Source organism: Puntigrus tetrazona, chromosome 13 (assembly GCF_018831695.1).
Source record: "Puntigrus tetrazona isolate hp1 chromosome 13, ASM1883169v1, whole genome shotgun sequence".
Lineage (NCBI taxonomy): Eukaryota > Metazoa > Chordata > Actinopteri > Cypriniformes > Cyprinidae > Puntigrus > Puntigrus tetrazona.
Genome location: NC_056711.1, coordinates 14,111,416 through 14,249,924, shown reverse-complemented (window position 1 = coordinate 14,249,924; position 138,509 = coordinate 14,111,416). Strand labels below are relative to the sequence as shown.

The following is a 138,509-nucleotide window of genomic DNA, read 5'->3' as shown; positions in this document are numbered from 1 at the left end:
ATCTTAACATACGCTGCTCTTATTTCAATCAGAAATACAATAAAGCAGTAATATTAAAAGATTTTGCTAAAACAACCGTTTTGATGTTTTAATAATGTCGTTATTTTTATAATTGTCATTCATTGTGATGCATTTAGAATTTTCAGCATTACTCTAATCTTCAGGGTCAAATGGTACTTGCTGATTCTTAGGTTTTTTTTTTGTGGAAACATTAGATTATTTTGATATCAGCCTGTAAACACTACTTTTGGTTGCTTTTTTAGACCAGTATCTGATATTTGGCACTGAAGATGGAATCTACACTCTGAACTTAAACGAGCTGCATGAAGCCACCATGGAGCAGGTACAGCTTATACTCTAACTTTCACTTTTACGCTTGACCTTGATTAGACAACAGGTCCATGAACCCATAACCTGCTGTTTTGATACTTTTCAGTTGTTTCCACGGCGGTGCACGTGGCTGTACATAATCAATAATAATCTGATGTCACTGTCAGGTGAGTGAGAGTGATGCGAGAGCTTTCTTCTGTCTTTCTGTTACTGAGATTCTCTGCAGTACCTACATGATCCCTGTCTGTCTGACTGTCTGTTTCTCTCTGTTCACGGCTGATTTCACTGCTTGCTGGCTCTTCTAATGCCTAAATCACCATAATCAGAAGGTAAAATGTCAATCCTCTGTCCTCTAGGCGCACAAGCACACAGCTAATATCACATCATCTTTCTGACCTCATTCTTAATCTGATTTTGATTCAACTTGCATAACTACGCAGCTCAGCTTTTCTTTGTGCTGGGAGTAATGACTGTTCATTTCTGTGGGGCATCATTTTCCATTCTCATCAGCACAAATGATATGAATTGCTGTACGTTGGATATCCTGTGTGTAGTCACGCACTGTGCGTGGTAATCATGTGATGTGTGTTATCTCTTGTTTAAAGGGAAGACGTTTCAGTTGTACTCCCATAATCTGATTGGGCTGTTTGAACAGCTCAGGAAACCTGGACTGGCCACTCAGTTCCACACCCACAGATTCCCTGACAGGATACTGCCCAGGTGCACACGCAGATTTTGCGCTTTTACAGTGTACTTTATTGACAGTTAATAAACACTGTAAATAGTGTTGTTAGCATTCCTAAAGAAAGTGTCATTACACTTAAAGCACATCTTTTAATATTATAATAGCTTGGTTATAATAAATGGTATGATAGTTTGGTTATATAAATTTCAACTAGCATAATGTTTACATTTATATAATAATAATAATAATTATTATTATTATTATTAATGAAATGTCAGAAACATGTCTTATTTTATATATATGTACAGTATGAAAACTTAAAATTAAGTGTTACAAGCACACACATAACATAATTGAAAGATTAAATTTTTGTTAGTTTTTTTAAGCTATTAGTTATCACTGACCTGTTATACGTGACCTTTTAGTCTTATGTATGCACTATTATAGTATTAGTTTATATTTTGAAGTAGTATTTGTTTTTACATTTTAGTTTTAGTAATTGTTTCATACTTGTCATTTTTATTCTTTTTTATGCTTCTATTTTTATTTTATTTTATTTTATCTTTAGTAATTTTTGAATTTCAAATAAGAATAAAAAATAAATTTAAGTTTTTCATTTAATATTTATTTTTTAATTTAATTTCAGATTTATATACATTTTTTAAAATGTATTTTTAATTGTTATAATTAACAGTTGCAACATTGTTGTCTGCTTCACAGGAGATTTGCTCTCACCACCAAGATCCCCGACACCAAGGGATGCCACAAGTGTTGCATCGGTAAAGCTTTAAGCACACACTTCTACACAAACACACACAAACCGATTTTGGTCTGCTCACTTTTTCTCTGTTTTAGTGCGGAATCCGTACACGGGTCACAAGTATCTCTGCGGAGCTTTGCAGTCTGGGATTGTTTTACTGCAGTGGTACGAACCCATGCAGAGATTCATGCTTATAAAGGTTAGACACACAAAAAAAACTGTATATGCAAACAAGAAAGAGAAGTTTAATTAAATCCAGACTGGATAAAAGAAAAGATTCCATATGACATTATGAAGGTTTTAAACCTCTTTCTCTTTCTCTCTTTGATTTCACAGCACTTTGATTTCCCGTTACCAAGTCCGCTGCGTGTGTTTGAGATGCTGGTGGTCCCTGAGCAGGAGTATCCTTTGGTGTGTGTGGCAGTCAGTCAGGGCACAGAGCCGGGACAGGTGGTTCGCTTCCAGACCATCAACCTCAATTCCTGCTCATCCTGGTTCACAGAAATCGGCTCGGGTACAGCTCTCTCTCTCTCTTTCTCACACACACACACACACAGAGACACAAAGACACACACACACACAAAGACACACACACACAACGACACACACACACACACACAGTTTATTCTGCTCGTTCATACTCAAATGGACCTAGTAAAAAAAAAGTGATGGTATGTATGTTTATCTGGTTGTAGGTGGTAACCAGGTAGATGCCATCCACGTGACACAGTTAGAGAGAGACACCGTGCTTGTGTGCCTGGACAGTGAGTGAAACATTCAGCATACACCTTGATAAACATTATTTTTTACAAACATAAACACACAAAATGTTTAACACTTCTAATGTTATCTCTTTTCTTGTTTGTATAGAGAACGTAAAAATAGTGAACTTGCATGGAAAGCTAAAGTCTAATAAGAAACTTGCATCTGAGCTGAGCTTCGATTTCTGTGTCGACTCCGTAGGTGAGAGATTTACTTCTGCACTCATCCAGCTGTGATATGCTTTGATTCTGTTGTGTAGTGTGTTTGATGGGTGTATGTAACCTTATATGTGTGTGTTTCTGTCAGTGTGTCTCCAGGACAGTGTTCTGGCCTTCTGGAAACATGGGATGCAAGGAAAAAGCTTCAAATCAAACGAGGTAAATGCTGATTTAATGTCAACATTGAATTATTATTAGTATATATTTATTTTCTGTTCAAGCATTCAAACCTACGATGTGAACACAAGCACTATTTCTGGTGAAACGTTTGTGTGTGTGCGCAGAGAGATGGTATGTATTTGTATTATGTGTGTGTGGTGAGGTTTTGTTTCATGTTTCTTGGCTCTGCAGCATGTAATATAAGTACAATAAAAGGCCAAAGGTCTTCTGGAGGTGAAGGACTGTCTTTATGAAATATGATAGTATTTGTGTGTGTGTGTGTGTGAGACACAGATGACAGGGTGTGATGGATGATGTAAAATTCATGTACAATCAGAAAGCTCCAGCTGGCCAGAGAGTAATGGATTAAATTATTCAGCTGTTTTTCTCCTCTCTGACTGGCACCTACAACCCTTCAAAAGAGTATAAAAGTGTGTGTGTGTGTGTGTGTGTGTGTGTGTGTGTGTGTGTGTGTGTGTGTGTGGGGTGGGGGGTAAGGTTCACAGCCTGCCAGGTGGTGCACCTGCACTGCCAACCATTGTATTTTGAGAACACAACCCACGTCTGATAGTTTTACCCATTGTTTAAAGTTTTTGGGATGGGAGAAGTTAGAAGTCTGGGTAGGAGGTTGTGTTCTATCTATTGGAATAGAAGTAGTTCACTCGAAAATTAAATTTCAAATTAAATTTGCTGAAAGTCTACTCACCCTCAGGCAATCCAAGATGTAGATGAGCTTGTTTCTTCATCTGAACAGATTTGGGTAACACTTTAGAATACTGTTTCTTACTGCATAACTAATATGGAATTATTAAAGAACTGAAAGGTGATTATTCATTAACACTTAACTCACTACTGTTAATTACAAGGAATATATGTTAACATAGTATATGTACTACAATTTTACGATTGTGTTAAGTTAACAGTTAGCTAATAATAGAACACACACACACACACACACACTAGAACTACTATTATCTACTAGTTAAGGTTCAAGAAAAATAACTATGAAGTAACTACCAATGAACAATCATACATAATCACATTGAAGGGGTTAGATGTCAGCACAACACAAACTACCCAAGATTAAAAAACTAATATTACCCCACAGTTTCATCCCAGTGTTTTGGTAAGCATATTAATTATTAATTTATTAACAAATATAATTAATGAATCACCATTTTGTGTACTGTATCTGTAGTAAGTGGAGTTGTGGCTCCTTTCCGAAGCAGATTTCCTACAGAATATGCACACAAAGCAATTATTACCAGGCAAAAACATGAGGGGTGAGAACCAGAAAGGCGAAACTTTGTCACTTGTTAACTATTAATAATAATAGGGATACGTTTTTATATGGATAAATATAGAAAAGCTTCATAATACTAGCTCTACTGAAACTTTTTTTTTTCTGCAGGTGAACAGTTGTTTATTAAAGGATATTTCCACTTGTTTGCAGGTTACACAGGAGATTTCAGACCCAAGCAGAGTGTTCAGACTCCTGGGATCAGACAGGTTAGAACCAGATCAAATCATTTCTGTCTGTCTCTTGCTTTACATCATCACCCTTCTATTTCTTTTTATTCTTGGTAACTTTACTCTCTGCCGCCATGTCTTCCTAGAAACTCTGCATGTAGCCTTTTTACTTTCGTACATGCAGTGGACAAAAATAGAGACATGAGGAGGAAAAAAGTCAACAGGGAGAGAACGTAGGGTCTCTGCTGAGTTTGTTTCTATAGCGAGGGAAGCCCTGGGTCAGGTTTGTGTGGGGGACCTGAGCTTTGTGTGACGTACAGGGGTTAAATAAGGTCTGTCAGTTTAACACCCAAGCTCACTAAAGAGGTTTTGCTCTGCTGTATCTGTTAAACTACTATAGTTTACTGTCAACATTTGTACTGGTTTTACTTGCATTTATTTCAAATCTAACATTTAAGTAGTTTATAAGCTTGTAAATGTCTTTCACATTTAATTGAACGCACCCTTGCTGTATATAATATTTAATTTCTTAAAAGAAAAATCTTTCTGATTTAAAACTATTGAATGGTAGTATGTATTTTTCTCCATTTACAAAAACAAATTAAGCTCTGTAACATTTTCGTTGTAGTTTGCAGGGCACAACACGTAATGTACAAGATCAAATGTAGAAAAGGGTTGACGTTAATTAAATAAATGATAAATTAATACAAATGCAATTAGAAAATACAGTTCAAGATACCTCCCATTCATAAAGCCCATTTTAATGTTAATAAAAGAAGCATTGTATTGATACCATTTATCTTAAGCCAAATTATAATGTATATTGAATGCTTTCTTGTCTGACGTGTGTGTTTTGGGTCACAGAAACGTATCTGTGTCACTATACATTGACGTTACATACACAATGGCCCTGCACCACCCCAAGACCCTCTTTAGCACGTGCAGTCTCTCTTTCACTCTCCCTCTGAGATCTCCATATTTTATTTACACTGGCAGTGCCAGGCCGGTGTCTCAGTGCTGTAATTTCATCTGTCGCCTTCTGCTGAGGACACGACCAGCCTCCCGCTTGCACCAACCTCGCGCAACCCCTCCACATTCGCATAATCATAGCTTTCCTCCACCCTGTCACACTCATCTCCTCTGTGTTGAATTTGCGTATTAATAACTGTGTGCGTCTTAGGGTTGTTGTTTTGGAGAGCCGGCCTACAGATAACCCTACCGCTTTCAGTAACCTCTACATCCTGGCCGGACACGAGAACAGTTATTAGCTCCGCCTCCTCCAGCCGTTCAAGGCCCGCTGCACCTTGGAGCCGTCGCGGTACCCACGATGCATTCTCTTCGGAACGGCACCGGCGCTGGACAACCACAGCTGAGCTGATGAGCAGACTGTGTTTTAGTGCTAAATCTCACTGCAGCCTTACGCTATACGCTGCCCACAGCCAGAGACAGCCAGACTTCTCACCACTTCAAGCATCCAGAATCAAACATCATGCAGTTCTACAGCAACCAGTCAGATTTTTTTTTTTTTTGTACATCGAGCAATCAGTCGCCAGAACTGCAAGCAATAGCGCTCTATGTTAAATACCTGTTATTTTTTAAACCCTATTAATTATTGTAATCATTCTAAACATTTAAAAAAAATATTAAAGCTGCAAAGATGGAACATTGAGCAAAAAGCTTTGCTGCTCAAAAAGTGCCATACAAGGGAACGGTTTTATTAAACGTAACTAACTTCAGAGGTTTCGTGTTAATTGTAGATTTAAAATGTCAGGTTTTCATGCCTGTTAATGGGGAGAGTTTTGGGAGAATGAGTGAGTGTTATTTATTCAGCGGAGTCATGTGAGTGAAGCATCTCGCCCTCATGTTACTGAATGAATAGTTTTCTGCTGCAGGTCATTTTCTATGTTGTAGCTCTTTTTATTTCCTCCAGCTGAGTAATATTTTAAAACTTTAGTTATCTCTTTTCAAAAGTAACTTTAATTCAATACTTGCACCATGTAAGCACTTTTGTACATGTTCTTTTTGTATTTAAAAAATGACAAAACATGGGAGATGTGAGGTTACTGTGATATCTCAAGTGTTTCCGTTGCTTTAGTTTTAATGTATGCAGCTTTTGTAATAAAAAGGCAATTGTTAACAGTTTGGGATTTTTGTCAAAGTCATTTTAGATATAAGAAAAAATACACAGAAATATGAACATTTCTCAAAACACACGTATATATATTTGTAGCAATAGTCAACATAGGATATTAAACAAAGATCATGTTCCATCAAGATTTTTTAATATTTTCTTTTGTAAAAAATATGTAAACTTACATTGTGATTAGTAATATGCATGGCTAAGAACTTTATTTGGACATCTTTAAAGGCAATTGTCTCTATATATGTTTTTTTGTGCACCATCAGATTTACTCATTTTCAAAAAGGCTAGTTGTATCCGTCAGTTATTGTCCTGTCCCAGGGGTGGGGATCGTTGATCCTGGAGGACCTGTATCCCTGCAGATTTTGCTTTAACTCGCATCAAACACACTCCTACCAGCTAATCATGTCTTCAATAGGCCTGTTGCAATAATCAATATATTGACTTATCGCACAATATATGTACATGATTTCAATAATCTTTGGTGATGCAATATATTGCCCATTATATTTAACATTTAAAAAAAATATATAGAAAACTCAATTCCATTTGCACCTATGTCTTTTGCAGCTTCTTGTACGTGATGTGGTGTGGTCATGAGGTGCTAATTAAAATTTAAAAAAATCCTATAAAAGTTTAGTCTGCAGCTGTGGCCTTATACAGAGGTCTGACTGCTAAATAAGGATTGTGTTTTCAGCAATAGTGTGCACCCTTACTTTTCAGAGAAAAATGAAATCAGCATAAAAGTTCTTATCTTTTTCTACTTGTGAATTTACTATAGCTTTCTAAGGTATCTAATATTTTATTAATTTCCATGATCTATTTTTTTTTTTTAAGAATTAAATGTTTGCTGTCAAGTGTGTAGGCCTTCTTGCATTATTACGCTGTTTATATATGATTATACATTCAGTGGTGTAAAATAATAACAATAATATCTCAAATAAAAGTTGTCAATGTGACAGGCCTAGTCTTTAGGATGCAATTCTGTTTTTTTTTTTTTTTTTCGTGATTGGATCTAAACTCAGCGGAGGAGTGGCCCTCCAGGATCCCCACCCCTAACCTATCCTAACAATCCAACCATCAATGGAAAATGTATAAATGTCGATTTCAAAACTGTTTTTGTGGTCCAGGGTCACATATAGCGTACTTTTTTAATTTTATTACAACTACTACCAAAAAGTCTGCGGTGTGTGCTTTAATCAACAGAGGGGCTGTTTTTAATGTGAAATAATATTATCTGGTACATATACGTGCGAGAAAGCGAACCGAAACTTATTTTAACCTTTATTGAGGCAAGTTTTTTTTTTTTTTCCCCCGACTTCTGCGCGTGCGCTTGTCACCTCACGCTCAGGCACGGTGTTGTGTGCGCGCCTGTGTACAGGTGGGGGGAAAAAAACTGCGTGACATTTAATTTATGTCATCGGATGCACGGATTTACAGTCCCGCTGCTCTCTCCTCGTAAACGGCTGATCTGAGGTCGGATAGTTTCGCGCTTGCAGCGTGTTGCTGTGCAGATTGAAGCGCGCGCGCGCGGAGCGGAGGCGGCGTCTCCGCTCGGTTTCTATGGCGACCGGCGGCTTGTAAATAGCGTGTTTTCTTCTCCATGCGAACTCAAACACATTCTCACGGTGCGCGGACACACGGCTCTTTCTGTCCGTCAGACTCGCACGACACCACACGGCTCCGGGTATCTGACAAATTTTGATCTCGCGAAGTCGCTATTTGTGCTCGCTTTAATCGAAAAGCAGCTATTTGGATGAGACTTTGGAAGGTAAGCTGTATATCTAACTCTCTATGCTCTCTCTATTATTAGATAACATAAGAAGCGTGTTTTTATTTTGCAGCTTTAATGTTGAACACTAAACTGCACACTAGAAAGGATCTTTACCACAGTCATGTTACATAACAGCCTATTACCTTCTTTTCAATATCTCAAAATAAATACCATCTAAAAGAATTTAATTAAGAAATAGAGTTTAGTGATAATAATGTTTTAATGGGGTAAAAATGAAACTTTTAGGGGCCAACAATTTCTGTCGTTTTTAAAAAGGCCCAGAACAATATACACTCAGAATTTTTGGTAATATTTTATCTTAGCGTTCTTGTAACATTCAGTTACTAATTCTTTGAGTAATTACGCTTTAACAGAGAATAAAGTTCAAGTAAAATGTAATAGCGTTTTTATCCTCAGACGTGTGTGTCACTCACAAACGTATTTGGCTGCAGTTTTTCAGATTTCAGTTAACCTCAAGGTGAGGCAGTATCATACGTGTGTTCTGCTGGTGTCGCAGAGATGGAGAAGTACGAGAAGATCAGTAAGATCGGCGAGGGCTCGTACGGGGTCGTGTTCAAGTGCAGGAATAAAGACACCGGACAGATTGTGGCCATCAAGAAGTTTGTGGAGTCTGAGGATGATCCCATCATTAAGAAAATAGCACTGAGAGAAATCCGCATGCTGAAGGTAAACGCACCCCGCTGATATAATCCCAGTTTAAACCAGCCTAAAATAGTTTGTTGGTCTTAACTAGTTAAAGCTGGACAAGCTGACTATATGGTCAGGAATAGTGTCTAGAATCAGCAAGACCAGCAAATGTTGTTTGAGGATGATTTTGTTTTGCTGCTGTTATCGTTTGTAGACTTGAAGAATAGTATAAGTAGTATTTTTTTGTCTTTTTAGTGAACTCGCGGTGACAGGATGTTTTAATAATCAGTGTCTGGAGCTCTTGTGATTTGCAAACTCTTTCATTTGAGCTGAGAGCAAAGCAGTGGCCCTTTGAAGATCTGACATGTCAGCCAACACTGGCTTACCAATTAATTTCACTCTGTTATGCATGAATGGATGGATGAATATTCTTGCTGTTCCCTGCCACTCGCTTTTTCTTCCTTCAGAATGTTACTGTAGCACAGGCTTTAGTCCATTTATTTGACTCTGGGCTGTAAAAATATTCTGTGATCATGTTTAAATATCTACTAGTTTGTCTCTGAAGAAAGTTTCAGTTTATTGTGAATTCAGTTGAAAGTGGTTTTAGGATTGACCTATTTCTTATCTATTTCTTTTGTGATATGGGGCACTTCTGATATTTGTTAATATTTTAATTAGCTTTTTTTAATTACCTTTCATTTATTTTAGTAATTTGTTAAGCGCTTTTACACTTTGTATTAATAAATTCATAATTTTATTTCATATTACTAATGAATAATTAATAATATGAGGTACAATTATTTATTTATTAATAAAAACTAAGATAAAAAATAATAGCAAGTATTTATTTAAAATAAATACAAAAGCTTAATACAAATAATATAAAGCTTAATATAACATCAAGGGCATTTTTATTATAGTTTTATTAATTTTAGTAATTCAACTAATCTGTTTCAGTTATTTCTAATATTTATATTTTACTTTATTTTAAATTTAAATGATATATTTAAGAAATATTTAAAAATAAGCACATCTGTGAAATTGGCCATGTGAACTCTCATAAAATGCTTCTTAAAACAAAAAAAAAAAAGATTAGGTTTTACACAAACCTGCGGCATTCATCTTTAAATCAAAAGGGTGACAAGCGAAATACTAGGATGCTTTGAAACAACTTAATTAAAGTCAGATAAGAAGCATTTTCTCTAGTGTTCTTAAACTTTTTAGGATACGTTTCCACACACTAAAATTCCTAATCTGTCAATTAAATTGTGTGTATTTAGCAACTGAAACATCCAAACCTGGTGAATCTGATCGAGGTGTTCAGAAGAAAGAGAAAACTGCACCTGGTGTTTGAGTACTGCGACCACACCGTCCTAAATGAGCTGGACAGATACCCAAGAGGGTGAGAATAGACGCACACACACACACACACACACACATACATGTAGACACACCTATAAAACAGCTCTGTGTTTCTCACACTAACACATATTGTGTTTTTGTTGCTATGACTCCCTGCATGTCTTTGGTGGAATGTTTACAGCAGGATGCATTTGTCCTCTGTGGTGCACTTGAGGGAGGCGCCGTTAAACATTTAACAACATTTAACTCTTTATGTGTCGTCCTCTTGATTTACAAGTCATGAATCAACAAAGCTCACACAATAGAGCACTCATACACGCACATACACACATCATCAGAACCTACGGGGTTAGTGTGGAGTTCAGTAGGAGCAGAGATGGATGAATGGTTAAAGTAGAAAATGGGGTTTGTGTTCCTGTAACTTCGAATCCTGTCATTGTAACACTTTGTATGTGTATGTGTGTGTTGACTCAGCGTTCCAGAGCACATGGTTAAAAGCATCATCTGGCAAACACTTCAGGCTGTGAACTTCTGCCACAAACAAAATGTAAGAATTTCAAAATTGTTGCTGCTCTCTTCCACTTTATTGCCTTCTTGAAAGTATTATTTTCTCAGATTTAATGCCTCTTTCCAGATTTAAGAGTTAAAAATATAAACACAGCTGCTGTTTTAGTTTTTGTTATTTCTCTATATAGTTCTTATTCATTTCAGTTTTAGTGTGAGTTATTTTAGTACATTAAGGTAATTTAAAAATACAAAAAAAATGTTGTCCCGGCAACTCGCATGAACTTAATTTTATTATTTTTGGAAAAACATAAAATTAATAACAAATTATTAAATTATTAGAATTTTTATGGTTTTAGTTTTCATTTTAGTTCATTTTAATAATACTATAATCACAATTTTTTAATTTAGAAAAAATTGTGACTGTACTAAACCAAGTTATTACAATTTTATCTACAAAATACTTACTTCGTGAAAAGTATTCAAAGTATATATGAATGGAGAAAATATTGTAAACTCTGTCATTTAAGTACAAATAATTATACACACAGTCCACCTAGAACCACTAATTTAATTTACTTATTTTTTATTAATTTAATTTAACTGTAGATCTACTGCCTCACAGCTGTATCAATGACTCACTGTAATTTAAGTAAAACCTAACAAATCTTAATATTGTTTTTTAAAAAGTTTTTAGGAGACACCCCGAGTGATTTAAAAATGTGTGTTTTTAGTGTATCCACAGAGATGTGAAGCCAGAAAATATCCTCATAACCAAACATCAGGTCATCAAACTCTGTGACTTTGGCTTTGCCAGGATCCTCAGTGCGTGTACACATATAATTCATACACACACACACACACACACTTCCTACGTCAACTTTCCATTCATCTAATAACTCTTTTTTCCAGCGGGTCCATGTGATTATTACACGGATTATGTAGCGACGCGGTGGTACCGAGCTCCAGAACTGCTTGTAGGAGACACACAGTACGGCCCACCAGTGGACGTCTGGGCAGTAGGCTGTGTGTTTGCAGAGCTGCTCTCTGGTGCCCCTTTATGGCCAGGCAAATCTGATGTAGACCAGCTGTATCTGATCAGGAAAACTCTGGGTAAGAAATACACATAACTCCAGCTGCTCATATGATAAGTGAATGGATGCATAGATAACGAATGTGAGTTTATTTGTATATTCTTGTGTTCATAGGTGAGTTGATTCCTCGACACCAGCAGGTGTTCAGCACTAACCAGTTTTTTAGCGGAGTTTGTGTCCCTGAACCACAGGAGATGGTGAGATGATCATTAGGTTTTGGTTCTGCACAAGTATATTACTGTAGGCCTAAAAAGTAGACCAGTTCACACCAGTTCATGTGTCTGATCCACAGGAACCTCTTGATCTGAAGTATCCAAATATCTCGTACCAGGCGCTGAGCCTCATGAAGGTTAGTTAAACGCCAATCCATCCAATCATATAGAAGTCCTCTACCTGCTCAGAACCAGCACCAGCATGTCTGTCTCTGCTGCCTGTCTTTCTCAGGGTTGTCTGCGGATGGACCCGGCCGAGAGGTTGTCCTGTGAGCAGTTGCTGGAGCTGCCATACTTTGACAGTCTGAGAGAAGAGAGCGAAAGTGTGACACGTGAACTGGACCGCAAGAGACGCACACGCCAGCCGCGCAAACACCTGCCTCCTGGGGTCTGTAGCCACAAATACAACACTCACACCTAGAGCCGTGTAAAGCTGTGGAGTTCAGCAGTTATTAATTATTAAAGTAGATATATGTAAATGTAAATAGGTCGAAGACGAAAAAGGACTCAACTGTAAAAACAATGTGTAATACTGCTTTAAAACTTGGCAATTGTTTTTCTTAGCTAAAAATGTTTTTTCCCTGATTTACTAAATTCAACTGCTAACATTTCATTCAGTTTAACAATCTTGTCATGCATATTTGCAACAAAAATACAATTTATTACACATCAGAAGATGAATTACTTTCACCCCAAATACTAATTAGTTCCTAGGTTTTGCCCATTTGTCAGTAGCATTTTTTACTCATTCAATAAAATTAGTTTTTAGTTTATTTTACTCCCATTTATTTAATTATTTTAAATCCCTGTTCTCTGTCTATATAGTATCTGCCTCAGTTGGCCAGCAGTACTGTCTTCCCAGCCGTGGAAAACAGAAAATACTACAACCTGCGCAAATTCAACTACCATCTACCCAACATATGATGAACATCCACTCATCAGGAACCCGAGAACCGACTGACCACCTCCCAGCTGGTGTGTGTGTGTGTGTGTGTGTGTGAGAGAGAGAGAGAGATAGACAAAGGGCTCTGCTCTGCCTGCAAAACAATGATGTCACACTGCCAAAGCAAAGACTCACAGAGGCATTTCTGTAATATGTAAAATGACAACAGCAATAATAATAGCGTTAAAACTGAATGCTGTGCTGTGTATAGTTTGATTAGAAACTGACTTCAGTGCTGTAGAAGAGTTTGCTCTGTGGGACAGATTTTTTTTTACCTCTGTTAGATCCACATAATTGCTTTATATTATAAACCTTAATGTTTGAAGTGTGTATATGTGACTTAAATCATTTCCAGGGGTGTAACCAGACCCAGACAGAATTTTTCAGATTTTCTGTAGATAAAAGACTGGTATTTTGCCGTATGGATTTTAAAAATCTGAATTCAAGCATGATCAAATTAGCCAAAATATTTATTAAATGGAAGTGTTTTGGGATGAATAGATCTTGGAACAGAAATAAGCAGAAATCTTTCTGTGTGGGCCTGGACATAACTCTGCATATTGTTTAACATTTAGTACCTTATTATGAACATAATGAACTTTTTGTTGCCTTTAAGAGCGGTGCTATTAATTGAGCCACTGACTTGCACCAAATGCCAAATTCAATGTGATTTGCAAATGTGTTTTTTGTGTTAAAATAGATGTAAAATGAAATAGTTTTGGTTTGTTTTCAGACTAAATCATTAAAGATCTTTCTGCGATATATGTATTTGTTCCTATAGCTTCTTTATACGAAATGAAACAAGAAGTGTATGAAGAAAACAACAACCAAACTGTTGAAGATTTATTGATAATGGCAAAATAACATTGTTCAGCTCCCCCGGGTGGTTTGACAAAACTCCATTTTGTTGGATCAAAGCTAATTATGTGTTGTTGACTGGCCTCTAAGGCAGAGGAGCTCTCTGCATCCGTCCCTGGGATGCTCAGTTGCTTGGAAACTGTTGCCACAGCAGTCATGGACATCAGCCAGAGGGCTTGTCTGGCCTGGTCATAAAGCTGTGATGGTTGCGGTTTTCCAAATTCTGTGAAGCGCTGTGATTGGCTAAGCGAGGTCCAGTTCTATTGTGAGTCTGGGAAGTGCGGTCTGGAGTCTGTCCACAGTCTGATCTTTATCTTTTATACCGGGCAGATCACTGAGAAGCAGCCACTCCAGGTTCCTAATACACACACACCAACACACACACTTATGATTTCAACAGCAGAAGCCACTGATTTTATTCTAGTGACAAACCAATATATCAACCAGGGCTACACTTCTCAAAGTAGATAACTAAAACTTTTGGCAGCAGTGGTCTCTGTGATCCACTTAAACATTTGAGATTTGCTGAGAATTTATTCAACCTTAGGTCGTCCATGTAGATGAGTTTTTCTTCACTGGAACAGATCTGGAGAAATGCAGCTTTACATCACTTGCTCACCAGTGGTTCCTCTGTAGTGAAAGGGTGCCATCAGCAGTCCAAATAACTGATCAAAACATCACAACACATGCAGATTTTTGCTTCACAAGATTTATTTACAGTGGAGTTGCTGTGGATTATTGTGATGTTTTTAGCAGCTCTTTCGGAAGGTCATTCTGACGGCACCCATTCACCGCAGAGGATCCATCTGTGAGCAAGTGATGCAATGCTACGTTTCTACAAATCTGTTCTGATTTAGAAAAACTGAAATACATCTCGGATGGCCTGAGGGTAAGTACTTATTCAGGAAATTTTCCTTTTGGATAAACCACCTCTTTAAGATCACACTGTTTCTGGGAAACGGAAACCTGGTTGATTAATTCTCCAATATTTGGTCATTTCAGATGATCAACATCATCCAATTACCATGTTCACATAGCACACAAGCCAAATTTTGGGGAATAAAGAGAGCTCAAGTGAGGTAAAAGATTCTGTTGTCGTACCTGAGGTGATGAAGAGTGATTATTCCTTTATCTGTCACGTTGCCACAGGAAACTATTGTCATGTTCTTTAAACTGTCCTGCAGTGTCTTTATTTGACTCAAACGCTCCAGACAGGCATCTTCTATATAAATACACTTATTGAACCTGATTTCCTCTACATGCTCAAGACCCTCTAAACACAAAAACAAAGGTTTATTAGTAGCAAAAACTCTTCAATGACTTTGGTAAATACTAATATAATCCAAGAGGTCATCAATCTTATTAAAAATATTTTTATAAATGTATTGATTTATTTATTTATATCTATTTATGTACATAAATTAATCATTGTAAAAGTTTATACATAATATATGTTTGTGTACTTTACATGTGTGTGTGTGTGTGATATATATATATATATATATATATATATATATATATATATATATATATATATATATAAACTATGGAAATTGTTTTGATGATTATTTGATGAATAGAAAGTTCAAAAGAGATTTATTTGGAAAAAAAAAACTATTTGTAGCATTATATTTCATAAATATTAAGTTAAAATTACATATTCAATTACATTAATTTAAGTGTCAGTGCCATTGTGTTTTACTGAATAATTTAATTTATTATAATAAATGTAAAGTTGCCAAACTCTAATATAATCAGTTAGTCAGCATATTACTAGGTGAAACGAGCAGGTTAGGTTTTTGTGTTGTCATATTGAGTACAGTAAAAGTAGAAATGTAAAATGTAGTGTGCTGTATAGTAAAACTGGATGTGTGAAAAGACTATGTGAGTGAAAAAGCAAGAGGACTGCACTGTATCTGTCCGTGTAAAACACTCCTTAGCTTTACGTCACTTTTTCCCCACAACTGAACCTCTCATCCTCACCTGTGACACACAGACAGTGTCTCATCCTCACCTGTGACACACACACGGTGTCTCAGTGTCTCGCCACATCTCACATACACACACATGGTAGTGTCCTCAGCAAACTTTCCCTCTCTGGGGTCTAATTTAATAAATAATGCAAGACTGTTTTGCTGAAGCAAATGGAGTAAGAGATCTTAAGAGTTGAAGCAGTGTTTGACCTTCTCCATTCACTGATGATTTCATTAAATTTGCATAGGCAATGTCACAATGCTAAAGGTTAAAAGATAATTCTGCTACATAAAAGTAACTGGGTCAGGGCGGTGAGTGTTTGTGTTTAATCGATCACTTACCCAGATGATCAAAACCACGGTACATGATGCAGGATTCTGTGGCATCGATAGCTTCTATCCGGTACCGGCCCAATGGCCCAGTCGGGAGTCCGTTGTAGTCGTGCTGCCAGCGGTCGAAACCACGGAAGCGGACTTTTGCCCCACATCTCAGGAGCCACTCGGCAGCAGCTCGATCAGGACCCACCGCTTTAATACGCTCGTAATCAACTCTATGTTGAACAACGAACACAACAACTACCGATCAATGCATCTGGAAAGCTGATGTGACATTTCAAGCAGTGCCTGCATTGTCTGGTTTTTAGCCATTTATATATATTTAAAATAAATATATAATTTTAATATGCTGATTTGAATTTGATTTTTGAATGGTACTCTGAACTGTATTAAATATATGTATTTCAATATTATAGCATATTATAGCAGCCAGCGGCAAACCAGTCTTTTAGCTTTAGTATTTGATAAATGAAAGACATATTTGTTGACCACTATTGACTATTTTGTACAGCACTGTTCTAAATGGAACTTAAAAAATAATTGCCACACTTCAAGACTGTTCATTCACTTTATGCCATTAAGTGAACTGTAGAAACTAAAAACAACTGAATTAGTAAAAGCAAATAAAACATACATTAGATGTTATTATGTTATGAAGTTCATCCTCTAAATAAGAGCTGTTGTTTTGATTCTAAAGACTAATTACTCTAGACCTTGATTAATCCCTTTATTTTGTAGATATTTATGGCACTCACACTCAACATTTGTTTTAATTGGCCCCGTGTGCTTTACAGTCAGCTGTGGGTTGGGAGAGGAAATAAGCTATGACATCAGAGGAATATTAAAGTAGTTACATCATTGTTGTTTTGAAAAATAGCCAAAAATTACTTGTTGAAAACAGCATTGAGCCACCCCCAGAACTCACAGCTGCCCCCTGACGCCCGCTTACGAGCGGATAAAATCCTCCGCGCCGACCAGGTAAACAGACTCATGTCTATGGATTGAAATAAAGAGAGAAAAAGAGACATCAAAGTATGAAGACACACTATTCAGTGACACTCAGTAGTAGCACTATTAGCAGATCGAGCACAGATCGAGTCTTGTCATTGAAAATACGAAGGACAAACGTCGTAAAGCTCCGAGATGGCTTACTATATACAGAACTGCTACAATAAAAAAAGAGTAAATCATACAAAACGGACCCTGCTGCTTGGGTCGCTGCGGTTCTGTATATGCCCGGAGTTTCTGTTATTTACATCTTCTCCTCCATGCGCGCTCGCTGATCTTTCACCCGTTACGTCACCACGCCTCGCGCTCTCATTGGGCAGTGAGTGTACGTCGGGGGGGCGGGGCCACGAAGGACATAGTTCAACGTCCTAAACGCTAACGTTACGGAGAGGAGATACCTTTACTCGAGAGTGAGCCTTACCGGGTCGGCGGCGAGCATTATGATTACACGGTTGTAATAAGCAAATAAGTTAGGAAAAGCGACGACGTAATTCGTGGAATAATGATACGAACTTTCGGTGCTGGATCTGTGTGCGCGCGCTTACTGACACAAGGATCAAAGTATGCAACGTGCAGAGCTGCACACCACAGCGGGTGAGAATAACAGCAGCACTACAGAGTTAAAGAAACACCAGTACAGGGCACTCACAGTGACACAAAGCGTATACTGTCACACTATTAAAATGATCCCAGATGCAGTATGACTTGTATTGTTGCTGTCGTGGTACTGTATTCAGAATGCATTCAATGACATTGCAGTGCAGGATACAGCGACATCAAAGTAAAAAGTTACCAAAAATGAGAATTCTGCCACTAGCATAATACCGTTCCATACCTGCATTACCTTCTTTCATGGGTTGAACGTGAAGAAGATAATTCTGAAGAATGTTGGCAATCAAAAGTCCATTTTATGGAGAAAAAGGGCAGAGGCATTTCTCAAAATGTGCTGGCTGTTTCATAGAAGAGGAAAAGTCAAAACGGTTAAAGCTGTTTTCTTTAAAGTTGCAGCCAATGTGTATGTCTAAATAAATAAAAAACAAAACACTGCAAGGCATCGTGAAGGTATAATAAATAGTATGAAAATAAATATTTATTATGCCGTTTTCTTATTTATAATTACTATTAAGTTTAAGTGGGTCTTAGATGACGGCAAAGGGTATCAAAATGTTTAAATAGAAAAGATGATCATGCACAGTTAAATATACTATATTGGATGACTAATATTATACCATTATATTGTAGCTCATTTGATGTGGCTGTTATTGGTGGAGGGATTGTTGGACTGGCCTCTGCCAGAGAGCTGATCCTCAGGCACCCAAACATCACCTTTACCCTGCTGGAGAAAGAAAAGGAGCTTTGTAAGTGTGAGTTTGTTGTCGATACTTCATATCTGCCCTGATTTCATCTTCACTTCTTTTTGCGCATTCCCCCCCGCAGCTCTCCATCAGACAGGTCACAACAGCGGTGTGATCCACTCTGGGATATACTACACACCAGGCTCTCTGAAGGCTCGGCTTTGTGTTCGTGGAGCCATGCTAACATATCAGTACTGCCAGAAGAAAGGTGTGCCTTATAAGAAATGTGGCAAGGTGAGAATGTGCATAGCTCCCATAATACCACAGATACCAAAAACACTTGCCCCTGTAGTATCCACTGTGTGTGTGTGTGTGTGTGTGTGTGTGTGTGTGTGTGTGTGTGTGTGTGTGTGTGTGTGTGTGTGTGTGACTTCAGCTTATCGTAGCAGTGGAGAGAGAGGAGATCCCCCGTCTGAAAGCTCTATATGAACGCGGTCAGGTGAACAATGTACAAGATCTCCGTCTGATTGACGCCAAGGCCATCCGAGAGAAAGAGCCGTACTGCAGGGTGAGTGACTCTTGTCAGGGTGTTAATGAAAGATAGGGTCCATATTTTCACAGATGTCCCATCCGTTGGTTTGATCAGTAACCAGCAGATTGCAGAAGTGCTCTCATTGGGCCTTTACCTGGTTCTGGTGACCTTAGGCCTGCTGTTTCAAACATTAAAAAAGCCTAATGAAATTATTAACACATTTATGATTATCATATCTCAGTGGTTACATTGGTTTATTTTGAAGCTGGCTCTTACATACACCACCGTTCAAAAGTTTGCTCAAAAAAAGGCGATAATAAAAGTGCAGCATTTGTTTTATTATTGTTTTATTTTATTAATATAGGAAAAATGTTAATATTGTGGAATATTTTTACAAATGAAAACTGTTTCCATTTTAATATTCAAAAACTTTAATTTATTCCTTTGAGTGCAAATGATTTTGTTTTTCTTTTATGCTCAAGAAACATTTCTTAATATCATCAATTTTTAAAAAAACGTTTATTGTATCCTATTCTTGCTTAAAAAGTATTGTTGTTTTTAATATTTTATTTGTTGCCAGTCTATAACAAAATATACAAAAAATTGCGAGCAGGAACAATAAAAAGGAAAAATAAAATAACAGTTCCACAGAACTTTATAAGTACTTTGTACTTTGTTTTTGTTATTAGATTAAAAAAAAAATGTAATACTACAATAACAGACTAAAGTGTGACTTTTAGTAGTTAGTATTTCTGTTTGTCCAAGATCAATAAAACATATTATTATCATATTGCAATATATTATCAAATAAAGCAGAATTTTAGTTCTTTACCAGTGCGTCCTTCACGCCTTAAAGTTGCATACTTCCAGCAAATCAGATCTGCTGGTGACTGCTGATATCAGCCATGCTGTGCTATTTGTTGAATATAGATTAAAAAAATTAAAGGAAGAACTGTACATGAAATTACATATGGTGATTTTTTTTTTGTTTTGTTTATACACAGGGCATCATGGCATTAGACTCTCCTAACACAGGAATAGTTGACTGGCGGTTAGTAGCTCTGACCTACGGGAAGGACTTCCAGGAAGCAGGTGGCACCGTGATAACTGACTTTGAAGCATCTGACATTAAGGTGGCGGCAGAAAGCCCAGCTGGGAGTGCCGAAGGTGAGTCACGTGACCAGCTCAATATCTCAATATCTTTTTTCCTAATGTTACTGTATTCATCCCGTTACGTCTGTTCAGGGCTGAAATATCCCATCGTCATCAAAAGCTCACAGGTGAGAAACGTATTTGTGTGATTAGTGTTTTTTTGCTTTGATGTCTTTCTTAGTCATGGCTGTGTTTGTGTGCAGGGGATGGAGGTGAGGTGTCGGTTTGTGTTGACCTGCGGAGGCCTTTACTCTGATCGGCTGTCTGAGATATCTGGCTGCAGTCCAGAGCCCCGTGTTGTTCCCTTCAGAGGAGATTACCTGGTGCTTAAACCAGAGAAAAACTACCTGGTCAGGGGCAACATTTACCCTGTGAGTAGAAACACCACACAAGCACATAATACACAGATATATGAGAACGTGTGCTTAAGGACTCTGTTTGTGTGCTGAGGTGCCAAACCCACGGTTCCCATTTCTTGGATTCCATTTCACTCCTCGTATGGACGGTAGTATCTGGCTTGGCCCAAACGCTGTGTTGGCTTTTAAACGAGAGGGCTATAAACTCTTTGACTTCGACACGCAAGACTTTGTTAATGCAGTCTCATACAGGTACAGTATTACACACTTCGACATGTATAAGTTCACAAGTTTTGGGTCAGTATGTTTTTTAAAGTAATTATTTAATTTAATCAGAAGCGACATTTACAAAAGATTTCAATGACAAATAAATGCGGACCTTTTGAACTTTGTATTCGTCAATGACTCTTAAAAACTAAAATATTGAGCTACAGATGTTTTCAACAGTGCTTATAATAATACTATAAGAAAAGCATTGGATCAGGATATTAGACTGATCATGTGACACCGAAGACTAGGGTGATGATGCTGAAAATTGTGCTTTGAACATCGTGTCCCTCGACCACAAACCCACTCACAAGGATCAATTTTTTAAATTAAGATTTATACATTAAAAACAAAAAAACTTTTTTCCATTAATTTATGACTTGTTAGGGTAGGACAATATTTGGCCGAGATATAACTATTTGAAAATCTGGAATCTGAGGATGCAAAAAAAAAAAATTATAGTAAAAACAATTGTTTGAAGTAAGTAGCAATGCATATTACTAATCAGAAATTAAGTTTTGATATATTGCCGGAAGGACATTTCCAAAATATATTTACGGAATATGATCTTTACTTAATATCCTTTTTATAGATTTTTGGCCTACAAGAAAAATCTATAATTTTGACCCATACAATGTATTGGCTATTGCTTCAAATATACAAATAATTGTGGTACAGGGTCACAATTACATTTTAAAATATATTAAATATGTTCACAATATTACTATTTTTAATGCCTTTTTGCTCAAGTAAATGCATGAATTATAAAAAAATAAAAATAAAAATTACAGTAATAAAAGTCTTACCAACCCCAAACATTTCAACTCATTTTGACACATTCTCATACAGAGAGGAAATATTAAAGGAATATTGAAGGTTCAGTTTGTCTCAGTCAACGCTTGTAGCATAATGTTTATTTACTGTTTATTTGATTACTACAAAAAATTAATTGCAGTCAGTTTTTATGGGTTGCAGTGAGACACTAATGATGGATATTAACTTACTGAAGCCAGAATATTTCTTTAAATAGCTAAATTTGTTCGTTGTAGACAGCTCCTCGAATTAAAAACAAGGCCCCTGACATTGTGTGTGTGTGTGTGTGTGTGTGTGTGTGTGTGTGTGTGTGTATAGGGGTCTGCAGAGGCTGGTAATGAAGAACATTGTGTATGGAATGGGAGAAATATATAGAGGTGTGTTTACAAGTGCTCAGGTAAAGAACCTGCAGAAGTTCATACCTGAACTGAGCCCCAGCGATGTCCTCAGGTACAGACGCATAAACACTACTGAGAAAGATTACGAAAGTCATACATATTCTCATTGATCATCACAGCTGTCCTGCTTGTAAATGTGTAAGTGTGCCGGTCTGTGCAGGGGACCTTCGGGTGTGCGCGCGCAGGCTTTGGATGCTGAAGGAAACCTGGTGGATGATTTCGTGTTTGACAGTGGGAAGGGAGAGCTGGGCAGCCGGATTCTGCATGTGCGCAACGCCCCGTCACCCGCTGCGAGCTCCTCCCTGGCCATCGCTGAAATGATCGCTGATGAACTGGAGAAAAGATTTCAACTGTAGACGTACCTCAGACGATGCTGCCATAACCTTTCTCACTCTAGTGCTTCAATTCAGAAGATGAAATAATTATGTAATAAGTTTTACTTTTATACTGCTGAGGGACAGTAATAATGTAAAGAGATTTCTGGTGCTCCTTTCTAATGTATATTCTGAAAATTGTGCAGATTTAAGGGAATGTTGGGTAACTGTTGCTATGTCTTTGTAAACCTGGTGATTTATGAGGAAAAATAACTGCCTTAAAAACATAAAAAAGGCAGTTGCTTCTTAAGAGAATGCATTCACTCCATACCTGCATTTATAAAAATAAAGCATGACAATTTTTTTTTGTTGATGGGTCTTCAAATTATACCTAACCTCTAATGCCTGAAGGAAGTTAACTTTTTTGATTTGTTCATTGTAGAAGCAGTGTCCGTAACAATATTTGAAGATCTGATTCTTGATACTTTTTGTAAATTACATTTTTTGGATTCTAGAGTTTATAGAAGGTGTGTGTGTGTGTGTGTGTGTGTGTGTGTGTGTGTGTGTGTGTTTAGTTTTTGTCAGGTGAATCACAAACAACTGAATTAAACGTGTGTGTTTGTACTTTAAATTTTTACATAAAATTTAAAGTACAATCAATTTCCCGCTGCTCCTCGCCTTACGCACATCAACCCACAGCACCCCAACACATTCTCCACTTTTTCCCTCCTCTCTGAAACGGAGGTTTCAAAAATCGTCCTTGCCACGAATGCCACAACCTGCCCTTTAGATCCCATCCCTACTAACATCTTTCAGGCTATCGCTCCATCCGTCCTCCCTGCACTCACCCACATTATCAACAACTCTATCTCCACTGGTACATTTCCCTCAGCTTTTAAGGAGGCTCGTGTTGCCCCTCTCCTTAAAAAACCCACACTTGACCCTGAGCTCATTGAAAATTACAGACCTGTATCCCTCCTCCCATTCATGGCTAAGACACTAGAGCGTGTTGTCTTTAACCAAATCTCCTCCCATCTCTCACAAAACAATCTCCTGGACAGCAACCAATCAGGTTTCAAAAGCGCCACTCCACAGAAACTGCACTTCTATCGGTCATTGAGGCACTGAGACGGTCAAGAGCACAATCAAAATCTTCAGTGCTTATCCTGTTGGACCTGTCTGCTGCTTTTGACACTGTAAACCATAACATTCTCCTATCAACCCTCAGACAGATGGGTGTCTCTGGAACAGCCCTTCAGTGGTTTGAGTCCTACCTCTCTGGTAGGTCTTTCCGGAGTATCATGGAGGGTGATGTCTCAGAGTCTCATCACCTCAATACTGGAGTGCCTCAGGGCTCAGTACTTGGGCCACTGCTTTTTTCCATCTACATGACATCACTGGGTTCTGTCATTCTGAAGCATGGCTTCTCATATCACTGCTATGCTGACGACACTCAACTCCATCTCTCCTTTCAACCAGACGATCCCACTGTTTCTGCACGTATTTCTGCGTGCCTAAATGACATCTCAGTCTGGATGAAGGATCATCACCTGCAGTTAAACCTCACAAAAAACAGAGCTCCTCGTTTTTCCGCCAATCCCAACATACAGCACAAACTATCTTTTCAGCTAGGCTCGGCTACTGTATCGTCGTCTAGGTCAGCTAGGAACCTTGGAGTGACCATTGACGACCAGCTAACTTTCACTGAACACATTTCAAAAACTGCTCGATCTTGTAGGTTTGTGCTGTACAACATCAGGAAAATCAGACCATACTTATCAGAACACGCTACACAGATCCTCGTCCAGGCACTAGTCCTGAGCAGACTGGATTACTGCAACGCCCTCCTTGCTGGCCTCCCAGCCTCTACAACCAGACCTCTTCAGATGGTCCAGAATGCAGCGGCTAGGGTGGTTTTCAACGAACCAAGGAGGGCCCACGTCACACCCCTCTTCATTAGTTTACACTGGCTTCCTATAGATGCCCGCATCAAATTCAAATCCCTGATGCTGGCCTACAGGACAATCACAGGCTCCGCTCCCTCGTACTTACACTCACTAATTGAATCATATGTTCCCTCCAGGTGCCTACGCTCTGCAAACGAAAGGCGTCTTGCAGTGCCTTCACAAAAAGGTGCAAAATCACTCTTGCAAGCACCTTCACCTGGTCTGTTCCTCGCTGGTGGAACGATCTGCCCATTGCCACTAGGGCAGCAGAGTCACTAGCAGTCTTCAAAAACCAACTCAAAACTCATCTTTTTCGTTTGCACTTGACCCAACATTGATAGCACTCTCTTCTTCTTCTTCTTCTTCTTCTTCTTCTCCTGCTCCTTCCTATCCTTTTCTTGTTATTTATAAAAAAAAAAAAAAAAAAAAAGCCTTGTCTGCGTTAGGTAAGACAAGACCCCACTCAAACTTATGCACTACTGCCCTTTTGCTGATATTAATTTGCTTCTATATGCCTACCTCATTGTACGTCGCTTTGGATAAAGGCGTCTGCTAAATGACTAAATGTAAATGTAAATGTAAAATATTTTATATCTTGAAATAACTGTAAAATGTATGCTTTTTTTATAAAAGGGCGTGTTAATATTTTTAGCTTTATTTTATTGTAATATTGCACTATATTTTTTATCTTTTATTTCCTTTTCTCTTTAATGTTTTAGACCTGGTTCTTCAAACAGGCTTAGATTGTAAGCGGTGAAATATCTTGATTTTGTTGTTGTCGTCGTCGTTTTACTTTATTTTAATGCCAGCGACGCTAGACCACAAAACCAATCATAAATCTCATGGGTATATTTGTAGCAATAGCACAACAATACATTGTATTGGTCAAAATGATTGACTTTTATGTCAAAAAGTATTTTCAGTAAAGATCATGTTTCATGAAGGCGTTTTGCAAATGTCCTATGGTAAATAATTCAAAACTTTATTATTACTATGTATTGCTAAGAACCTAATTTAGATGAAATAGCTGTATCTCAGGAGATACCCAGCCAAATATAACAAATCATACATTAATGAAAAACTAATTTATCCAGATTATATATTTCATTCTCGGTTTTTGGTTTTGATCCAGGGTCATTTCTAGAGCATAATTTGCTGAAGTTTCCCAAAAATAAAAAATGTTTACATGATCTTTCTTGACCACGCGATGGCAGTGGGTAGCTGGAAATTTGGGGGATTTTTAGATTCATAGTAACTACAATAATCGTAAAAAAAAATAATAAACAATATTTGGAAGTGCCACTTTTAAGGCGCTGCGGTCTGTTTAAACTTATCTGAAGAATTTAAGATCGGTATCTGATTTGATTTAAGTCAAATGCAATAGCTTCACTGTCCAAACTTTCGGAATATGCGCTTGAGTGTGCGAGTGTTTATTGTGCCAAAATAAGACGTCTCATGTATGTGCTATGTGTCTGCGCTCATTCGCTGGTTCCCTCCCTCCGGGCTGCGCAGATGCGGGAAGCGCGCGCAGTGAGCAGCTGTGATTACACCGTCATGGACACGAGCGCACCACATCGGAGCTGAATCGGGACGTTGCCAACAACAAAAACAAAGACATTAGCCCACCGAATTTTCGTCGGATCACAACGGATTCGGGCGTCGCTTTCGTGACTGGAATATGCCCGGCAGACGGACTCCAACAACATGACAGTGTCGCGCTGGAGAAGCTCCTGCTCCCGCGCTTCATGAAGAGTCTCGAGGCCACAGAGCCGCCGCGCCGCGCCGCCAGATGTGCTGCCGTTAACCGCGGGCACAACATCGCCAGACAAACACCAGCCTGACGACATTCAACGCTTGTTATTAACGCTTCCCCCTCTGTGAAAGACATGACATCGGCTGTCCTGTACGGGCGAGCTGCCCTACTAGCATGTGCGGCTAATTTCGGTGTATGTTAGCGGCTAATTAGCGCACGACGACCGCGACACTCCAACGGCTGTCAGGACAGAGACCCAGACGCTTTTTACACTCTGCTTAATTTGATTTACAAACACTTTTCCCCCCGCAGAATGAGGTGTTTCACGTGACGGAAAGCCTTGCTGGCCCGTAGATGTTGTAGAGTTTGAGTTTGTTTTGAGTGTGCGTGCGCGCCGTGAGAGCGGCTAAACTTGAGTGGTTGTTCCCGGGGCTGGGAGCGCTCGGGGCCGATGCGGAGCAGCGCGGGCGGCGGCCGCAGGCATGCAGCACGACTTCGGCTCCAGCGAGGAGAACAGCGCGAGATGGCGAGGCCTGTTCGTGCAGGCGCTGCGAAAGGTACTGACCCTGTTCGGTCCGTCATTCACACTGCTAGTTGTGTTTTTTTTATTGAGTCTCAGGCGCAATGAGTGAGTTTTAGAAACTATTTCTGCAGAACTGAAATGTAGAGTTTTGTCGTATGATGATTTGCACAGCTGTGCGTAGTGTCTGCTTCGAGGTGTTCTTGAAGAATGCAGCTGTGCAAGATGCAAAGTGTTTCTTTTATATCATATCATGGCCTAGTTGACACACTCTGACACGACGCGTCCTGTCTAGTGTCTAGTCTAGAAAGTTCAGTTGGTTGGTTTTTACTTTTTGATGGGGCTTCACCTTTGACCAGAGAGTCTAATGTTTAACTATCATGCAATGCTAGTCATTTTTAAAAATTAAAAATTACACTAACTGTGTGCGTGGTGTGCATATATACGCATACTAATATTTGTTTTTATTTTATTTTTGTAATTTTATTTCATATTGAGGGATTCCTGGGTTTCCCCTGCCAGAATAAATGAAAGATGTATTCCAGATCTCCCTTCTGTCTTGTTCTTCTCACTACCGCGAGCAAAATATCTCGGCACCATCAGGAGACCGTGGGAGCAGATGGTGTGTGTGAATGTTTTGGTTGTGAGAGAAAGAAAGATTTAGGCTGCATCTGATCTGATGATCAAAATGATTTTCGCTTCCAACCAAACAATCCCTTAGACATAAGTGTGACTCAAGTAACACACTGAGACAAATAACGATCTTTAATTATAAACAGCTGTCCGTAGATTATTACTTTAAAATTACGTGAAAATACCCACACGTCCCAAACCTTTATGCGTTTCTTTCTTCTGTGGAGTATAAAAGAAGATACTTTTGAGAAATGGCTGCTTATTTTACAGTGAAGCTCAATAGTGACCAAAACTAATTACCAGCATTCTTCCAAATGATTGTGCAGAAGAAAGTCAAAAGGGTTGGAATGATATGAGAGTGAATAAATAATTGTAGAATAATTTATTTGTCAATGCTCTGTAATTAACCAAACCTACAGTGTCAAGATGTAAATATACAAAGCATCACTTTTAAATATCGTTCTGGATGTTTTTTTACTGTAGACGTACACTCACTACCGCTCGCATCTCTCATTTTCTCTGCCTGCTCTCCCATTCTCCACATCAATACTTTTCTGTCTGCTACTATCATCCCCCCATCCCTGGAGAAGACAGAGGGGTAGAGTGTGTGTTTGTATCTGCGTGTGTGTATGTGTGTTGTGGGGTCCCAGTAGAGTAGCTCTCAGTGCCTAATGGAGGACGGCATGTAACCAGACACTAGAGCAGAGAGCACAAGCCATCTCTCATCTATGTGTTTGTGTGTGTGTGTGTGTGTGTGTGCTCGCATGCATTTGCTTTGTGTTTTCGCTCTATATTTTGCAGTTGGACTGCAGAAGTGGATTAAATCTGTGTTCAAACCTGTGCTCACCTTTAACCTTTCACCCGTCATAAAACAAATGCTATTATTATTATTTTTATTTTAGTCTGTCACTGTTTGCACTCTCTCTGACACTTTTTCCCTCTAACTGGTTTTGCCACACTACCTGAACAGACTGCATTCCTATTTCAGGACACAGCCCAGTAAGGTGGGAGGGGAATAAAATCGGAAAAAGGTGGTTTTTGTTTTTTTTTTTTGGTTCATTTGTCCACCAAGCTGAGAAGGTGTGTGCGTGTCTGCATATCAGTGTATGTCAGATGATGTCATGCTGCCTTTCTAATAGTATGCATATCTATAAATGTGTGAGAGAGCTGTGATCACAAGTCAGATTTTTTTTATATTTACTATCCATTTATATAATTTTTTTTTTATGTGCATCTGTCTTTGTGATACCATTCAAACGTATCTGTGGTTTAGTGTAGAATGAAGTTATAACTTTGTTCTGTTCTTATGTGCAGGTGCAGTTACAAGTGCATCCAAACCTGTTGGCTAAAGAAGACGCACTCCAGCACATTGAGGCACTCATAATACAGCTCCTGAACAAGCTGTGTGTTACACAGCCCAGAACAATAGCTGATGTCGAGGTACGCATACGGGCATATCAGGCATAGGCGGTGTTATGATATACTGAGAAGTGTGTCAACTGGCAGCGATTGTGCTAAACAGATGGTGCTGTTAGTGGTTATGACTGCTTTACATTATTTACAGTGGATACATGGAGAAATGTAAAAAAACTAGAGTGGTACGTGTCCTAAATCAGTGGTCATCAAGCCACAACACACTATATATATTTATGAGCACTTCATTTATGACTTGATGATCACTGGTTATAGTTTAAAAATAAAAACCAAATTTATTTCACAAAAATTAAGTCAATAAAAATGTGTAATACTGAGGTAAGGTTGATAAATAGCAATTCAAAACTAGATCGTAATATAGTTCAGGTGGTATGAGATACCTCAGGGATTGTATGCAGGGGAGTGAATGTCTAGCGCTAAAATACTACGACTGTGGTGAGACGCTTGAGCAAGGCAACAAACCTAACTGTTCACCAGGCGCCACAACATTGGCTGCCCACTGCTCCGGGTCTGTGTTCACATGGCCACAAGTCACTTCACTTATTTACAACTTTCAAAACATGTGGAAGTAGAATAAATATCATACCTTCATGTAAATCCTTCCCATCTAACACATGCAGTACCAGTTTTTGTTATTTTAAAACTCAATTGTAATGAACAAAAGGTATCGGGAAAAATGTCCTCAAGCTGGGATTCGATATCGGGACGCTCCCCGTTGCACTGTATGTTCGCACGCTTCCCACGAGGCTATCAACTCCATATGAATCATATATTTTTATAAACGGTACATTCAAGAGAGCCTCTTGACCCTGAAGAGCACCTGTCAGTTAGACAGAAATACATGCATGCAATCAGGCAGTACATGTGCCCGATCAGCTTTGTGACCTTTGAATTGATGTGTAATCACAGGATCGTGTCCAGAAGACGTTCCCGAATCCCATCGATAAATGGGCCACGGCGGATGCTCAGGGTGCGATAGAGAAGCGCAAGCGGAGGAACCCGCTTTTGCTCCCAGTCGATAAGATACATCCACTACTGAAGGTGCAAAAACCTCAAACACGTACTCAACATTCGCAAACCGCTAGCTAGCACACAGAGTAACACGTGTCTTGCTTTGTGTTTGCAGGAGGTACTGGGTTATAAGATCGACTATCATGTATGTCTGTATATTGTTGCTGTGCTGGAGTACATCTCAGCCGACATCCTTAAGCTGGCTGGAAACTACGTGAGCAACATTAGACATTACGAGATCAGCCAGCAAGACATCACTGTCTCCATGTGTGCTGACAAGGTCAGAATTTTGTGTGTGTGTGTTATAAAACGTTAATGATTTATCATGTCTATTTCTAACCTTTTCTATTTCTAATTCAATTCGGAAATAAAATGTAAATTAAAAGATGGACTGTTCATTGAGAAATTACATTTAAGTCGTCTGTTATATTAAATTTAGCTTGAGTTCATCAGCTCTGAAACCTGCTAAATATGTTATCACTGGCCCTAAGGTCAGTGATAAATCTAGATGATGCATAGATCTACAAAAAAATGTAATTTACAATACATGTGAAACTTTGAGAAATGTTGGTTCTGTTCATTCTTAAGTTTCTTATTTCAGTTTTTTTATTTTACAGTGATGCCTTAAAATTGTTATCTTAAATCCTAGTGATCAAAATATTTGTGACGCTCATCATTGTAAAGGGATCTGCTATTTTATTTTGTTCTTGTTGCTGTTATTTTCAAATATTATTGCATACTAAATAAATGGTCTTAAAATCTTTTTTCTGAATTAGTAGGTCTGAATACCAAAGCCAGTTAACTACAAAAATGATAGTGAATAGTTGAAATTGATTAAATTAATGTATTAACAGTATTGCCTTTGTGTGTGTGTGTGTGTGTGTGTGTGTGTGTGTGTGTGTGTGTGTGCCTTCAGGTTTTAATGGATATGTTCGATCAGGAAGAGGAGATGGGGCTTGTGTCTCAGAGTGTCGAGGAGGTTTCTTCCTCTGGTGTGCTCACATATGATGACCTTGTGCGCCTGGAGATTGCTGAGGAACGTCAGTATCTGCGGGAACTCGATCTTATCATCAAAGTATTCCGCCAAGCCTTTACGTCCGGTAGCAAACACTTCTCCACTCAGGTGCGTTCTTCTGATTAATCAGAACATGTGAACTGATGTAAATGTTCATACCGGCAGGGATTACCCATTTACATTCTCTTTATCATAATTTATTCTCCGTTGTCTCTCTCTGCTATGTGTGTAGGACGTGGAGCTGGCATTCAGTAATATTCTCGAGGTTCACGAGTTAACAGTTAAGCTGTTGGGTCTTATTGAGGATGCTGTAGAAATGACAGCTGACGGTAGTCCACACCCTCTTGTGGGCAGCTGCTTCGAAGACCTCGCTGAGGTAAAAGAAATTCATAGACACAAAAAAGACTGAAAATGACAAATGCTATGATGTGTGATGTGTGTATATCTGTTGTGTACAGGAGCAGGCGTTTGATCCCTATGAGACACTCTCTCAAGACATCCTCTCTAAAGAATTCTGTCAACATTTCAACACTCTAATGTCCTGCCCAACTGTTGCTCTGTACTTCCAGGTCAGCACCAACACTGGCCTCTTACTGGTTCATCTTTTTCAATCTTGAAATTTTTTCACTCCTTAATTACAGGGATCTTAAAATACTGGCTGGCATAGATATGCCTGTAATTGTTTTCGTGTTATTGCACACAAAATCAATAAATTAAAAATGCTTCACTTTAAAGTGAATTTAGTTGGCACAGTATGAAAAATGTAAATTAACTTTGAATAAATAAAAGAGTACATTTAACAGTGGTGTTATAAATTGTTATAGCAGTGATAAACTAAATGTGGAAAAAATGTGGAAAAAAGCAAGCACAATTAAATATCCAATTTCAACAGATACCAGTAAATAACAACAGTGGTTGATTATTTAGCAATGTTTTTTTGTATTATTTATTGGCTTATTTATTTAATTATTACAAGTATTTATTAGCATGTAAATATTTTCGTGTTAATTTTAGGTTTAAAGTTTACGTTAGAGTATTATTTTGTGCCTTTTTTACAAAAATATTTCTGTATAGATTTGCATTAAATTAAACTATTTTATTCCAGTTAGTTGCCAAGGCAGCATTTCTGCATTTTAAGTTTTAATGTTGATTTGTTTGTTTTTGTTACCAGTAACTGCACTGATAATTGATAAATACTTTCTACATGCCTAAAAATGTAAATGTCTTTAAAAAAAAAAAAGGCAGCATATCCAGGCACTGAGGATTGTCTTTTATTATTCCTTTTTATTTTCTTACTGCTTTATTAGGTTTTGCAGAGATTCTGTTTTTTATGTAGGTTAGAGTTGCATGTCATGTTTGCTTCACTTTTATTCATTACAGTGCCATGTAGAAGTGAATGTAAATTTAGTTTAAAATGCTGTGTTTAGTGTTTTGCTAATTAGACAACCTGTTCTTTCATTAGTCAAACTCAAAATAATATGTACCACATTTTGAAGACAAATAATACAATCTAAAAAAAGACTTGTGGGGACAGGGAGAGGGCAGGCATTGGAATCAAAGCCTTTATCTCTGCAGGCATGAGCTCAGATGTTCTTTCTCCTGTGGTGTGTTTCAGTCAATTGCAGAGGGTTTTAAGGAGGCAGTGCAGTATGTGCTTCCTCAGTTGATGATGGTTCCCGTTTACCACTGCATGCACTACTTTGAACTGTTACAGGTAAGTAGTAAACACACTTAACATTCAGTCGGTAACCTACAGCTGTGTAATGTGTTATTTGTGTATCGTTGTCTGTAGCAATTGCAGGAGTGCAGTGAAGAGCAAGATGACAGAGAGTGTTTAAAACAGGCTCAAACTGCGCTGATCAACCTACAGTCCAGCATTGAACGCATATATACTAAACACCAACCACGGCGCAAACAAGGGTAATGCAAACATCTGGGCTTGCACAATTATGTGTCAATTGCTTACCAAATACAATTTTCATCCATCCTTTTTGTGAATTTCTCTTTTAGGGAGCCGCTGTATCGGTTATATAGTCGTGCATCTCGCAGCAAGCAGGCAGCAATAAAGCGCATGAATGACATCCAGAAGAGTATTGATGGCTGGGAGGGCAGAGATATCGGCCAGTGCTGCAGCCAGTTTATCATGGAAGGGGCGCTCCTACGGGCAGGAGCCAAGCACGAACGGCACAACTTCCTGTTCGACGGCCTCATGATAAGCTGCAAAGCCAACCAGAGCTCTAGGTTGCCAGGAGCGGGCAGTGGGGCGGAGTTTCGTCTGAAAGAGAAGTTTGTTTTACGCAAGTATCGCATTGTAGATCGTGAGGATTCACCAGAGTTTCGTCACGCATTCGAGCTGGTTGGCCGTGAGGAAAGCGGTGCGGTGTTCAGTGCACGTTCAGCAGAAGAGAAGAGTGCGTGGATGGCCGCGCTGGTCACGCTGCAGTACCGGCCCACTCTGGACCGCATGCTGGACACCGTCCTGCACCATGAGGAACAAGCACAACCGCTGAGGCTGCCGTCACCGGATATCTACCGGTTTGCCATACAGGATTCTGAGGAGAACATTGTATTTGAGGAGGGAGCTCAGCGCAAGACTGGAATCCCTATTATTAAGGCTGGGACCGTTGTCAAGCTTATTGAGAGACTGACGTACCACATGTATGCAGGTAAAGAATAGAACACTCCTTTAGCTCAGAAAGGTTTTAAAGGTTTACTCCACCCCAAAATTTTGTCATTAATCACTTACCCCCATGTTGTTCCAAACCGTAAAAGCTATATTCATCTTCGGAACATAATTTAAGATATTTTAGATGAAAACCGTGAGGCTTGTCATTGTCCTATTGAAGTATGAAAAACATCTTCAGAACGTTATATGTTATCATATAACATCATTTTAGAGAGTATCTGCTAATAATAATTTCTTACTGTTCAAGGCACTAAAAGCATGTTATGTTGTGGGGGTCTCCTCATTCACCACCAGTGTGCATCATCAATTTGTATGATGCAAAGGCAGCCATAGTGCTCCAGAATGCCCACCACACACACCAGCTTACTGGTGGAGAGGAGACAGAATGATGAAGCCAAACAGTATACATAGAGATTATTAGGAGGCCAAGATGCTGTGGTCACACCTGAACTTTTTTTGAAAGTCATCGTGCGATTTTTAATGACCACAGAGAGTCAGGACCTTGGTTTAATGTCTCATCTGAGGGACGGTCTTTTTTACAGTAGTTTTCATATCACTATACTGGGGCATGAGGGCATGAGCACCCCCTGCTGGCCTCTCTAATACCTCTTCCAGCAGCAACCTAGGAGATCTCCTATCCAGGTACTGAACAGACTCAACCCTGCTTAGCTTCAGTGGGTAATCAGACTTGGCCTGCGGGGTGACATGGCTGTTGGTTTTCATCCAAAATATCTTAAATTGTGTTCCGAGGAAGAAGAAAGCTTTTACGGGTTTGGACAGTGTTTTTATTTTGGGGTGGAGTAACCTTTTAAGAAAGAACTTCAGTCAAAGTTCTCCAAATGTTTGCCTACCAGTATGCTTATTTGTATGTGTCCTTGGGTGCCTTTTTAAAAGTACTGTTCTTCTTTTCCACACAGACCCAAATTTTGTGCGTACGTTTTTGACTACGTACCGTTCTTTTTGTAAACCACAAGAGCTGATCCAACTACTGATTGAAAGGTAAATCACACATACACTTGTGTCTCTCATTTTTTCAATCAGTTAAAACAGAGGAATTCTATTAAATTATTCACAGTGCTTCCATCACTTTAAGATGTTAACATGTCCATCTGGGAGTTTTTGTTGCATTTACACACATGTGGTTTGTAAAGTTAATATTGTCTGCTATTTTATTTCTGTGTTTCCCTTTCATGTTAGGATGTATATGCATGCAATTTAGTTTTAATTGTTCCCCCATTATGCTTCAGGATTGAGATTCCAGAGCCAGAGCCATCGGAAGCAGACCGAGAGGCACTTTGGAATGGAGAGCAACCAATGGTAGCAGAGCTTCAGAGATTTCGCAGAGAATACGTACAGCCTGTCCAACTCAGGTATAAATGCACACATTCTCATAGTACATGCCACACTCACCATAATATCATAATTTAAAATAAGTTTTTTTAGTGTATTGTATATTCTGTAAAATGTTTAATTAATTTCTCTAATGGCAAAGCAGCAGTCACATAATCCTTTCAGAAAGTGTTCTAAAATGTTGATTTGGTTCTCAAGAAAATATTTTTCTTATTTATCAGTGTTGAAAACTGAAATATATTTTAGTGAATACATATTTTCATTCAGTTAAACTAAAGAAAAAAACATCTATTTGAAATATAAATTTCAAATATCATTTTTTCAGTGATATAATGTCTTTTAATATCACTTTGATCGATTTAAAGCATTCTTGCTGAATAAATACATAAATTTCTTTAAAATAAAAAAACGTAATGAACTCGGACTTTTGAACAATAGGCTGTGTGTTTGCGTGTGTGTATATATATATATATATATATATATATATATATATATATTATTATATATTATTTTTATTATTGTTTTTTTTTTTTAAGACTCAACCATCCTGTTGTTGCTTAATCTTGTGCTCATTTCAGTCAGTGTCACCACACACAGTCCTGCTGTTCATCAACACTAATGGTGTCTGTGACCTCGTCGGTCTGATGTCTGTATGTGTGTCATTAGGGTTCTGAATGTATTCCGTCAGTGGGTAGAACATCACTTTTATGACTTTGAGAATGATCCTGAGCTCAGCTGTGAACTTGAAGAATACCTCACCAGCACCACACAACTTAGAGGTATGTAGACACGCTTCCAACAGTGCTGAGTGTCCATGCTTGATGCTCATACGGGTTAAGAGACTGACATCTGATATTCTGTTTTACAGGTAAATCGATGCGCAAGTGGGTGGAGTCTATCATCAAGATCATGAGGAGGAAGAAACAAACTCAATCTAATGGCATCAGTCACAACATCACCTTTGAGAGCCCACCTCCTCCTATTGAATGGCACATCAGCCGTCCCGGAAGCATTGACACCTTTGACCTTATGACCCTTCATCCAATAGAAATTGCTCGTCAGTTAACGCTTCTAGAGTCTGATCTGTACAGGTGAGCATATAAGAACTTTTAAGGATGCATGAGAAAAGACAGCACGTTGACTAATTATTGTACATTTGTGCACTCAGAGCCGTTCGTCCATCTGAGCTGGTAGGAAGCGTTTGGACAAAAGAAGATAAAGAGAAGAACTCTCCAAATCTGCTGAGGATGATTAGACACACAACCAACCTCACACTGTGGTTTGAAAAGTTAGTAATTAGCACATAGCCGACAGCTTTATCTCAGTATAACATCTTTTCTTGTTTCTGTAAGTGAATCCTTTGTTTCTCCTCAGGTGTATAGTAGAGGCTGAAAATGTGGACGAGAGGGTTGCTGTGTTCTCTCGTATTATTGAGATCCTGCAGGTGTTTCAAGAGCTCAATAACTTCAATGGAGTTTTGGAGATTGTAAGCGCCATCAATTCAGTACCGGTGTATCGCCTCGACCACACATTTGAGGTGAGCTGTTAGTTTATTATGCACTCATAGTGTGAATCAGAATAGTAATTGACAGCTAATAATGGAATACGTGTTTTTGTTGTCTGTTTGTAGGCCGTGCCTGAGAGGAAGAGGAGGATTCTAGAGGAAGCTGTTGAACTTAGTCAGGATCATTTTAAGAAATACCTCGCCAAGCTCAAATCCATTAACCCGCCTTGTGTACCTTTTTTTGGTAAGAGAAAGAGCTGCTTTGTAACAAACTAGCATGTTTTTACAAATGTGTTAAGATTTGGATTATGTATTGTTGAAATGATATATATTTCTGTCATGGTGAAGCTACATTTCCAGCAGTCATTACTCCAGTAATGTAGGATGATGTTTTTGTGTTTTAGATTAATAGAAAGTTGTTAAAAAAAAAAAGGTAATTTGTCAAATAGAAAGTGTTTGTACCATTATGAACGTCTTTACTATCAATTTTGATAATTTTAATATGTCCTTGCTGAATAAAAGTATTAATTTCTTTCTTTTGAATCTTACTGACCCCACAATTTTTAACAGCATTGAACGTGTGTGTGATGTTTCCTGTCTCTTTTCTCTGTGTATTCAGGCATCTACTTGACTAACATTCTCAAGACTGAAGAGGGAAATCCAGATTTTTTGAAACGTGATGGAAAAGAACTGATCAACTTTAGCAAAAGACGCAAAGTAGCAGAAATCACTGGAGAAATCCAGCAGTACCAGAACCAACCTTACTGCCTCAAAGTAGAACACGATATTAAGGTCTATACGTTTTTTACTCATTCTCACTTTTTTCCTCTACCTCTCTCTAGTTCTTTTGATGTTAAGAAGAGTTTGTTTGTTTTACAGAGATTTTTTGAGAATCTGAATCCAATGGGAAACATGAGCGAGAAGGACTTTTCTGACTACCTGTTCAACAAGTCTCTAGAGATTGAACCACGGAACTGTAAACAGCCACCCAGATTTGTGAGTTGTTGTTTTTTGTTGTTGTTAAAAAACTGTTCATATCGAAAAATATATGTCTGAACTTATCATTTTTTAATTTAAAACATATAATTTTTTCCTTTATTTTACTTTATAGTTTATTGGTGAGGTTTTGTTTATTAATTTGTATATATTTTATTCATTTATTTATTTTTATTTTTGCTTAAATGTATGAATTTTAGAATGAAATTATACTATTAAAGCTAAAAATAAAACTAGAATAGTACTAATAATATAAACAAACAATTCTCACTAACCGACTGGACATTTTCAGTTTTCTAAACCTTTTTACAATAAAGAACTCCTTAAGTGATGATATGAATATAATGGAGCGTAATGTATTGTTTGCACTGTTTATGACTTATGTGAGAAGGTTTATGTTTATAACAGTATGTTGGTTTTATGTCCTACAGCCCAGAAAGACTACGTATTCTCTGAAGTCTCCAGGCGTTCGGCCGGTGCGGCAGGCATCAGGAGGAGGAGGGACTCTGAAAGGTCACCCAGTGCCATTAGAACGAGAACCACCTCACAAAATCACCTTCAGGAGCATCGCAGAAACAGAACCTGAGACTCCCCCATCTCTCCCCACCTCTCCAAACACACCCACACCTCCACAGTCTGCCAGCTCTGACCTCAACTCGGTGTTCATTGAGCCTGACCTGAGCAGCTCTTATGGTGAGAGAGGGGAAGGGTATAACTCACTGGTAAAGGATCAGCTAGTAAACTAGTATATCATTTTCCCCATACATGTTTAAAATATTGGCTTTTTATTTATTTTTTTCTACAGGTAACAACACCATATTTGCCCCAGTTTTGCTGCCTCAGTCCAGTAAGTGTGAAGTTCTATATTAACTCAAGCAGATCTTTCTTCCTTTTTGCGACAGACTGTAAGACTATGTGTTTCCCTTTTTTTTTTTTTTGACAGAGTCTCAGTCTGTGTCATGTGGCAGTTTGCACCATTTGATTGGCGATGAGCTACTTAAACCCCCTCCATTACCTCCCCGCAGGAAAGATACCGCTTCAGAGACCAAGGTGACTTGCATAGTGTTGAGGAAGTTACTTTGAAACTATACATGCTATAATGTCCACAAACTGAATATAAAGATCAAAAATCTTTCCAAGAATCCATTAGGGGAAAAATGATTGTGGTTTTAAATTTAAGTGTGTGTGGATATTGTTTGTTTCATTTTCTTTCTTTTCTTTCTTTCTTTTTTTTTTTTTTTTTAGTCTTTGGATATGCACACCTTTTTGTATTTCTTTGAAACTATTCATGCTACTTATGATTTAAATAGCTTATAACATAGCTACTAAATAACTAAACTAAATATTTTTTTGTTCATAACAATATGTGATGCATAACAATATTATGAATCTCAAAACGTAATTTTGTCCATTCTGTCCTCTCTTAAGTTGAGTTCCAGGCCTGAAAGTCCTCCCGCCATTCCACCACGACAGCCTCCTCCTCCTCGCCTGCAACCACGTGTCCCAGTGATCAACGGGCCAACAGATGGGCCGCTGCCAAGCCCCCGGCCCCCTCCGCCCCGCGATCCTCTGCCAGACACACCTCCGCCAGTTCCACAGCGACCTCCGGAGATCTTCATCAACTATCCGGTGAACATGCAGCCGTCTCCAGGAGGCCGTTTCCACTGGGACTTCACCAGCTCGCCCAGCACTCCCAACACCCCTCCTGGCACGCCCTCGCCCCGGGTCCGGCCCCCCGGCACACCTTCTCCACGTGTGCCTCGCCGCCCCTGCACGCCCAGCATCAGTCAACCCAGCCTGGTGCACCTGCCCCCGCCCACTCCGGCCCCTCCCATACCACCTCGGCACAACTCCACCCCCGCGCTGCCAAAACTGCCCCCCAAGACTTACAAGAGAGAACTTTCTCAATCCACACACACTCTCTCGCAGCCATCCATACACACTCTCTCGCTAGTCGACAACAGGGACAACAACGAATAAGAGCATCCCACCCTAAAATACAGACGTGAGTGTGCGAGTGTATGTGTGCGTGTTTTAACGTTTAACCTGGAAGCAGACAATCTGATGCTAATGAAAACCTGAGGATGCTTGAGGAATGTGGTTATCACTCATTTTTCACATCCGTGCAGAGCTACGCAAGGTCATGTGCTCGTCGACAGCACATTCACTAATGGAAATGCTGCTCCGAGGCCTTTCACCACCGTCAGACTATGCTGTGGATGTTTATTTGGTTGCAGGTCAGAGGTCAACCAGGGTTCAACCCGAACACCCTAAGCACGCCTCTCTTTGGTTGCCTTTAACTCACAGCCGTGACCTTGACCAGAGATTGTACCCATCAGGTGAACTCTTTAACATTTTGATGAGAGCTTTTTCCTTACACTATTTAAAGCCAATATGATGTCTTAACCCCTCCCCTTGAAGGCGTACTCATCTATTCGTTGATTCGTCACAAACCGATACTTACGCCCCTTGATTTCCGCACCAGACTCTTAATGTGCCTTCAATATCAGTACTGAACAAAATGTAAGCATTCGCCTTGACCATGCGTAGAAGAAATGTCTAGACAACACCTCCGATCGTCCATTTGTGCGTGTGCGCTCCAAGTATTCTGTACAAAGTGACATATCTGCCCTCACTACTCACCTCGGCGCCATGGCAGCCCAGTTGCTGATGTATCTACTGACAATCTTAGTCTGAGACCCACCGGATTCACACACTGTTGTAGAGTGTTTGGTGTGGACCAGTGTCAAGTTTGTGTGTCTTAATAGTGTGCGGTGAGCCTTTTTTTTTGCACTTTAGGGCAGTACTGTTACAGAGAAGCAGAGGACTCAAACTCACAATCCTGTGACCTTATGACCCTGTCCTGCTAACCCCCGTCCTCTGGGCTGGTCAGGACATCCATCGGGCCGTTTCCCAAAACTCGTGACGTTTGGGACGCGGTCAGAATGTTCTATTGTAAATCACGCCTCCTGCTCTCATTCAGGTCCGCTCCATCAACCGAGCCAGGTCCGTACAGGAAGGGCTTCATCACCAGAGCAATTCCTATCCAATCGACCACGGAAATGGTCTCCGAGGTCATCAGCCATAGAGGGACTGCAGTGTTTTGTAGTGATGTCACATCCTGTACGTGTAGAATCTCACTCCCACTGAGATGATTGGTCAATTTGGTTTGAAGTGTTAGTAATTCCCAAAAACTCACTCTGTGTGTGTGTCTGTGTGCGTGCGTGCGTGCGTGTGTGTGTGTGTGTGTGTGTGCGTGTGAGCATTTAAGGCCTGTAACTGCTTTTGTACCATGTTCTCCATGAGACTCATTAATAAACTCGCAGTCTTATTTTCTACTGAAAGTTTTTATTCCTCAGTTTATGTGCATTCTATTACATCAAAATTTCTCTCTGACAAATCACATCATGCTTAAGATGTTGAATTTAGCGCTGGTCATGGCTTCATGTCAGTTCACAGTGAGTAGTAGTCGTCATTTGTAATTTCAGATTTTTTAAAAAAAAGTTTCCAACTATTTCATTGGATGAAGTAGAAGCGTTCCCTGTGTATGGTTAGTTGCATCAGTGTCAGACTGTACTGCAGGGCCCTTCGCTGTCTTCACTGTCATGCCACACCGCTTCAGCCCGCTGGACTCCAGTCCCTCTGTATGCAGATCTAAAACAACACATACATTACTACTTTGGAGTGCCCTTAAAGGAATAGTTAACTGCAGCCATAAACGATTATTTTGATAATCTAGTTGGCAGATTATCGTTTTGATTAATCGATTAATCTGAAAAAAAGGCCAAAAAACATTTCCATGTCCTGCCCAATGTCCTTCAGTCAAAATGACGTAAACACAATGATGTAAACCACAGTTACAAAACAGGGATGTAAAAGCCATGGAAATAAGTTTACATAAAATCTTAACGGATTAAAAACTGAGATTGTTCTGTTGCTTACTGCATATTTTGACAGGTCACCAAACCCGACTGTACGTCCCTTACCGTGATTGGTCGGTCTCTTGCTGCTGATTAATGATCTGATTGGTTGCACTGAAAGACACAGAGTTCTCTTTTGCAGGAGTCGCATCGCCCTGAAAGAGAAAAGGTGAGCGTTTTTCTTAGTAATGGTTCTTAGTCATGTGATATTTAAACGGCTGCATCTGAAAACACATACTAATCCATTATGTAGTGCACGAATATCCTACTATTCTGTTATACTACTTCCACTATATAAAAGATGTGAAAAGAGGATGTCTGATTTCACAGTATGTGGAAAATCCCTGGATGACTTGCCATTTCTGGTATTTTTCTGAAGTGGCTTATAACAGACTATTCCATAATATATACTATAAAATATATTATTTCATAAAGTCATGGGAGAGGATTTGTGAAAGGCAGCTGAGTACGTATCCGTACTACACGCTCATAACTTTGAACAATCACTGAGAAATTACTAAAGGTGTCCCTACTTAAAGAGTGTGTGATTTCAGATGCGGCCTATGTGTTTGGCACAAAACAGCTTGAACAACACTGTAAGTGGACCTCAAGGGGACAAAACAGTGATTCAGAATTGTAGGATGCAGTGGGTTTGTAGCAATTTTCAAACCTGTGAGTAAGCCGGGTCCCAAATCGGCCGGAAGGCACTGGCGGGGATTCTGTGTGGTTTCGGGGCACGTGTCTTTCCTTGCGCTCCAATGCGAACCTCGGCAGGAATAGGAGCCCGCCTGGGAATCTGCCACTGCATGCACAATGCTCCCCCTGCCTGCGCGGCTGAAGCGTTGTGAGTGTACGAGGGTTTGAGGAGAACTGGAACCTCGCTGTCCTCTTCATCATCATCCTCATCATCTCGCGCTTCCGCTCCCCGGAGCCGATTCAGAGTTTCATCCGGGCTGCAGGTCGTTACCGAAGAGAAGTCAAAAACGGATGCGTCGGCCACGTCGCAGTCTGTGTCCCCGTCATCGAGACGATGCGGCGGAGGGTAGAGCTCAGAGGCGTACACCCGTCCGTTGAGCCCCGGGGAGCCACACACGCGCACGGCCAGACCAGCCGAGGAGCTCTGACTCTTGGCAGCAGTGCTGAGGTTTCCCCCGACACCTACAGGTGGCACGCGGTTCAGAAAGAGCCCGGCTTCTCTAGGATGACGAGGGAAGGGGACGCAGATGGGACCCGTGTGGCTCTGCCCTGCGCTGCCATTCCACATGTACTCTGCTGTCCAGCCACCAGGGGGCACATCACACATATGCTCTCGGCCATTTCTGAGAGGACACAGTTTAGTATAGGTATTTGAAAATTGATCTAATTTAATTACTGACTGCTGATTACAAACGTAGTTTAAACGGGGAATTGTTAGTCAACATTAAATAAAAATTATTTAACTTTATCATTTTAAATAAATGATTCATCCATGTATGTAAAAATCCAATCCAAGTAGTCTCTAAATACAGGCTCAAACTGAATTATATAGATTTTAATACTTTGAGATTTGTTACAATTGCTCCAAATTTAAAGCATTTTTATTTATATAATTTTCTATGTAACAGGGACATTGCAGAATACCATTCCAGGTGCTCTACATAAAGAATATAAAATAACAAGTACAGTAAATGTGATTAATAAGTAGCTTAATCAGTGCATTGTTCATTGTTTGTTCATGTTAGTTAATGCATTAACTGATGTTAACCAATGACGCCTTATTGTAAAGTGTTATCCAAAAATCTAAGATTGCGTACTTTCAGTGTTTTAAGTTGAACATTATTTTTTTTTTACATTTCTAAGAAAAATGTTAAACTGTCAAACATTTTCACGAAAAGGAAAGCTAATTTAATATTTCAGAAAGGAGATGCCCAACTTAATTTTTTCTTTTACATCTAGTAAGCGCAATTAAATAAATTAAATATCCAATTACATACTCCATTATGAAAGTAGCTACATGTAATGTTTATATGTAATTATATTTAAGATCCTATCATTACATTTTTATTATTATATTCAAGCATTAAATATAAGCATTATCTTTTTTTTTTTTTTTTTGCATTTTTTTTTTTGCTTTAATTTCTGTATAACATGCTGGATTACCTTAAAATGCCACTGGGCCGAGGCAGCGTCCGTGAAATGCCAACACGACAGCATTTCCTCTGGTGTACAGTGCTGTCTATGCCTGCGCCTGCTGCGACGCTGGCTGTATCCGCATTAGTGCTGGCACAGTACTTGGTAAAAGCGGAAGGGCCACAGTCGGGGCTCTCGGCGCAGCACCTGCTTCTCAAACTGCAGACACACTAAAATTAGCATCAGCCACCTGCCACAAAAGCCGGTTTCATCCAGTTAAACAGAAGACCACGTCACAAAATTCACATTTCTGAAGCTTTACATGCAGATAAACGGGCAAAATAACAGGACTGACCCTTGTTCAGGCCCCACCCCCTCTTCGCATGGCCCCGCCTTCGCCAGTGTCATGTGACAGCTTGTGCAGAGGCCCCACAGCGCCCGCTCGCTCTCCTGTAGTGAACACCAGTCTGCATGCCCAGCGCCAGAGCTGCGTAACAAGGCCTGGTGGAAATAGAAAGAGCAGTAGAGATGCAGTGCTATAATTTTCAGTCGCTTAAGAAGATGCACTGGCTGCTTGGATTACTTGAACCTGCACTGCTTGTCTCAGACAGTAGTGCAGCAGTGTGAAAAGCAGATTTAGGTGGCATTAGTTCAGCAATGCGGTAATGCCATCTGGACCCTGCTCGACTGTGCTGTAGCATTCGCTGCCATCTCGTAGGCTACTAGCCCCATGTCATGTCTAGCATCACAATGTTTTCCATATTTTTACTTTTCTCGACCTAAATTTAACGTCAGCTATTTAGCAGAGTCAGATCACACATTTGAGCATCGAACGTCATAGAAAGAGACTCATCTCTTTGTAAAATAAAATCTGCAGTAATATACTTATAATCGAAGCTCAAAAAATACAATGCATACAGCACTTTTTTAAAAAGAAATTAATAGTTGTATTATGGGACTGATCAAAAGTGTCAGTGAAGACATTTATAATGTTATAAAATATTTCTATTTAAATTAAATACTGTTCTATTGACGTTTCTTTTAATTAAACAATCCTGAATTCTGAGTTGAAATGACAGAAAATTAAGCTCTGCCATCACAGGAATAAAAAAATGACTTTTTTACAATATTGACTTCTTTCAAAAACATTACAATATCTTACTGACACCAAACCTTTGAACGGTCATCCATATGAGGTATGAAACTAATAATACATTTACATTTAGACATCTAGCAGACGTTTTTATCTAAAGCGATAATAATATAATAAATAATAATGAGTCCCAGTAGATCTTTTTTTTTACTAAATGTTTAAAAGAAATTTAAATGCTTTAACATTTTTTATATGATTACAATGCATGCACGATTTTCCTGGACCCAGTTTCCAATCACTTCTTCATGAAAATCTCTGCTGTTTACATAAACACATCACTGGGAAAGCAGGAGTTCGTGAATCTAGAATAGTCTCAGCTGAAAATAACAGGCATTGCGCGCGTGTTACTGCAAACGTATTTTTCACATATTTTTATCAAGTCTATTCTGCAAGCACGTGACTGACCTGTATGATGTTCAGGTATGTGTGGATGCGGGAAACAGGAGCGAACAGTAGCGAGAGCAATCTGAAGCTCTCTTTCTCCTCCTAGCAGAAAAACATAAACGCATAAAACTAATTTATGCAAGAGTTAAAAAAAACTATATTATCAAATTTATACGTCAGCAGCAACTTATGCATGAATTTAGATGTGAGTGGGGACCGGTTGCTGTAGACTCATTTGCTGCTGCTGAGATGGACACAAAACAGTCATCCCCGTGTGCTTCAGCATCTTTCATAACGTAAAAAAGGAAGTTCTTGCCTCTGCATTTTGTGGATTGCTGTGGGGTGAAGTTGCCCTGATCTCTCTTCTCAGGACAGTTCCCAGACCGGCAACGTATCCAAGATATGCATCAGAGAAAGACTTCTGAGGACAATGAATGTATATTGTAAAATATCACTACAAATCAAAATAACATCAAATATATAATTTAAATATAACTATACATTTTTATATGTTTAAAGTAATTTATTCCTGTGATGCAAAGCTGAATTTTTAGCGTTACTGCAGTCTTCAGTGTCACGTGATCCTTCAGAAAACCATTCACATATACTGATTTGCTACTCAAGAAACATTTACCAAAGCTTCATCAATTTAGGATCATTTAATGAACTTAAAAGTTCAAATATAACATTATATATTAAACATTATTATGATAATGTAAAAGTCTACACTGTAACTTTTGATTGTTTTAATAAAGGATTACATGTATTTGTTATAGCAGTAAATGTCATTACATCGTTCTGTCCAGTGAGGTTAAGAAAAGCATCCCCGGCAGCACAGCTTCTCTCATCCGTGGTCAGTCGTTCTTCTAGGGTGTTGCGGAACAGCAGGTGGCGCTGTAGCATCTGATCGATGTGCTTTACAAACGCCACACTGTCTCAGAAACACACAAATGCACTTGTTACAGCGCGTGGTGCAGACAGAGATAAAGAGGTGACATGAAATAGTAATAGTGACTGTAGTTCTGTACTTTTGCTCAGCAGACTTGTATTTCTCATAGAGCTGGTTCAAACTAGACACGTGATCGCGTTCAGACCGGAGCAGCATCTCCACCACACCCCGCCTCCTGCCTGACACAAAGAGACAGAGAGACGTGAGGATCCACATGTGAACACTGAGCAGTTAAAAGACATGGAGGTCAGGTTATTTACCCCGCCGCAGGCAGCTGTGTGTCACGTGGCAGGAAAGAGAATCCGCACCTGAAACAGTAAACTAAATCAGCTGTACTGTGACTGATCTTTAATATCGTTTACTTCCCCTCACCTAATTTCTACCGCATATTAACAACACTGGTAGCAGCTGAAGCATAAAACTATATGTATATGCATAAATTATACATATAATTAATACATATATACATGCAAAACATATCATTTATAATTATACATATAATGAGGACTACAGTGTAATATGTATATGCGTATATGCATCGCTTTGACCACTTACTGTAGGTCACTTGCCATGATTGGTTGATTATGTACAGTGCCTACACGTTATTGGTCAAATTACTGTTTAGTAATTACCTTTAGAGAATATGAAAACAATGGGAAGGCAAAGGAAAAGCGTACAAACGGACAGAAGAACGAAGAAAGTATGCATTTAATTGGGAAATTCATCCCAACGACAAAAAATACAAACAATTATTATTATTTACGATAGGGATTTAAGAACAACACACTAGTTTGGAGGATGGTTTTAAGTTTTAAGTAACTCATTATTAACATTTTGGTTATTTTAGACATAAATGGTTACATAGTGTAACTTATATTTAAATATTTTATTAGTGCTGTCAAACAATCGCAAAGTTTAAGTTTACATAACATAATGTTTACATAATATAATACTATGTATATTTATTTTGTATATTTAAATACACATGCATGCAAGTATTAATATATTGAATATATTTATATAGAATACTACATATATATGACACACTACATATCCATAATTTATGTAAACTTTAATTTTGGATGCAATTAATCGTTTTATGGGTACGTTTACACAACAAAGATTATACTAAAAATAGTAAAGTCCCAGTTATTAAAATGATTAAAAATGCTGCATTAGGCATGCCAGGCCAGTAGCTGGCAACATCACTTTAAAAAAACAATACCATGCACCTGCAAACACATGCTTTTCAATATACTGTACAGGTCCTTTGCATGCACTACATCATTGTTGTCATAAATTTGTGTTTTTGTAGTCTAAATTCAAAAACTTTGAAGGCCTTTTTGAAACATTTTGAAACGTTTTTATTTGTTTCCCAACCCAAGCTCACCTGTATTCTGTCTGGCCCATTGCCACACCTGTAATCCCTGCAGGTAACAGTGTATGAGGAAATCTCCGCCCACAGGTGAAAGGGGAGGAGCCTCTGCTGCACCATTACTCTGTCCGCTACTGTCATCCACTCCATTACTGCACTCACACACACACACACACACATCGACGCATACGCTATAACACAGTTTCAGTCATGCTTTAAATGTGTGCATGTCAGAGCGTATACGTTTACTTCTCTATTCCTGGATTCTCCGGTGGTTTCCTGTCTTGTGTCTCACAGAGTTGACGAAACTGACAGCGTACCTCCTCCAGCTCCTCCTAAAGAGAGAGACAAGAGAACAAAACTTTGACAAACACAGGTTCCAGAGCAGATTTACAAGACAGGTGTGCGATCTGACCTTGAGGGAAAGCACCAGACTCTCAAGGTGAAGGGCGCGCTTGTTGCAGCCATGCCTTGTGTCCTCCAGCTGGCTCTGCAGCTCAGTGTCTCCCTGCTGAATCTGATTCAGCTCCAGCAGCGCACGAGAAAACCCTGCCCGCAGCTCACACACCATGCCCTGAACCTGAACGCCACGCATCAAACGAAGATGGCTTTAAATCATTTTATGCTACTTGCACAATCAAAGAACAATTTCTTTACAAATTAATATTAAGAACTCCTAGAAATGTCCATGATTTTAAGACTTGCATTCATTTCCATGACGTTTTCAGGCCTCGTAATCGCATGTAATTACACACACCAACCCAAAATGTATTTTTAACGGACATGTTTGCAATGCTTATATAGGTTTCGTGTTTTTTTCTCACACCCGTTGAAGAAAGTTTGTGTGCGTTTGTTACCTTAGAGATCTCTCTCTCCAGTTCTCCCTCGTGAGATTTCATTTTCTGTGTGAGCATACACAAACATCATTTAACACAGTCTCAAAGGATGGTACACATTCTCTGTTGAGAGGCGCTTTCTTTGACAGGTGACCACAGAGATTTATGGTGGTCTGGTAAGATGCATAGCAGCTCAGTTCTTATGTCTAATGCTTGCTTAGCACACATGGTTGCTTTAATCTTTTCAGTTAGTCACTACACATGGATAGTGCATTATGATCAACTGATCCATTGTATTTAGTTTTACGAGGTTAGTCGGTCACCAAAGGAATAATAAGCCATCCATCCATCAACTTATCCATTTATAGCACGTTATTGCAAGAATAGTAACTTATAATCATCTTATCCATTTTAACAAGTCAGTCACTACAAGGAAAGAAGGCCATTCATCATCATCTTATCTATGCACGAATAAGAAAACCTGAAATCACCCATTACATGAGAGAAAAACGTGACAAACATAATAAATTGTAACGTAAAGATCATGTATAAAAAAGAAAAGGGGTTGTGAGAGTGTTATACGTAGCATCAGCTCCGTATTAAAAACACAGTTTTCTATTAAACATGAATCCAAGGCGCGCTTGTGTTTTTTTTTTACCTAGAGCTGGTCGCCCTGTCAGCGGATCCCAGGTGGAAGAAAAGATACCTGCCAAAGAGCTCCACCCTACAGCAGAGAGTGAGGAAGCATTTAGAAATGTTTCCCCCTTTTTTCACAAAAGCATATCCATAATCACACATAATCACAAATCATAGTAAATGTGAAACATAAAAACGCGTAAGTAGCCAATTGTAAGTAGCAGCCTGAAAAAGACACAAAACGATTCCCAAAAAATGCAGCAGCCTATTCATAAACACAAATCTTGAAAATCAAACTAAAGCTAGAATCATTAAAAAATACTAATAGAAAAAAATGTGTGCAGCGCGCGCTTACTTACCACAAAGATCTTCAAGATTTCTTTTTAAGTTTAAATGTTACTCCATTTCTTTGACATAGTGACGGCCTCATGTTTTTTTTTTTTTTTTTTTGTAGTTCACCGTCTCTCGCTGCGCTGTCGTCTCCCGGTGTCCGGTATCTCTGGTGTCGTGCACTGCGTCTGTCTGACTGCGGGAGGAGAGGTGGAACGGAACACGGACTGCGCGCGCCGTCCGGTGTCTCGGGAACGTTCACGCGCTCCTGCACAGTCAGCAAAAGAGCAGTTTTTCGGCGCTCCATTTTACTTCTACTCGCATAGCAGAGGTCTAGAATGTATTGAAATGGCTAGGGACTATGTAAGTGCTTTTTTAAAAATTTGCGTCAAAATATTTTATTAAGTAACCCAGATATTACTTTCTGCTATGCATCTAAATAAATACGTACATTGCAGTAGCCCGCTCCGAAAAGACTGAAAACTAGCGTACGTCTCATTAATATTAAGTTATCATATATTAAGGGAGATTGCGTGTCTTCTGCACAAATAGGCGTGGTTTTCAAACACGTTCTACGTGATTGGACGAGTCCTTTAAGTATGTTTTAAAATAGCCGCGCGTGCGCAGTACAGAGCGGTGTGTCGGTGAGTTCGGTTGATTTCTCTGTGGCGTATAACTTTATGTTTCAGCTTAGCAATTTAACGTTTCATTTGAATAACGTCGAGGTGTCGAATGCGTAAATAGAATTAGTTTTGCCAACGAGAATATATATGAGCCTGTTAGTGATGCCTCATAGTTTATTACGCTGCTGTATTTTCCACGCATTTACGCTGAAATTTCTCAGTCCCTATCCCACATGATAAGCAAAGCCATCGGAACAAGCTGCTGTTTGGATAGTAGTTTCACATTCAGCTCTAATATGTCAGTGACAGGGTTGATTAATGATCTTGGTGTCGTTACACTTGTGTCTTTGGTAGACTGGGGTGCAATGAGGACAAGTGAGTTTGATTCATCTGACGAAGAGGACTTTGGTGAAGTGGAAGCCACGCCTTTTCAGATCTCATGGTAAACTATACATGCTTATGCACACTCGAAAGATGGAGAAATATTCATAGATTGAGAGTAATTTGTGTTGTTTTGCAGGTTGTCTCTGTCAGTGGTGGAGTGTTCCCAGTCTCTTGGCATTTGTTCCTTACCTGGTAAAATGAATGAATGAATGAAGTGTATCTCTTTGCGCTTTGTGTGCTCATTTCATAAAGATTAATAAACATTTCTGCCAAGGCTGCACAATCTGAATCTATAAAATAGATAAATAATAAAATAATATAATAATAAAAATATTGCTCCAAGTTGCTATGCTTGTTAAAACATATTACGAATGAAAAATAGTATTTATTTTACAGTACAACTGTAAAATTATACTACTAATACTAATTTAAAACAAACTGAAAACACTGGATTATGAGCTACTTGTGTGTAAATTAACCGTGCCGTGATTCACCGTGAATATTCCCACTAAGCAGTAAATTGATGTCTCTTTTGTTTTAATTTATCATGCAGCCGTAATTTCTGCTCATTTTAGGATGCCGATATAAAGAAATCAGAAGAAACCTGCAGAAAGATGTTGGTGAGTCTAGCTGACACATTTTGGACCTGGCTACAGGTCTGTTCTGATTGACGTTACAAAAGAGCAAGGTAAAATATTATAATTAACAATAATATTAATTCATATGACAAGTAACTTTTTTATCATAAGATAGCAAAAAGTCTTTGTAATCTTTAAAGGTGAGTCCAGAATACAGTCCAATTAAAAATCTTGGTATTTAGGCACAAATTCTTGTGAGTTAGTTAAAAGTAGTCAAATTGGTCTGATGCAAACAGAGGTTCTTTGACATCTTCTCATCCTCAAACAAAACAACACCCAAACTTATATGTATTATGTATATGTTAAAATAGGGGAGAAAATGCCTCACTTTCCATTCCATGACATATGACTTGATTTATAAGTATAAATGATGCCAACGCCTCAAAAATGTTGTGCAGTCAATTAGGAAACAACATATCAGGTCAATTTTCCTATTCAGTCTGTGTCATGCTGTTTTTGCATTTAGCAGGGCCTGTTTGTGGTAATACTAATACATTTTAGCGTTTGGAAATGTTATGGTTATTCTTGTTTTTTTAAATGCAATATATGTGCGTATATATTTTTGCTGCTTTGGTTTACAGCTTGATGTCCTCGCTGTATTTATCTGGTGGGTGGGTGTGTGTGTGTGTGTGTGTGTGTAGCTGAGATGTGTGACCAGGGTGTGGAGGACGTGTTTGTGTTCTGTACCAGGGGAGAGCTGGTGCGCTACAGGGTGCCCTGTCTGATAGAGGTTTATTCTCAGAATGGACTCAGAGTGCACCACCTCCCCTTCCCGGACGGAGGTGCCCCGGAGCTTCCCCAGTGCAGCTGCATTCTGGAGGAACTGCAGGACTGCCTCCGGAATCAGCGCAGGACTGTCATACAGTAAGAAACACTTCAGAGCTACCCAATTCAGCAAAAACACCAGCGAAAGAAATCTGATCTGTTACCTTCTTTTAAACTGAACTATTTTATAAAGTATTAAAAATATTGAATATTATTTTTTTAAAGGACACACTTTTCACCATTTAATTATATTAAATCTTTTAAATATTTTTAGCTTCTAATAATCAATATAACAATGCAATTGTTTTTAACATTCATTAAAACTAAATATTTCTTGAGCATTAAATCAGCCTATTAAAATGATTTCTGAAGGACCGTCTGCTACAAATTCAGCTTTGGTGAATAAAAAAAAAAGGCTATATTTATACTGTATCAAATAAATGCAGCCTTGGTGAGCATAAGAGACTCACATAAACATAACTATATATACATAACTTTAACATTAAAATTGTACACTTTACTATACACTTTCAAATTAAAATGAAATAAACATCTAATTGTATTTTTATTCCCCTATAGTTGTTATGGAGGCCTGGGCCGCTCAGGGTTAAGTAAGTATGAAATTATCAAACGGAGTTCAGTGTTATGACTAACGTTAGTCCCTCGTGTGAGATTAGGAGTCTAACTTGTGTTTCATTGTCACAGTTGCTGCATGTTTGCTGCTGCAGCTCTCTGTATCCATGACACCCGGTGCTGCTCTGGAGATCCTCAGGGAGCTGAGAGGAGGCGGAGCCATTCAGACCGTCAAGGTAAGGGCAGCATCCACAAACCTACATGCACCGCTTCCCTTCACCGTACAGCTCAGCTGTTCGTGATGCTTTATTATTTGTCACAGCAATACAACTTCCTCCACGAGTTTCGGGAGAAGTTTGAAGCATATCAAGAAACCAAAGAGCGGCTTTCAGAGAGATCTGTATCCCGATGATCATCCAGATGGTGTAAAAGCAGAAACTTTGATGAATTTGAATTTTCTCCTCTACGATTATGAATGCATTTGTTTCTTTTGTGATGGCACTTTAAAAATTCTGTATTTTTATAAGTCGGTCTAATAATATTGTGCTTAATATATAACTTTAACTTTCCGATCAAATGGGTCTCGTTCAGTAAGTTAGTCTTAAAGGTGCAACAAGTGATTTCTGAGAAACGCTGTTGAAAATTGTAATCAACACCCAAACAATTAATTTAGTGAATATATTCTGTCTGTCTGTTCTATGTACGTTGGAACAAGTTGTGTGTAGTCCTGGCTGTTTAAAATAAGAGAGAAACGTGGATCAGCCAATCAAATATAGGACAGTTGACAGTTGAGGAAGCGGGACTTTTGCTATATTTCACAATGCCAAGACATTCTGTGGCAACATTATCTATAGTGCTGCTGGTGCTTAACCGGTTACAAAAAGCATTTCACCATTGGATATTATGGCTATGATGAAAACATCCCTTTTGGCAGACGCTGTCTTGATAAACCATCTGTTGAAGTCGTTTGCGTTGCATGGTGTGTTCATGAATTTTTGTTGCTTTCAGTGTTTCTTAGAAATCGTTACTGCCTAAATGCCTGCATTGATTCTGGCCAGTCAATTAAATTGAGAGAAATGTTTATATTTGTGTCTGGGAAACCATGTGTTGCTTATGTGAGTAACAGTGATTTGGATGGTGGATGAAATTTTTATTCAGCTGCTGGCAGTAATTCCTGGCAACGCAATTACTTGCTTATCAAAGTAGTGATTAGTAAGGAAATGTATAAAGTATGGTGGTAACATAATCCAAAGTTAAAGAGAAAAATCAATTATCATAGTCAAAACAGGTCAAATGCTGTTGTAAAAAAGTATATTTTGCGTATTTTATATTTGCCACATGAGAATACTTTTTGATAAATTATGACTAATATCCACCTGATTTTTCAATGCAGAAGCATATAGGCAAGACTTAGTTCAATAACATGCAGTAAATTGTGAAATTGTTTAGATTACAAACCAACGTAAATGAGACCTGAAACCAGACCCATACAATTTACAAAGACATGCCTACTTTTATGGGAATAAATAAAATTTTGCGAATTAAAGTAATTTTTATCACTGGAAAAATACTTATGTTTTCATTTTTAAACTTGTAATGACAAAGCTGAGGTTTGTTTCACTATTATAAAAGGAGCACATGTCAAAAATTTGCATTATTATTCTTTATATATGATATTAAAAATATTTCAGTTTAAACCAAACCCATTTTTACCATAAATACTTTAGCCACATGGACTAAACTTAAAGAAAACAAAAAAAAAAAAAAACACATAATAAAATGAGCATTTGTTATTTGTCTATGGGGGCTTTATTGGGAACTTTAAGCAATATTACAAGCAAAAAAAAAACAAACAAAACTTTTTTTTTACTATAGCTCTTGCAAGACTTTAACATTCAAATGCACATAATGCTGGGTTCACACACACAGGGGGAAAAAAAATGCAAACAATACCTAAATCACAGGGAAATCAAATACAAAATCAAAATAACTTATTCTGAATATCACCTTGGTGGTCCAGCTTGGCGATTATGAACAGCTATTAGTGTGTGGCAAAGAATCCTTCCACACAGCTCTGCTCTGAATCCAAAAAAACTACAGCATCACCTCAGGACCAAAGCCTCTGTTTGGTGATTACAGGCTAAAAGAAAATGGCATCTTGGCACACTGAGAAAATGCCAACATCAAACCGAAATATTCAAAATGGTGTCCACGCTCATCTCTAACGCACAAAAACATAATCGAAATAAAACAAAATCAGAAAAACAATTACACTTAGAAATACGAAATGCACACAAATTTAAAAGCAAAAAAAAAAGTTACATGTGGAGTATTTCCAGGGTGTATGAACGAAGTAAAGCATTCGACACACTGAAAGCATCAGTTCTCATCTCCTACCAAAAAAGACAGCAAACATTGGTTTTAACACACTTGAAATAGAGCAGTCATCTGATAAGAACCATCAACATAAACCAGACTACCAGCATGAGCTCAAAAACAGGGACTTACAAGATCATGGACCACTAAAGCAGCACACCACTCTGAAGGACAAATTAAAGAACTGACTGAGCTAGAAGGCAGTAATATATTTAAGATAAAATAAGTCTGTAAAAATGCTACAATCAAGATCTTTATTTTGTCCCACAGTCTGAAAACACAAAAGTAAAATCTTTGCACATTTCCATCAGTGGTATAGTGTTGAAGCCCTTGTGCCTCCGCTTTGGACACGATCTGGTCAATGAAAACCGTTTCATCTCACCTGCTGATGCTTTCAGTGTGTGAAGTGCTTTGGCATTGGTGCGACATGTGTATATAAGTCTAAACAGCTTGTACTGAAGAGTTGGTAATCATTTATTTTTGCATGTGTGGTTCTGGAGTTGTGCAGGCTGCTTGCGTCCTGGATCGTTCTTGGCCAATGAGGTGTAAATAAAGTCAGTGTCCTTTTGAAACAGCCTAGCAGAACTGAGAGAGATGGCCGAGTCCAAATTCAGCTCCATTTGGGTTTTAAAATCAGCATCTCAAACGCTTCCTTGTATGCTTTCCAGCTGCTTCCAGTTTAGGAACTCACCAAAACGTAGATCATCCTATAATAGAAACAACAGAGAGAAACATAAGCTGTAGGGTTTCTAAGGATGGATGGATTTATACATTTAGATTTTACTAAACATTTTTAAGCTCTACATACCCATAAAGATAGTAGAAGAATGAGAGGAGGTAGAATGCAAGTTTGCACCATCCCTCCTTCTGACAGTATGCCAGAATATCTGCGTTCATTATCGTAGTGGGGTCATACAATCCAGGTCCACTCATCACAGGGCGGCTCATGTACCTGCACACAAACAAACGAGTGACGTTGCACTTTGAGCAAGACCAATGTCGACTAATCACTTATTAACTTTAGAGAAACTAGTGGGCACCTCTGCTGAAGTGTTTAATATATAGCCCCACCCACCTCCAGACGTGATAGGCCAGCAGGGGCATGTTGAGTCCAAGAGTCAGCCATTCTGCGGCGCACAGGAACATTACGCAGAAGAACACATGAATGAGGTACTCCGGCAAGACGAGCTGAGGAAGCCAAATAGCATATGGTCAGAAAACAACACACATACACAGATCCATCTCCGAGACTAGAGTTCTATTGCACCTGTAGCATGTGCCCCAAGTCTAGCCAATCAGGTGTTAGAACTCATATCACCCCCCCCCCAATCCCATAAACTCGGGTACATACTGATCTGCTTAAGCACATCTAAATCCCTCTAAACCTAGAAAGAGCAGGAACTGCTGAGAATAATTGTCAAAAATTATCAGTTAAAGGAATTGGGAGTGCAGTCTAAACATCACAATAATCCAGTAAGTAATATTTATTACAAACACTGGAGTCATGTGAGTTATTACGACGATGCTGTTTTTGTCAGTTGTTTGGACTCTCATTCTGGCGGCACCCATTCACTGCATCTTCAGCAAATTTTTGTCTCTAGGTGAAAAATTCTTTAAAGTGCATGTTTAAATAAAACCCATTTTAAATGTAAAATCAAACCAGCGTCTATAAACTACTGAAACAAACAAAAAATTCCCTTCTAAAGTGTGTGAAGAATTTAGAACGAGGAATTTTGATCCCCATCGAATTCAAACTACCCAGAGGATCTCTTCACAACCTCTGAAACCGGGCATCTATTGCATCCTAAAGCTGTTGGAAGTGTGCAAAGCAAATACTGTACCCCATCTGCTTTATATTTAGTTAAATATAGATTGCCGATTTTCTTCTATTTGGCAAATAGAACATCTGGCCATGAGCATTTACAGCAAAAAACAGACAAGTCAACATTATCTACACCCCTAGCCCACAGACAAAGATATGGAAACAGGCAGGATTGTGTTTTTCGTCCACAGGGATACAATGCTAGGCAGCCATGCTGAGGAAGGGAGGACCCCGGGCTGCCCCAACCATGCCTGATCATGTACAGACAACACATGAAGCCCATGCAAAGAGAGAGAAAGTGTGTATTCTGCTTTTGCCCAACACAAACACATTGTAAAAAAAAAAATTATAATAATTCAAACTGCCAATGGTGACTATGAAGACATAAATATGTAAAATGGCCTCAAAATTCATTTCGCATTTACTTCTGCGAATGATCGGACACATCCAACCAGGAAAAACCCTTTCTAGCGGATACTACGGCTTGACTCTAAATTAACGTGCACTCGCTACACCTATTCATCAATAACCTCATCCGTCACAAGAGTGCACGAAGTAATGACGACTTCTGCATGATCTTAACGGTGCAAATGTTTTACAGCTGAGCCAATTTTAGAAATACACTTTCTAAGTGAGTTGTCATATATGGAGTTAGTCGCTCTGGGTAAAGAGCAAACAGAGGGAGGGACAGAACGGCACATGCATGTTCTGAGCATTTGCAAGTCTTTTCAGTTAACACTTTTCCCTGTAAACCGCTGCGTCTTTCCTACTCTCACATAAACACCTGTGCAGATGACATCTGTGCCCAAACCCACAATAACCAGCCAAACATGAGCAAAATAAGGGCAACCCTAAAGGAGCAATCTGGGTTTTGTTCAGTCGGCAGATGACGGCGTTTGCAGCAAAAACAACCCTCTGATATCAAGCTGTCTAGTTGGCATGATCCAGGTCTGGTCCCTCTGCTTGGCTTGTTTAAACATCTGTGAGGTGTTAGTTAACTGAAAAGACATTTGTAAACACTCCGCTCGTGCACACAGAGAGACTGTTACTGATCTTAAGCTGAATTCTGGTACCAACCTTCAGAGCAAGCCTGACCCTTTTAATTTTTTTCACCCTGTCAACTGTCTTTGAGCCAATCAGAGAAAAAAGGTAAAAAGCAAATATTAAGAAAATAAGACACAATGCAAATCAGAAAAATCGAACCAAAGTAGTGTTAGTGTTGGAAAGCAACATTCACTGCAGATGATTTAATCGATTAGCAGAACAGTGTTGAGAGAAGAGAAGAAACAGGAGTGCATGCATCTTGAAGCATCTCTACAGAACCTCTCACTTACCGGGTTTAACGTGTTACATTGGTCTATAGGATTCTTATAGTCGGTCTTCAGCTCATCAAATGCAATTATCTGAAAAACAGTACATGATCCATATGATAAATGCAATCACAGTTCCTACATTATCACATGTCAGGACTATATTATTCTTTAAGAATCAGCACTTTTTAAAAATGTAAATGTGCAGAAGGAATTGATTTAATTTAAAATTCTCTCTCAAACATCAAATCTTAAAGAGCTTAATATTTTAGGAGATTTGTGATGCAGGAGAGATGACAAATTTAAACTACTTTCTTACAGGTCTTTATGCATTTCTCTGTGAACTCAAATGTTTGCGACTTCCCAAAATCTGAACACATGCAGTGCATTATTCACTACGCCTGAATCATTCAGCATATCTACTTAAGAAATATCCAAATTTAAAAGCATTACAAATTCATATCATATGAAATTTTAACATTATCCCTTAATATTGGGAAAATAAGGGCGGAAATCAATATTCCCTTTACTGTTGTGACAGTTGTTTGCATGTGGCATATTAGACCTAAATGTGATGCTGGTTATAAAAATGTTATTATCTCTAAAAGAGGTTAATGGCTTCAGCCAGCAATGAATCAGCCTAAGAGGTCAGAACAGTGGTGCTGTTCTGTGCAAAAATAACTCAAAAATGTGACTCCAGTTAACAAAAAAAAAGCAAAAACATAAGTCATGTCAAAATCTTACATGCAAAAGGCACAAATTATGTAGACGGACCCAGACTTTAAACTAAAGGAATCATGTATAGAATATTTAATCGATCTTTCTGTTGTTAATTAACGTTTGCTTTATGTTGATTTTAGCAGCAGTTCTGATTTATAACTGATCTGTAAACACATGCACGAGAGCTAAACGGGAGCGCGCGCCCATCCGCCCGTGCTCACCATTAACAAATATTACAAATTGATAAACATAGTGTGCATTAAATGTGGCTAACTTTGTAGATGATGGGTTAAATACACGGAAGGCCCCAAACCGTTTAACGGAAGAATAGCGGTGATGATAACGATGGGTGTCACCAGCTCGCGCTCGAGCCATTCATTCGCGCTCTGCCGTGTGTCTAACTAATGTCACTATCCGCGGAGTATCTCTGTGCTCAAAGTCTCCCCAATTCGACAGGAGTTTAATCAAAATACTTACATGCCAAATAGCGAAGAAGATAAGCGCCGCCGTCAGCAATAGCGCCAGCATATAACAAAAGGCCGCGAATGTGAACGCCATTTTTCGCTCATGTGGAATTATCCAGACCGACGACTGCGGTGACGTTGAGACAGCTGTATGTCACGTGACCGAAAAAGTCACGTGGACACTCGAAAAAACGCGAGATCAGGGGGAACCCCTAGTATAAAAATATACTAGGGTAACCATAACCATATGTTTTTGATGAATTGTTATCGCTATTCTAACATTTTACTATTTCCCAAGTCTTCTGAAGCGCTCTCTGCCAAAACTCGGAAATATCTATAACGAAATGTATTTCACACCACTAAAATACTCCGAGGCAATCAGATAAAATAAGTTGATGTACAGGCCGATCAAGTTTTACAGGCGGAATATGTAGATTATTATGTTAAAACGCAAAAAAGATACACAAAAAGGCATCCTACAAGCACCTGTAAATTGTTTATACAACAGTTTTAAGAGCATGGGCAATGATACTGTTCTTGAGTATTTTAGTAAATGTAGAAATAAGCATAAAGAGCTTAATATTTGTGTGAAGTGATGTGAGTTTAATCTGCCTAAATATGGAAACGTACAATTGCTGAGCCAGAGATCTTTTTGTTTTGCCTGTAAACTCATTAACTCTAATGCACTATCAAAAGTGATGTATGTTATAACATATTATAAATGGTTGAAAGTTATAATTTCTGCACTGGCGTTTTGTTAGATGGGCATCTTTCAGCTACTTATTGAATATTCTGATATTTGAAAGTGCTCGATTTGCTCTTTGTTGTAAAGGTGTGAAAACATCTATTTCTAACCTAATCGTCATTTGATCAAGATGACCTAGCTAACCTGACATATCGTTGATGCAACAACATATAATGGAAAGGTTTATTTGACCTTTGCTTACTAGATTTAATGAATGAATGAAATTAAGTGGAATTGTTCACTGAGATATGTTCACAAATGTGAAAATGTAAAGCCAGCTATCTGCAAACAAACCTCTGAGATTCTTCACTACCTGGGGCAAGTTATGGACATATATGCATGTTTGCTAAAAGACTAGATCAATAAAGCACAACCAGACAGATAAAATCCAAACCACATGAAAATTATGTGGGTAGAATTTTCTAATGCTTCTGCTAATGCTTTTGCTAATGCAAACCCAGCATTTGTGGAACATAGAATCGCCACAAAGTAATGAGCATGGATAAATTACCATTGTTTTTAATGGAATTACATTTGCTCTCTTACCTGATACTTCCTACCCCAGCACGTAGGATAGCATGCACAAAATCCTTTACTAAATCTTCCTCATACTCTTAAGTATTAATCACCAATCTTAATTACTCATATATATCAATCATGATATCAATCAGCAAAACTTTAGTTAAGCACATGGTCGATTTTCAAAGGAAAAAACCTTTTATTTAATTATTCAAAACAGCAGACAAATGTAATTGAGACACATATTGAAAGGTTAACCATTTTCTGGTTTTAAGAGAGAACTTGAGTTATAAATGATCAGGAAAAGCTTCTTCGGTCATTAAAAATTAAATGTTAAACACATACACAGTTCACTACTGTATGGGACATATCACGTGATGTCCACATCGCACAAACCACCAAAGTGAGCAATCAGTGTTTAGTAGGAAACGGCACTAATCACAGGTGTTACAAGTTCTACAGATGTACAGAGATGAGCCTGACCCACATTAGAGCTCAGATTCTGAAAGATGTGAGATCTGCCGAGGTATTACTTATCAATCCCATGATAACATCACTTCCTTAAACTACTCGTATTATTCTGTTAAGCTCTGAACATTTAAGAAGTTTCCAGTGTTTACATTTTGCCAATAGATTGTTTTTTTTTACATAAATACAGAAATGTTGATACTTTTGCATAAACTGAAGAATCGTGACACCGGCTTTATTCCAATGTTTAGTTGGACAGTGAGAAAGAGTAATTTAGAATAAGAGAGAATTAATTATGAGATGATTGCCTCTGGGAAAATAACACCATAGCATATCTCTGCCGCTCATGCATCTAAACCTACACGTCTCCAAAAAGGTAGGACAGATCTGTGATTGAGGACATCTAGGTATGATCTCCCAAAAACACAAAATCAAGTAAAGATTTATCAATCAGCAAAACTTTAGTTAAGCACATGGTCGATTTTCAAAGGAAAAAACCTTTTTTTAATTATTCAAAACAGCAGACAAATGTAATTGAGACACATATTGAAAGGTTAACCATTTTCTGGTTTTAAGAGAAACTTGAGTTATAAATGATCAGGAAAAGCTTTTATTTAATCATTAAAAATTAAATGTTAAACACATACACAGTTCACTACTGTATGGGACATATCACGTGATGTCCACATCGCACAAACCACCAAAGTGAGCAATCAGTGTTTAGTAGGAAACGGCACTAATCACAGGTGTTACAAGTTCTACAGATGTACAGAGATGAGCCTGACCCACATTAGAGCTCAGATTCTGAAAGATGTGAGATCTGCCGAGGTATTACTTATCAATCCCATGATAACATCACTTCCTTAAACTACTCGTATTATTCTGTTAAGCTCTGAACATTTAAGAAGTTTCCAGTGTTTACATTTTGCCAATAGATTGTTTTTTTTTACATAAATACAGAAATGTTGATACTTTTGCATAAACTGAAGAATCGTGACACCGGCTTTATTCCAATGTTTAGTTGGACAGTGAGAAAGAGTAATTTAGAATAAGAGAGGAATTAATTATGAGATGATTGCCTCTGGGAAAATAACACCATAGCATATCTCTGCCGCTGCGCATCTAAACCTACACGTCTCCAAAAAGGTAGGACAGATCTGTGATTGAGGACATCTAGGTATGATCTCCCAAAAACACAAAATCAAGTAAAATTAGTCCCAGAATTTTCACACAATTGTCTTCACAGATTTTAATCTTTAGTTGAGATTTATCAGGCCGTGAGCGCAGATTTAAAAAAGGCAAAAAAAAAGAATGAATTTATGACAAGTAAACGGTTTCTCCCAAAAATATCAGTAAGACTTCTGTCCTCTTCACCTACCGTTACAGTTCAACAGATATCAAAACAAAATAATTCATGTTTGGTCAAATTCAAGTTAGAAAATGCATTACAAAGGAAGAAAATGTCTGGCCCTCATCAGAGCTTTACACGAAGACCCATATGATTTTATACCAAAACTGGCAAAACATGCCACATTATAGAGTAATACAATGTTTCAAACTGTTGCCGTGTCATCTATCATGAAGGATAGCTGACATAAAAATCACAACATGTCATCCAACTATCATGGCAGTAAGCCTGGACCACCTATGCAGGCCGGTACATACGTTACTGCTTAGGGATGACGGCGGAATGATTTTAAAAATCCAAGGAATTGTTTAGTGTATATGTGGAATTTGCTTTCACATTTTCTTTTCTTTGCACCTCAAATTTCTGTCATCTTAAACTGGTACAGGCGGGTTTAGAGTTTGGGCAGAAGCATTCAAACATACACAAACAGACATTATCAGATGGACTATGGTATTCTCTCCGTTTGGAGGTGATGGTCCCATCTCGGTCACTCTTTAAACATGACTGTTAGCTTTTTCGGTCCTTTCTTAGCGGAAGAAGCCCAGTTTCTCTCGGAGCCACTCCTCAGTCAGGTCTTCAGTGTTCCTGATCTCAAACACCTGAGAGAATGCAGATGCAGACAAATTTAAAAAAAAAATTCCCACCAAATCACAGTGTGTAAGGTTGGGTGTGTTAGTCAGGGCTCACCTTGGTCAGTTCAACCGTCTGTACCAGTTTGTTTTTGCTGCCAGCGTACATCATCTGCTGCTCAGGTTTGCATCCTGAAAAAATGACGTTTCATTTCAGAGACTTGGAGAAACTGCCTTATATTACAGGGTTTGTGCAAGTTGACTGTATAATGTTTTCTTTACCAACAGGACTGGAGAAGATGAAACACAAAGGGTAGGACACTCTCCCATCATCGTGCTGGTACTTATAGCTGTAGACTACAAATGTGTCACAGGTTAAGGAATCCATTGATTGTTTAAAAATCACAAAACAGCACAGAGCGAATTTAGTTTTAGTGAAGGATATCTGGGCTGTCTTTCTGGTAGCTCGTTCTTCAGATCTTCTGGGGAAATATCCTATAAGGAGAAATCAAACCATGGTTTACACCACTAATCTGCTCAATTATTAGTCCCAATAAAAAGCTGTGTATTGCATATTCATTCTGTAAGAGTGTGTATTTACCTCATGCTCCTCCTCCAGAATCACCAGCTGTTTGTCTTTATCAATCTTCACTGTAACCGGAAGACAAAAATAGCAATATCAGCATTCAGTCCTTATGCTGTATGAAAAAGTGTAAGTATAAATGGGGCTGCTTGAATGTGTAAGAGTTTAATTTCAGTTTGACTCACTGATGATTGCAGCATTATTAGTCTCCTTCCTGAAGCGGAAATCACGCAACTTTTTCACCAGGTCTTCATCCACCTCACACACAACTAAAGACTCACTCTGCACACACACACACACACACACAATTGTTACTATTTTCCACATGTCAGTGTAGTTAATTGCATCCAAACTTTTTAATGGTAGTAGTTTGTATATAATTCATTAAGCTACATGACCTGAGAAACTCCCAAAGAATCTCTTCGATTAAGAGTCATGCAGGTTAGGGACACAAAGAAGAGTTTGTCAAAAGTATTGGTTCCTGACTGAGGGGCCGGGGCTCACTAAAAAGGCATTTGCAAAAGTTTTTCGGGGGCCCAATGGTCTTACAGTTACATAAATGTAGTTACGTTAATATAATCTTCATTAAAATACTAAAAAGCAAAAAAATACTAATTTGCATAAACGCTGGAAACATACACATAAAAACGTCCAACGTTATATTTTTTGAGTTTACTTATTTTTTTGTACAACCTGAGGTACACAATCAGCTTAGATAGTGGAGCCTTCAAATATTGACCTAGACAAAGAGTCAAAAATGTTAAGAGTAACAACTGACCGACAGACTAAATGTAGTGAACTATTGACTACTACTTCTGGTTGTGCGATTCTTTCGACAAACTTAAAAGCACAACACCCAACTATAAAACAACAAAACCACCTGTCTACTCCGTCACACAACATTACAAGGAAAAGGAGTTCACAAAAGTCGTGCACCATGACAACCAGTGTAGGTCATCATCACGCTGATGTCATCAGGAGAACAATCACGTTTTTAGCTGTCGATGTGGCGGACGAAGTTGGCAAACGTGTTTTGACGCGCAGTTGTTGGCGGAATGCAAAGAATCCGCGTTTCTTTCATTAAACCGCTTGCCATTTCTGCTCTGATTTGATTACATTGTTTGGTCGTGGCTTGACGTGCCATTCAAAGCAAAGGAGCCACGCCGTCTCTTTGTCGCTTAGCAGATTTCCCCAAATTTCCTTGAAACCCTGAAGTGTGAGCACGTCTGCAACAGGAAATGAGAATTCCCCCGGAGCCGCCGGAATTCCATCATATCGCAATTATGTAAGGCAATCCTATCTCGTGAAAATTCGAAACAGAGTTTAGGGTGTATTGAACACCAAACGTGCCTTTATTTTCGTAAACTTTATGAAGTCGGTGCAATGCGAGAGATGGTTTGACATGCAGCTCATCACAAAGCACTGGGTGGAACTGCAACAGTGCTCAGAAAAAAAACAACCCCTCTAACGTACACATATCTCAGAACGTTGAGGCGTACCGCGTTATTTGCAAATGCCTCCGTATTGTTATACACCCTATAAGAGGGCACCGCCATACAAATGTTTTTATTAATCCAAGGCAGTTTTCGTACTTACCATTTTCACAGACGGCACGAGCTCAGCAGTGCAGGAGTTCTACCGTGCCGCGTCTCGTGACGCTCGCTCGACCAATCAGAAAGCCGAAACGCGCCAGGATTTGCATAAATGGCTGTACTAGGATCAGTTCGTTTCACCCATATAAGGACGAGGTCTGTCTGATCCCAGAACAGGAGCATTTAGGCATGAACTGATGCTCATGGAAAGAACTATCGGATGCACGCTCTTCTCCACCCTACGGGGAAATGAGAGGATTTAGATATTGCCATCTATTCGTTCAAAATAATTAAATGTATATGAAAGCATGCAAATGTGCCCCGAGTGAATTAATTTAATGCCTTAAAATATAGCCATAATTAATTTCATAATTAATCAAAATAATATTTATTGTACGGGTGACTTTTGTGTTTAAAATGATGATGATGATGATGATGATGATGATAATAAGAAAATATACAGAACGTATTTTACTAAAAAAGCACATTCAGAAACAGCTACAGAACATGTTGAAGTCCCGTTCCTTTTTACGCATTAGCCTTTTGTATTTGTATACGACGTAAGCATTTCATAAAAATCATATTTTTTATTAATTTATTTAAAGTTTTAATTTATCAGTAATTACAAACCCAAAACAATCAACGTTTTGTCAACCTTCACTTCAGCATTTACATTCACCTTTATCCTCTATTCGTGGAAAGTGGCATTTAGAAAACTGGAAAAGTTTCTAAGCCAGCTGTAAGGCTGTGATTCATTTTATTATGGTTGTTATATTTTAAGCCCAGAGATGAAAACGCCCCCTTCGTCACAGCAACCCCGCGCATGCGCAGTTTAGCCGGCCCAGCCCTCAGAGGTCACGCCCATCGGGGAGCGTGCGCGTGCATAGCGCTCATATCTGATCTATAAACACAGTAGATTGTTCCGTTCCTTTAACTACAGTAGTTAATGTGTCATCCATATTATTTGGCGTTCACAATGTTTTCAAACACGCCGTTGAAAGCCCTCAGTGTTCCACTTATCACCTCACTTCCTGTATAGAGTTTAGTAATTCTGACTTTCGGATCTTTTCGGGCGACGGGACCTGGTGCTGCTCTGAACCCCTGATCCTCGGACCGCAGGCCCTGATCCAGTCGAGGTGCTGGTGACCACAAAACCGCTTACATTTCACTCAAATGCGCATGTATAGCTCTACACAGATTAGTCTATGTAGAGTTGGAATGCCCGGTTTAAGATTACATTTTAAAGTATAACTTAAATAGTTGCCAGTGTGTGTTTGATACAGGGATGCTAACGTCGCGCTCTGTTAGCGTCCGTGTAAGTAGTACAATCTGAATTGTGTACAACTGCATATCAATAAGTGTCACTGTTTGTATCTGTTTTAGGCCATGGCTGACTTTTCGGTAAGTGTTTTCTAAAAAATAATCTTGCTCAGTACTTAGTTTTTATTACTTGAGGCTTTATTCTCTCTTCTGTAAGACATTTTGTGTTCTTTTATCCACGTTACCAGCAGTAGAAATTACTAATGGCAGACCCGGTTATTTAAATCTCTCATCAGTTTAGTTGATATATTATATATTTTCGGGGCATATATTCAATAATTAAATGAAAAATACTAGAGAAATACCCGAATATCTAGTGTATAATATACGTTGAGACCAGCATAAAACCACTAGCGAAAAAGTTTATGCATTCTTTTACAATTTAATTTGATAAATATTTGTATTTTTTAATATTGAATAATTTAATTATATTAATAAATTCTAATATTTAATTATAAAATCATTTATTTAACATCATAGTGTAAATTTTCTGTTTACAGGTTTAATTTTGTTTTCAATCTCATTTTTTTTAAACTGGTTTCAGACTTTTGGACCCCACTGTTTGACCTAGTTAGTCTTTGGCTTTGCAATCATAATAGCAGACCAAAAGTCTCTTTGATAGAAATCTCAGGTAGTGTTTTATGTGCTGTGATTTTTCTGCATTCTCTTTTTGTAGCTTGCTGACGCAATCTCAGATGATGTTTCTAGTGAAGCATCGAAAACCAAACACACCAATCCATCAGCTCCTGGAAATGGGGCTCCGCCTCCCACTAACCCTGGCTGGCCTGGTGCGGCCCCTGGTGGCCCTCATTTCCCACCCTCAGGAGGCCCCGCTCAACCAACAGCACCTGGCTTCCCTCAGACTGGGCCGTCTGCCCCCGGTCCATTTCCACCTGGCCCAGGAGCCCCAGGCCAGTTTCCCGGAGCCCCTGCTGCCCCGGGTGGATACCCTCCAGGACCGGGTGTACCTGGACAGTTCCCCTCCAACCCTGGAGCTCCAGGACAGTTCCCCTCAATGCCAGGCCAGTTCCCACCTGGCGGTGCACCCGTGCCATACCACGTTCCTGGACAGTTCCCCTCCCCACCTGGGGCTCCACAGGGCCCGTATCCAAATGTGCCTTACCCACCGGGTCCATCTGGGCCTGGCATGTATGGCCCAGGAGGCCCTGGTGCCTTTCCACCAGATGGAGGCCCTGGATATGGAGGAGGAATGTTTCCCCCAGTACCACCAGGAGCATGGGGTGCCCCCGGAGGGGGCTTCCTTCCTCAACCTGGCCCACCAGGAGGCTTTGGTCCAGGGCCGATGGGACCATACGGAGGACCTGCAGCTCCAGGTGGAATGCTGGTGAGCAATTATGATTGTTCAGATAGGCCTATATAGAGATTTTGCATGCTCATAAGTGTATACGATGGGCTTGTCTGGTGATGGCTCTGCTTTGATCTGGTGAAGTTTGTTTTGAGAGTGTCGGTGACATAAGCATTGCTTTCAGGGATGTAGGTTTGGCTCTTGAGGTCTGGGATGCTCCTTCTCTGGTGTCATTCTGCTGGATCACAATAAATCTGCAGTTCTTAATCTCATGAACATCTTGTATAGATCTCAAAAGCTCCTCTTCTTGTTTTTCAGCCACCACATAGACCACCATATTTTTGAGAGCAATGAACAGCTCAGCCAATCACAGAAGGAGGACAGCACCTCAGCCATCACAAAGACCAGAGTTAGCATCCAATCAGAGCTCAAAGTTCTGGTCACTGAGCACATAGTTCATGCTGATATATCACATATTACCATATCACCCTTGCAAACAAATGCACATATTTAATGTAGCTGAGCTACCTAATATCTGCACAGATCATACATGATTATTAATATTATACATTTTTAAAGTTCATTGTTAAAAGTTCATCGTTTTAATGATGTTATTGCTTGAAAAAAAAACAATAAATAATGCACTTTGTGGTCATACAGATGAAATTAATATTATTGTAATTAAAGTTTTTTTTTTTTTATGGGCTCAATTTATTTATCAACATCAGCTTTTGTCTGAAATTGTCGGTAATGCTGAGTGGTTGGCATTGTTGTCCACGTACAGTGACATTCTGTATGGTCTTTATTAATCATTATGAGTACTGAAACCTATGACAATCAATTTATTTTGCTTTCCATGATCATATATAAACGTTTTAATAATCACACTACTTTTCATAAGTTTGGGGTTGGTCTCTTTGCTCACGAAGGCTGCATTTGTTTGATCAAAAATGCTGAAAAAACAGTATATTGTGAAACATTGTTTGAAGTTTAAATCAAAAGTTTCAATATACTTTGTGTAATTTATTACCGTAATGACTAAGCAGAATTTTTAGCCGCCATTACTTTCTTCAGTGTCACACGATACTTCAGAAATCATTCATTTGCTGCTCAAGATATATTTGTCATTATCAATATTGCAAACCGTTGTCCTGTTTAATATTTTTGTGAAAACCGTAATACATTTTTGCATTCTGCAATAAAAAGTTCAAAAGAACAAAATGAAAGTCTCCTGTAACAAATTGAATTGCTGTCACTTACTGATCCCAAACCTTTAAACGATAGTATGTATAAATATTCATAATATACAAATGTGTCCTGAACTTGAATGTTTTATAGGTTATTTTAACAAATTTGCTCAAAAAACGTGTGTTTGAGCATAGCAGACTTTCACTGAGGAGAGTCGTGAGTCAGTGGGTGGGGTTTGGAATCAGGGATTGGCCGTTTAAGAGATTTATCACAGTGTTGCCACAGCAAAGTTGTTTATAAACTAGGTGATGTCATCAGTTAGATTTCCTTCTTTTGCGGTTTGTCATGTGATCTGTGACGTGACATTAACTGGAACAGGACAAAGAGAAAGGGCATGTGTGTTTGGGTCTTCGCTGTTTATTACACATAGGGTTTTGTGGCGTTTCTCTTCGAATATTTGTTCAGTTCGAGCTGGAAAATATTCTTTCGAATTGAAAGGGCCTGTTTAATGTCAGGAAGGGACTGAAATGTTTTTTTTTTGCACACTGTGGAAAAGCCAGAGATGGAATTTTGTGATGGTGAATGGAGGAAACTCAGAGACATCATGGGAAAATTTATTAACGGACGGTGGAGTCTCTACGCTTCATGTACGCTCAGATGATAATAATGAATATATTTTTGCTCTATAATTCTTTAATGAAGGTTTGGGTTCAGTGAAAATGTGTTTTATTTTGCAAAGCTCTGACAAACTGATCAAACGTGAATAAAATAATATTTATATAATGCTTCATATCACACTTTCCTCAAAAATATTACGCAGCAGTGATGATAAAATGATTAAATGTTTTTTGATCACTAAATCAGCAAATTAGAATGATTTCTGAGGTATCACGGGACACTGCAGACTGGAGTAATTATGCTAAAAATTCAGCTTTGTCATCTCAGGAATAAATAGCATTTTAAAATAAATCAAATTAGAAATAAAGTTAGTTCAAATTGTAATAACTTTTCATATATTTTTTCAATGTTGTATTTTCTCCAACCTCACAGTTTTATTTTATTTTTAATCGTATAAATGCTATCTTCGAGTAAAAGTGTTTAATGTTTAAATATTTCCAAAAAAAAATACTGACCCCAAACATTTGAATGGTAGCGTATTTGAAAGAAAGGGTTAATTTCAAATGATCTTTTCAGGTGTAGCTGTTTGCAAAGATGTTATATTTGCAGGTAGGGGTGCAAAATCTATACCATATTGGTTATTTGTGAATATTTGATTTTCATTTTATAGTATCAGTTACTATCAGTTGCTACTATTAAACATGATTGATATTTATAAAGTTGTTGGTATCATATTGTACATCTCCATTTTATTACCACAATATGCAGGATCAAGGATCAAATATGGATTCTGGAGGCTAATTTTTACATCAGTGTAGACACCTCTTGCAAGTGTTTAAGAACTCCAATAACTTATGTGTATGTGTGTGTTTTAGCCATTGCCGTACGATCTTCCGCTGCATGCTGGGATAATGCCCCGCCTCGTGATTACTATAGTGGGCGAACCAGTACCAGGAGGAAACAGGTAAAAAAAAAAAAAATACAAGCGAACAAGATGCAGCATTTCTTCTGCCTGTCCAAAGCAAACTCTCACTTCTCTTTTTTTCAGGTTCCACATAGATTTTGTGAGGGGGCATGACGTGGTTTTCCATTTCAACCCTCGTTTCCATGAGAACACCATCGTACGGAACACACAGTTTGGGGGCTGCTGGGGTCCGGAAGAGAGGGAGGGAGGCTTTCCCTTTGTGCAGGGCAGACAGTTTGAGGTACAGCATTCTGACTGACCCGTAGAGAAGAAACTTAAAGGAATAGTACACCCAAAAATGAAAATTCTGTCATTATTGCAAACCTGTACGAATTTCTTTCCTCTGTTTAACACAAAAGAAGATATTTTGAAGCATGTGAGTAACCAAACAGTTTCTGGTCATCATTGACCTGTTTTTCCCCTGTGGAATTAAGTAGAATAGATAATAATAACCAGTAATTTATTCACCCTCGGGCCATCCCAGATGTAGACGAGTTTGTTTGTTTGTTTTGTTGGGACGGATTTGATGAAATTTAGCATTGAATCTGCAGCGAATGGGTGCCGTCAGAACAAAAGTTCAAACTGCTTATGAAAATATCAGAATCATACAGTCCAGCAGTTGCCTTGTTTGTGATAAACAAATCCATCACAAGACTTTAAGGCCCGGTTTCAGTCATGGCTTAGCCTGAGCCAGGATTAGGCCATAGTTCAATTAGGACATTTGAGTCATTTTTAAAACGTGCCTTAGAAAAATAATTTTAAATCAGAGGGAAAAACTTGCAGACCAAAAACAAATATGTTGGTGGATTTTGAAGTGATACAGAGGATGGACTTGTTTATTGAAGAAAGCATTGTTACGAAGTATGCACTTGCATTTTACCCAGAAGCGCTGGTTTAAAGTTAAAGGGTTACACCACCCCAAAATTTCTTTATTAATCACTTATCCTCATGTCATTCCAAATCTGCCACATAATGAAAACATAAGTATCTTCACAGCTACATAACGTTACGTTTGAACCACTGATGGCAGATGGAGTATTCTGACGATGTCTTTCATAATTTCCTTCTCTACATCTTGAATGGCCTGGGTGTATTTTCAACTGATTTTCATTTTAGGTCAACTGTTCCTTTAAACCTTATTGGATCGATTTGAGCTTTCACAATGTGTTTGTGTGCGCAGCTGAAGATCCTGGTGGAGACGGACGGGTTTAAGGTGGCCGTGGACGGCGTTCATCTGCTGGAGTTTGAGCACAGAACAGGCGGGATGGAGGACGTCAATCGCCTGCACATAGAGGGAGACCTCGTGCTGTTCAGCGTGGCCCCCAACATGATCTAAATCAAAGGGGCGCGGGAGCAATTTGACAATGTTGAGGAGACACATTAAGTCATTGGTCCTTGAAAAGTATAGATTATCTTCAAAAAAGTGGGACGAATAGAAATTCCTAAAAGAAGATGTATCCGTTATCTTCGTCTCAGTTGCAAATTAGTTTCAAATATATGATCTAAACAAATGAAATTAGAAAGAAAGTTTTTGGCCGCCCCTCTGAAGTACCATAACTTTCTGTTTTTCCTCATTCTGTCACCCGTCAGAATGCATTATGCTAGTTAACCTTTTGCATGTTTTGTTAAAACGAAACGTATACTGTTCCAAACACGCCTATGGTATGACCTTCAGTATTAGCATGGTATAGTAAGTACCAAGACCCATGAGGGGTCATAAACTCGAATTCAGGAAACTGCGGCCCAGAGCTGTGACACTGTGCTGAATTACTTCAGATCTAAATGGCTGAATATTATTTTATTTGGTATGGGTTTTGGAAAATGTTCATTATTTTGAATAAAACCATAGTAATGAAATCATTGTGGAGATAAGTGAATAATTATGTCTGAATAAATGCTGTATTACCCCGATCAAAATGTGCTTGGTTATATTATAATCTGCATGTCGACCTGCATGTTTAACATAACGTTTTAAAGACACATTTAACTTGATACTATAAGTATGCGCTTACACTATGTCATACAATTGTGCCTTTGTCGCGTATGATTTGTATCTGTTTGTTAGAATTAGCTTCTGAATTCGTTAATATTTATTACCAGCATTTCACGTTTGCATTTATACATTTAAAAAGGCAACCTTCATCTTACATTTGCCTTCGTACTGACTGACAATTTGCTGAACCGTTACATCTTTGTGCAACGAGCTGTCAAGAAAGCATGCATGGATGCGTACTATTAAGGATAAAACGTATAACTGAGTCACAGAGAGTGTGATTATATTTATTTAACTCACCACTTGTTGACCGATATGGTCACTTTTGATCTGATCATGTTTTTTTTTTTATACCAACCCTGCGTCCTCATATGAGGGCATTATATTTTAGTGAATTTCTCTGAGAGTATACATGTCAGTTTTCTGGATGTCCTGTATAGAGCATATGTAGGGCTTTTCAGAGATAACAAATGATGTTGGACCAAGACTTCCTTTCTTATTGGTCTTCCAAAATGTCCAAAATTTATATGGAAATATGATAATATTTTGTAATTATCATTTAAATCTGTTAAATAAATTTTTCGTGTCGTAAATCAACCTCTCGGGAAAATCTTGTGGGGTTTCAAATCTAAATATGACTTTCTGTTACGGAACATAATGTTGATTTCATGCATGTCCTCACGTGAAGGACACCGGGACTAAAAGCATTTTTATTATGCATTTTGGGAGAAAGAAAGAAATGCTTTCAAACAAACTTGTGCAACATGGCCTAGCGAAAGTACTTAATAGCTACAATAAAAAAAAAAACCTTAAAGGCCTGGTTTCACAGCCATGGCTTAGACTAAGCCAAGATTGGGCCATATTTAAGCAATTTTTATTACATGCCTTAGAAAAGAAATATTACTGATGTGCATCTTGAGACGAAACAAAGGCACTGATGCTTTAAGATAAATCAGTGCAAGTTTCTTTCAGTTTAAACAGCTCAGACAGACTTAGTATGGGACTATGCTACTTTTCTGTGGGACCGGGGGAAAAGTATTAAGTATTTGAGCAGAACAGAACAAATTTTACAAATAAAACCTGCTGGGAATGTACGACTTGACTGTGTAATAGTTTAAAACAAGTATTTTTAAGCAGGGCATCTTGTCCTCGCCGCAGTGCGCAGTGTTCCGGTGGTGTCCGGTAGGGGGCGGTGTCGGGCGAGCACGTATCCCGGCAGCATTAGAAGAAGCAGGCGGAGTTCCGCACGCTTTAGGAGGGTTTTAGCTGTTCGGGAATAAAAGTGAAACTTTTCCGACATCATGAACGGATCCGCACACAACGCGCCGAGCGTTGAAGAAATAACGCTGAAAAGAGGCTCGGCTGGTAAGTTTGGCTCACTTCGACTTCCCCTGCTACGTTGGAGCTGTTCAAACAAGAGTTCATCCCCGGCGGTTCGGTTCTGTCGGGTCGGCCCGCTCCCGCAAGAAACGCTGACATAACTAGCGCCGTGATCCTGAAGTGATAATCCGGTCCCGAATGTGCTCTGAAAACGACCGGATCGGGATTATTCAGAGGCGTTTGTGTTGTTATGAAAGCGAAAGTTCAGTTGAGATCAGAACCTGCAGAATACGCCGTCAGCATTATGGACCGACGTTTAAAAACGGACACGTCTCTGACAGATTCAAGCACACTACATTTGGCCACATCGAAGTTTTTCGGGAGTATTGGGTCTGGTTCGGGTCTGTTAGGTCGGTTTCTGAGAGCTGAGAATCTCGGCTGCTTGTTGACTTTGAATAAACTGTTATGTAATGCGTTGGTGCGTGACCTCCGCGGGGTCATGTGCCGGACAGCTTTGATAGCCCTGGACGTTGACTTGTGATTTAAACACTATGACTGTAAAACAGTAGCGGAGACAAACACATCATCAACACAATGGCTCAAATTAATATGTTTAAATAATACCAGACCAGCTCCCATAGACAATCAAATTGTCAGTGTTGGAAAGAAAATGTCCTGTTTTTAATCCCCTGTAAAGTAAATTATTTTTAGACTCTTGTACTGATATAGTATTTATCATGTACAATATAATGCAATTTTTTAATGTCATGCTATTCATGATTACATTTTTTTGTCAATAATATATATGCAATTGTGGTGGATTCATGCATGTAAATGTTGGAGTGAAAAACTGTAAATAACTGCATCATTAAGGCGTTTTAACTTATAACCGTCCCTGCTGGCCAGAATTTTCTCTTGTGATTCAGACGAGATGACTAATCTCTTACATTACACATCAATTAGGCCTAAATCATAAGTAAATCTCAGCTTTTGCGGTAGACATGAAATGTTGTCCTGCAAGGATTGCATTTGACAGTGATATTGTGAAATAAGACCCTTCTCTCTTAAGGTGTTATGTCTGTTTGGGATGATGTCTGTTTCTTGCCCCTTCCTTGTTTCATCTTCAGATATCACATTAAGGCCATCTGAACATATTTCAGGCTCAGTTTAATCATGTAAGCAGTTCAAACACGTGCTGTGTGTGTGTAACATCCTCTCTGTCTCTGTCAGGTCTGGGGTTTAATATAGTAGGTGGAGTGGACCAGCAATATATTATGAATGACAGTGGAATCTATGTGGCAAAAATCAAAGAAAACGGAGCAGCTGCACTGGATGGACGTCTGCGGGAGGGAGACAAAATTCTTGCGGTAAAATCACTGTGATTTGCTCTACATAGTTAACAAATCGTACACTACTAATATTTAAAGCTTGACAAGCTCGCTACTTAACTGTGAATCAATACTGCCGCTTCACTGTATACCAGCGCAACGGCACATGAGGGATTTATTGTAAATCAATGTTCGACGTAATCGTGCGGACGACCCTATTCACCTTAAATGCAGATCTTTGGAATAATGATGCTACAGCATTGCACATTTTGTGTTATGTTTTGTTGCCAGAACCAAAGTGGGTACATTTTTTTTTTATTATGACCGGCTCTCTTAAATTCCGGAGCTCAGCCCCGAGAAGTAAATTTTGGGCAAGTTGGAAAATTTATAAGCGAACAGATCTATTGCACATTCAAAGGAAAGCCTTTGGCTTGAGTTGCAGAAGGCATTGGATAACATTAGTGTTGGAATTATATTGACACTATGCAGATGCCTTTGGCAAAGGAGCACTGGTATGTGGACAAACCGAACATTAAGTTAAAAGTGAATAAAAGTGTGCCGCTCACTTCATCTGCATGTTTTATGAAATGAAATCATTTTCAGAAGGCATTTTTGTGTATCATTTTTTTTTAATAATAATTAAATGCTGTTTATTCCTGAGTTGTCAATGCAGATTTTTTTTCAGCAGCTATTTTCCAGGAATATTACTTCAAAAATAATTTGAATATGCTGATTTGCTGCTGATATTTTTTTAATGAATAGTAACATCTTTGCTGTCTCTTTTCAACAAATTGATTAGCCATTGTTGGCAAAAAAAACAACAGCTTACCAACCCCAAATGTATAAACAAAATAGTGTATCTACAAAATATGTGATCCTGGACCACAAAAGCAGTCATAAGAAGCATGAGTCTATTTGTAGCAATAGCCAAAAATGCACTGTATAGGTCAAAATTATAGATTTTTGTTATATGTCAAAAATCATGAAAAGTATATTTCCTTCTGTAAAAAATGCTTTATTTGGATAAATTTAAAGGCGATTTTCTCAGTTTTTTTTTTATTATTTATTTTTTTCTCAAATAGCTGTATTTCAGCTTAATATTGTCCGATCCTAACAAATCATACATAAATAGAAAGCTTATTCAGCAGTTGGATGATGTACAAATCTCAATTTCGTATGACTTGTTTTGTGGTCCAGGGTTGCATAAATATAAAGGAAGTAGTAATAATAATAATAATAATACATTTTAAAATGAATAGTGTACATTTCATTGGTTTGTTTTGGTTTTGTTTGGGGGTTTTTCTTGTAGATAAATGGCCAGAAGTTGGACAATCTGTCCCACGGTTCAGCAGTGGAGCTGTTTCGGTCTGCAGGGGAAGATGTGCATCTTCGCGTACAGCAGCGAGTAAGTGCTGCAGGCTCTGGCGATCGTAATGTTGACGACGTCTCTGAGAATCGTCAGTAAATTAACCCTCTTCTCTGACGTGTGTTTATGTCCGCAGCCTATCATGCAGAACGGCCCCACCAGCTCTCGTGCCGATGGAGAATCTTCATCTGCTTTCGGCACATGGACAATGTATACTGTAGCTGTCCTGGCAGTAATAACAGCAGCAGGTTTCATTGCTTACAAACGCTTTCAGTTGCACCCCCGGGGGTCCCGGGGCCCATTTTAACCCATCACATGATCACATGACATTTTATAGACTAAATCTCTTTTTTTTCTTTTTGATTTGAACCATTTCTGCTGAGGGCCCAAACATTAACAGGGAGCGAAAATGGAAGCCAGTTAATGTTAGCAGAATGCGCAGATTTTCTTTAATTGTTTCTACCGTGTTATGACCACACACTTGTAGCTATAACAGGTTTTCACAATTCATTTGGTGATAATCATTGGCGCTTAACCAGAATACCCAGCATGCCTAATGACATTGCATGGTGGAATAAGGGGACAGGTATGATGAGCACAGTGTTTGGATCAAGAGCTGCAGAAATCTCCATAATCTGATTTAGACAGAGGCAGGAGACAGAGGCTGAGGTGGAACTGTGTTTCCGGGCAGAAGACAGACCCACAGAGAAGTGATTTTTCTCATCTTGTACCTCTGGAGCGCTGGAATGAGCCCGAGGTGTGCCATTCGATTTTTTTTTTTTTTTTTTTGAGGTCTTCTCAGGTACCTGCTTGTGCAAGAGTAAGTTTGAAAGCGTGCATGACGTGAATGGAGTAAACTTTTTCTCATTTTTAATGCTATAATTTCTCGCTCATCCAAGTTCAGACATGCAGGATGCATTTCCGTGGCTGCAGTAGTGATGGGGGAAGTGAAGACTTGAAGAAGAATTGTTTATTTGCCATCAGGGCTTGGCCTTGTATTTGCTCTTCCTCCCTCGAGGGGGAAAAAACTAGAGGTGGCACTTGTTAGAATTCACAATCAAAATGAAAATTGAATATTATTGGTATTGTATATGGCTTGGAATCGCCTCGTCTCGTACACTGAAGGGTTTATGCACCTCTTTCAACTTGTGCCTTGCCACATTGAGTTGCTGGTCTCAGTGCTGCTCCCTGTCTGCAATTTTAGGAGCGGCAGCTTTTGCTGTTTCTGTAATATCTGTTCTGAACTTGACAAATGTGTCTGTTATCATAGCGGTTCTTCTCCAGCTCTGTATGGATGAAACCTCGTGTAAAGTCTTCATGAAATGCTCATTCACATAAAAATAATGTTACCGTTCACATGCATTGTGCTTCTCGGTGTTTGAAATGTGTATATAATAAAAACGATTCAAATGGCTCAAAAGAATATGGTGACACTTCATCTATGAGTGCTTTTTACATTTAAGTTATTCAAGGGGAAATTAATTAATAATAATGTTTATGAACTTTACAGTAAATTGATACTTGCTATTGCTAAAAATTTTAAGGTTCGGAGTGATACAAAAATTTATCAAATTGTATTTATTTGGTGGCTGGTATATTTGACTTATGATATTTGTGTCATAAGTGTAGATTTTAAATGTGTTTTAATATATTTACGATAGAAAGTTTACAAATTATCTTCATGGAGCATGTTCTTAATGTTACTTAATTACAATAAATACATTTTAGCTACAAATATACCCCAGCAACTTAACATCGGTTTTGTGGTCCAGGGTCACACACACAACAAATATATATATATATATATATATATATATATATACACATATACATACATACATACATACATACAGTATAAAATGTATATTTATACATAAAAAGACGTGTGTACTTAAGAATGTAGACATGGTCAATCAAACTGAGTACCAGAATGGGGAAGAAAATTGATTTAAGTTACTTTTAATGTGGCATGGTTGTCGGTTAGGGATGGGTGAAGTGCAGAGAATTCTCTATCTCTGTCCAGTTCGGATGATTGACTCGGGATAACACACTGTCTGTGTGAGTGGATGAACCGCTGCTGTCTCGCTGTCTGCTGTCTAAGAGCGGAAGCAGATGCCTTTGACAAATGAGTACTGGTATGCGCATGTTTGTGTGTGTGTCTATGTCGGTGTGTGTATTAGTCCTCCTCATCAGGATCAATAAACTCAGAGGCAGCATTGGCTGAATGCACTTAAAGTAGGAGAGAGAAACAAAAGAGAATGATAATGCAGTACTTCCTCTGGAGTCTAATATCACATTACAGCACATGGCTGAGGCAGAAAGGATGGTGGCATCAGCATGATTAATGATACAGGCTATTTACAATAAACATTTGGGTTATTTACAACATTTAAAACAAAGGCTGGGGATTCAGTATAGGATGTTTACAACCATTTTGAGATAAGGACTTATATAAAATATACTGAGTCACGGATAATCAGTACGTACAAAATGACAGGTAAAGACTCTTTAATGTTGCTTTTCTGCATGGCTAAAATACGCCTCCTTTAAGAAAAGAGCTAGAGCAGTGAAAATTTTTATTTCCACCATCAGGGAAATAATTACGAATTTCCAAATCAACATTGAATGTAATAAAACTGCATGGAAGAGGACGTGTGTCTGTATCATACTAATGCATGGCGAGAAGGAGAGTTTGAGTGGCCAAAGACTCTCCAAGGCCCACAACTAGAGCATTGCATTAGTCAGAAAATGTGTTTTTTTTGTCAAACACACATACATCGCCACATGTTGTTTGGGGGAGTTTCAAGAATGATTATTCTAGCTCATCCAAAAACAAACTTAAACACTGTAAAGGATGATGCACTGTTAACTTAGTTTGATCAGGTTTTTATAACTTTCTGTTACTTGAGGCATTGCGATTCAGTAAACTTAACTGCTTTGTGTTTAATAAAAAAGTCCAATATGCGCACTGTTTCAGCTTACAATACAAATATTAATATGACAAGTTCTCACATTCGAATGCAAGCTCTCGAGTTTTGTAACAGAAAAACCTTCATACTTTACTTTTATACACTGTTTTATACACTGTTAATTTTATTTATATATTCCCCTAATGTGTAATGAAAACAAACACTGTTTCAGTCTTTCTATTTTAAAATGTCCAAATTTCTTTTCTTTTCAAACCATTTCTTAAATTTACTATCATTTTCTGAGAAAAAAAAGCTGATTTGAAAGTAATGTTTCTCCAGTGTTTAGCCTACTGCTTTGTTACACACGTTATATGTGTAGTTATATATTTTATGTGTTAGGAAATGAACATTTGTGCATTCTTTTTACGTCTGAAACTATGTTTAGCTACAGTTTATGTTTGTCGGTGATGTCAAGCATATTTTTCGTAAGCACGGTAAACATAATGGAATTAGATGTACGTCTCAAATGATCCTGGAACTATGAATAATGTTCACACGCGAAGTTTAGCTCTCGGCGTGGAGCAGAACCGTGTTCTTTGTAGATCGGAATAACGCATCGCCCCCGCCCCGATATAACGCTCGGCGCGGATGGAGGGGGATGCTGGACGCGCTGCGTACCGATCATGATGATGATGATGATGTAATAATCGCACGCTCCGCTGGTTCTAGTGCACACTAGAATCCTCACGCTCGCGACCCGGCCAGAGTGATGTCATCATCGGTACCGTGAACCGTGCTTAGGAATTTTCACCCCGCGAACGTGCTGCTCAGCGCGGCCTCCATGAAGACAAACCCCGGGACTGCGGCGCTGATGGCTGTTGCGGACGGGACTGCAGCAAGCTCCCTTCAGCATCGCGGCTGCGACCCCTGCGCTCCGACAAGCGGCAAAGCCCGGGCGACCGAAACGCGCGCGAGAGCGTTCTATACGGAATATCTGTCGTCTTAACGGGGATTCAAACTCCTCGTGTGACTGACAGCCGGTCGTTGAGCATCACCGATCGTCTGCGCCCTTTTGGGACTTTTTTTGGTTAGTGTCTACCCTTGAAAATCGGTGAGATCCGTCTTACTCGGTGCCTGTGCTCTCTCCCCCTCGCGCTTACCGGAGACTGTCCGCTCGCTGCGCACCCGGAGGCCACAAGTGCCTGTTTTTCTCCCGCTAGATTCACCATTGATGGAAACTGATGCCCTGTTGCCTTCCCTCGTCCGTTTCTACCTCTGCAGCCGTTGTTTCTCCTTTAGTAACGCGACTAGGCCCCCGAGTCCAGTTAAACATCTCAAATGATGACTCTTTGATGGATAAAATGACAAGAGCGGATCATTTGTATTGTGTTTTGGTCTTTTGGATGTCGGCGTAGCGACTTTGCTGTGTGTGTGTGTAATCTTCTGGATCCGACACCCAGGTGCGCGAGGAGGGCAGCTGTCTCGAGAGCAATAAACGCCCGTTATTTTAAGGGACCGCGCGCGCTCCTCTCAGGATGGCAAATGAACCCGTTATTCTTAATGTGTATGACATGGTAAGCTCATTAAACATTTGGTCTTTCGTGCTTCACATCGGCTACCGCCAGCCTCTCTCCTTCTGTCTCTAATTTTGTGCAATTTTGCATGCAACAGCTAATGTTAAGATGAACTAGCGATGCATCGATGAATACTTTAATTTTGTGCTGGTCACAGTGTAGTGATAAAGAGTCTGGGCCACTGACACAGAGGTTTCATTTTGAAAGCAAGACTACAAACCTACTTTACCTAGGCGTAATCTCACAGCAGTATTGATGCGAGAGTCCAGAGCCGAGATGAGAGCGGGTGTGATTCTCCTCCAGTGCTGGAGGAGGCGCTGCCATCCCATATATATATATATATATATATATATATATATATATATATATATATATATATATATACGTTTTTAGCTTTTTTATTACATAGCCTACTGTTTTTCACCAATGCACTAAAATCATGTCTGTAAATGACTGTAAATTATAAGCCATATAATCTCAAGAAATGTACGTAATAAGTGTTTATCAATTTATTTTACATTTATGTTAAATCAGAAAGGGTTGGATATGCTAGTATTTTTTTACTGTGTATGTTAAATCGTGTTCTGCATGTTCTATTATTCATGAAGGGCAGCTGGTGCACTTTTTTGGCCTCACACAGACACGTTTTCTCTGAATATTCACCCCTCCCCTCCACTTTAAGGCTTATATTGTGTAGTGTGTGTCAGGGTTGTAAAGCATGCATTGATTTTCCTGCCTTATAGCAAACAGAATGCTATATATATATATATATATATATATATATATATATATATATATATATATATATATATATATATATATATATATATATATATTAAATTACAATTAAAATATGATTATATGAAAATCTCTTTCTCCCTTTTGCTCTTTTAGTACTGGATAAATGAATACACCTCCACTCTGGGTATTGGAGTCTTCCACTCAGGAATAGAGATTTATGGCAGAGGTACAGTGAATAATTAACCTTTTGCTGTTATTAAATTATTTCATGTTTTTTTCCCTATCAAACTCTAGACTTCAACTGAGACCATGGTCCGATTTGCAAAGAACTTGAAAAAGGCTGTGTCAGCTACAGTTAGTAGACGTGGTAGTTGTTAGACGTTTTGCCTAAATATTTTAAGTTTTGTATAAAAAAAAATCTTATGATAAAATGAGAGTAAAAACAGTTGGATTAGCAACTGATTATGAATGATGATTATAGCCACGTTTAAAGGGGTTCACCTTCAGTTGCTGGTCCCCATTGACTTCCATAGTACTGTATACTATGTAAGTAAATGGGGACCAACTGAAGGTAAACTATCGCTTTAAGTAAGGTGATACACCATATGAAATAACTATTCTTGCTTGTTGCTGTACGTTTTTATTCGTTCAACTCAATCTCTGTATCAACCTTATGCAGTCTGAGCCTTGTCACTAGCAATTAAATGCATTATGCACCCTGTGCAAGATTTGCAAAAGGCTTGACTTCACCTACAAGTGGCAGTGGAGTGTTTTCTGGGTCTGTAGTGATGGAACACAACAGAAAAAGAAACGCACGGTAAGCAAATTAGCAGGGCCTCTGATCTGAGTCATAAAACGAAGAGAGCATGCTGTCTTTTTAAACAGTTTCTTTCTTTTTTTATCCTTTCACACACAGCGCTCAGCAGCATTGATACAGAGCAGATGTAGGCAGCTCTAAAGACTAAACCGTGGTTCACTGGGATTTTTACAGCGCTTTAGCTTCTCACTTATAGAGTGCTGCAGGAAAAACATATTTTTGTAGGTCAAAGCCCAGAAACAAGTTAGAATTCCAGTTCACTCTTGCAAACACAAACCTATTTTTGTAGGTGTAAAGTTCATTAATAGATATTTATTCATCCTTTAGCTTTTCACATCAGGCCATGGTATTTACACATTTAAAGAAATTAAGAAATTGTTCTGATAGACTGTCTCTGTATATCAGGAATTCAACTGTCAAATAACAAATAACTTTTATAAGTAATTCTGCAGATATTCTTAAGTCGGTGTGAAACAAAAATCTTTTAATTCCTATGGTGATGTATATCTGAGTAAAAAAGCTTCACAAATGACAATTTCTAGCCATTATACCTAAGAAACGCATCTTTATACCTTGTTCTAATGTTTGTTGTTTTGTTCTCTGTAGAGTTTGCATATGGCGGCCATCCATATCCCTTCAGTGGCATTTTTGAAATCAACCCTGGAAATGCCTCAGAACTGGGGGAGACTTTCAAATTCAAGTGAGTTTTTCACATATGCACACATATTTAAACCACAAAAAAACACAACTCACAAATTGTGTTTCTTCTCTAGAGAGGCTATAGCTCTGGGTACAACAGACTTTGCAGAGGAGGACATTGATAAAATAATGGAGGAGCTGGGAAAGGAGTTCAAGGGGAACGCCTACCACCTGATGCACAAAAACTGCAACCATTTTTCTTCTTCGCTGTCTGAGGTCAGTATGTTCCCCATACGCCTTTTTTGATAGGACTAGGCTGCATGCAACCTCTCTAGCTTGTGACATTCTGCTTTTACAAATCAATTTATTCTCTCAATTTCTCTCTCTAGTTGCTGTGTGGTAGAGAGATCCCACGCTGGGTCAATCGGTTGGCGTATTTCAGCTCCTGTATTCCATTTCTGCAGAGTTGTCTGCCTAAAGAGTGGCTCACACCCGCAGCGCTCCAGAGCCATATCAGCATGGGCCTTCGGAAGGAGAACACACACTCACACACACACGATTCCAGTGATGACGAGCCGTCGTCTGCTACGGAGGCGGCCGCTGGAACATCACACAGCTGCAGGCACACACGCGTGTGATATTGCATATATACTTACATGCAGTATTACACTAATTTGAACACACACACACACACACACACACACAAACACACTCCAACCTCTGATCCTGCTGCTACAGCGCCTCCTGCTGGACTGGATGAACACCAGACCTCAAGGCCTCACTAAATGAGGAAATCAAAGTCATGTTTTTCAGTAGAGCCTACAGGGATTTAAAAACCTTGCAATGGTACTCTTCAAGTTTTAGAATTGTTTAATTTTTACTAAGATTTTAGGGAAATGAAAACAGTGTTTGCCATTTAGTGTTCTCTCTCTTATAAGTGCATAGGACAATATGAATGATGGGCGATCATAATGGACTGCCCCCTGCTGGTGTGTGACAACACTACAGGCCCCTTCCTCATAAATCCTAAACTTTTTTTCTTTTAATCTCATCTGGATGTTTTCCAGATTTAGCCGAGTTTGCTGTGTATTAAAATATTTTGTGATGGAATAAGCTTGTCATCTGAAGAAGAACTTACATTCCTAACCTTATTTTTTTCCTCAGTGACTTTAGTAATATTAATCTGATTTAATTAGATGATGTCTAACTAATGTCATCTTTGGTTTACACTTATTTAATTTTAGCTCTCTTTTTATATTGTAGTTTGCGAGGTTTGCAATGAATTTACACTAAAAAGGGCCAACGACACCACGTGTCTCACACACAATGACAGCAGTTGGAAATTGCAGCCTTATAACTGTAAGCCATTGATATGCTGGACTCAACTGAAACAAAAGACCCCTGTTGTTCAGGCATTGAGGACACAAAGGGGCCATTTGAGAGGGTGGTGTTGATGGGGTGGGTGGGAACGTGTGGGTGGGGTCTGCACATCAGGTCTGGTATCAGTACTGTACAACAGTGTTGTGATTGAATGCAATGTCTGAGTGATTAAGAGAAAGAGAGTGCAAAGGTGTTAATGGTCATTTCTCTTGACTTTAATAATTGTGGTTTCTGGTTTTTAAAAGTGCTGACTGAAAGGAATAATGTTCTTGTTAAAATGAGTCATCCACAACTCACTCATATATTTTTACCCTGGCTTTCAGTCTGGAGTAGTCAACGGTAGTTGCCAGAAGTCAGAGCGAGATTTCACAAACAAAAAAAAAACAGTATGATAGTCACAGACCCTTTTTTACGAGTGTGATCCCATCAGAGGCTCAGACATGTTTGAGTGGCATTCGGCATGTATACTCAGTCGTTTAGTGTAGGATGCTCAGATTTTCTCTGTAACCATTTAGAAAGTGTGTAATGAAAGCGTATAATGCCTGTTGTTTTAAAATCTGTTCAGATTCTGAAATGTATTCCAGCCTCAACAGTACTTTAAGGCCACACCAAAAAGTATTTTCAGTCGTCAGGCAATAGTCCTTAGTGAAGGTAGACACCATATCTAATTAAAATAACTTATGGTCCTATGGCAATTTTCATGTTTTACACAATTTTTTTTATTAGAAAAGCATATTTTTAGTATTTTGTCTGTTGGATCAACAGCAAAGTTACCAATATTTCAGTGTGTCTATTCGTTAAATATTAAATATGGTGTATACCCCGACTACGGTCCATATCAAAGTAAATAATGCATCTCTCAGTGTTATTTTGACCTTCTATACCATTTTGCCTCTAGAAGCCCATCTTCTCTTCTGTCTCTCAGGATGGCATGGTATTGTAGATGGCAACACAGGTGTTTCATGAGTCAAATCTATAGGAAATATGTTTTTGGTGACATATTTATAAAATTTTATATTTGCGATATGATTACTGTTATTTTGTCAAAGTTATTACCAACATGTAGAGCCTAATTCTTATAATGCTGTTTTTGTTTAATTTAATCGGAGGCCACAACTGAGATTTTTTACTAGTTCAGCGAAGCCCCGTTTTGTAGGCATCACCCACTGATGCCATTTCTAGCCTCGATTAGTACGTCTTGTTTTGATGTGATGGACAAATTTCAGACATTTACAGATGAATAGAGAATAAAGAAATTAAAACTTTTTTTTTTAATTTTCCCGGAATATCATTGCTGTCACGGGTTGGAGAGGGACACGGTCGTTTCTTTTAACACTGATTAAATTAATTCACCCCTAATACCAAGAGTATTCTCGTGCGACTCCTGATAAGATCAGCACAAAACATAACTAAGTTAGATCATGTGACCAAACTGGATCAATCCAGTTCCAACTGTGTAAACCGAGCTCAAATGATAAAGTATTAAGTCTAGTAATAAAAAGCATTCCAACACTTTATTCTACAAAATAACGCATTTTAAATAATTATATAAGAAATCGTGAAATAACCTTTTTCAACATGTTTACGTACGCGCGCGCGCCATTACCCTCCCCCTTGCGCGTGAACACGCATATAAATACTTTTGCGCGCGGCCGAGTTCCCCAGTCTCGAGGCGAACGCCATTTTGTCCTGTAAGCTGAGGTGAGAAGATGAAGCTGAATTCGTAAAAATAGACTTCCTTTTACACGTGTTGTTAGTTTAGTATTGTATTTAAACTCTGTTAATTTGAAATGGCTTAATTTTACCGGTAATTTATCAATTTTTGTGGTTTAACATCGAGTGCGTTTATCTGCGCGTGCTGACTAGGCCTCGACCCCACGCTTGTTCCAGTCGTGGTATATTTTCGCAGAACGGACTTAAATTAAATTTTGTTCAAATTGTTGTAACTCAAAGGTTACTTACTCGTGGTTCATAACGACGAATGTTTTTTGGCATTGTTGAAGGGTGTATATATATTGCTATGGTCATCCTCGATTTAGTGGTTTTGCGAGGTCCAACAGGCGGTAACGTTAGATGTTTTTGTTTTACATTTACGTGAAAGACTCGTGTGTTGCCGAAAACCACGTTATTCTAATTTCACCAGTGTTTTGCATGTTCAATAATGCTTTACGTGGACTAGACTGGATAAATGATTACCCGGTGTTATACCGTGTGTGAGCAGCAGGCGCACAGATGACTTTACTTGCAGTTCAAAGTACATGTTTGCTAGACTGCTTAACAGTATAACATTAACGGTGTTTTCGCTCTCTCCTTAGATTTCCCTGAGTCTTATATCACCATGAGTGGATGTCGTGTATTCATCGGCCGTCTGAGCCCTCATGCTCGTGAAAGAGACGTGGAGAAGTTCTTTAAAGGCTACGGACGCATTCGGGAGATTAACCTGAAAAACGGGTTTGGCTTCGTGGTGAGTATTGATGGTTTCTTTAGGGTCTTGTGTGTGAGGTGATTGTGGAAGCTATATCTCACTGCCCCCTGCTGTCTGATTTTCGCAGGAGTTTGATGACCACAGGGACGCTGATGATGCAGTGTATGAGCTGAATGGAAAAGAGCTGTGCAGTGAGAGGTGAGACTAAATCCAGGGCTACTTGCACATTTTGACGTGAAAACAGATTTGTTAGAGTAAACAGACTCGTGCTAATACTGCAGCATTTAGCATTTATTGCATTGAATACAAACAACTGATGCATATACTCACATTTACATCACAATACGCAGCTTGGATTGTTACAATGGCTTTGATGGTTTTTCTCTTAACCCCAGGGTGACCATTGAACATGCTCGCTCTCGCCGTGGAAGAGGCGGTGGCCCAGGAATGGGAGGACGTTTCTCTCCACGATTTGGAGGATATCGTAAATCCCGCAGTGGGGGTTCCAGGTATGGAAGAGTTGCGAGAGCAGTCATGTCATTTGTTACGATTATAATTCAAATGAATGAACTTCTGCCCTTCTCAGGTATGGACCACCCGTGCGAACGGAGCACAGAATCATTGTAGAGAATCTCTCCTCTCGCATCAGCTGGCAGGTGAGCGTCCCAAGCTGTAGCAGCAGAGCGGCGTAGCAGCCTTCTGTTGTAGCAATTCATCATCCCTGCACTACTTTTGCATTTGACATCTGTACAAACACACAATTATCTTTTATTACTGTTAAACTGGAAGTTTTTTTTCCTCTTCACCTCAGCCAAACCTTACATAAGTAAAAATGATGATTTTAATGTTGAAAGGTTCTCTAACCCAGACCCATGTTTTTCAAACCTTTTCTTTAACAGCTGTGCTCTGGTATTCTTTAATTGGAGTTGCATGCACAGCCTCCGAGGTGCATAGCGCCCTCCCCTGGTTGTGTTCTGAATAGTGTCCCTCTGGTGCCTCACCCGACACGCAGTGTCTGCCGGTCTAAGTCTTGGCTGGGTCCGTAGCGCCAGACAGAGCCGTAGCACAGGATAGCCTTAGAGGAGCTGGGTAGCCGCTCTCTGGAGGGTCTGTGATGTCAGATCTGCTCCACCCCCCCCGATCTGCTGTTTGGGTCTTATTCTGTTGGTGCTGAAGCGGGGAGGGGTGCAGGGTTTTGGCCCCTCCCCCATCCTCTCTCTCTGGTGGGGTCCGTTCTTACGGAGGCCGGATGGGTCGAGTCCGAGGTCGTTTTAACGCTTCATTGCTTCCGTTTGCTATTTGGACAAGTGGCTCTTTGCTAATGCCTTCTGTGGTTTGGAACGGTAAGTAGCTCATCACACTGGATAGTCACACGGTAAAGAGGGTTCTGTCATTTTAAATCTGGAGTTAGTTGTAAAAGGAGAAAGACTGCCGGTAGGAAGTTTTGAGACTTGCACAAAATCTAATTAACAAAAATGAGAACCTGTTCTCAGGAGCTAGCTGTAGTCAGGCGTGTCTCCATCTGAGGGCTTTGCTACCTGCTGTTTTACACAATCTAAATGAGATTTGTGTTGCCGAAAACGCTTCGGTAGTTTTATAACTGGGACAAACATCCGGTAAGATGACATCTGTTGAGGGAGCTTTCTACAGGTGCGTCAGTGCACACTTTAGAGCAGATGCCGCAGAATGCAGTGTGTACTTAATGTGTGGGTGCCAAAGTGCAGTGTGTGACTCTTGGGTTTTGGGTTCTCTGAAAACATGTCATTAAGTGCTTTCTATGCTTTCTGCAGGATCTGAAGGACTTGATGAGGAAGGTGGGAGAAGTGACCTTTGTGGATGCACACAGGACCAAGAAGAATGAGGGGTAAGATCTTGAGCGTGCATGCATGCAAAAGGCTGCTCTGACTACACGGGTTACATGGTTGTTAAAGAGTTGTCCTATAATGTTTTACAGAGTTGTGGAGTTTGCTTCACACAGTGATATGAAGAATGCCATTGAGAAGCTGGATGGAACAGATCTGAATGGACGGAAACTCAAGTTGTACGAGGATCGCAAGAGGGAGTACGTACAAGACAATCAAACATGACTTTAATTTGCGAAGCTCTTTCTTTAGGTCTTATGAATTCATACCACAATTTTAAGCTTTAAGGCCTTAAAACTAACTCAAAGCAGAAAGTTGACTAATGTTCTTGCATGCATGTTAATGTTCGTATAACTGGACACAATCATAACCGGTTTGTTCTCTCTACAGTCGTAGTAGAAGCCGTTCCCGCAGCAGGAGCAGCTCCCGCTCCCGATCGCCTAGTCGGAGTCGCACCCCTGAGCGTGGAAGCAAGCGCTCTCGCAGTCGGTCAATCAGTCGCACCCCAGAGAAGAAGAGTACCAGCAACCGGTCTCCTTCCCGATCTCCATCTCCCCCGAGGAAACAGAGCCGCTCTCGATCTCCTTCTGCAGAGAGTCAGCACTGAAACTGTGTGTTTGTGTGCGCGTGTGTGGATAGTTGACTTTTTTTTTTGTTTTTTTATATATAAATCCTTCACTTATTAATGTGGCATGTCATTGTGCTACTTTAGTGTAAATTACTTACTGTGAGTTGAATGTATGTGTGTGTGTATGAAGCTGTTTTGATTTCTTATGCCGAGGAACTGGGTGGGTTTAAATGATATCGAAATGGGTTAAGACTAGAGGTTTTTTTTTTTTTTTTTTTTTTTTTTTTTTTTTTCCCACCACACAATGTCTTGTTTTTGTATTTTTATTTGATCAATATCAATCCTGGAGTACTTCTGTAGAGAAATGTACATGGCTTTTGTTTCTCAAACTCGCCTGTTAATTTTTGTTTGAGTCTTTATGGTAATTCAACAGAAGGTTATACCTGTATATACACTCTGGAATAAAGTTTATTGGTATTTGGCAGTTGTTTGTCTTTATCTTGGTATTTCTTCTGCCCTCAGATGTGCTTGATTAGTGTGCATTGGCTAGAAACAAAGCCCTGTGTTTACCTTAATATTGCTTCTGGTTTGATTCTAAAACTTATTTAATCGTATGTTAATTTACATTTATCAATTTAAAGGATTTAAGCTCAGGCCGCTAGGTGGTGCTGCTTCATAGTTTGTGAAGAAGTCGAATCAGGCTTGTGCAGTTTGAGTTAACAAGATCACATTTAAATTTACTCTTAGACTGCTTTAAAGTGAATTATTTAAACTTTGATTTCTAAGTGTATATCAACTGGAACAAATTGTAGTGGACTCAAACAATAAGTGGCTGCATTTCTCTGAGAACAATTTTCATGTAGGGCCTCAACGTACACAGCGCAGAAACCCGGGAGTTATTGATTCAGTCAATACGGAATGAGGAGCACACTTACAGCCTGTATTTTATAAATTGAACTCTTTCTCTGAGGAACCTGGCAACCGCATATTGAGAAGTATGAATGGGAAGCGAAATTATAATATCTGCAGTGTCCAAGGACAAAACACCCTCCATGAATCTACTGGTCCTTTATTCTTTTCGCTCATAAAACTAGTGTCCTCTGCGCACTGCGACGCTCTCGTCCTCAAGGGCAAACAGATAACATCAAACTGCAAACAAACAGAAGTGTTTTGAGATCAGATGGCTTAGAGCAATTTGTGCCGTACTGAGAAAATGTTGTTTAAAACACACACACATGCACAAAATGGCGTAGAAAAGTTGGAGTATATTTCATTACTATAAATACAAGTGGGACAGCTTGTCCTTTTGCTCTTTCAATAACCGGTTGTCATCGGCAGTCTCTGCAGCGTGTTATACACAAACAAAAAGGCATACTTTTATACATAAAAAACACTAGTAGTAATAATAATAAACTAATAGAACTGGATTTTCACCAGCTGATGTAAAATGTAATTATTTTAATAAATATTATAAATTATTGTTTTTTTTTTACAATTGTAATATTTTGTTTCTTTTTTTGGAGGGGAGGACAAAGAAGCATATTATATTGTATTATATTATATTCCGTTATATTACAATTACAGAATGCTACTGTTATGATAATAGTGAAACTAGATATGTCTAGGATACTAGATATTGGAATGGCAATCTCATATAATTTAATGGCAGTATATTTCAAAAATATATATATATGACAAAATAAAACTGCCTCCTATGTTAACATCCATTATTGCTATATCATATATATATATTATATCTTGACTAACTTTATTGTGAAGTAGATTCGATAAATACTCCATGCTTGCTTTTGTTGCGCAATTCTAGTATGCTTAAGTCTAACTGTCCAGTACTCGCAAGTAATCTAATATTAATGATTGTACTGTATTGTGATACTGTACAATAACAGCATGACGTAAATCCTCGTTTATAAACAGCGCTAGGTACTTTCACTACAGTCGTCCCGTTATTTACTGGCCATCCCGAGTGTGCGAGAGCGCAGATGCGCCAGTCGCTGGAACGACCCGGGGGTCACGTGACTTCCTGCGGCGAGCGGCTGCTGCAGTTTCTTGTCGCGAGCGCTCGGTGCACGGTGTGGAAACTCCGATCCACAGCGGCATGAAGCTGCGCGCAGACGCCGCACGAGAATCGCTGCGCCACCCGTGAACGACAGCCAGGCTCCGTAGAGCAGCGGATTAACGGCGGGGAGGATTTAGTCGCAGCGCGTTCGTGAGGGAGAAGTTTGCTCACTGTGTCTGTGGAGGTGAACGGGACACCAGCAGCGAGCATGGCGGAGAGAAGTGGCCGGTTAAGCTTCCCCGGGAGCGGGGCGCTAAACAGACCGGTGCCTATGAACCTCTTCGCCACCTGGGAGATAGACGGCTCTTCTCCTAACTGCATCCCCAGGTGAGAGTCGCGCGAGATCGGTGGACCCAGGTAGGCTGTTTGTGCGCGAGCGGGCGGGCGCGCGGGCAGGTGCACGGCGACAGGGAGTGGTGTGTGTGGCTGTGTGAGACGGAGAAAGGGTGTGTGAACTAGTTAGACTATCATTGTGGTGCACTGATGCGCATGATTGGACCGGTGTCAGCATCGGATCACGGTGGCACAAATCCAGTGATGTTCTGCTGATTTAGTAACGTTTTTCTGTCAATCACCTTTAAGTGCTAATATGTTACCCGTTTTGTCTTTGATCACTACAGTGGGTGTTTTGGAGTTGATTATTATTATTACTACAAAATAATTTCCGTTATGCTTCCGTTATGCTCTGACAGTTCTGTTCTGACAGCGAACACAAACAAACTCTTTGGCCTTTGTGACGTAAGGGTCCTGTCCTCGCGCCGTGAGGTGGCACGCGCGGTTTGTTATGAATCGGTTTCGCCGGTGTCGCGCAAAATAACCCAGTGGGTCTGACTAGATGCGCTGCCACCGGAACGTAACGTTCTGACCCAGTGTTTCAGAGACTGCTTCTCTTATTTGCTCTCATGAGTCATCAAAGTGTTCTCTTTCTTTCTTTCTTTCTTTCTTTTCTAAGCCTCACGTTAGATCAAACCAGAGAAGCCACTAATAAAACGGGCTTGACTGGCACTTGTATGTGTGCTGGCATGCAGGTTGTTTTTGTTTCTGTCTTGTATGATAGTTATGATGAACTAGGGGTGGTGTTCGCAAGTGACTATAAAAGACAGTTTATCCATGAAAGAGAATTCTGCCTGTAATTATACACTCTCCTCACTTACAGGAGAAATGATAAAGGCTGTCATTTTTTTAAAGGCAGTTGCAAATAACGGGGACTGCAGTTTTCAAGCGTCAAAAGCTATAGTGAAGTTGGCCCTATGAGGACCACAAGCCTTCTGAAGCCATGCGATAGCTTCGTGTCAGGAGCAGTTCAAAGTGAAAGTCATTTTTCACTGAACAAATTATTTTGGGTCTTGACGTTTAAATGGATCGGTTGATCAAGTTCACGAAACTGATTCACCATTTGGATTGATTAAGTTCTCGATTTCAGCCCACTCACTAAATAATCCAGTCTAAATGATTTTTTGTAGAAAAATTACCTCTCATAAATGCTTGTAGATTTGAAATAAAATGTGTGAGTTTAGCTTTTTTGTAATTTTGGAGACTGACGGTCATAGACAGAAAAAAAGCCAATTAAATATGGCTGCACTGTAATAAATACTGTGACAATGTTTCCAGTTGCATTTTATAACAGTTGTATATTTTTATTAAGGTATTTAGCGTTATTTGAACCAAAATCAATTTTACATATCACTATAATAATAAAGGTGGCACATTAGAAAGTCACATGAGCATTATTCTTCACCAATTCACCAGAATGTTAGTTATTTGGCTTTTGAACAACAGGAGGGATGTGCAATGACAGAATTTTCTGGTGAACTATTCCTTTAAAACAAGCTGAACTGGAGCAAATGGCGAGATGGATGGGGAATAAAGAGAGAGAGAGATGTGCCTTATGAATTCTTGATTATAATAAAAGATTCACAACTGTACCACAGACACATTCTCCCTCGGGCCCTTTGTCTGCCTGCTGTATGTGTGTGAGGAGCACGACATTTGACCACAGAATTCCTGCAGTTAATTATGTGTTAATTTAAAGGTCTGTTCTGTGCACATAATTGAATCTGAGAGAAACAAGTCATCTTATCGCAGTGAGACACACTCGTACGTCTCTGTCATGAAAATGACATTAACTTTAGTTTTTAATGAGCAAATTAATGAGCTACAGCAGCTGGTCTTCTGAGCTTTTCTGCAGGATTTTCCCTTAGGGCTTCCACTGCAGTGGGTGTGGTCTTTTTTTGTAGATACTATCTGATTGGCTGGGCTTGACACTGCGGGCGTGTCCCTATTGTATGACTGGTTTTCTTATGTTTGGCTGTTGGGGACCTGTGAATGTATTGTTTGGCCAGTTTTCTGGTGAACCAATAAAAAGTGTTAAATCTATATATTAATTAATACTAGTAGTGTATACAAATAATGCAAAGGCAATGGCTTGCTTTGGGGTTTTTTTTTTGTGATGTATAAAACCCCATTAAAACACTTTGAGACACACACACACACACACACACACTATCCGAGCCGTGTATTTTTTTGTACATTTTTTATTTTGTTCTTGTAAAAAGAAGGATCTGAAGTCAACGTGTTTAGCCTTTTGTATTTTTGTCATGCTTGATCTCTTCTGTTTACTTAGGTGTTAAGTGTTTTTGCTTTTTAAGTGAGCGTATATGTGCGTGTTGAGCGTTTTGACGAGAGATACTTAGCATATAACCACATCTAATTTTGTGACCTCTGTATGTTGTGGGGCAGTTGTCGGCTCTTAGTGTTTGTGGCGGGCTGAGACGTAGATCAGCAAGCAGCTGTTTCGAATGCAGTTTCAAGCCGTTGATCTCTCTTGATGTTTGATCGTGTCAGATAATAAGAGGATGAATGAATTTGTATTGAATGGCAAGAATCGTCATCATTCAGATTACGCGCTGCAAAATAGGTCAAAACGCATCGAGTCTGAAGCCTGTGTGACTGTTGTGTGTTATGGCAGTTTTGATAGATTTAAAAGAGCTTAATATTAGCTCACCGTAGCTGCCATAATCCTCACATTCAATTAAGCTGTCAGAGCGGACACATTCAGACTGGTTCAGTCCCGCCGAAGTCAGTCAGAGGCCGGTGGAGTGTGAGAAAACAGAAGGTAACGAGCGCCGCAGGACACAGAAATGTCAACTACGAATAAAATGGCTACAGCTGAAAAGCTTCTGTTGTGTTACTCATTCACTTGTCAGTCCAGGATGTGAAGTGTGTTGATTTTTAAATGCGCGTAATATGATGTTTTGAGCTGTTGTTATTGGTAACAATGAACTAAAACTATTAAAAAAACGTGTTTGCTAATTGAAACGAAGCCCAAATACTGAAACTAAAATGTGAATAACAGGTGAAGTTGACTAAAGGTACAGCCGAAGTAAAAGCTAATATTAAAACATACTGAAATGTACATTAAAACTGAAATGAATAGTGAAAAGCTAATTCAAAATGCTATAATAGTGAGGTCATTAGGTTTTTGGAGGTTATTCTCTCATCTTGGTAAATTTAAAATGCTCTTGTTCTTTTAAAATGTCCTCCAATAAGTCTTAAAATACCATCTGCTAAAACGGTGCTCCCAAAATGGCTTGTTTCTGACATCAGAAACCAAAACTTATTAACACATGGCTGCCCACATTTACACATCAACAACGCCTATTCAGTGTGGAGCCTGGCCTGTCCAGTCACGTTGAGGTAATACTGAGGGAGCAGCAAAGGTATTATTAGTCATAAACACCCATAAATGCGTTTACGTTCAACGATAGATGTCAATAGCAGGTTTTAAAATTCTATACTATTTTGTATAAATAAAAAAAATGAAGCATTACAAGCTAAAATCTTTAGGCATCACAACATTATAAGTTAACGGATATCAATTTTGTGATTCGATAGAAATTACATTTCATAGTTTTAAACGATTTAATGTTTTTACATATTAATTTTAAGCGAGTGTTGATGAAAGGATATTCTAATAGCAAAAGTAGGCCTATTGGTAGCGCTTTACAAAAGTGAACACCTATTCACTATTAACTACGACTTTTCCCTCAATAAATTCTTAATTTGCTTTTTATTAATAGTTTTTTGTTAAGGTACTTAAGTTTAGGTATTTGTGTAGGATTAGGGATGTAGAATAAGGCAATAATATGCGCTTAATCGTTATCTAATAAATGGATAATATTCTAGTAAAATGCATGTTAATAAGCAGCTAAAATAAACTGGCCTATTAAATGTCCAGATTGAACTAATAAGTAAAATCACGTTAACCAGCAGGAGCTTAAATACAAACTCATTCTTATAATGTCGCTGTGCTGCTGACTGTGTGCACGACCCCCTTATAGTCCTTTGTAATTTCTGAAGTGGGCATCGGTTTCCCTAAAACAATAGAAATCTCTCTGTCTGATTGAACAGGCTGTGCTAGGCTGTCATATTTGTGTGTGTTGGTGGAGTGTGTGCTGCGTTCTCACCCAGAGGGAAGAAACAGTCGTGTCTTTGTCTTTAACTCACCCACAGCCATTCTTACACACACACTGACAGGAGCAGGGTAAATAGGCGTATTGTTTATATGGTAAAGCGCTGTTTTGTCTTGGAGCGTTTTGTTGTGTATTTTGTGTACGTTCTTGATTCGGAGGGATAGCAGATGCTTCTACTTGAAATCTCTTTTAACAGGACAATGAATGACGGTGCAGGTCTTTTATAGCACACGGTCTAAGGCTGTCCGTCAGTGCCTGTTATGGCGCTGTTCAGTCATGATGGCTATTTTGTAGGTTAACCTGGAGTAATTTGCGGCGTTCCCTAAGGAATTTTTTTACTGGGTTTTTAGAATAGTGCTCCTCAGTGGGTAAAAATAAAGTATCTTTTGATTAACTATCACAATTTATTCAGTAAGGACATTTTAAATTGATCAAAATGAACAGGAAAAGCATTTGTAACGTTACAAAAGAAATGCATATTTCATTTGTAATTGTAACCTTTTATCCAAAAATGCAAAAAGGGACAGTTAACCCAAAAATGTAAGTTCTATCATTTATTTACTCATTAATTAAGATATTTTTGATGAAATCTGAGAGCTTCCTGACCCTGCATAGACAGCAATGCAGCTACGCTGTTCAAGGCCCAGAAAGTGAGTAAGGACATCATTAGTCCACGTGACAGCAGAACTCTGGCCTTAATTTTATGAAGTTACAAAAATACATTTTGTGCACAAAGAAAGCAAAAACGACAACCTTATTCAACAATTTCCTCTCTTCCGCGTGAGTCAGTCAGTCTTTGTCATGCATTTACGAGAGTACCATTATGTGTGCGATTTAAGTTGTTGAATAAAGTCATTATTTGTCTTTTTTAATGATGTCTTTACTACCTTTCCGGGCCTTGAACTTTGTAGGACTCTTAATGCAGGGTCAGAAGGCTCTCAGATTTCATCAAAATATCTTAATTTGCGTTCTGAAGATGATCAAAGGTCTTCGTAAGGGTTTGGAATGACATTAGGGTGAGTAATTAATCACAGATTTTTCCTTCAAGAATATCCTTTCTAGCATCACAACATTTTTTTACACTGATAATAATAAAAATATGTTTCTTAAGCATCAAATCAGCATACTGGAATTATATCTGAAGGATCATGTGACTGAATGCTGAAAAATCAGTGTTTTCCATCACAGGAATAACAGTTATTTTAAATTGTAAAAATGTATTAATATGACTGTTTTTTGTAACATTTTGGATTAAAAAAGGCAGCTGTGGTTGCCGGAATCTGATTGTAAAAAATCTGATAACAGCGTTTTAGGTTTTATGGTTTTACATTAAATTTACAGTTAATTAACAAAATTGCATTAACTGACATAATGTTAATACACCAACCTATATGTACTGAAATCTGTTTTGTACTCATCACAAGCAGCTTTTAAATATGAACATAGACAGAAGGTGCGCAGTGTCATTCACACAAGCACTAAACACTATCAAGGTGAGACTCATTAAACTGAAATATGCAATAAACATTAATTTAACAGCATTACTTGTAAAATACAACCCTTATGAATATAACTGATAAGAAAAAACTAAGAAGAAACATGGTTATTTCAAAGAAAAAAACATCAAATTCAAACTAAATTTGAAATGCAATGCAGTTTGCGTTTTTTTCCCGGTAAAATCTACAGGATTTCAGGTCTTTACTGTAGCATTTTTTTACAGTTCTTTAAATGTTAAAATCACAGTCATTTTTACAGTGTGTGTGTATATATATATATATATTGATATATATTTTTATTTTATATTTATATTTGTTTATATTTATATATATAAATATAAATATAAATAAAAATATTATATATATATATATATATATATATTATATTATTATATTATTATTATTATTTATTTTTTAATATAAATATAAAATGTGCCTATATATCTAGAATTTCTCTCTGCATATGGCAGGAAATGAATTGACTTCTTGAACAAACACACACTGACACAGCTATCTGCTTACTCAGCACTTACAGTCAGATGGGGGGTAGGTGTGTGTGTGTGTGTGTGTGTGTGTGTGTGTGTGTGTGTGTGTGTGTGTGTGTGGATTTGCACTCTATTTGTGTTTGGTTCTCATTCCTTCAGATTCCAGTCTGGTCCTCTTAGTCTAAAGATTTGTTAAATAGGACTATGACATAAAGACGCACACAAACACACCTCCTATCAACAGAGATGTCTCATTTTACACCTGCATCATATAAAATCACCACACAGAAACATCAGACACAGTTCACCAGGTTCTGTGAAAACAGCCTACAATGTGGTATTTGATGTTTTTTTAGCAGAGCTGCTGTCTGCATTTGTTAATTATTTGCATGTGGTCCAAAATAAAGCCAGTAATCCTGCTTCTCGTCTGAAGAAAAGAAAAGGGCCAGGAGTTTTTGGTGCACTGTTCCTTAAGTCACCTAGATGCTTCTATAAAACAAGTTCCTTCATTTGCATTGAGATTTTTGTGCTGAAATTCTTTAGGTGGATTTATTTTAAACTCTGTTGATCAAAGCTCTTTGTAAAGACTTATCATCAACATCACCGTGAGGTCCAGAGATTCAGAAGATTCCAGAGCAAAACCGGCATCTGAGCACACCCTGAAGAACAGATGCCTTACACCCCGGGGATTCTGGGAGTCTGCACACCAAAGACAAAAATAGCTGGTTTGTGGACCATGACCTGCTCTTTCCCAGAAGCCCCGGTGTGAGCCAGCAGCAGTAGGGCTTTGAATTATGGTTATCAAGAATGCAAAACTAGCACGAACATCCCGATCACATGTGCATGACCACACGGCGGTGGAGCACGTCGGTTTTGGGTTTAAATAAAGCTGTGGCCAACGTGAATTCTTCATTCCCGATCATCGCAGGTGTGTCTGTTTGTTGTGCAAAGACAAAAAGTAACACGGTGTTCAAACTAACACTGGAGATGAAAACGATGCACTGGAGATGAAAAGGATGTACAAATAGAACATATCAGTTCACAATTTTATGTCAGCCGCACTGTTTTCTGTTCTGCATTTCAGATCTGGTATTTTGCTAGTCTCTCATGTAAAGTGTGGGGATTTTAGGCAGGAGGGTTGGGCCATGATGGTTAACTAACTTTCCAACTACTGACTAGGCACTTATAATAGCATTTTATAGCTATACTTATTCAGATAGATGTCTTTAACCGCTGTGTCGCATCTCATACTGTTTTTATTGTCCTGGCTGCATTATTTGATTGAAATGATAATCATTTAATAGATTTTAAAGTGTAATTTATTTCTGTAATGGCAAAGATGTCTTCAGTGTTGCCTCCCTTTTAGAAAAATAGTTTATATGTAGATCTTGTGCTGAGGAAACGTTTCTTGTTTTCACTGTTGAAAATGTTTGTGCTTCGTGTATTTTTTCCCATGAGGTATATTTTATGTCATCATGGATATCTTGGCAGAACTCGTAGTGAATTGTGAATAGAATAGCTTTTGTTTAAAAGAGAGCTATTCAGCATTCTTGCTTATTAAGTGTTAAAAACACTTAACAAAAGTAAAGATGGTTTGGCAATATAGAATACAAAGATGTTTGTTTTTCGTTTATCAACATCTATAGAAATAGCATAGCATTTGTTCAGTGAACATAATTTCTCTACTTATTTCACTTTTAATATTAAAAGATAAAAGATGTTTTATCACCAGTACTGACGTAGCCACAGATTAGCCCACAACGTTGCTGGTTTTTAAACGTCACTTTGATATTTTCTTATCTAACGTGATGATATTAAAACATCAAGTGTGCCACAAGTGCTTGTCATTATATACATACGTGCATTTCTGTCAGCCACATATAATGTTTTAAACATAAAGACTTGCAATGTGCTACAGGAAAGGTTTCAAGCAGGAACAACTACAGTCTTGTGTTTCTAATCAGCATTTTTCTGTGTGTGTGATTCAGTGAGAAAGCAGGAAAATGTAGGTCAGTTGTTTTTTTACAAGGGAAGGAGATGCATGTGCATGTTGACTCAAATGTTTTCAGCATGTGTTAGTCTTTAACTGCAGTTTGCTGGAAGTCAACATGCGCGCATACACATCTGCAACTAATGAGCTGAATGAGGCCAAGCGAGTGTGTCCAGAGAAACGGTTGCTTGTGCTCAGGTGAAACACAGGGGGATTGTTTGCATCGGTTTATGTTCTCCTATCTCCATTAAAGGCTTAGTTTAACTCGATCTCTCCTGTCTGTCTGTCTGTCTGGGTTAAGAGGATCAGTGGTCGTTTGTTCCGTCTCTCTGTCATACACAGGTCAGGGACTCCTGTAATCTCACTGGGGGGGGGGATAAATTCAGATCTACTGTGAGTGAATTGGTGTTTGTATAGCCCATATCGCTCTCTCACGCACACACACGGTTTTATTGCAGTCGTTGGAACAGATTACAGTTGCAGGTTATCTCGACTCTCTGCTCCAGTTTTGACGGCCTTTGAAGTTCGAAAAAACACAATTCAGAGTTTCCGATAAATAATGTAGAAAATGTCAAGCGTGTTCGTGGTTTTCTCGGTAAAAAGCGTGGTTTATCCTGAATTGGTATGCAGTGGGATCCAAACATCTAACCACTAGTGCAAATGCTTCTATTTTGCATTTGTTTGTAATTTAACACTACATTTTAGTTACAAAAAATACATTATCAGCAGAATATAACATTTGAGTATTTGGTTTGCCCACATTTTACATTTGTGATCCATTTTCTCCAGCATGATTTGAGATCCAAAGAACGTCTTGTTTCAACGGAAACAAGAACATCTTGACCTTTTGTACAAATGAGTTCAGTGACACACATCTGCTGAGATTACTTATACTCTACCAGTCAAAGTTTTTGAACCGTAAAAGTTTCAAATGTTTTTTAAATAAGCCTTTTCTTTTCACCAAGCCTGCATTTATTAGATCCAAAATACAGCAAAAGCAGTAATGTTGTCAAATATTTTTACTATTCAGATTCACTGCTTACTGTTTGAAAATACCTTTAAAATGTAATTTTGTTTGTGAATTCAAGGTAGAATTTTTAGCATCCTTACTACAGCCACATGAGCCTTCAGAAATATTATTCTGATATTCTGCCTGTCTAATATTCTGATTTGTGGTGAACAATAATATTTACTTTCTTATTTCTTTAATGACAGTATTTTTTTTTCCTTCAGGTTTATATGAATAAAATAAAAAGTTGGTCTCAGATGTGTGCATGATTACACATAAGTCAAAAACAGACAAGACAAAAAATAACATAGGACATACACATTGCTTAGTGTGTGTGTGTGTGTGTGTGTCTTCCATAATTTACACTAAGGAGTATTCAAGCCTTTGAAATTGAGCTAATTAGGGCCAAGCTGACCTTGTTAGAATAGTGTGTGAATGTGTGTGTGTGTTTTTAGCTTCTACAAGTAAATGTAGGTCAGGTCTCTGGGGTTTACTCACTTTCAGACACATGCAGAATATTTGGACCAACTTTCTGATGAGATCACATGAATGCGAGTCCAGCATGGAAACTGCCCTTTAAAACACTTGTAATACACACATAAACAGTCAACGTGTGTTAGCTTTGAGGCAGTCTTTGCTAGTGTACTTCTACATTTTTTGCCAATTCGTGAAGTTAAAACCCGCTGCCTCTTCAAGGAAAATAGACTCCAAATATTGATGACTCATCCTGCACTGCTTTATTTTCTGTCCAATCAGATGCTCTCTAAAGTGTGAATGTCCCCACCCATCACACTATTTGCAACGGTTTAGAAAACAATATAGCTTATGGCAGTGCTGTAAATATATATATGAGAATATGTCCATCACACCAGCATAAAATCTGAAATATATCTCAGTGTATCTTTATTACCTTTTTTTGTCCCAGCAAATTGTCCTGCTTTGATAAGAAATGCATCAAACTCAGGTTAAAAGTTAAAAGTGTGACAAACTAACAAACAAACAAACAAAAAAAAACACACAAACTCACCTTTTTTTCCCCATGGGTTCAACCTGGTGTGTAATTAATTATTAATTACTGCTATTTTGTATTACTGTTATACTATTATAGTATTTACTAGTATTTTAATTAGCTTTTATTTTGATATTTACAGTTTAAATTAAAATTTCCCAGTTTGTCATTTTAATATTTAGCACTTCAGCTGAAACTTATTTGTCTAATATTTTTACTTAGTTTATTTCAGCTTTTTTTAATAAAGGAAAACGATTTTTAACGGTTTAGTTTTTGTTAACGTCATGCCATTGGCAAAGGCAGTGTTGTTATGGCATCAAAGTCACACACATAAAAAAAAAACAGCTTGCAGTGTAGTTTGCTGCCACTAGTGGAGGAAAAAATCATACGTCGTAAATTATAAGGCATTTCTGTGTATGTAGTGGACATAAATGTTCTTAAATGTTGTCAGAGCTGCATTTTCGAGGGTGTAAATCTACCGGCAGTGAGTTTTGCAAAATGTTGGTGTCAGCTCTTATGTGTACTAATGCATCGGCTAATCCCGGTGTACTGTCCAGGCCCGTAACCTGAGCACGGTTTCACCCCTTAGCACTGCCCTTTCAGACTTACAGTTACAGTAGATGTCCGTGTAACTTGAGTCAGGAGTGATGGAACCTCAGGGTTTCTGATGAGAAACGAATGAAATTGATTTTGCTCTAATTCCCTCTGTGCTTTCAGAGTCTCTGCAGCATCTGCCAGAGTGAAACACACACAGCCTCTGAAGGAGAGTGTGTGTGTGTGTGTGTGTGTGTAATGGAGCTGTGATTGAGTTTGGATCCAGCTGAGTGGAGTGAGACACGTTTATCTTTAACTCCAGAGTGGATGAAGAGTCTCTGTTCTCCTGCGAGAGGTCATTGAGGGCTGTCAGATCTTTAAAGGAGGTTATACATAGTTATTAGAGGGGTTTGATTGACGCGAGTGTGTGTGCAGTGAGAGACACAGAGCGCGCGCGCACACACACACACACACACACACACACACACACACACACCTCACACCACACGACACCAGCTGAAATAATCAGCCTTTGTACTGAGAAAACAGAACATAAAATTGTGTGTGTGGCCATTGTTTCCTGTCGTGTTTGGTGGTGGTCTCAATAATCAACCTCTGACACAGCTTCCACTGAAAATGAATTATTATAATAATTACTACAGTGTTTTGACAGTTTAAACCTACAGTGTGTAATTTGTTGAATGTGCGTTTAGCTTGAAATATGGCTACGTTTTATAGGGCCAACTTAAACCAAATTTAACTGCAAAATCACATTGCATTTTGTATTTTTTCATTATAATTAAGTAGATAAGCAATGATTATCTTTAGTCTACTACAATTTTACGTTTTTATTCCCATTACTGTAATTGTGAATTAAATACAAAATGAAAATTATTAACATAAAATACACGTAAATAAGAAGTCATGACACATGACATTATATGCTATATTGTAAATAATTAATGCTAATTTTCATTAAGGAAAGTTATGCCTAGACAGAAAGATATATTTATAGATAATATACAATTAAATTTGTGAGTTTTTAATTTATGTTACTGTGTGTATGTAAAGGATTTTAGGTCATTAGCTGCAAGCACAATAATGAAGCATTACCTTTGTTTTTGGTTTTTTTTTACGGTTGCAAAGAAAATAATTTTTATTCTGTGTTAGTGTGTATGTGAGAGAGAAATGCGTGCATGTTCAGTCTGCTCAAAACCATTGTCTGTTTCTTTGTTGCGGTCAGAGTTAGCATGCTAATCGCTCAGGGAAGAAAAATGGCTTTTGTTTGTTTGTGTGTGTGTGTGTGTGTGTGTCAAAGTGAGAATGTTGTGTGAACAATACCAGCCTTCAGATCACTCAAGAGATTGTACTGTGCCTCTCTCTTTCTCTATTCCTTGTCCTCATAGTACCTGGTATGTGATTTGAATATATAAAGTGTTTCTCATTAATATTCTATGAGGTGCATGCATATGGGTCCGTTTCCATTGGCTTCCATCTCTGTACAAGCTGCTCTAGGGCCTCTAGGGGCCTCTCCGGTCCCTTGATCACTTCCCACTGCGACATTCCTGACAATACTGACTCATCTCTGCTCCGGCTCTCTCCCTGCCTGACTGACGTTATCTCATTCTCTCTCTGTGACAGGATTCTCTTCCTCCACAGTCAAGTGCGTGATGGGACATTTTACTTAAAAAAAGAAAAGGAAAAAAAATCTGTCATTTATTTTACCTTTTCGTTCCAAATCAATAAGACCACAAAAGGAAATCTAATACTCACTAAATATGTTAGTCAAGCACCTTAAATTACAAAAATCACCCTAAAAGCATCAAAAAATGATATTACAGTGTCCTTATTTCATTTATTAGCTTTGTGCGATAATTAAATGGAATTCTCTTACAATCTGAATATGCACATAAATTTGTACTGATTAATTTTCGGAGCTTTGGCTAAAGGGAAGATTATCAGCCAATAATTATAATTATTTTTTTGGTCTTCTAATCCTTTAATTCTGGAAATGTTTGGCTCTGCTGATACAAATGTGTGAGTTAAGATTGTTTATTTGTATTGTCGCCGTATGTCTCTCAGCGCAGTGTTGAGGTTTACTGCAATGTCAGAGCGAGGGTGTGTGTTTATTATGTTTCAGTGAATTGTTTTTGGCTCATTTGAACGGTTCCCGTGCCTGACATGACAGACACTCAATGGAACGTTTCGTAAACGGTTTCGTACGCAAGTTTCCAGAGCACTCAAATCCCCGAACCCCACTTTAGCAATCCCGTGAAGTCCAGCTGTTTTCTGGACTCATCTAACCAACTTGAAAGCTGCTGTGGGCCTGTTTTCAGCTTGATTCAGTTTTGTAGAATTTCTCCCGGCTGAGATTTAGAATTTAGTTTGGCAGTAGTTGTTTTTAGGAAGATTGAGTTTTCTTTGGAAATTGAAGGTTCATACCGTTCTTTACTGATAAGAAGCTCAGGATATAGAAAACAAGATTATCAACTCACGTCCTGTTACAGGAGCAAACATATGGATCACATTCCCAAACGTTTACTGATAAACAGCAGCTGAGTGCCTGTTTGTAAACCAACTGCAGAGTTAGTTGTGCTGGTAGTTTTTTCACATCCTTGTTATAAAGATTGCTTCTCCATTAGCCCAATGATATGTGTACTCACTAGTGCTGGTAAACATTTAATTGCATATACTATAATAATAGTATATGTGTGTGTGCTGTGTATATTTGTTATGGATATATAAATACGCACACGTACAGTATATATTACAAATATTTTTTCTATTTTAATATACTTTAAAATCTAATTGATGAAAAGGTGAATTTTCAGCATCATTACTCCAGTCTTCAGTTCACATGATCCTTCAGAAATCATTCTAATATGTTGATTTATAAACAGTGCCGAAACTGTTGTGCTGCTTAATATTTTTTTGAATGAATAAAATGTTAAAAAGGAGAGCATTTATTTTAAATAGACATCCTTTCTAACAATATGCACTACCATAAAAAACATTGGTGTCAGTAAATTGTTATTCTTTTTGTATTTTAAAACATTTAAAACATTTATTTAGCTAAGATGTGTTAATAAGAAATTATGGCAAATATTTATATTATACATTTATATATATATATATATACACTTTATGTGAACAAAAACATTTATTTTGGATGCAGTTAATTGCAATTAATCATTTGACTACATTAATAATGACACTGTTGTTTTTGTCTGTAGGCTGTGTAGTCTGACTTTGAAGAAGCTAGTGGTGATGAAGGAACTTGACAAGGAGCTGATTTCTGTCGTCATTGCAGTCAAGATTCAGGTTAGTAATCAGATTTGTAAAGTGTACATTGTTGTTCAAACGCAGTGCGTCTTTTCACCAAAAAGCACAACATTTAAAAATTCGAGACAATAATTAAATATTCTAAGAGGGTTACAATACATGAGATACAATTAAAGTGTGTAATATCATAATGTATAATAAAGAGTCACCAAAAATACAGAATGATACATTCCTTTTGGCACATTTTTTTTAAAAGTCCAAAATCCCACATTAAGTGGAAAAATGTTACTTCAAAGTGATGAAAGAAGGAACAACTGGGTGAAATACAGTTTGTACCTGTAGGGCTCCAAGCGAATCCTGCGCTCTCATGAGATCGTGCTGCCCCCTGCTGGTGGGGTGGAGACTGACCTCGCTCTCACTTTCTCACTACAGGTAAAGATATCTTCAAAACACACTTTTTCAGATTGCTTGGTCATATAAATGACTCTAAACCAAAACTGCTTAGTTGTATAATCCTTGCATACACTGACCGCTGCCTTGCCTGACAAAGAACCTCATAAGTGATGCACTGCTTTAAAATGACAAAATAGCAAAAAGCATAACAACAAAGGGATGATATCATAGAAACAGCCTTTGCATTAAGTGTGTTCATGATGCCTGTAAATGCTTACTGTGTTAGGCAGTTTACCAGGTTTTGAAACGGTGCCAATATTGCTTTTAAGACATAATTTCAGTGTGCTCTGAATCAGTCTAGAGTTTTATTATGAAACAGAGTTTGATGTTTTTCCTGTCTCTGTCCTGTGTGTACGTGCTTGTGTGTGAGTAGTACCCTCATTTTCTGAAACGCGAGGGAAATAAGTTGCAAATCCTGCTTCAGCGGAGGAAGAGGTACAAAAACCGGACAATTTTGGGTTACAAAACGCTGGCAGCTGGCTCTATAGACATGGCAGAGGTATTTTCCCGATTTCTCTGTGAGGTTAATAGTCCCTTTTGAAGCATAGGCAATACTTACATGCTGATTTGTTTGTTTGTGTAGGTGATGCAGCATCCTGCAGAAGGTGGGCAGGTCTTGGCTCTTTGCAGTAATCAGAAGGAGTTTCTAGGTAAAGTTGCTGAGATTTGGATCTATTCCCTGTCCAGTCAGCCCATAGACCACGAAGAAGCAGCCATTCTCGGACAGAAAATCAAATGTTCTGGTAAAATCACCTTTGCATAAAGAAAAATGTTATTCAGTTAGTCTATGACATGTCCCAAGCAATAACAAATTGTGTTCTTTATGTGTGAATTAATGATATATATAACATATATATATATATATATATATATATATATATATATATATATATATATATATATATATATATATCTCTATATTTAACTTTTTATTATTATTGTTTGTTTGTTTTTTTAATCTGACCTGCATCATATATATATATATATATATATATATATATATATATATATATATATATATATATATATATATATATCTCCTCTATATTTAACTTTTTATTATTATTGTTTGTTTGTTTTTTTAATCTGACCTGCATCATAATGCATTTGCATACTAACCATTTTAATTTCTATTTATTTATTTAAATGTATTTATTTAAATCTATACATTTATATGTATTAGTTATCAAGGATCATTTAAAAATCATAATCGGTTTCATATTAAGCCAAAATGTCAATAGCTGTACATCACTAGCTGGAACACCACATTGACCAATCAGTGTTCAGGACTGGGCCTTTTCTTTTTCTAATATTGTTTGTTTGAATTGGTAGATAATTACTCAGAAGAAGAGTATGAAAGCTTCTCATCGGAGCAGGAGGCCAGCGATGACGCAGCACAAGGACAGGTAAACACAAACACACGTACAATGCCACCTCACTTCCCTCTTTTTCTGCTGACTCGTACGTTCTCCTCAGGATCTTGAGGACGACGAGTATGAGATGAGGAAACCTAAAAAGCAGAGGAGGTCAATAGTCCGCACCGCATCGATCACCAGGGTAAGAACACCAGAGAACAATGAGAGTTTCCTCACAGTCCTCGCTGTCAGATGTGATCTGAGAGAAAACAGACTGTTAATACGAGTGTGTATGTCTGTGTGTGTGCTTCTCTTTCTCCATTAGCAGCAGAACTTTAAGCAGCGCGTGGTGGCATTGCTCAAACGGTTCAGAGTTTCTGATGAGGTGGGTCCATATAGTCTGTTTGTTTTTTAAACCTATAAATACATGTTAGTCAGGTTGTGCAGGTTGACCTGAGCGCCTGAATCTCACTGGACCAAATCTGTGTTTGTGTGCAACTTAGTTTGTGTTTAGCTAAATGTACTTTACTTTAGATTTACTAAGACCTCTCACCTCTGACATGATAGGTAGTCTAAATATTATAAATACTGTAAAGCAGCTCTAAAAAGACAATGGTGTCGTTATTTAGATCAAGTCAGTTCAATGTGTTTCAGTTCAGTTTATTAGACAATAGCTTCATCATCCAGCTAAATTAATTTCAGGGATTATTGTCAACTGATAGTGTCAGTGGAGTCAAATCAATAATATTACTGAATGTTAAGTGTCCTTTAAACCACAAACTAAGCAAGCTACAGCAGTGGCAAGGAGCTCGGACTCCATTGGGGACAGAAATTGAGAAAAAAAACTTGGTTAAACCAGGTTAATAAGTTTTAGGTTGTAATAAATGAGTTGATTTGTTTTCCTGTTGTATGATTGTGTTCAGTCTGTGATCAGTCTGACCCTTGCCAGGTTCGCTCCGCAGATTAATTTAGCCATGCATAATCAGCAGTGCTACGGAAACCCAATCCTTGTTTGCTGATCATCTTGCTGAGTGGAGTTCTATACAATAAGAGCAGGACTGACACAAGGACTTTGGATGTAATATTCGTACTGCTTCTGCGGTGTATAGTGTGTGTACTGTAAACATTATGCAGATATATATACTGTCTGCATAAAAACTAAATGCTGCTGTAGTTGCAAAACGTGTGCACAAAAAAGCCCACAATGCAAAGTAATGGATTTCAAATTAATACATTTTTTGAACCATTAATGGAATTTAAAAACTTGCTTGACCATGCGGTGCAAGTTTTAAAAATGTAAAAAGTTATTCCATCTGTCATTCAAAAGTTTGTGGTCGGTGAGATTTTTATTTTAGTTTTTGAATTTTTTTTAAAGAAACTGAAATTTATATTCAGCAAGAACACATGAAATTGACATTCATAAATTATTCATAAAAATATTATATAAGTATATATTATATAATATATTTATTTATGTTTAGTATTTTATAAGTTTTCTTCAAAAAGTAAAAGTGCTCAGAATTCTAAAAAAAAATAATTCCACAAAAATATTAAGCAGCCAAATAGTTTTCAACATTGATGATAATTAGAATTTTTCTTAATCATGAAAATCAGCATATTAAAATTATCTCTGATTGTTTATATATATATATATATCTATATATATATATATATATATATATATATATATATGTATATATAATAATTTTAATTTTCCAGCATCCACTTAATGTTCAGTATATAGTATTTGGTTCAATTCATATATTCAACAGTTTTGACATATAACAAGTAAGCACGAAAAAAGAAAATGCTGCCCATAGCAAAATAAACACATGCCACTTTAAGTTCAGAGGTCAGTCCTCTTCTGAAGGGCAGGAAGTGTGTGGTGATGTGCAGAAGCAGCAGTGACGTCCAGTGGGACAGAAACATGATCTCATCAGCATTATGTCTCAGGTTACTTCCTGTTCTGACAGGACACTGATTCTTATTATGGAACCATCTGAAACCTGACCCAACATTTTCACAAATATTTTCTATTAATGGAAGTTATTTAGCAGTCCAAACTATTTGCATGCTTACAACTGCTAAATATTGCCCAGTATATACTGCATACTGATTTCAAATACACTATATACATATACAATTTCAAAAACAGTTGTACGAGAAATGGTATAGCCATTAATCAATGAAACGTCTCAAGCAGTAATATGGTGCATTGTTGTCATGTGACCTTCTAATGTTGCATGTTTAATTTAGCAAGTGGAGTCACTGTTTAACATGGGAATTGATTTTAGTCCACTTTGTGTAACTATCCAATATGCTCTCTGTTAATCAAAATAAAGTTGAAATTAAATAAAATATAAATATTGGATACAAAACATTGAAATGTCGCTTTGATAGCCACCTGAATTGAAATGAGTTTAAAATCTGAAATGACTTAAAACTAAAACTGAACTTAAAAACTTAAGATAAAAATAAAATGTGAAAATGAAATAAAAAAAAAAGTATAAAATAAAAATAAAAAAACAAACAAAAAACAATATTAGTACAAAATGTACAATTAAAATGAAAACTAAAAAACAATTAAAGCTAAATATGATTTCAAGAATAAATCCCTAAATAAATACTGCAATAATTCTGGTGTAAAAATGTTATCTGTAGTCAAGTCAAATAATAAGTAAATAAAGAGGTAAATTTAAGTTATGTATATTTATAATATATTTAATACACAATGGTAAAGTGCTTTGCAGAAAAATATTTTTAAGTAGTATATGTTCTATATATATATTATATATATAGTAGCAGACTTTAGTACATTAAGTGCATTCAGCAGCAGTTTTTTTAATCTGTTAAGAAGCCGCATTTACCCTGAACATTGATGGCTGCAAAGTCCTTGATTGATTTTTTTTTCTCTCATTAATAATATCCAGGAACATCACATGCCGCTTTGGGATCAATTGCCCTGCGGCTGAGTCTGAGCATTCTCTGCTTCATCAGATCATGCTTGACCCTCTGTCTCACATTCATGCAGTTCAAATGAGGAATAAATACGTTTAACGTTTAAATGTTTGTAGGTGTTAGACTCGGAGCAGGACCCAGCCGAGCCACCTCCGGAAGTAGAAGAAGATCTGGATCTGGAGAGTTTAGAGTTTGAGAATCCGAGTGACAGTGGACCAGATCTGGATGATGATGAAAGTGTTCTCAGCACCCCAAAACCCACACTCAAGTGTGTTGAGAAGAGTTTGTTCATTTAGTTCTACGTCTGTTAATGAGTGTTATTTACTTATCCCTTGTCTGTTTGCCTTTTTGTGTCTGTGTGTGGTTTAGGCCATATTTCGAAGGAATTTCTCTATCCAGCTCTCAGACAGAAATCGGCAGCATTCACAGCGTTAGGAGTCACAGAGAGCCCCCCAGTCCAGTAAGAACTCATTCATGCGTTTAGTAGATTTTTAATATACACTTAAACCGACTTGAAAGAAAGCTAATTATACTAACCTATTACTAACCCTTTCCAAACATATATCTGCCATTCAAAGAAACTGTATTTTTTTTGTATTTTTTAAAGAAACTGAAATTTATATTCAGCAAGAACACATGAAATTGATATTTATAAATTATATTAAATGATTTTTATATATTATGTATTTAATATTAAGTTTTTATAAGTTTATATTTATAATGTTTTCTTCAAATAGTAAAAGTGCTCACAATAAAAAAAAAATATTTCCACAAAAATATTAAGCAGCCCAATAGTTTTCAACATTGATGATAATTAGAATTCTTCTTAATCATGAAAATCAGCATATTAAAATGATTTCTGATTGATTGTTTATATAGATAGATTATTAAAATATAATTTTACATTGCATTAATATTTCACAGGGCTGTCGTATTATATGTATGATCAAATTAATTGAGCTTTATTGAGCATTAGAGACTTCTAACAGTGATATACATGGACATTATTTTAACCAATTGTCCCCATGAGGAGGAGGAAGTATAAGCCAAGTTAGAAACATCACTTCAGTTTAATCGCTCCAGAGCTAACTCTCTACCTCTGTCTTTTTCTCTGTTCAGATGGATCCTGATAAAATAAGGACTGTAGGTGGAAAATTTCACATGGATAATGAATCTGATAATGTTTCAATGGTACGTCCTTCACTACTGTAAGATATTCATTGAATATCAGATCAAGACTTGCATGTTTGTTTCAAGATGAGCCCTGGCAGATGCTAAAGCTGAATCACAGCTAATGATTCACACACACTGAATCAACATATGGTGTGGTGACAAGAGAGCAAAACAATAGGAATCAAAACAGAAATCACGAACAGAATTTAAAATCTTAAAAATTTTAAATCTGATTATTAAACCTTATTTGACCTTTGTAATGTGTTTTTTTGTCTTGCATTATGTTATCAGTTTAAACAGTTTTTTCTAAGTAAATTTGTTCTCATCAACCCTCAGAAATGCACATTTAAAATAAAGTTGTTTTTTTAACCAGTATACAATTTTATTATATTGTAATTTGTGTTACATGTCTTTGCAGTTTTACTATGTGTGTCTTTGTTGTTTTAGGGCCAACCTGAGGTTGTGACGCCGACCACAGAACTGGAGATGATGGACAACATGGACACTTTCATGGAGAGGTTGCCTCCTACTGGCCGGATGACCAAAACAGAGTCACTTATCATTCCGTCCAATCGGTGAGGATACATAAACACTTTATCGCTGCGGTTAGATGAAATAACAAAGCTCTCTCTATTCTGTTTTTTTTCTGGTCTGTTTAGTGTTTAGTGTAATAAAAATAAAAATGTTCTGCAATATGAGCAACTTTCTCTATCTGAAGGGTGGAGCCAAAGCTGGCAGGGCGGCGGGGACGAAGCACATCACTTAAAGAGAGACAGACTAGTCGACCGCCCAACGAGAGAGCCAACAGTCTGGACAACGAACGCTCATTTGACACGCGCTGCCACCTACAGGTCAGACAGAACCTCTTCACACAACATATATACCCAGCTGCTCAACAGAAAGTTTATTTGAACTCACTTTGGTCTCTGTCCGGTTAGATTCCACGTAAAACTGTTTATGACCAGCTGAACCACATCCTGGTGTCAGACAGCCATCTTCCAGACAGCATCATCCTCATTAACACCTCCGACTGGCAGGGCCAGGTATGATTTGACAGCTGTCAACGCAACATGGTAGTTTCTGTGATGGCTCATACCGCAAATTATTAGCTATAGATTTTGTCTGGTGATATAAAGCCTCACATATTGGTATAATTTTATATAGATTTTTGGTCACACTTCATTTTGTGGTCCAATTCTTGCTATTAACAAACCATTAAATGCACCTTTGCCTCAATAAACTGTTGTTTAGTTATTAGGTAGGATTAGGGATGTAGAGTATGGGCATGTAGAATATGTGCTTTATAAGTACTAATGAACAGCTAATATGTTAATAAAAGGCACTCTAATAAGCAACGTGTTAATAGCGAGAAATGCTCCCTATACTAAAGTGTTTCCGGATTTTTATTTATAAATATAAAGCATAATACAGTTATTTTTATTTCTGCAAATTATTTTGAAACTAGTTTTTTGGTCTTTTAAAGTCACCAAAGGTGAATTTTTTTTTTGTCATATTTTCAAATGTAATTTATTCTTATCTAATTATTTATTTAAGTTGAAATCGAATTAACACTTTTTAAATGTAAATTCTGAATCATGAATATGATTCATAAGCGTTTGGAATAATACGCCTGACATCAGTACAAATACAGATTGTATGTAACTCTTCCTGTTTTTTTGTGTCAGTATGTATCTGAGGTGTTACAGAATCACGGTCTTCCTGTCGTGTGTACGTGCACCACGGCTGACATACAGGCTGCGTTCAGCACCATCATCTCTCGCATACAGAGATTGTGAGTCAGACGCTTCATTTCTTCTTCATACTTCTGCCACTTAGTTTCTAGTTTTTCCGGGAAAGTGACACACTCTGTGCCCTCATTTCTCCTTTTCTCTTTCTCTCTAGTTGTAACAGTAACTCAGTCACGCCGCCTCCTGTGCGGATTGGAGTGGCAGGAGCTCAGCATTATCTGTCTGTCGTTTTGCGTTTGTTTGTGGATCACCTGACGCATAAAACCCCCGACTGGCTCGGGTACCTTCGATTCCTTATCATCCCACTTGGTAAATGCAGGAGTCAGGGAAAAAGATCAGCTGGCACTGGCCAATAAAACACTACCAGAAGAGTTAAAAAAATAAATATAAATGTGTGTGTTTGTGTGTGTGTGTGTAGGGGTTCACCCAGTGGCTAATTATCTGGCCAGTATAGACTACAGATATAACAGCTTGTTCCAGGACTCAGCGTGGAGAGATCTTTTTCACAAACCAGAAGCACCAACCTCAGGTAACCCGTTCATGCATCATTCTATCCATCTATAAAATAAATAAATATGTAAATAAATAAAAACTTTACTCTTCAGTGCTCTATAACAGATAGATTGATATTGATATAGATGTTGATATTATGATGTATAATTATAAACGTATAGGTAATAAATTAAATTATGTAATGTAACTGTATATATATTTTTTGTCATTTAAATAATATTTCTATTACATAAGTGTAGTATATTTTATATTTTGTATTCAATTAATTTATTTTATTAAATATTAAATCATTAAAAATTATACACACACAAAATGTGTTATATTATACTATATATAACAATAGTATATGTTATTATTGTAATGATATATAATTAGACATGTTTATATAATGCATTTGAAAACACCAACGTTTTTTTTCTTTTCTTCTCTGTCAACCTTTTCCAGCAGTTCAGGAGAGTCCAGATGTGGCTTCCAGAGTAACACAGTACATGCTGGGAGCAAACGGAGCTCATCAGCTGCCCATAGCAGAGGCTATGCTTACCTATAAGCAGAAAAGGTGATACACACATGCACACAGCAGCCCAGGTCCATATTTTTATAAAATAATTAAGCCTTTCAGAGGAGGCAACTTAAATGTTGTGTGCAGAACACACTGAATATGAAATATCAGTGTGATTTTTTTTTTTTTTTTATTTATTTTTTTTTTTTATTTATTTATTTTTTTTAACATGGTACCACTCGATAATAAAACATATTTAAAGATTATGACTCTGCACTAACGTTTTTGGCTGAATACAATTAAGAATATCAATAATCCTTTAATATAAAAGTGCTTTAAATATGTATTATTAGAGGCTGGGTTCATTTTCAGATGCCTCGAAGATGCAAATATCTGGTTTTCACCCAAAAACGCACTTTTTGATCCATTGTGTCCGTTTTCCCAGATATTTGCATCTTTTTCGTGAGCATCCTCCTCCTTAAAGTCATGTTTGGACAGAAAGCATGTGAAAGTCACTGTTTATCATCTCTGTCTGTAAATAACATACTTTATTCTCTTTATTTTTTTCTTTTCCTTGCCCTCTCTGAAGGAAAAAGAGCTTTCATTTTGATTTTGCTGTAAGGTATTGTGGTCCTCCTGCCTGTGCTGATACCGTAGCCAATCAGAGACATATCATCTTCCTTTCTCTCGCTCACTCTTCTCCTGTAGTATCGGGGGGAATTACAGCTGAGGGAGAGCCGAGAGATTCTGATGAAACTCTAGAGATTCTATCCACACTTTACAGTTTGTGGTCTCCGCTCGTGTGCGGGGGCTTCCTTTCCTGCAGATGCCATATCGAGCATCGCAGTTTCTCCCTTTTATTTCTCCACCACCTTCTGATGATTTTGGAATTAGCCGTTTTGTGCAATAAAGCCTATGGTGTGGAAAGAATCTGAAGGTTTTATGGGATCTCTTGCTGCTCTGGGATATGAATATTACCTCCATCATCCTCCGCACACCTCTGATGTCCTTCAGCAGAGCACACGATGTACCAGAGCCTTTTTAGTTTAAGCTTCTTTTAACATTCAAAACCTAAATGTCCTCAGAGGACCCAGAAAAAAGTACATAAGAATACTTATAATAAAACCTCTGTAGAGGACATCAGGATCCAGTTACAAAGAAAAGGGACATGCAAACTTTGCAGATAATTTCGTAAATATATTATAAAATGTATTACAGGTTTAATATAAAAATATATATTTTTTAAATATAAAATTTTATATAATTAGTTATTAATTATTATTAAGTTACAATTTATTATTAAGTATAATTTGTTACATAATATAGGGCAAAATAATAATATTAATCGATTTTTATTTACTTTTTTATGTTGACACTGTTTTAGAGAACTTTATTGTTATATGGAGATATATCCAGTACCATTAACAGTTTTGGGATCGGTACGGTTTTAATGTTTCTTATTCTTATCAAAGCTACATTTATTTAATCAAAAATGTTGAAATATTATTCCAATTTAGAGTGACAGTTTTTTTGTTTCAATATACTGTAAAGTATATTTTATTCCTGTGAAGCACAGCTGAATTTTCATCATTATTCAGTGTCACACAGAAATAATTTGAATATGCAAATTCATAATCCGTGTTGAAAACCATTGTGCTGCTTAATATCTTTTGGGACCTGTGATACTTTTTTTAGGATGCTTTAATAAACAAAAAGTTAAAAAGAACAGTGTTTATTCAAAATGTGTTGCAGTATACGGTACAATTCAAAAGTTTGGGGACATTTTTCTTTCTTTCTTTCTTTCTTTTTTAAAAATTAATAATTGAATTCAGCAAGGATGTGTTAAATGGATAAAAATAGATAGTAAAGTTAACTTTTAACTTTTTATTCATTAAATAATCAAAGAAAAAAATATAAAGGGTTCCAAGTAAAATATTATGTTTCATTTCACATTTTCTGAAGGATTATGTGACACTGAAGACTGGAGTAAAGGCTGGTGAAAATTCTGCACTGATTTACAGAAATAAATTCTATTTTAAGATATTTCAAATGGGAAACCAATATTAATTAACACTGGTTTTTATTCTGTATTCCTGATCACAGAAATACAGCTTTAAAGAGCATGTAATTTTTCTGGGTCCCACACTCTAGATATTTTCAGTTTGAATTGCAAAATCAAGGACGCAAATAATTTCAAACGATTCTACTTTCATGAAAATGCAGAAAAAAAAATCTGAGGTGAGCAGACTTTATGATGGAGATAAAATGATTTCTTCATTTTCTGCCTTTAGCTTCATATTCATTTTTCTCCCCTCTAGTGATCTCTCTCTCTCTCTTGTCAGAGTAAACAGCCTAAACTACACAACACTCGCAGTCTTGATTCTCTAAGCAGGTGCTTGAAGTATTGCTGCTGACATTGGCTGAATTCTCAGTCACTGGTTTCATCAGTGTCTCTACATTCTCCGGTTTGCAGAGCAATAGAACATCTGTTGCGCCTTACACTGACAGCAACTTCTATTTCGGCTCAAATGCACTCTGTGAACTCCCTGTATTTGGGCTTGCTGTGTTGTTTTTGGGGTGGTTCGTTGGCACAGATGATTTATTCTTTCAGTTCTCTTATAATTTGCTTCTGGTTTTGGGTTTTGCTCTGCTAGCGATCAGAGATGGTTTAACAGAACGTGAGATTTCAGTCTGAATGCAAATCTGTTGGTTGCATTGCGAAATTAGTATTGTACGGTATATAAAAAAAAATACTTTCCCTTAAAAACTCATTTCAAGCTGAACAGAGATTTATTTTATTTGTGAATATAATGTACCAGTAAGCATAGCCATCTTAGCATCATTGTTGCTAGATCTGTAATCTCTGCGTTAGACCATCTCTGGTTCAGGTAGCCTGAATCTGAGCCACGATTGGCTTAAAATGCTTCTTTCTGGAAGTTTCTTATGGGTGGGCTGATTAGAGTTATGCTGGCATGAATAGCTTTACAGCATTTCTTTGTAGCATGTCTCAGACGCTCTTTATTAGATGACGCAAAATAGTCAGTTGTATGTAATTGAAAGTTGGGAAGAATTAAAGGACGCTGGAAGAGTGAATGAATCTTATGAGCATTTTCTCCGCCGAGATCAAAATATTACCGAACTTAAGGGGGTTTCGGTAGATATAGCATGCAGTTTAATGGGCATAATTTAATAGTCAGTAAACCGTGTGTTTTTCTTCGTTCTCACAGTCCTGATGAAGACTCGTGTCAGAAGTTCATTCCTTTTATTGGGGTATGTGTCCATTTACAATGACGCTTTCATAGTATGAAATGTTTTATTGTTGTATTTGGCTCAAATTAAATTGTTTTCGACCTGTCTGCAGGTGGTGAAAGTTGGGATTGTTGAACAAACGTCTGCCACATCTGGTTAGTCATAATGTCAATGTATTCTATTATGCATTTAATATGGCTGATGTAAACATGTTAACCCAGATAAAATATGACAAAATAATAGTCAGAAAAACGTATTTCAAACAGAGTAGTTTATTCAACCTTGAGACAAAAATCTAACAAAAAAAATGTTTTGGGTTTTTTTTTTTTTGAGTATAATATTTGATGCATCAGGCTTTTATGGCTTGAGAAGGAAAACATATTTTATTGAGAGGCCAAAACTGAGCAAAAATACGCAATTTGCTGCAGTTGCCGATATGTATATGGCCAAAAGGTTAAGATAAGTACTGCTGGTAGCTTATGACACAAATCAGTGAGACGTTTATCAGTATAGCAGCTTACTTACTGTACATGATATGATTACATATACATATCTGTTGTCACTCTGCATCTCACGATAATATGTCTTAGTAGGATGATCTTTAAATGCTTAGTTTTATGATCCGAAATCTGTAGTTTGTTTTATTGCAGGAAGCAAAATGTAAAGTGTATTGCAATAATGATTGAGAAACAAATAAATGTTCCTCAAAAGCCTGACGTATCATTTTTGATCAACTTTATCATTATGGTTAAAAAGAAAAACACGTGCCACATACTGATTTGTACAATTATACTAAAACCTAGTAAACCTAGGTATACCTAGTAAGACCTAGGATTAGGATTGAAGCTATAATCTCCAGGACAGAGTCTGGTGATCCCTGCTTTATAGGGATAAAATAATACAACGAATTATAAAGCTGTATGAAAAAAACTCAAATATTTCTGTCATTTTTTTTATATAGAAATGTTATATTTAAGGTGGTGTTATGAGTGTTTTGTGCATGTGGCTGTGTGTTTGTAGGCGATTCGGATGACGCTGCTCCTGTAGGATCGTCTCTTCTCTCGTCCACTCCTCCTGCGCAGATCTCACCATTACTGAAAGAAGCATCTCCAACGCCTCCTTCTTCTCCTTCTGTGCACACGTCCAGGTACAGACACACACGGCGCTAGGTGACCGAGATCTCTTCAGCCTTCTGTTTTCTCACCTCGTCTTTGTGGCTGCAGCTCTCTTGGAGGAGGTCAGGGGGAGCTGATGGGTCTTCAGGTCGATTACTGGATTGCTCCGTCAGAAAGGAAGAAAGAAGTGGAGAAGAGAGACTCCTCTGCCAAAAACACGCTCAAGTGCACCTTCCGTTCCCTGCAGGTTAGCCGCCTCCCACTGGGCGGAGCTGAGACGACACATCAGCCAACCATGTCCATGAATGTTGTCACCAAAGAGAAGAATAAGAAGGGTAAGACACAGAAACACAACGCTAACAGGAACAATAAGTCAGTTTATAAAATGTACTGTAGTGGTGAATGAGCATCAAACACTCTGCCTCTGTGTTCAGTGATGTTTCTGCCTAAAAAGACCAAGGATAAGGAGGCGGAGTCTAAGAGTCAGGTGATAGAGGGCATAAGTCGACTCATCTGCACAGCCAAACACCAGCAGACCATGCTGAAAGGTGAACGGCCAATCAGAATTCATCAAAGTAAAAGCTACGACTTACAATACAGTCAGTGAACCGCGCTCAGGGGGGTTATATCATCATCGGTTTGGGACAGCTTTCTGAACCTGCTACAGTGTATTTTCAGCCTTTCAATTTAGCCTACAGTTAAAAATATATTTATAATGCAAACCGTAAACCTTGACTAACAATACAGTATATACATGAACCTCAGGGATTTGAAATTAAAAATTGCAAGTTAAAAGATTAGTTAAATTTTAATATTAATTGAATATAAAGATGATGATGATGATAATGATGATAATAATAATAATAATAATTATGTATTTATTTATTATTAATATAATTATTACATTTAAATGTTTTTTAATTTAGTAATAATAAATTACACACCACTAAATTATTCAGCAATAATACTTTTATTTATGGATCAAGACTGACAGTAAAGACTTTTAATTGTTGAGCTCTTAAAATCACATATTAGAGTGTTTTTTTTTGTCTTTACTAATAATCATTATGTTTTAATTTGTAATAAAATAGAAAACTGTGATTTTATATGTTAATAAATATATTTTGGAATATTTCTTATTTGTTGCATTTATGGAAGGTCTCTTATAGGCTCAACAAAGCTGCATTTATTTTAAAAATCCTACCAAACCTCAAACTTTTTAACGGTGCAAAATATATTTCACATGCATCTCTTTATAATTTAGGTATCGATGATGCATAATTGACATGTGTGGAGATCGTCAAAACGTGGAAGACTGAAATCATGCATATTTTTGCTTCCTCCCTGTAGTGTTGATAGATGGAGTAGAGTGGAACGATGTGAAGTTTTTCCAGCTTGCGGCTCAGTGGTCATCTCACGTTAAACACTTCCCGCTTGCCATCTTCGGACCCTCCAAAGGGCCTTACTAAACTACGGCCTCACATCTCCTCCTCTACTTTACGGCTGCCTTCACACTCAGTGCTGCCTGATGTTTTTATTTAAAATATCTGCTTTCTCACGGTTTGTCTGTTTTATTTTCGTTGACATTTGATTGTTCTTTTATGAAAGACTTGATGCGGTCTTGGCCACGGGGCATATTTTTCTGGACCGCGTATGTTAAAACCCTCCAGTGTTCATAGTGAAATGACTAATGAACTGAATCTTTAAAACTGATCTAACTCCGTAACTAGTGAGTTTTTTCCGGTGGTTTTATGTCATTCTGCAAATGCGGCATCCACACATTTCAGCAGCCAGCACACTTGTGGGAGAACAAACCAGCAAAAAAGGAGAAAGGAACCGTGCTTTTGTATGTTAAAAGGACAAAATCTGGATTGGATTTAGCTTTGGATGGATTTTCCAGGTGGCTTGGCTTTATTCTGAAGACAGCGAAAGCGTTTTCTCTCTCGCTCTATAACCTCAGCGAGGTCAGAGGATCTCTCGAAGGTTAATTGCGTCTTTGTGTTGCAGTCTCCACCTCGTCGTATGTGGTTTACTTTGTGGTTTGTTTGTGTGTGTGTGTGTGTGTATGAATGTATTCACTGAAGGTACTGAACGCTAAAGCACTTTTAAAATATTACTAGATTGAGTTTTTGTTATATAATGCTTCCTGTGGTGCACAGCGCTGTTCACTCCAGCTAAAAACTGCAGCAAAGCTTTGTGGGAATTTTGGAGACAGAAACTGGACTGAGTGTCTGTGTCTACATTAGACGGACCAGTGTAAAACCTGTGTGCTGCACTCTTTAAAATGTTTTTTAATGTAAACGTTTCCTAGAATGAAATGTACGTTCTGTTTTATCTGTTGGCTTGTTTGAGGATGTTTTCTTGTGAGATTTTTTGTTTCCCCCAGATGCTGTATTGGATTTAGAATAATGTGCCTAAAACATGGAGATACCAGGTCATACTTAACCTCAAAATCATAAAAAAAAAAAAAAAAAAAAAAATATATATATATATATATATATATATATATATATATATATATATATATATATATATATATATATATATATGTATATATGTATATATATATTTGCATTGTGATTTGTTGTACCTTGGTTTGTTTAAAAAAAAACTACAACTTTAAAATTATCATGTGATTATTATTTTATTATTCTCACTACTATAGGTCATGCATTAGGTGTCATGAAATAAAAATTAGCAATACTTTTACGCTTAATAATCTTGGTTCATTTTCATACACATTTCTTTTCAAGTTGTATAAAGTAATATTAATGTTTTATGAATTAACAGTGAACGACAATATGATTAGTAATTAACATTAACCTAGATTAATAAACAAAAAAAGCATCGCTAGTTCATGAGACTCAATGCATTTATTAATGTTAACAAACTGAACCTTACTGAAAAGTGTTGGTTAAAAAAAAAAAAAACTACAAAAACACTATAATGACTTTTGGGAAAACTGAGCAGCAAACTTGGAAACAAAACATCCATACATTAGAGTAACAAGACTGTTATTTGTCACAATTTAGAAAAACATGATGGCCAAAAAAGCATTTCTTCTGATTTTGGGGTGAAATGACCTGTAGATGTTTCGTGAACACTAAAAAAAAAAAATACAAGCTACATACATACGTCACTATATTTTAATCTCACTAAATGTAGCATAAGAATTAGTGTTCCACAGCCTGTATGCATACAGTATACCTGCCTGTAGGTGACATGAGCACGTGTAGATGCTAATGACTCAGTGTTATAAAGGTATTAGACATGCCTTTTTCATAAGGCCTTTAGCGAGGCTCTGAACTATCTCTTTGTCTCTGCCTCGCGAGACGGTGAGATTGTTTAATCCTCGTTACTCATATAGAGTAGTTTTAAATCAAATTATACTGTGCCTCACTTGCTCCTTAGAAAGCCAAAACATGTCAAAGCAAACAAATCCAACCATCCCATAATTAAACATGTGCAATGATGTCAGTCTCGTTCTGTTTCTGGTCAGCAGAGGTTTTGGTGCAATTTAATGGAAATATTTCGTGCTTGTCCAGACCGTAATAGGTTCATAATTTATCATACACAGTCTGTAAGGAGCTGTGCCGATGATGTCAGCTTATAGTTAAAGCTGCGCTAAAGAACTGTCTGTTTGCTGTTTAAATGTATACCTGCCACTAGTATTAGTTTTGTTTTGTCTTTTATTAAAAAATAATAATTTAAAAAACTTTTAGCTTTTTAATTTAAAACTTGTGCTCCAGTTATGGGGAATTACTCAGATAAATTTGTATTTGTAAGAAAAACTGTTGAAAAAAATACTACCACTGTAATTCCTTATGGAATTTAATAAAACTACACACACTAAAATTTGTTTCGCTCCCTGCTTGTCATTTTTATAGTTGAGTGAATATTAAGTCGATATTCGATTTTTGCACTTTTAGTCACGAAGCACCAATTCAGAACTAGACTTACAGTCTTTAACTCTGCTAATATTTTCTCTAAATCACGAGATAGAATACCAAAAGCATTTGAATGTTTAATTGAACATGATTACATTTTAATCAGAATGCGTTTGAATCTGAATAGATTTTACATCGCTCTTTTTTTGATACGAGTACATTTATCAAGAGTAAAGAGGTTTACTAATGTCTTTACGTTTGAATAAAGTCTAATGATAAAATATGATTTAATATTGTTTCCATTTGCATACATATTATAAATAATAAAATCTTTACATTATTGTAAAATTATATATAAATCTTTTGAATCTAAATAAATGTATAATATTTATTTTAGTAAATTAATTGAAAAAGAAAAATATCTTTTAATATAATAATTTGTTATTATATGAAGTGTTATAAAGTTTTTCCCCTGTATAAACAGCTTATTTTAATGTGCTTGTTTAATATGTTCTATTTAATTTACTTTAAATATTTTAAATATATTGTTAACTAGATAAAGTAAGCTTATATTGTCCTGAATGGTTTATTTGATTTTAATTTATTGACTGATTGATTGATTGATTGCTTGATTGATTTGATTTGATTGCAGCATTTTTGTTGGCCAATTTCCTGGGGGTAACATTTCCAGGTAAGTTGACGGCTTCTTTCATTGAGATGACTGGAACGAAATGTCACAATTAACCAGAATACATATTTTAGTAGATAGATAATAACGTACATATAAACAAATAAATACTTAAATAGATATGTACACAGTTACATTTTTTAATAACAATAAAACCTAAAAAAACACAGCACAAGTGCAAGTGTTCACAAATGATATAAACCGAAAAGATATAAGATTGTATCAGAAAGTACGGGAGTTCGCGAGCCGCTCTTGTGACGTCATCACCCTTGCACCGGAGCAGGAAGTGCCGGCGGTCGGTGGGACTCTAAACAACCTTCTGTTTTTGCTGCGCACTTTTAGGCTTTACCGAGCAAACATGTAACGGTACATCCTCCAGCCGAACCACAATCCACCGAATCACACCCGAGCTCAAGCCCATGACGGCCGGGACACTCTAGCGGCGGCGTTGTGACTCGTTTACCGGAGGAGAGATGAAGAAGGTGCGGGGCTGCGGCATGCGGAGCGCCGTCGGGTTCCTCTCCCGCAGGACGATCGGCGGACAGCCGCAGCTAAAGGAGGACTTCCAGCGGCGCAGACTGGCCGGCTGCTCCAGCCTCTATAAGAAGGACATGCTCGGGCACTTCGGCTGCGTCAACGCCATCGAGTTCTCCAACAATGGAGGCCAGTGGCTGGTGTCCGGTAAGATCCTCCGGTTCTGCACGCTGATCTTACTAATGTGGGTCACCGAGAGAAAGACAGACGGGAGCAGAGAACAGACACGCAGAAGAAAACGTGCATTGACGGGATTGCTTTGACGTCTTTACTTTTTCTAGATTGTGCGTGCGTGTTTTATTTTTCCGGGCATTGTCAAAAAATCAGGTTTGAGTGTTCTGTCAGAATTATGTAAACGTGCTAAGTGTGCACTCAAGTGTAAAAAAAAAGTTTTGCACAGATGAGCGCAATGGTTAGAGTAATGCCATTTAAAATGATACTGGATTACATAATGCACATCCACATGAGATGAAGATCAGTCTTTTAAAAAAAGGGCTTTTTTTTTATTCTGCACGAAGTGGGTCGCCCCTTTATGGGCGTAACCATGTTGACATCACGTGACCAGCCTTATTGCAAAACACTAAAGTTACTGATAGTTTACTAAGTAATTTCTGATAAAATAAACAATAATATATCTACCTTGCCATAACTGGCAAGACATTAAACACTAACAGCTAACAGCCGTAGTAGCCACACTGGAAAAAAAATGCCTGTCCAACATGCAGTCTGTTTGATTTGTTAGAAATGAATCCTAAAATGTAAACTAACACGTTCACAAACTTCACCCATCCAGGCTGAAATCAGTATGAAGTGTTTAACACTAGTAGCTCACTATTAGTTCTTTTTAAATGCGAGCCAGATACACCTTAACAAAACTAAGTGCGTGCATGTAGGTGGTTCAGACTGTAGAAGGGCCTCAAATGTTTTTAGTCAGGACTCTTTCTTGCTGACTCATTAATTGGTTGCAGCTGTTACTGATTCTTTTCGCTTCACGCATCTTTTCCTGTTACAAGTCCTTTGTATGTTTTTGCACTTCCATATTTACAGTTTTTACATTAGGCGTGTGCAGCGTGGCGAATCCCGTGCTCCTGACCTGGAAACCAGGAAATAACATACCATATTAAAATTGTGGTTTCAAGGCCTGGAAAGGTTTTCTAGCAATGCTGGACTTAAGTATTTTATAAGCTAAAAGAGACCTCTAATTGCATCCAGTAACGACTAGAAAAGTCGTGTAAATCCATGGGTCAAATCACTCAGAAAGGATTTTGAAAAGAGAATGTATATATTAGTTTTGTGCAGAAATGTAGATGAGCTTTGCTTTAGTTTCACAGTGAAACTAATTTCAAAACCCAGAAATTTCACTTTCATTTTGTGCATCAGATACTGTTGCAGATGCAACAGGTTCTCTAGTCCACCTATATAAATAAAACATGTCAATCTGTATAGTCTTACAATAGACTAGACCTATTCATAAGGTTGGGGTTTGTAAGAATTGTTTGATGTTTTTGAAAGAAGTCTCTTCTGCTTACCAAGTCTGTATTCATTTCATCAAAAGTAAAGAGATTAATATTGTGAAATATTACAATTATTTTTTTCCTTTTTTAAAATGAAATTTATTACTGTAATGCTAAGCTCCGATCATAATTCATCAGACATCTGTGTAATATGCTGATACTTTTCTTATGATTACCAATGTTGAAAACGGTTCTGTTGCTTAATATTTTTTGTGTAAACCCTGATATTTTATTCCAGGATGCCTTTATTTAAAAGAATGCGTAAAGGAACAGCATTTATTTGCAACAGTCTTTTTTTTTTTATCAATTGAATGCTTTCTTAATAAAAAAAAAAAATTCTTAAGATTAAAACGGCATGTGGAAACTTGTCATTGTTGTAATTTAAGCCCGTCACCTAAATCTCTTTCATACAAATGGGTATTTTCCAGATGGCTCATAATTTCATTTGCGGACATAATTCATATTTTAGATTTGCCATTCAAGTTTGTCACTCACAACACATCATTAGAGCTTTTCTTTAAGTCTCCAGGCTGTGCATTATTTTACTAATATAAAAAAAATTAACAATGAAAGTACAGATTAAAGTATCTGTATTGTTATTCATAACAATAAACTAAACTCTTCATGAATTCACTGAGTGCAACTTTATCACGTTTAGATATTAGCACCAGCTGTAATGTAATGAGCGGGCTACATATGTTTCTTATGATATGTTTCTTATCACGACTATGAATTTCTCTGTTGAGAACAGGCCTCCCAAACTCTTCTTTTGCGTCTGTAAAACAGCCAGATTGTGCACATATAACCTTACATTCATAGCCTCGGGAGAGTGATGCTGAAACATATCTCTGGTGAATCTATTAATATGTTTTGTAGGTGGAGATGACCGCAGGGTGCTGCTGTGGCACATGGAGAAAGCAATACACTCACGAGCCAAACCAATCAAGTTGAAGGGAGAGCACCTGTCCAACATCTTCTGCCTGGCGTTTGACAGCACCAACAAACGCGTTTTCTCAGGAGGTAAAACAAGCAGCTGCTCGGGTTTGTGATGCTGCAGCTGAAACAGAAGGGAGATCAAATGTCTGATGCTGATGTCTGTCCCTGCAGGAAATGATGAGCAGGTGATACTGCACGACGTAGAACGCGGAGAGACGCTCAATGTCTTTTTGCATGATGATGCTGTGTACGGTCTGTCCGTCAGTCCTGTGAATGATAACGTCTTCGCCAGCTCGTCTGATGATGGCCGAGTTCTCATATGGGACACACGAGAACCGCCACACGGAGGTACACATTTAATAGTTTCATTTTTAAAGGGGTCATATGATGTTGCTAAAAAGAACATTATTTGGTGTAATGCAATGCGTTTATGCAGTTTAAGTTTTAAAAAACATTATTTTTAACATAATTACATTGTTTCTTCTCTGAGCCTCACCTTCCTGAAATGGGTTGATATGTACAAAGCTCATCGTTCTAAAAAAAGCAATTTGAGCTCTGATTGGCCTGCTTTCCAGTGCGTTATGATTGGCCAAATGCCGCAAGTGTTTGGCATTACTATGTGATGCTGTGTCCCGGCACTATGACACAAAAACAATAAAATCCATTACAAATAAGGAATTTGTTGCATCCAGTGGGGACATAATTACTGATTATAATGACTTAGTACTGTCTTTTTACACATTGTGTTGCATCGCGTCTTGTAAACATAACACCATGTCTGCATTTGCGATCAGAGAAACGACAAACAAAAGGCACTTCACTGCTCAAAACTTGCGCTTCAAAAGTAAGTAGCAGGTTTTTTTAAAAAAAGGAACTGTAACTTACGTAGAGGCTATAAAGTGAGGCAATTACAACTCTGCAAGGACAGCCTGGTGCTTCTGACTCGCACTCTTTGTGCACAGCCAGCATAGACTGCTCTGCACGTTTTAGGAATCTGTTATCTGTAAATGGGCTGAACACTCTATAATACTTGTGTTGAAATGTTCTGGAACAATGTTGTAAATACAACTCGATCACTTATATCTAGCTTTGTCCTCTTTTGGAAGCACAAAGAAAGTAGTTTCGCTTTCACAACAAAGCACTACAGCGAGAATAATAGTTCTTCCTTCTTTCTTTGCGTAAACATGAACCCACTCTGTGATGTAGACAAGAGCCGTTTAAAATGAGGGTGTAGACAAGTCATAACTTCTCTAAAGGATATCTCTGGTTTTGAGACTTTAGGGATCTTATCTATGCACTAACAGCTTGTAACGCTCCAAAGAGAAAGGAAATTGCATCATATGACCCCTTTAATGACAAATAAAGGATAATCACTTTAGTGTCACATGATCCTTCAGAAATAGATAATATGCTAATTTGGTGCTCAATAAACATTTCTTATTATTATCAAGGTTGTGCTGCCTAATATTTTTGTGGAACCCATGATAATTTTGTTAGATTTTTTTTGTCTTTTTTTTTGATTTTTTTTACACCTAAATCCTGAACTGTTCTAGATCCGTTGTCACTGTAATTCTGCTGTGTGTTCTAGAGCCGTTCTGCTTGGCCAACTACCCCTCAGCGCTCCACAGCGTGATGTTTAACCCTGTAGAACCCCGTCTGCTGGCCACTGCTAACTCTAAAGAGGGGGTGGGACTGTGGGACATCCGCAAACCCCGCAGGTGAGATGAAGATCTGTCTAAAAACATTCTGTCACAGTCTATCACATTCAATCACTCTAACGTTTTCCTTCCAAAGTCTAAAAGACATTATCAAAAGAAAGTCTGAGAGGGATCTCAGCACTTTCATTCAGTAATTTCGTGATAGAGCACCATAAATTCTATGTTAATTCATTTTTTGGAGTATGAGTTTGAAATCTTAACAATAAGTAGTAGTATGTAACTCAAGGGAGGTTTGATTTTTACTAATCTGCTACTTCAGTTTTAATGTCAAATCTTTTTTTAATGATTCTTTTTTTGTACAATAATACAATCTTTTATCGACATGTTTGCATTTAATCACAATAAATATAAACAATGTATTATTTAATGCATTTTACTTTTAGATTTATATATTAAGTCGCTCAAGCTTTTTGCAAAACATTTCAACACAGCCTGTAGCGTACTTTTCTTACGTTAAAAGTAGGTCATCACAAAAATATTAACAAAATTACCACTGACAGAAACAGTTGGCTCTCATGCCTATTCTTTTGCATTTAAATCTTTATTACAAGCAATCCCACAGGTCTTAAGTAACTAATAAATAATAATTTCTATCTCTACATGTGCATCTATGATATTGACAAAAGTCCAATTCTGCTTGTTAGGCAAAAACGTATTTTTAATGGCAAAAATGATATGGAAATGTATTAATAATCATTTTAAATTGTAATATTTACAATTATTATTATTATTTTTATAGTATTTTTAATTGAATGTATTCTTTGTGAGTTTAAGAGAGACATCATTAAAATAATCTTACTGAACCCAAACATTTCCACTCAATGGGTTTTTTCAGGTACTAACTTGTTAACTGTATTTTTTTCCTGGTTATTGCACAGCTGCTTACTAAATATGTAAATAGACTGCAGAGGGCCATGAGGTATATGAAGGTAACAGTTAGCTGCCATCAACAAATAGTCGTTCAAATAAACAGTTTAGTGTCATTATACAACTATGTCTGGCTGCAATTGGTTAATGAGAATCAAGTGTTACCGAGAACTGTGTTTATAAGTTGCTGAACTATGTCCAGTAAAAGCTTGAACGCTTGATTCAGTCCAAATATGGACTGCTGTCTAGCTTATAAGGTCAGCTACATCATCATAGCTGTCTGCTGTACTGCCTGAGACCAGCAGAGGACAGCAGAGCTTGCGTAAAGATGTTCATAGTTCGATCGCTATAGACAATATCTCCCGAAATAACACGCATCTGAATAATGATCTTTTATAATAATCTGCTTTCCTCTGTTGTTGATGTTTCTCTCTCTGCGCTGTAGTTCTCTGTTGCGGTACGGAGGGAGTTTGTCTCTTCAGAGTGCCATGAGTGTGCGTTTCAACAGCATGGGGACGCAGCTGCTGGCTCTGCGCAGACGTCTGCCTCCTGTCCTGTACGAGCTCCACTCTCGTCTGCCCAGCTTCCAGTTTGATAACCAGGGCTACTTCAACTCCTGTACTATGAAGAGTTGCTGCTTTGCTGGAGACCAGGATCAGGTTAGATGAATAGAACTATGTGAGACTTTCATTCATTTTAAATTGCAGAAAAAAACCTTAAAAACTACCGTTAAAAAATCTATATAAATTTCAATATACATTTTTTTACTCGAGTAGAGAGTTAGGTTGTATATCAAATCACCATATTTTACCACTTTTTGATAGATGATGCACCAAGGGCTGCTGAGAATTTAGCTTTGCCCTCACAGGAAAAAATATATTTTAGAATATATTTAAATAGAACGAAGTTATTTAAATTGTAATAGTGTTTCAAATTAATTTGAAATAAATGCAGCCTGGTCAGCACCTCCTGGTCAGACTTCTTTCCAATTTCACATAAAATGTCTCAAATCTTTAGACAATCTTTTAAACAAATCTCAAATATTTTTGTTATATTATAGTAAATATTTCACTATTTACCAATATTTTGATAATAAGGAGGGTGAAATGGAAGTTGTACTCCGCTTGTAAAGTGATCTTAACATGGCAGACACCAAAAAAACCTGTTCCATGTACACTAAATCATCTTTTATTAGGCTGCTGATTTGACTATGGCCGCTTGGGTCCTTCATTATTTTGGTTTGAGTTCCTGTCCATCAGACACCAGTCTGACTGGTTAACTCGGGGATAACTCACATCTTTTATTCAGAAACCACTAGATGACAGAATTAACTAAATCTCTCAATGACCCATGCCTAATAAACCTAATCTGTCTGACTGTCTGAACAATATAGAGTGAACAACTGACTAACTTAACTAGTCACTTTCAATACATCTGTTAGTGGGTATTATAAAAGTGTATTTGACTAATCAGTGATTGCGCAGGATAGGTTTCATGTGCATGTGTGTACATGTTTGTGGGTTGGTGGACGTGTGGACGTGTGTGTGTGTGTGTGTGTGTGTGTGTGTTTTCAGGTATGTTCAGTGAGGGAATGTTGGGTTATGGCTTGTAGAAGCTTGTTTTATCAGTGTTGAATCTAAAGCTCAGCAGATGCTCTTCTGTCTGTCTGTGTGTCTGTGTGCGCTCTGGTCTCTTGGGTTCTCTGTTTGGATTTTTGTATGTTTATCCAGCTGTTTCTGTTCTCTCTTTCTGTCTGACTGTCCTACACCTCCGTCTACAGAACAGTGGATTATCCTCCCTAAACTGTCTGTAACATCCGCACAGCTCAGTGTGTTTGTTTTACTCAAAACTGTTTTCAGAAATCAGATAAATGTGTCTGAAAACTTCCCCTTACAAAAAAAACTAGCTATTTTTTCCCCCCGTTATAAATAAAGTTAATGTTCTATGTTATTTATACTCTACCATTTAAATATTTGGATTGGATTTTTTTTGTTGAGTAAAGTAGATGCTTACCAAGGCTCCTGTAATGTTGTGAAATTTTTTTTGCAATTTAAAATAACTGTGTTCTATGTTAAAATGTCATTTATGCCTTTGGTGCCAAAGCTGAATTTTCAGCAGCCATTACTCCAGTCTTCAATGTCACATGATCACATGATGAGAAGTCATCCTAAGATGGTGATTTGGTGCTTAATAAACTATTTAATTATTATTATTATCATTTTTCACAAATATTTGAATGGTATAGGTAGAGAGTATATTTTATTTTATATACATTTATATGTATTACATTTTTAATTTTAATTTAATTTACATTTTTTTAAGACTGTCATATTTCTCTAGAACTCTCTAACATAATGTTTTTGTAATAATATATTTCTATGTCATTTCAGTACATCTTGTCTGGCTCAGATGATTTTAACCTTTACATGTGGAGAATTCCCAATGACCCTGAAGCAGGTAAACACAGACACTCATGCACAGGCTAACCGTGTCTAATGTTATTATTATTTATGGACTCATTCTCTCTCTGTCTCGACAGGAGGTCCGGGTCGAGTGGTGAACGGGGCTTTTATGGTTCTGAAAGGTCATCGGTCCATCGTGAATCAGGTCCGCTTTAACCCTCACACGTACATGATCTGCTCCTCAGGGGTGGAAAAAGTCATTAAGGTTAGTGACTCTTATGCAGACATTATAATAAACGCATTGAATATCAGAACAAACTAAACAGAAGAGAGAGTTCATCAAAAATAATTTTGTTTTGCATTCTGTTATCATTTACTCATTCTGTTATCATTTATCATTTACTCATCATTGTTCTTTTTCTTTAATGGATCACAAAAAGAGATGTTTACTCTGAGTTTTTTATACTACTGTAAAAAATAATGGGGACGGTTGGATCTATAAATATCTTTCCCTTTATTATAGCTCTCCAGTCTCATTTTTTTAAATAAATGACTACTTTATTTTCAGAGAGAACACATTAAATTAATCAAAAGTGACAGCAACGACTTTTATATTATTTTAATAAATGGTGAGCATAAGAGACTTCTTTATAAAAAATGCTATCATTGACAGAAATTTTGGTCTGGTCATTGCACAAACTTGCGAACACAGCCCACAAAGGCATTTTAACTTCTTTTGTGATACATTTAGGTTGCATTTTTATGATATTTGGAACAGCATCTGTTGACATTCATTTAGAGTTTGAGGAAGAGAGCGGCATAACCATCCCTAATGTTTTCTTTATCTGCTACATGGAAGAAAGTCATACGGGTTTGGAGGGTGAACAAATGGACAGAATATGATTTCTGGGTAAACTATTTCTGCCTGACACGAACAGACCTGCCGCACACACATGGAAGAAAAGATCCTGCGTGTGTTAGAAAGATCATCTTGTCTGAACTTGTGTCTGTCCTACATTTAGTTTTAAATGAATTTCTGCTGTCGCTGATTCAGACACACCTAAAACCCTGAAGGCACAGAATCTCTATGATTTTTGCCCATCTCACACTTTACCTGTCTTGCTGACCTTTCACGGTTTATTTGCCTGTATTAATATGAAGCAGAAAGTTACAGCTTCACAACTGTAGCTTCCTAAAAAGTATAGCGTAATCAGCGGTTACTTGTTGCGATGTCATCATGACCACAAGGTCTCCATTTTTTCAATGTTGTTATCCAGCTGTCATGCTGTACGTGAGTTGGTTTCTTCAGTCTTGTCATGGGCTATTGTGAGACTGCGTGCGACTGTACTTTTGCTGGTGGTTCTTGTGAAATCTCGTTTGGCACGCAGTAGATGTTGAGTAACACTGGAACACTGTGGGCCTGTTCTTGCTCACTAAACTCAAGAGTCAAGTATGTCAGAGACCAGCATGGCATGTTTTTTTGTAACACACAAACAGAGACGCATCTGCTGTGTTTGTACAGACATAGAAGAGGCTACAGTGATTTATACACATTCGGTTCTGTAATAATTCTTGAACATTTCTGGGGCGTTAAGGCATGTTTCACACTCACGTATGAGTGAGTAAGAAAAGCTAGCGTAACCACAAAAGCTGACTCTCACGTTGTGCTTTCACACTGGCTGCATGTTAAATGCGTTTGTAGTCTATAAATATTTTAGACGTTAAATATTCTCTTATGCTGAACAATGCTATATTTATTCCATCGATAATACAGTAAAAACTGTAATTTTGTGAATTTCATTACTATTTAAAATGAAAAAAATAATTATTTTAAAGTATTTTAAAACTGATTTTTTTCTTCTGATGGCAAAGCCATTACTCCAGTCTTCGGTGTCACAGTATCCTTCAGAAAAAAAATCTCTAATATGCTCAAGAAACATTTCTTAATATTCTCAATGTTTAAATTCAGGATTCTTTTATGAATGTAATATTTTAAAAAAGAGCTTTTTTTTTTCAAATATATTTTAAATGTCTTAACTGCCTTTTTAAACGGTAGTGTAAGAGATGTTATATTATAGTAATGAGATTAATTATCATTTTGTCGCTGTTATTGACAGTAAGGAATAAAACAAATTTTGAAAATGGAAAAATGTCTGTTTAGTTTTTAATGTAAATGTTAATTCCTTCCTAGCTTTGAGACATGACATATATTTGTAATCTTACTATAACCTTTTACCTGATGTATAAAAAGAAAAAGGTATATACAAGATAGGGAAAAAGGGTCAGTTCAACACAAAGTAAATAAAATAGTTTTCTTTAGCACAATCATAGTTTAATATATTCATAATATTACTATATTATAATATCTTTATAATAACATCAATGTTGACCTAAAACTAAAATAATACCCATTCTTTATTCCCAACACTTATTTTATACTTTAATAATAGAAGTAGCAGTAGTATATATGCACACACACAGAGTGTATATGTTTAAAAAGAAAGTCACTTAAAATGGAAAAAATGCTAAATAAATGCCTGTTCCATATAAAATGGGCCTAATTCACACCCTTTGTCTCTGTAGGTGTGGAGTCCTTATCAGCAGCCGGATAGTGTTGGTGATCTGGAAGGCCTGGTGGAGGACAAGTCTCGCTCTCTCTACACTCATGAGGAATACATAAGCCTGGTCCTCAACAGCGGAAGTGGCCTGTCACATGATTACGTCAGCCAATCAGTGCAGGAAGACCCCCGGATGATGGCTTTCTTCGACTCTCTGGTTCGGCGAGAGATTGAGGGGTGGAGCTCGGACTCGGACAGCGATTTGAGCGAGGGCGCCATTCTACAGCTGCACGCGAGAGCCCGGCGGTCTACACGCTCCACACGCTCCACGCCTCGGTCTCCTGCTATTGTATCTGCCGCTCACCACAGCGACTCTGACCACTCCTCTTCATCTTCATTGGCTGGTCCGGATGCATCCGGGAGCGAGCGGGCCGATCAAGATAGGAGCGTTTCGCAGAGGAGTCGTACGAGACCGCGTGCGTCTGCTTTTCTGCTAGATCTTGTGAACGAAGACTCCGATTCCAGCGGTTTCTGGTTGGACCCTATGCCCCGTCCCAGATCTCCAAGTCCACGTGAGAACTCAAGCCTTTCTAGCCATGCCTCCTCTGCAGGCGTGGCCTCCAGTTCTAGCTCCTCCCCCAGCTCGTCCTCTAGCTCCTCCTCCAGCACGGACGGTGTAGACGAGGAGCTGCGCAGAAGCAGGATGCGACAGCGCAACGCAGCAAGGTGGAGGCGCCACATGGGCGTTTCAGGAAGAGACTCCACAAACAATCTTCACGGCGCAACAGATTCGTCAAACTACCCCAGCATTTCCATCCATGATCCGTCCTCACCCTCTTCATCCTCAGGCGACGAAGGCCGGCCTTTCAGGAATCGTGGAAAAGATAAACCAAGCGGACACGGCTCAAGTCCTACGCACTTATCTGACAGACAAATGCAGTCCAGAAGTAGACGGCGCTTCACTTCCTCTTTCTCAGCTGGTGATGCTCCTTTGGAGAGGGCGAAATCTCGAGTGGGCTTTCTCGCAGAGTCAGGGGAGGAACCGGACCGAGGGAGAACTAGCGGGGAAGAGTTAAGTGCTGTGGAGGAAATAAACGTGACACTCAGCAGTCGCGCCACAGCAGCTGGGGTTAACGGACGTCCACATGCAGATGAGAACCATGCAGACTCTATTCACCCAGAATGCTCTGGGTCAGAACTCAATAAGAACCCTGGTGACTCCAAGACCCAGGGGGAGCCCTCTGGAAGGGAGATCTCCAGTGTTTCTGGGAAACGGACTTGTTCGGACTCAGGAGACGAGGAGGATTCTCAATCGGAGAAGAGGGCGAAAACGTGGTGATGTCACAGCACAACTCACTGACTCAGTCAAACTTTTTTTGAGTTGTTTATCTTTGGACGTTTTTGGTTTATTATTTTTGAACCAACCTCCCTTTTTCTCTTTACCTGATGTCATGCATTCTGGGGTCAAACCACAGTGATGACACTAAAAAAAAGATATTAGTGATATAATTATGTTATTGAAAGAAAAAAAAATAACTGCAGTGCTTTTGGTTTTGTAATATTTCAGTTCCATTGAACCTGTAACCTTTATGTTGTTGGTTCTGGTTTTGTTTTGGGGCTGTGAGAAGAAGAAAAGTGATTTGAAAGCATTTCTACAAGGATGCCTTTTCTGAGTCTGTATGAGTGGAACTGGGGTGGGGAGGGGGTGAAAACAGTGTTTCCTTGGTAACCTCATTGAGCAGCAGCTCAATGAGAGTTGTGCATTAAAGTTCTGTTCCAGTGTTTCCATAGAAACCCTCTTGTTATGTCTCTTCTTCCTCATCGTCCGCCATTTAAATCATAGATATGTATAGGTAGATGACTTATTAGCATCTTTTTATGGGCCGCTGTAAGTAAGAGGTACAGCTACGTTGCCTGTTAATAATAATGTTAATAATTCCTCACATTTATATAGTGCTTTTCAAAGCATTATGGGGGTCTCTTCATCCACCATGTAGCATCCACCTGGATGATGTGAGGACAGCCATATTGTGCCATAGCTTACTGGTGGAGAGGAGACCGAATGATGAAGTCAATCAGTAAATATTTGGATTGTTAGGAGGCCATGATGGTCAGAGGCCAATGGGCAAATTTCGAAAGACATCCTGGGATTTTTAATGACCACAGAGAGTCAGGAACTTGGGTTTAACATCTCAAATAAAGGACGGTGATTTTTACAGAGTTTGTACATGCTCCTACCAGTAACGTCGTTCTGCAATCACAGAGGAGATTACCAGTAATTCACCAGTATTGTTACAACTTTTCTGACCAGCAAATTCCCAGAACATATTTACCTGTATTTTTAAAAAGGTCCTGTTCACACAAGATCTCTTAACGGTAGTTTGCCAGTAAAATCTCTAGGAGTGAAAGAGGGTATTGTGTCAACGACGAGCAGTCAAATGTGGCATCTATCTTTACATATCTATCATTCTAATCATCATCAAACAGGAAGTAGACTGTTGTTATTTCTGTGTGAGTGTTCTAGGATATTCTGATGTGAGAAACGTCACCATGGTGATGCATCAGTATCTGCTCTCCATCTGTCTAATGGAGCGGCTTGAAGGGCCGAGTGAAAGATTAATGAGAGCATATATGAAAATGTTGTAGGTCAGTGTAGGGCTTGTTGTAAACTCATCCTCTACAGTCGACTGATAGTCCAAATCCTAATCGAGTGTTTTGGCATAAACGTTAAAGTAATTCAAAATTACAGGGAGAGTTTATACCCAAAGGACACAAATTTACCCACAAGTCACTGCTCACTAACTCAGTACTGCATGAAGTTTGGAGTCTGGTTTGATTAAGACTTTTTGCATTTGGCTTAATTAACCACAGATGAACTTATTGTGTGCTGTATATAAAATATTCCACTTTGCTAAGTGTAAGTGTGAATATAGAAATGAATGTAGAATATATAGAATCTATTTGTTCTGAAAAAAATAAGCAGGTATTTATTTATTGATAACAAGTGACAAAATGTTTTTTTTTTATTTGGGTACATGGTTAAATGTCTATTCATAGATGAGTCTTGAAAATGTTTTCACATGAATTTAAAGGCAGTACAAATTAAATCAATAATTATTACAGTTTAATAGGAATTTCTGAAGGACCATATGACTAGAGTAATGACTGCTAAAAAAAATTTAGGTTTATTGTCATAAGAACAATTGTGTTTTTGCATTAAAAATATTTTGCAGTATTATTTTGCTGTATTTTTTAAAATATATAAATGGATTCTTGGTGAGAGCATATTATGTCATCATTGTCAGCCCCTATAATCTGTAACCCAGAGGTTGTCTGTTTGATGACATTGTAGACCAATTAAAATGAACTAATTGTGTCAAGTAAAGTGAAATCTTACAGGCATCCCCTGACTGTTTTGCAAAGAGCTGGGAAACCCTTCGTTGGAGCCCTGTGAATCAAAATGCAGTTATTTAGTTTGACACAAAACAACTGCAGAATAGTTCCCGAGGCTGATGCTGAACAGATTCGGCTGACGCCATTCAGAGAATTCGCAGAATCACTGTAGTTTTTGTAGTTAATGAAAGCCGGCGGATAAGGAACAGGTCTCCCTGTAGGAAATTAACTACAGCTTTTCCACTCTCCACACTGGCCACACGCACACACAGATGGACATGCTCTTGCCTCAATGAACAGTTCAGGGCACCCATAAATGGAATCGTCTCTCTCCGTTGTTTAACACGATAAGGAAACTCCACCCAACGGTAAGCGCTGTACTGGAATTGCTGAATGACAGTTATTTGGCTGATGTCATTCATGAGTACGGTTACTAATAAGACACACCCTCCCATGTCTCATGTAGAAGTGTGATTTGCCCTTAGATGACCCCTCCTTTAAAATTAATCCTTTCTAGAATTCTGTGCTGTTCCCCTAAATCCACAACACAGGCCAGTTTCACTTTGTTTGCGATATTTCTCTTGACAAGGACCAGAAAGCACCCTGAGAGTTAAAATATGGGGAAAGATACCCTCCATTGTTTTTTTATTCCATATATTTGTCTAGTATTATGCTAGTACTAGAAGTACTAATTTATCACCTCTGCATGTAAAATATAGTTTCTTGTGTTAACGATATCTTATTAATATCATTATCAATGGCTGCTTAACATCTGTGATGTTGATTTTGAATACTCTTTGTAAGAGATGTATTTTATGCATTTTAAATAACTTAAAAACTTTACATTTATTTTAAAATGTACTGCCATGTTTTGTGTTGTCAGAATACAGATCATATTAAATGAAAGGAAATTCATTTAAATTAAAAATCGGTTGCTTGGAGACAATATTTTCTGACAATAAAAGAAGTCTTTCTTGCTTATGTGGCTTATATGACATTTATTAGTTTGCATTGTTTAAAAAATATTGTTATTATTGATTTAAGTTATAGGTAATTTAAAAAGAGATACAAAAATGGTATGTGTGTGGGAGGGTCGAGGCGACAGAAGGATGATGATGTTTTTGCTCAGCTGTCAGCACCCGATTGTGTTTTAGTTTCTCTATCGTGTACCATTGTTAATCTTCTCAGTCTGTCTGAAATGAGCTGTACCACAATCTGTTATCAGCAGGAACTAAATGATCTGTACCCTCGTGCCTTCTTAAAGTCCTTGTAATCATGAGGGGGTTGGTTATTCTTATACTTTTAAATCACATAGGCTATTCAAAACTGAGAAAATATTTCACAGGGTTTGCCTTCGTCCGGGCAGCCAGCATCTTATCAGGAACATTGTGACAACAGCTCTAGATACTGTTGAGTTTCACACTCGAGGGGGGCAGGGGGTGGTAGTGCCAGTTTTTGCCGGATTATAGCTGAAATGCTTTCAAACTGCTCCAGAGATCATCCATATGAACGGAGTCACCCTCCATAGCATGGCCTACCTGTTGTGCTTCATTAATGTTTCATGTCAGGAGACAATAAGAATGAGTTGCGTGCTTGCATGAAAACAGAGATGTAGAAAATAGAAAGTTTGGCTTCTACAGTGTAAATGTGTGTGAGAGAGTGAAAGAGTGTCTGTGTGATCCATGTTGGAGGTATGCATGTAAATTAGACATTCTGTTGTGTAATATCTGGCAATGTGTGTGCATCTGGTGCACCACCAGGAACTGATATCAGCGGACTATTCATTTAAACTTTGTCACAGGCCCTTTGACTTTA

At 38.0% G+C, this 138,509-nt stretch overlaps 15 protein-coding genes across 26 annotated transcripts in view; 11 read left to right on the top strand and 4 right to left on the bottom strand.

Moving 5' to 3' along the window:
- map4k5 (mitogen-activated protein kinase kinase kinase kinase 5) overlaps positions 1-6,523 on the top strand; it is a 24,078-nt gene extending 17,555 nt beyond the window's left edge. For 2 of the 3 annotated variants that reach the window (XM_043256280.1, XM_043256278.1), the window contains 11 exons: positions 264-343; positions 437-497; positions 933-1,050; positions 1,736-1,794; positions 1,871-1,974; positions 2,112-2,289; positions 2,471-2,539; positions 2,646-2,738; positions 2,844-2,914; positions 4,368-4,423; positions 5,565-6,523. In XM_043256280.1, the coding sequence (XP_043112215.1) occupies positions 264-343; positions 437-497; positions 933-1,050; positions 1,736-1,794; positions 1,871-1,974; positions 2,112-2,289; positions 2,471-2,539; positions 2,646-2,738; positions 2,844-2,914; positions 4,368-4,423; positions 5,565-5,652 (977 nt within the window). In that variant the 3' untranslated portion in view covers positions 5,653-6,523. The remainder of the gene's footprint in view (positions 1-263; positions 344-436; positions 498-932; positions 1,051-1,735; positions 1,795-1,870; positions 1,975-2,111; positions 2,290-2,470; positions 2,540-2,645; positions 2,739-2,843; positions 2,915-4,367; positions 4,424-5,564) is intronic. The other variant, XM_043256279.1, reaches the window with a different exon arrangement.
- Positions 6,524-6,654: 131 nt separating this feature from the next.
- Positions 6,655-13,825, top strand: cdkl1 (cyclin-dependent kinase-like 1 (CDC2-related kinase)). 2 transcript variants are annotated; one of them, XM_043256284.1, is made up of 10 exons: positions 6,655-8,295; positions 8,816-8,985; positions 10,227-10,348; positions 10,783-10,855; positions 11,547-11,637; positions 11,725-11,925; positions 12,021-12,103; positions 12,199-12,255; positions 12,351-12,506; positions 12,944-13,825. In XM_043256284.1, the coding sequence occupies exons 2-10, from the start codon at positions 8,818-8,820 to the stop codon at positions 13,040-13,042; spliced, it is 1,050 nt and encodes a 349-aa protein (XP_043112219.1). In that variant the 5' UTR covers positions 6,655-8,295; positions 8,816-8,817; the 3' UTR covers positions 13,043-13,825. The 2 variants fall into 2 exon arrangements, with proteins under 2 accessions (XP_043112219.1, XP_043112218.1); XM_043256283.1 differs by having other exon boundaries at positions 8,751-8,985.
- A 66-nt stretch (positions 13,826-13,891) lies between these two features.
- Positions 13,892-17,551, bottom strand: dmac2l (distal membrane arm assembly component 2 like). Its single transcript, XM_043256285.1, has 5 exons — positions 17,431-17,551; positions 17,117-17,222; positions 16,235-16,443; positions 15,021-15,192; positions 13,892-14,277 (listed from the first exon to the last, which is right to left on the bottom strand). Exons 2-5 carry the CDS (start codon positions 17,218-17,220, stop codon positions 14,163-14,165), a joined length of 600 nt encoding a protein of 199 aa, XP_043112220.1. The 5' UTR covers positions 17,221-17,222; positions 17,431-17,551; the 3' UTR covers positions 13,892-14,162.
- Positions 17,552-17,602: 51 nt separating this feature from the next.
- l2hgdh (L-2-hydroxyglutarate dehydrogenase) lies at positions 17,603-22,727 on the top strand. Its single transcript, XM_043256282.1, has 10 exons — positions 17,603-17,830; positions 18,479-18,594; positions 18,674-18,825; positions 18,968-19,099; positions 20,068-20,230; positions 20,309-20,343; positions 20,419-20,586; positions 20,666-20,823; positions 21,970-22,101; positions 22,210-22,727. Exons 1-10 carry the CDS (start codon positions 17,739-17,741, stop codon positions 22,403-22,405), a joined length of 1,344 nt encoding a protein of 447 aa, XP_043112217.1. The 5' UTR covers positions 17,603-17,738; the 3' UTR covers positions 22,406-22,727.
- A 3,071-nt stretch (positions 22,728-25,798) lies between these two features.
- sos2 (son of sevenless homolog 2 (Drosophila)) lies at positions 25,799-40,550 on the top strand. Its single transcript, XM_043255288.1, has 23 exons — positions 25,799-26,619; positions 28,530-28,655; positions 29,559-29,690; positions 29,776-29,940; positions 30,577-30,783; positions 30,908-31,051; positions 31,134-31,244; positions 32,291-32,389; positions 32,468-32,595; positions 32,686-33,341; positions 34,279-34,360; positions 34,609-34,731; positions 35,378-35,490; positions 35,580-35,802; positions 35,880-35,999; positions 36,086-36,248; positions 36,342-36,459; positions 36,835-37,007; positions 37,095-37,211; positions 37,643-37,904; positions 38,017-38,058; positions 38,155-38,261; positions 38,640-40,550. Exons 1-23 carry the CDS (start codon positions 26,545-26,547, stop codon positions 39,189-39,191), a joined length of 4,038 nt encoding a protein of 1,345 aa, XP_043111223.1. The 5' UTR covers positions 25,799-26,544; the 3' UTR covers positions 39,192-40,550.
- Positions 40,540-49,075, bottom strand: LOC122356518. 2 transcript variants are annotated; one of them, XM_043255289.1, is made up of 16 exons: positions 48,933-49,075; positions 48,596-48,661; positions 47,959-48,003; positions 47,517-47,681; positions 47,351-47,436; positions 47,117-47,253; positions 45,987-46,034; positions 45,806-45,905; positions 45,570-45,708; positions 45,094-45,198; positions 44,799-44,879; positions 43,596-43,741; positions 43,271-43,459; positions 41,802-42,450; positions 41,198-41,286; positions 40,540-40,865 (listed from the first exon to the last, which is right to left on the bottom strand). In XM_043255289.1, exons 3-16 carry the CDS (start codon positions 47,998-48,000, stop codon positions 40,778-40,780), a joined length of 2,064 nt encoding a protein of 687 aa, XP_043111224.1. In that variant the 5' UTR covers positions 48,001-48,003; positions 48,596-48,661; positions 48,933-49,075; the 3' UTR covers positions 40,540-40,777. The 2 variants fall into 2 exon arrangements, with proteins under 2 accessions (XP_043111224.1, XP_043111225.1); XM_043255290.1 differs by having other exon boundaries at positions 45,094-45,195.
- Positions 49,076-49,145: 70 nt separating this feature from the next.
- cdkn3 (cyclin-dependent kinase inhibitor 3) lies at positions 49,146-57,411 on the top strand. 3 transcript variants are annotated; one of them, XM_043255295.1, is made up of 8 exons: positions 49,146-49,266; positions 49,881-49,968; positions 50,047-50,102; positions 50,486-50,530; positions 51,190-51,412; positions 51,893-51,924; positions 52,019-52,122; positions 52,209-53,454. In XM_043255295.1, the coding sequence occupies exons 2-8, from the start codon at positions 49,892-49,894 to the stop codon at positions 52,296-52,298; spliced, it is 627 nt and encodes a 208-aa protein (XP_043111230.1). In that variant the 5' UTR covers positions 49,146-49,266; positions 49,881-49,891; the 3' UTR covers positions 52,299-53,454. The 3 variants fall into 3 exon arrangements, with proteins under 3 accessions (XP_043111230.1, XP_043111231.1, XP_043111229.1); XM_043255296.1 differs by lacking the exons at positions 49,146-49,266; positions 52,209-53,454 and adding exons at positions 49,481-49,547; positions 56,276-57,411; XM_043255294.1 differs by lacking the exon at positions 49,146-49,266 and adding an exon at positions 49,486-49,547.
- cnih1 (cornichon family AMPA receptor auxiliary protein 1) lies at positions 53,673-58,743 on the bottom strand. The gene is made up of 5 exons (XM_043255297.1): positions 58,592-58,743; positions 57,419-57,487; positions 55,338-55,450; positions 55,071-55,214; positions 53,673-54,969 (listed from the first exon to the last, which is right to left on the bottom strand). The coding sequence occupies exons 1-5, from the start codon at positions 58,670-58,672 to the stop codon at positions 54,942-54,944; spliced, it is 435 nt and encodes a 144-aa protein (XP_043111232.1). The 5' UTR covers positions 58,673-58,743; the 3' UTR covers positions 53,673-54,941.
- Positions 58,744-61,544: 2,801 nt separating this feature from the next.
- Positions 61,545-64,610, bottom strand: gmfb (glia maturation factor, beta). Its single transcript, XM_043255298.1, has 7 exons — positions 64,467-64,610; positions 63,056-63,152; positions 62,889-62,938; positions 62,733-62,782; positions 62,570-62,652; positions 62,406-62,479; positions 61,545-62,317 (listed from the first exon to the last, which is right to left on the bottom strand). Exons 1-7 carry the CDS (start codon positions 64,467-64,469, stop codon positions 62,246-62,248), a joined length of 429 nt encoding a protein of 142 aa, XP_043111233.1. The 5' UTR covers positions 64,470-64,610; the 3' UTR covers positions 61,545-62,245.
- An 821-nt stretch (positions 64,611-65,431) lies between these two features.
- lgals3a (lectin, galactoside binding soluble 3a) lies at positions 65,432-71,775 on the top strand. Of its 2 annotated transcripts, XM_043255292.1 has the most exons (6): positions 65,432-65,598; positions 65,846-65,863; positions 66,459-67,127; positions 69,770-69,858; positions 69,943-70,099; positions 71,039-71,775. In XM_043255292.1, the coding sequence occupies exons 2-6, from the start codon at positions 65,849-65,851 to the stop codon at positions 71,192-71,194; spliced, it is 1,086 nt and encodes a 361-aa protein (XP_043111227.1). In that variant the 5' UTR covers positions 65,432-65,598; positions 65,846-65,848; the 3' UTR covers positions 71,195-71,775. The 2 variants fall into 2 exon arrangements, with proteins under 2 accessions (XP_043111227.1, XP_043111228.1); XM_043255293.1 differs by lacking the exons at positions 69,770-69,858; positions 69,943-70,099; positions 71,039-71,775 and adding an exon at positions 67,407-67,566 and having other exon boundaries at positions 65,439-65,598.
- A 1,275-nt stretch (positions 71,776-73,050) lies between these two features.
- LOC122356234 (synaptojanin 2 binding protein) lies at positions 73,051-77,288 on the top strand. Its single transcript, XM_043254764.1, has 4 exons — positions 73,051-73,216; positions 74,402-74,538; positions 75,809-75,904; positions 76,002-77,288. Exons 1-4 carry the CDS (start codon positions 73,153-73,155, stop codon positions 76,170-76,172), a joined length of 468 nt encoding a protein of 155 aa, XP_043110699.1. The 5' UTR covers positions 73,051-73,152; the 3' UTR covers positions 76,173-77,288.
- A 781-nt stretch (positions 77,289-78,069) lies between these two features.
- On the top strand, positions 78,070-85,191 carry LOC122356233 (deubiquitinase DESI2). Its single transcript, XM_043254763.1, has 5 exons — positions 78,070-80,348; positions 81,243-81,315; positions 82,513-82,606; positions 82,680-82,821; positions 82,935-85,191. Exons 1-5 carry the CDS (start codon positions 80,310-80,312, stop codon positions 83,181-83,183), a joined length of 597 nt encoding a protein of 198 aa, XP_043110698.1. The 5' UTR covers positions 78,070-80,309; the 3' UTR covers positions 83,184-85,191.
- A 319-nt stretch (positions 85,192-85,510) lies between these two features.
- On the top strand, positions 85,511-89,264 carry srsf5a (serine and arginine rich splicing factor 5a). Its single transcript, XM_043254762.1, has 8 exons — positions 85,511-85,626; positions 86,241-86,389; positions 86,478-86,548; positions 86,746-86,859; positions 86,937-87,006; positions 88,141-88,214; positions 88,305-88,412; positions 88,603-89,264. Exons 2-8 carry the CDS (start codon positions 86,264-86,266, stop codon positions 88,817-88,819), a joined length of 780 nt encoding a protein of 259 aa, XP_043110697.1. The 5' UTR covers positions 85,511-85,626; positions 86,241-86,263; the 3' UTR covers positions 88,820-89,264.
- Positions 89,265-90,758: 1,494 nt separating this feature from the next.
- pacs2 (phosphofurin acidic cluster sorting protein 2) lies at positions 90,759-120,531 on the top strand. Of its 5 annotated transcripts, none has more exons than XM_043254756.1 (25): positions 90,759-91,184; positions 105,086-105,173; positions 105,477-105,566; positions 105,961-106,086; positions 106,171-106,330; positions 106,920-106,993; positions 107,064-107,144; positions 107,271-107,327; positions 110,017-110,168; positions 110,270-110,360; positions 111,020-111,091; positions 111,521-111,648; positions 111,792-111,924; positions 112,012-112,116; positions 112,759-112,865; positions 112,976-113,130; positions 113,240-113,350; positions 113,779-113,890; positions 114,423-114,455; positions 117,061-117,103; positions 117,195-117,237; positions 118,103-118,229; positions 118,306-118,532; positions 118,632-118,745; positions 119,548-120,531. In XM_043254756.1, the coding sequence occupies exons 1-25, from the start codon at positions 91,066-91,068 to the stop codon at positions 119,664-119,666; spliced, it is 2,667 nt and encodes an 888-aa protein (XP_043110691.1). In that variant the 5' UTR covers positions 90,759-91,065; the 3' UTR covers positions 119,667-120,531. The 5 variants fall into 5 exon arrangements, with proteins under 5 accessions (XP_043110691.1, XP_043110689.1, XP_043110690.1 ...); XM_043254754.1 differs by having other exon boundaries at positions 107,268-107,327; XM_043254755.1 differs by having other exon boundaries at positions 90,760-91,184; positions 107,268-107,327; positions 113,782-113,890.
- A 2,308-nt stretch (positions 120,532-122,839) lies between these two features.
- dcaf5 (ddb1 and cul4 associated factor 5) lies at positions 122,840-136,539 on the top strand. The gene is made up of 8 exons (XM_043254761.1): positions 122,840-123,453; positions 125,697-125,840; positions 125,928-126,104; positions 127,345-127,474; positions 128,787-129,000; positions 130,732-130,798; positions 130,881-131,008; positions 133,327-136,539. The coding sequence occupies exons 1-8, from the start codon at positions 123,246-123,248 to the stop codon at positions 134,638-134,640; spliced, it is 2,382 nt and encodes a 793-aa protein (XP_043110696.1). The 5' UTR covers positions 122,840-123,245; the 3' UTR covers positions 134,641-136,539.
- The last annotated feature ends 1,970 nt before the right edge of the window (positions 136,540-138,509 follow it).

What these genes read in the sequence shown, in the direction of transcription:
- cdkl1 (XM_043256284.1), top strand. Translation starts at nt 8,818, where the DNA reads ATGGAGAAGTACGAGAAGATCAGTAAGATCGGCGAGGGCTCGTACGGG. An exon ending in TGGCTTTGCCAGGATCCTCA is followed by an intron (nt 11,638 to 11,724) that starts GTGCGTGTACAC and finishes TCTTTTTTCCAG; the next exon opens with CGGGTCCATGTGATTATTAC. An exon ending in AGGCGCTGAGCCTCATGAAG is followed by an intron (nt 12,256 to 12,350) that starts GTTAGTTAAACG and finishes TGTCTTTCTCAG; the next exon opens with GGTTGTCTGCGGATGGACCC.
- dmac2l (XM_043256285.1), bottom strand. Translation starts at nt 17,220, where the DNA reads ATGAGTCTGTTTACCTGGTCGGCGCGGAGGATTTTATCCGCTCGTAAG. An exon ending in CTCAATGCTGTTTTCAACAA is followed by an intron (nt 16,444 to 17,116) that starts GTAATTTTTGGC and finishes TGTTCAACATAG; the next exon opens with AGTTGATTACGAGCGTATTA. An exon ending in CCGTGGTTTTGATCATCTGG is followed by an intron (nt 15,193 to 16,234) that starts GTAAGTGATCGA and finishes TTTTGTGTTTAG; the next exon opens with AGGGTCTTGAGCATGTAGAG.
- l2hgdh (XM_043256282.1), top strand. Translation starts at nt 17,739, where the DNA reads ATGATACGAACTTTCGGTGCTGGATCTGTGTGCGCGCGCTTACTGACA. An exon ending in AGAGCTGCACACCACAGCGG is followed by an intron (nt 17,831 to 18,478) that starts GTGAGAATAACA and finishes ATTATATTGTAG; the next exon opens with CTCATTTGATGTGGCTGTTA. An exon ending in TCAGGGGCAACATTTACCCT is followed by an intron (nt 20,587 to 20,665) that starts GTGAGTAGAAAC and finishes TTGTGTGCTGAG; the next exon opens with GTGCCAAACCCACGGTTCCC.
- sos2 (XM_043255288.1), top strand. Translation starts at nt 26,545, where the DNA reads ATGCAGCACGACTTCGGCTCCAGCGAGGAGAACAGCGCGAGATGGCGA. An exon ending in GCAAACACTTCTCCACTCAG is followed by an intron (nt 30,784 to 30,907) that starts GTGCGTTCTTCT and finishes CTATGTGTGTAG; the next exon opens with GACGTGGAGCTGGCATTCAG. An exon ending in GCCTCGACCACACATTTGAG is followed by an intron (nt 36,249 to 36,341) that starts GTGAGCTGTTAG and finishes GTCTGTTTGTAG; the next exon opens with GCCGTGCCTGAGAGGAAGAG.
- LOC122356518 (XM_043255289.1), bottom strand. Translation starts at nt 48,000, where the DNA reads ATGAAATCTCACGAGGGAGAACTGGAGAGAGAGATCTCTAAG. An exon ending in GAGAATCCAGGAATAGAGAA is followed by an intron (nt 47,254 to 47,350) that starts GTAAACGTATAC and finishes GTGTGAGTGCAG; the next exon opens with TAATGGAGTGGATGACAGTA. An exon ending in TACAAGTCTGCTGAGCAAAA is followed by an intron (nt 45,709 to 45,805) that starts GTACAGAACTAC and finishes TTTCTGAGACAG; the next exon opens with TGTGGCGTTTGTAAAGCACA.
- cdkn3 (XM_043255295.1), top strand. Translation starts at nt 49,892, where the DNA reads ATGAGGACAAGTGAGTTTGATTCATCTGACGAAGAGGACTTTGGTGAA. An exon ending in ACGCCTTTTCAGATCTCATG is followed by an intron (nt 49,969 to 50,046) that starts GTAAACTATACA and finishes GTTGTTTTGCAG; the next exon opens with GTTGTCTCTGTCAGTGGTGG. An exon ending in CCTGGGCCGCTCAGGGTTAA is followed by an intron (nt 51,925 to 52,018) that starts GTAAGTATGAAA and finishes TCATTGTCACAG; the next exon opens with TTGCTGCATGTTTGCTGCTG.
- cnih1 (XM_043255297.1), bottom strand. Translation starts at nt 58,672, where the DNA reads ATGGCGTTCACATTCGCGGCCTTTTGTTATATGCTGGCGCTATTGCTG. An exon ending in TCTTCTTCGCTATTTGGCAT is followed by an intron (nt 57,488 to 58,591) that starts GTAAGTATTTTG and finishes ACTGTTTTTCAG; the next exon opens with ATAATTGCATTTGATGAGCT. An exon ending in CTGGCCTATCACGTCTGGAG is followed by an intron (nt 55,215 to 55,337) that starts GTGGGTGGGGCT and finishes GTTTGTGTGCAG; the next exon opens with GTACATGAGCCGCCCTGTGA.
- gmfb (XM_043255298.1), bottom strand. An exon ending in TTCTGGAGGAGGAGCATGAG is followed by an intron (nt 62,783 to 62,888) that starts GTAAATACACAC and finishes TTCTCCTTATAG; the next exon opens with GATATTTCCCCAGAAGATCT. An exon ending in CATCTTCTCCAGTCCTGTTG is followed by an intron (nt 62,480 to 62,569) that starts GTAAAGAAAACA and finishes TCATTTTTTCAG; the next exon opens with GATGCAAACCTGAGCAGCAG.
- lgals3a (XM_043255292.1), top strand. An exon ending in CAGCTCCAGGTGGAATGCTG is followed by an intron (nt 67,128 to 69,769) that starts GTGAGCAATTAT and finishes TGTGTGTTTTAG; the next exon opens with CCATTGCCGTACGATCTTCC. An exon ending in TGCAGGGCAGACAGTTTGAG is followed by an intron (nt 70,100 to 71,038) that starts GTACAGCATTCT and finishes TTGTGTGCGCAG; the next exon opens with CTGAAGATCCTGGTGGAGAC.
- LOC122356234 (XM_043254764.1), top strand. Translation starts at nt 73,153, where the DNA reads ATGAACGGATCCGCACACAACGCGCCGAGCGTTGAAGAAATAACGCTG. An exon ending in AGGGAGACAAAATTCTTGCG is followed by an intron (nt 74,539 to 75,808) that starts GTAAAATCACTG and finishes TTTTTCTTGTAG; the next exon opens with ATAAATGGCCAGAAGTTGGA. An exon ending in ATCTTCGCGTACAGCAGCGA is followed by an intron (nt 75,905 to 76,001) that starts GTAAGTGCTGCA and finishes TTATGTCCGCAG; the next exon opens with CCTATCATGCAGAACGGCCC.
- LOC122356233 (XM_043254763.1), top strand. Translation starts at nt 80,310, where the DNA reads ATGGCAAATGAACCCGTTATTCTTAATGTGTATGACATG. An exon ending in TTCTTAATGTGTATGACATG is followed by an intron (nt 80,349 to 81,242) that starts GTAAGCTCATTA and finishes TTGCTCTTTTAG; the next exon opens with TACTGGATAAATGAATACAC. An exon ending in TTTCTTCTTCGCTGTCTGAG is followed by an intron (nt 82,822 to 82,934) that starts GTCAGTATGTTC and finishes TTCTCTCTCTAG; the next exon opens with TTGCTGTGTGGTAGAGAGAT.
- srsf5a (XM_043254762.1), top strand. Translation starts at nt 86,264, where the DNA reads ATGAGTGGATGTCGTGTATTCATCGGCCGTCTGAGCCCTCATGCTCGT. An exon ending in TCCCGCAGTGGGGGTTCCAG is followed by an intron (nt 86,860 to 86,936) that starts GTATGGAAGAGT and finishes TGCCCTTCTCAG; the next exon opens with GTATGGACCACCCGTGCGAA. An exon ending in CCTCTCGCATCAGCTGGCAG is followed by an intron (nt 87,007 to 88,140) that starts GTGAGCGTCCCA and finishes TGCTTTCTGCAG; the next exon opens with GATCTGAAGGACTTGATGAG.
- pacs2 (XM_043254754.1), top strand. Translation starts at nt 91,066, where the DNA reads ATGGCGGAGAGAAGTGGCCGGTTAAGCTTCCCCGGGAGCGGGGCGCTA. An exon ending in ACAGAAAATCAAATGTTCTG is followed by an intron (nt 106,331 to 106,919) that starts GTAAAATCACCT and finishes TTGAATTGGTAG; the next exon opens with ATAATTACTCAGAAGAAGAG. An exon ending in AGTTCATTCCTTTTATTGGG is followed by an intron (nt 117,104 to 117,194) that starts GTATGTGTCCAT and finishes ACCTGTCTGCAG; the next exon opens with GTGGTGAAAGTTGGGATTGT.
- dcaf5 (XM_043254761.1), top strand. Translation starts at nt 123,246, where the DNA reads ATGAAGAAGGTGCGGGGCTGCGGCATGCGGAGCGCCGTCGGGTTCCTC. An exon ending in GACATCCGCAAACCCCGCAG is followed by an intron (nt 127,475 to 128,786) that starts GTGAGATGAAGA and finishes TCTGCGCTGTAG; the next exon opens with TTCTCTGTTGCGGTACGGAG. An exon ending in TTGCTGGAGACCAGGATCAG is followed by an intron (nt 129,001 to 130,731) that starts GTTAGATGAATA and finishes ATGTCATTTCAG; the next exon opens with TACATCTTGTCTGGCTCAGA.